The sequence below is a fragment of the Nyctereutes procyonoides genome, unplaced genomic scaffold (genome assembly GCF_905146905.1).
Source record: "Nyctereutes procyonoides isolate TBG_1078 unplaced genomic scaffold, NYPRO_anot_genome, whole genome shotgun sequence".
Lineage (NCBI taxonomy): Eukaryota > Metazoa > Chordata > Mammalia > Carnivora > Canidae > Nyctereutes > Nyctereutes procyonoides.
Window position 1 is genome coordinate 118940922 of NW_026575125.1, and position 123965 is coordinate 119064886.

The following is a 123965-nucleotide window of genomic DNA, read 5'->3' on the forward strand; positions in this document are numbered from 1 at the left end:
ACCTCTTCTCCATGCGTCTGGCTGCCTCCTCTTCCTCTCTCATCCCCGAAATGTCCCTCGAGCGTTTGTTCAGGAGCCCGACAAATGTCTTTCCTCGCCGTGGCATCCACCCGCTAGCGGCGTGTCACCATTTCTCCGCCGGGCGATGCCTCCCCGGGCAGCCCGCTCGGCCCGGACCCACACAGGGCCCTGCGCGGGGGCAGGGACTGGCTCCTTCTGGGGCCTGCAGCACTTGCTGTTCGCTGAGCAAAGGGTCTTCTTTTTTTTTTTTTAAGATTTTATTTATTAATTTGCGGGAGAGAGAGGACGGTAGCAGGGGCGAGAGAGAGAACGGGCTGGATCCCAGGACCCGGGACCATGACCTGAGCTGAAGGCAGCCGCGTCACCGCCCGAGCCTCCGGGGGGCCCTGAGCCAGGGGTTGTGGGGACAGAGAGCCACTGCTAGGGGAAGACAGGGTGGCCTCTGATGCCCTGCCCTGGTGCTGGCCCCTGGGATGCTCGGTGCCCCCCCAGGCCTCGTGTCCTCTGTCGCGCAGGCTTATCTCGGGGGGTGTGCTCCGCCCTGCGCCCCGGCCCTTGCTCCAGCCTTTCCCAACCAGCCTCCCATGCTCCCTGCAGGGAGTGCGGGCGCCTCCGGCCGCCCCCCAAACTCTGGTCGGGGATCCCTCTCTGCTGTCTCCAGGGTCCCTGGCCACCTGCGTGTCTCGGGGAGGAGCGGCCCCCGGCTGTGCCCTGTTCACGAGCCCCCCGTGGCCCTGCCGGTGAGTGCGCCCATCAGCCTTCTTTCCCATGAACTGCTGCCCAACCCCATTTTAGTCCCCTGGGGGTGGCGGGGGGGGGGCCTGCGAGAGGCCTGTCACCTCTGATCAGCTCCTCGCTGCAGGCGATGTGACTCAGCCGGCCTGGCCCAGCACCCACGCGCACCTGTGCCTGCACCGTGGGCCCCCCAGGCCCGGGGGCTCTGGGCGAAGGCCCCAGCCTCTCTCTTGCCTTGGTGGCCTCTTGGTTCCTCTGGGAGTCGCCAGCAGCCGCTCCGCATGCCCAGTGTCCCTGGAGCATGTGGTGGCCTTCGGCGCCGCCGCCTCCCCTTGCCTCTGGGACACAGCACCGAGGAGGGCAGGGGCTTCCCGCAGAGGTTACCCCAGGCTCGGCAACAGGAAACAAGGAGTGCGGGGAGCAGGGCTGGCGACAGATGCCAGCTCTCCGCTGGGACCCGGGCGGGGACGCCGTGCGGGGGCTCGGCCTCTGGCTTCCGGCCGGGCCCCGGGCGCCGTGAAAGCGGGCTCTTCCGTGGGCTCGGCTCCAGGCCTTCGCCCGTCCTGTCCCCGGCAGCCTTCAGCGGGGGGCTCCCCGTTTCAGAGACCCCAGTGGAGCTGGGCCTAGGCTGTCCAGGGTCACGCAGCTGTAGAGGGGCAAGGCGAGCACGTGTGGCGCGCGGGTGCCTCAGTTTCCCGGGCAGACGAGGGAAGTCCCATCTCACCGGCCAGGCTAGCACGGGTGGGGGGGTGGGGGGTGGGAGGGACGTGACAAAGGCTGCTGGGTGTGCTGTGACTTTTTACCAGCGGCTCAAAACTTTCCCTTGAATAATCGGTTTGAGTCTTCCCAGGAGCTCCCCTTCCGACCATTCCTGTCCACCCGGACAGTGGCAAAAAGTGGTTCCTAGGAACACCCGGGGGCTCAGCGGTTGAGCATCTGCCTTCAGTTCAGGGCGTGACCCCGGGATCCCGGGATCGAGTCCCCCACCGGGTCCCCCACAGGGACCCGCTTCTCCCTCTGCCTGGGTCTCTGCCTCTCTCTCTGGGTCTCTCATGAATAAATAAAATCTTTAAAAATTAAAAAAAAAAGAAAGTTGTTTCTACGCTGCTAGGTTAATAATGGCAGAGTGGTTACAGGGGAGAGAGTGACATTGCTCTATGTCTCAGGAGGTGTGACTGAAGGGTTCCGACGCCGGGTGTCAGCATTCTGCAACCTGCGTCCGAATGGTGCAGCGGAAACCACTGGAATATGCGTGTGCACTGTGCAGGGGCGGGTAGAGTGTGTGTGTGTGTGATTGTAGTGAATGTGCAGCACGTGTGGATGCGGTACATGTGCCCCCTGCAGGGGTGGGTGCGTGTGAGTGTGCGAGACGCCGCCCCCCCCCCCGGCTGCCCCCCCCCAGGCTCTCTGGCCAGGAAGGCGAGGCCTGAGTCTTGACCATACTTGGGCCTGGTCAGCGCGAAGCTGTCTTGGCCTCCAGCCTTGCAGGTCATTAGAGAAGACGGACAAACAGGAAAACAGGGCCAAGTGGGCCCAGGGCCTGGCACTCGAGGCGAGCGGGCCACGGCGCGGGGCTGGGCTGCACCAGCCTTGGCGGAGCGACGCCAGGCTCTGCGGCGAGAGCAGGGTCGGCGGGAAGAGGGCGCCCGGGACAGCAGGGAGAGGGTGGGCTGCAGGGGCAGCCCTGGTGGGTGGGTGGGTGGGCTGCAGGCCCCGCCCTGGAGCCCCCGGAGGGAAGCCCCTCCACACGCGTGCCCAGACATGAGCCGTCCGTGCCTGCGTGGGTGCCGAGTGCGTGCGCCCCTGTGGCCGTCCGGCGGTGCGGGAGACAGAGGCCTGCAGCTCTCCCCCTCCTAGGGCAGGTAGCTGCAGGTGGGGGGGGGGAGGAAGAGGGTGGGGGTGTCCCTGGCTCCCACAGGATCCTGGGGAGGAAGCTGGCTGTCACAGGGGTGCATTAAGCCCTGGCTTGAACCCGCCCCACCCCCTCCCTTCCTGTCCCTCATCTCCGGTGGCCCTAATTGAGGAGGGGCGGGCACCAGCACTCACGTAGTGGGGATTCCAGGAGCTCTCACCCCTTCCTCCCCGGGGCCCAGCAGGGACAGAAGGAACCTGGCTGGGAAAGGAGTCTCGCCGTGCCACCAAGAAGCTGTGTGGCCTTCAGTCAGCCTCAGCCATCTCTGGCCTCAGTTTCCCCACTTATGTAGCAGAGCTGCTGAGCTGAGCGATCTCCCAGAACCCCGCTGGACCTGACCTCCCAGTAAGGTGGACCCCGCGGGGACGGAGTGGGGGGACAGGTGGCAGCTGGGGGTGTCGGCTGCCTGCTGGTCACAGCCAAGCCTAGCCTGGGGACCAGCCTGGGAGGGCTCAGGCACCCGGGAGTGGGGGGCAAGGCGTCCTGGGGACAGACCCGGGAGGGCCCGGACAGGAAGGGCAGTGCAAGAGGCCAGAAGCCTACTTCCCAGTGCCCCAGGCGGGAGGCCAGGAGAGGCACGTGGGGGCGGGGAGGGAGAGGAAGTCCCCTCCTGGGCAGGTCACTCCCAGAGGCCGGGCTGGGGCGGGGCAGGGGATGGGGAGCAGATCTGAGCTCCTGGGCCACCTTCGCAGCAGCCACTGCCCAGCTGCCCGGAGCCCAGAGAGCCGAGCCAGGTAAGGGGCTTCGGGGGGCCCCGGGGACAGTGGCCTCTCCTGCCCAGCCCCAGCCCTCCGCCGGCCGCCTCTCCCGGGCTGTGCGAGGGTGCGTGGGGTGAGGTGGTCTGGACGTGTGCTCCGGATCTGCGGGCTGCGACGTGGGTCCTAGGACACGCTCACGCATCTGCGCGACGGCTCCTTTCTACCTTAACCTGCTCAGTACTGGGGAGCACAGCGGGGCCCGGGATCCATGACCTCACTGACCTCCATCCGATGGAGCGTGCCTCCCCACCGCTGGGACCCCCCACACACACAGGCACCCCGCCATCCTGGCACCTAGTCTCTAGGGGCGCCTGTCGAGAGACTAGGCCCCTCGGTTGGGAGGCTGAGCCCGATATCCTGTGTCCCCCAGGCGCTCGAGACACCTGCCCCGGCCCCACCATGCTCGTGGCATCCACCACCTCGGGTAAGGTTCCAGCCCCCGGGCCCCAACCCGTCCCCCCACCAATCCCTCCTCGGGGACGAGCCAGGTAGGCCGAGTGGGCTTGCAGAAGCAGAGAAGCCCCCCTTTCGGAGACTCCTTCACCCTCCCTGTCGGGGCTGCCAGTGCGGGGAGGCATGGGCACGGCCCTGCGTGCTCATGGGGGGGCTGCTCCCCCACACGGGCCAGGAGTGGTGAGCGCTCCGCTTCGAGCTGGGGCCTGGGAGACGGCAGGGAAGAGGGGGCCCAGGTTGACGTGGCTCAGCCACTGGCTCTGCCCGTGGGCCCAGGGCCCCCCGCAGAGCACATACCCTAACGGGGCCTCTTCCTCCACCTGCCCAGCTATGCCCCGGACCCTCTCTCCACCTACTCCAGCTGGCAATGGCAGCAGGGAGCTGCTGGACACCCGGGACCCGCTGCTTGTCCAGGCCGAGCTAGCCCTGCTCTCCACGGTCTTCGTGGCTGTGGCCCTGAGCAATGGCCTGGTGCTGGGGGCCCTGGCGCGCCGGGTCCGGCGGGGTCGCTGGGCACCCATGCACGTCTTCATTGGCCACTTGTGCCTGGCCGACCTGGCTGTGGCTCTGTTCCAAGTACTGCCCCAGCTGGCGTGGGATGCCACGGACCGCTTCCGTGGGCCTGATGCCCTGTGCCGGGCAGTCAAGTACCTGCAGATGGTGGGCATGTATGCCTCCTCCTACATGATCCTGGCCATGACGCTGGACCGCCACCGCGCCATCTGCCGCCCCATGCTGGCATACCGCCATGGAGGTGGAGCTCGCTGGAACCGGCCGGTGCTGGTGGCCTGGGCCTTCTCGCTCATTCTCAGCCTGCCCCAGCTCTTCATCTTTGCCCAGCGTGACGTGGGAAATGGCAGTGGGGTCCTTGACTGCTGGGCCCACTTCGCTGAGCCCTGGGGCCTCCGAGCCTATGTCACCTGGATCGCCCTAATGGTCTTTGTGGCACCTGCCCTGGGCATCGCGGCCTGCCAGGTGCTCATCTTCCGGGAGATTCACGCCAGCCTGGTGCCGGGGCCAGCAGAGAGGGCTGGGGTGTGCCGTGGAGGGCACCGGACCGGCAGCCCCAGCGAGGGGGCCCGGGTGTCCGCAGCCATGGCCAAGACGGTGAGGATGACGCTGGTCATTGTGATCGTCTACGTGTTGTGCTGGGCACCCTTCTTCCTCGTGCAGCTGTGGGCAGCGTGGGACCCGCAGGCGCCCCTGGAAGGTGGGTTTGGCTGCGGCTAGGGCGGTGGGGGACCTTCGGGCTGGGCCGCGCACGCGCCTTCACTCTGCAGACATACGCCCCATTGAGCAGACGGGGTCACTGCACTTCTGCGCGGACACCCTCAGCCCAGCCCGGACTCTCCCCGCCCACAGGGGCCCCCTTCGTGCTGCTTATGCTGCTGGCCAGCCTCAACAGCTGCACCAACCCCTGGATCTACGCCTTCTTCAGCAGCAGTGTCTCCTCCGAGCTGCGCAGCCTGTTCTGCTGGGCCCGGAGTCGGGCCCCACCCAGCCCGGGGCCCCAAGAGGAGTCCTGCGCCACGGCCAGCTCCTTCCTGGCCAAGGACACTTCCTCCTGAGGAGCCAAGGGGCGCCTTCCTTCCAGAGGCTCTGCGAGGCCCGGCTGCCTACCTGGGGCTGGCCCTCGGACCCCTGGGGGAAGGAGACCCTCTGGGAGGGGGCTCTGGGACTAGGAGCCAGAGGTCAGCTCCTTGGGGCCGGGCGTGGGGGGGGCTAGGGCGGCAGCCGGGCCGCGTCCAGGGGGCGCACAAGGCCTCCACGCAGCGGGTGCCTGCCCCTGACATGGAGGCTCCCCGGAGCCCGGGAGGAAGGAAAGGGGTAGGGGGCCTCTCTGCTCCCCCTCTGCCCTCCCCTCTCACTCTGTCCCTAATAAAAGATCCAGCTCTTTTTCCACCCAGCGGGTCTCCTTGGATCAGGGTAAGGGCGCTTGTCGGGCAGCGTGCAACGGCATTCTCGGACCCACCGGACACCAGGCCCTGCGTGCGGCTCAGCAGGCCGCACGGCCCCCGCTCGGACGGCCGTGTGCCGAGACCCCTGCCGCCTTTGCCGAGCACCCCGCATCTGGCCGTGCCCCCGCCTGCCCCCCGAGACAGAGGACTGGCTTGCACGGGGGTCAACACGCAGGCCTTTATAAATGGCAGCCAGCACCTGCCGGCCGCCACCGGGCTCGCACCCAGCGCCCGGCAGCCACCGCCAAGCCCTCACAGCAAAGCCAGGGTCGGGGCAGGCAGGGGCGTGTCGGGGCAGCCGTCTCCTGCTCTGCGAAGGGGCAAGAGCAGGAGCCCGGCGCCGGCCGCACGGGGCCAGGGAGATGCCACAGGTGGCCACGTCGGGGGGGGGGGCTGCAGAGCGGCCGGCAGCGCCTCAGTGCTTAAGGGGAGAGTCCAGGCCCTGGGGATGGGACGCCGAGGGGGACACCGGGGTCCCGGAGCCGCGGGAGAAGCCTTTGCTCCTGCCCAGGCGGCCGGAGGCCGGAGGCTTCAGGCTGCAGGGCCCGGGGCCGGGGGAGCCGGTGGACGCGGGCCCCGCGCCCTGGCGGGCGGAGGTCTTTCCCAGGAGCTCCTTAAACACGGAGTCCATGGTCTGTGCCACAGCCTAGAGGACAGAAGACGAGGGACAGCATCTGCAGAGCCCCCTCTCCCACCCTCCGGTCAGGCTGTCGCCACCCGAGCCACACGTGGGGCCTTCCTCCCTCTGCTGCCCAAGCGTCCGCTGGAACTCGTTCTCATTCCACAACCGAGGTCCTTGGCCACCTTCCTGTCACCACACCCCTCCTCCCCACCGGTCCCGAAGCCGCCGCCCCTCCTCCCTGCCTGGTTTCCCTCCTGCCGCTTTTGGCGAGGGGGGCGGTCACAGCCACCTCTGGGGACGGCAGTTCTCAGCCCAGCCCTGACTTGGGGGCTCCTCTGGCTGAGTCCCAGGTCCCCTCTCTCCTCCTACCTACTCTCTCCCTGGCTGAGATCACAGCCACCCCCCGACCCCCGGGAGCACCACTGTGCTGGAGCCTCACGGGTCGGCGTCCACCTGCACCCCACCTGGCCCTGCCTGCTGCCCGCGCCCCCCTTCCATGTCCTGGCTGCCCACCCCTCCCTTATGCTTGACTCCGGCTTCTCTGGCATTAGCGGCCATGTGACCTAGCTCGCCCCCTGGTCCCCGACTCCCGGCCCGGCCACTGGGCCTCTGCTGGCACACCGCGTGCTCTTGGGCTCTCTCCTTGGCACACGTCCCCACGGCTTCTGTCTTAGCCCAGCGGTGCTCACTGGGAGCCCACAGGTGGGCGCGCTCCCCAGAGCAGGGAGCCGGGTCTCCCCAGGGTGCCCACTGGCCGGGGCCGTGTTCAACACCCGCAGTCTCCCGCACTGAGAACCAGCACCCTGCCGGGCTTCCCAGGCGGCCACCCACTCCGGCATCTCTTCCCCCGGTCCCTTTCATCCTCCTCGGGCACCAAGCGCCTGCTGGGTGACTGCCTGTCACCCGCCCTGGCTCTAGATGCCATGCCTGCCTGCAAGTCCCACTTGCCACTCCCCACTCCAGAATGTGAAGCCCAACCGCACGAGCCCCCGTGTGCCCCTCAACCCTGCTTCTGGGCTCGTCCTTCTCCTCTGGCCTCACCCCCTTACTGGCCTGCCCCTCCCTGGGCTGGGCTCAGCCAGCAGGTGTGGAGCCGGGAAGGGCAGACCCAAGCATCAGGAGGAAAAAGTCTGGTTTCTAAAGTGACGCAGACTCCCCGGGAGAGGTGTCCCCCCGCCCCCACCACCTGCCACACAGCCAGTCCCGGCTCTCACCTTGTCTACCTCCACGTATCGCTCCGGGGAGGTGGGGACCAAGCAGTGTCGTCTGTGCCCAAAGGGGCCCCCGGGTATGCCCAGGGGGGCCTCAGGCGGGGTGCATGGCTCTGGCCTGCAGGGTACAGACAGTGAGCCCACAGGGGCCCCTCCCGGGCCAGGGCACGGCCAAGGTAGGGGGAAGAGCGAGGCCGGCCCAGCGGGTCCCTCACCTGGACGGCTCTCCCCCACCTGGGCCCCTCTGCACGTGGCCAAAGTCAGAGCCCACCCCTTGTGACCTGGCCCAGCACCTGCGGCCTGGGACGGGTTTCACTCCCCAACAGCAGTGCTCAGGCCGAGGTGGGCAAGTGGGGCCACCAAAATGAGTCTCCCCCTTGCTCACCGATGGCCAAGTTCCACGGCCAGGAGGACCTCTGGACTGCTCACCAGCTCCGCTGCGACCTGTGGCCCCTGGCCCGCCGAGTGCTTCTCTGCACTAGGGTCAGAGGGACAGCCTGCTGAAAGCGCGCCTTCCGGGGCCAGGCTCTGGGGGCCGGCAGGCCCAGTGTTGGCCAGAAGGGGCCTGGGGCGCCCAGGCCTAGGGAGGCTAGGACTCGGGCAGGGGAAGGGCCAGAGGCCCGGGTGAACGAGAAGCAGCTCACTCACCCCACGGGCAGCGTGATGTACTTGTGGGGAATGAGCCCCCGGGCGCCCGCGCACTCGCCCCGCCACCAGTCGCCCGACGCCCGCTCGTACAGCCGCAGCACATCCCCGCGCTGGAAGCTCAGCTCCTGGGCCGTGCGGCCCGTGTAGGAAAAGCAGGCCACGGCCTCCACGCCGCCGTCCAGGTCTGGGGAGAGAAGGGGGTCCGAGCTGGGAGGGGGCGTGGGCACCCAGGGCGGGGACAGGACGGGGCCCTCCTTCTCTCCCCCCTCACCATCCTCCTGGGCCGAGGTCCCGGCTTCCAGCTCTGGCTCGTTCTCCCCAACCAGGCCCTCCAGCTGGGCGTCCCTGAGGTCAGAGCGAGGCATCTGAGTAGACGAGAGGGCTCCCCCTGCTGGACCCCCCGCCCTGGCACGCACCGGGCATACCCCAAGCAGCCAGTGGAAGGCGGTGCCATGCACTTCTCATAGATGGGGCCCGGCAGCAGGGTCGGGGGTGGGAAAACCCGCGCGGGCTGCACGATGAGAGTCTGTACCAGCTGGTTCACCCGACCCTGCAGGGCCACTGGGTCCTGGCCGGCGGGCACGGGCAGCAGGGTCGGCCCAAAGCACACGGCCAGGTTGTAGGGATCCATCATGTTCTCATCGCTGTACTGAGCCAGGCTGCGGGCACACGCGGGTCACAGGCAGGGGACTCCCCAGCTGGGGTCCCCTGCACCCCCAGCGCCAGCCCCCCTCGGCCCCCAAGAAGCACTCACTGGTTGAGGAAGGCGAAGAGGTAGCGCAGGACCACCAGCACCGGTCCGGGCAGCTGGGCCAGGAGGCGGCTAACGTGCTCCACCCGCTCGGCCACGGCCTCCAGTTCTGTGGCCCCGGGCCGCCCCCCGTGGGGAGAGAAGCCCGTGAGTGTGGCCACGGCCACAGGGAAGTGGCCCCTCCCACCCGGCCAGCCTCAGGCCCCGGCCTCACCGGCCGAAGCCAGCAGCTCTTTGAACAGGTCCGGTGGGAAGAGCGGGGGATCCAGGCTCCGGAAGTAGAGCTTCAGCACCCCTGCCACCGAGTCCAGGTCGTGGGCCGTACAACCCTCCACCAGTGGGTCCTCCCCTGAGGGCGGCACGGGGCGCAGGAGGCGATCACGCCGGCTCTGGCGATGCCCCCGCCCCTGCCCCATCCTGCCTGTCCCTACCTCTCTCGAAGGCTTCACGGATTTCTGAGACCCGGGGCTGGGCGCCCGACACCCGGAAGATGCCCTCGTGCTGCAGGCCTGAAGGAGGATGAGAGCTGGTGGGTGCCGGGTCCCCTCTCCAGCCGGTCCGGGGCCGGTGCCAGGGCCGAGGGCCAGGCCGGCAGCAGGAGGGCCCGGGTCTGGCTTACCATTGAGGTTGATGAAGCGGACGCAGCTCTCCACCACCAGGGGCACGGGCTGGCCTGAGCTCTGCGGACAGAGGGGGTTCACTCACTGTCCCTCCTTGTCACTCGCTCCCTTGTATCTTTCTCTTACAAGCCATGGGTATCGGCAACGAGGTTGGCGTGTGGTTTGTGACATCCGCCAGTTTAGGCAGCGCCTGACATTGTTTGCTGTCTGTCTACTGCAAGCAACTTCTGCGTGTTGACCTTGAATCGAGTGACACTGCAAATCTCAAATTTGTTCATTTAAATCGTCCATTGGCTCTTTTGAATACGGACGGACTGCATAGTCGCTTCATAACAAAGGCTAGTGCTATTTCTTCTCGGACCTTTCTCGCCCCCCGCACCCTGACCTCTAGGACCCCCCCCACACCACGTCAGCCAGAAGCGGGGTTTGTGGGTTCCACGTCGCACATGTGTCTGTCTAGATGAGGCTTGCTCTAGATGCCTGTTACCAGCTAAGGACGTTCCCTTCCATCAGTGGAGACCTGACAAAGGCCCATCCGGGAAGGGACGATTGACCAGTTGTTGGCAATGGAGGCGACACTGGGGTCACAGGCACCGGGCTGGACAGAAACCAAAATGCAGGGGAGCGCCCGCACTCAGCTGGAGCATGAGGCAAAGCCAGTACCTGGATAAACTTCTCCATGTCTCCCCCGAAGAGTTTCTGGTTATACTGGGAGCTGGGGCGGGGGTGGCGGCTCTTCTGCAGTTTTCTCTGTGTGTACTGGGTCCTGTGGTGAACGGAAGTTGGCTCTGAGGGGAGCGGGCATGGAGTATAGGCTGTCCCACCCCTAGTCCTGGAACCCGCAATGTGGTTCCAGAACCCACGGGGCCAAGTGACAAATCGAAGCCACAGAACCGTGAGCAGCAGAGCTGGGCCCCGAGGAGGGGTGGGCTGGTGACACGGTAGCTTGGCCCTCACGGAACAACCACTGCAAAGAACACACCGGCCCTGGGGCAGCCCGGGGTGTGATCCTGGAGACCCGGGATCAAGTCTCACGTGCTTCTCCCTCTGCCTGTGTCTCTGCCTCTCTCTCTCTCCCTCTGTGTCTCTCATGAATAAATAAATTAAAAAAAAAAAAAAGCACACACCGGCCCTGCACGACACACTCACCAAGACACCTCCCGCTCCTCCTTGTCACCTGGGGAGTAGAAAACATTGGTGAGCTTTTCAGGCCAGGAGGTGAGCACCGCCCTGAGCAGCGCCAAGGGGCCGGGCTCACAGGGTAGGGGCCGGGACCCTTGCTGGGGTATTGCCAGCATGCCCGCCAAGCTCTCCGGGCAGAGAGGAGCATGGGCCGCATGGGGTCCCCATGCAGGAGGGTCGAGGGCCAGAGGCAGGGCCCACCTCGCTCAATGGCCTCCTGCAGTTTCTCATGCTTGGCCTGCAGCTTGGCAAGGATGCTCCGTCCGCTCAGGTACTCCTGCAGCTTCTGCAAAGCCCCAAGAAGAGTCCGAAGTTTTAATCCCAGCTCTGGCCCCTCCCTGTGGCCTGCCCCCCACCCCCACCCCCCCTTCCCACCATGATGTAGAAAGTCTCGGTCTCCTGCTGCTGGCCTCGTCTCCGGCCAGCCTGCCGAGCCCCTGGGTCCGAGCTGGTGGACTTGAGGGACTCGGTGGAGGGGCTGGCTTGGAGGGAGTCGAGCACGTCCCCGTCTTCCGATGCCACCACCTCCAGCAGGGCCTGCAGTGTGGCCTTCAGAGTCTTGCTCACCTGGGGAAAGGGCAGCACCAGGGCCGGAAGAAATGGGGCAGGAGCGAGGGACAGGAAGGCCTAGTCGGGAGGAAGGGGGTGTGGAGGCCGTGGCCCCCTGGCTCCAGGGGTCTGGGTCCGTGTCCCCGCCCCGAGCCAGGGCGTTCATACCTCCTCCGTCTCGATGGTCTGTCGGTCCAGGCGGCTCTGGATATTCTGGGCTCTGGGCAGAATCTCGTCCCGCAGCTCCATCTCCACCCGGATCTCGGCCACCTGTGCGGGGCAGCGTGCAGGGCACCGAGGCTGAGCCCGGGCCCAGAGGCAGGGGTGCGTGGCGGGAGGCGGCCCCGCGCGGGACCCCAGCACTTCTCACCCACTGACACTCGCACCCCGACGCCCATGGCAGCGCTACTCATAAGGGCCCCGGGACGGAAGCGAGCCGAGTGTCTAGCGGCTGATGAGTGGAAAAGCAAGAGCAGCACATCCGTACGAGGGGATGTCACTCAGCCACAAAAACGAGTGGCCCCCCGGCTGATGGGCGCTACACGAGGGGCTGGGGGGGACCTAGAAAACATTCTGCTCAGTGAAAGGAGCCGGCCACAGAAGGCACACATCACACGAGCCCATTGCCACGGAAGGTCCAGGAGAGGCAAAGCGAGACACAGAAAGGAGACGAGCGGGTGCTGGGGGCTGGGGCAGGGGGTGCGCGGGGGCTGCTTCACGGGCCCAGGGTTTCTTTCAGGGGGTGGACGTGTTTTGCCATGAGCTCGTGGTGATGGTTGCATAACTCAGTGAATAGTGCAAAACACATCGGATGGTGCGCTTCAACTTGGCGAATTACACGGCAGGTGATTCAGACCTCAACAACGCTGTTGATTATTTTTGAAAACATAATCAGGAGGACTGGGGCCTGAGACAGAAGAACGGCCCCCTCTCATCAGGCAGAAATAGATTCCCGAGGCAAAACGTGAGTGGCTCGGCGGGGGGGGGGGGCAGAGTGGAGGATGGGGGAGAAGGCCCCCAGAATCGAGAAATTCGTCTCCTCTGAACATTTAAGGATCCAGAGAACCCTGGCATCAGGTGAAAATTGAGAGTGAAGACGTGGCTTATCCACGGCAGCTAAACACACCCCCTCTGTTCTCTGCAGGCCCCACCTACAGGGGTGCGGGAAGGCCCAGTTCACGGCGACGCAGGGGGACGCAGGGGGACAGGAGCGGCTCAAGTCTGTCCGGGAAACGATACTGTAGCTCCTCCAAAAACCGCACCCACACCTGCCACACGAGCCGGCAATGCCACTGCTGGGTGTATCCTCCAAAGAAGTGAAAGCAGGGGCTCAAAGAGAGATTTGCACACTCGTGTTCACGGCAGCCCAAAGCGGGAAGCAACACAAGTGCCCATCAAGGGATGAATGGATAAGCAAAATGTGCTCTGTCCAGACACCGGAACGTTATTCAGCCTTAAAAAGAAGGAGATCGAGGTGCCCGGGTGGCTCAGCAGTTGAGCATCTGCCTTTGGCTCAGGTCGTGATCCCGGGGTCCTGGGATTGAGTCCTATATTGGGCTCCCCACAGGGAGCCTGCTTTTCTCTCTGTCTCTCATGAATAAATAAATAAAATCTTAAAAAAAAAAAGACAGACAGACGTGATCCCTGTGCTCAGGGAGGCTAGTGCCAGGAGTGCGGCCCAAGCAATAGAGAAGCACATAAGGCCATTTCGGATTGCATTCAGAGCACTGAGGTACATGGTGACTCAATAAAATCTTTAAAAAAAATAGGAAGGAGATCCCCTCACAGGCTACAACTTGGATAAACCTCGAGGGCACTATGCCGAGCAAAACCAGCAAATCACAGATGATTCTACTCATATGAGTGACCCAGAGTAGTCTTGATATAGATTCATGGAGACAGGAAGTAGGTTGGTGGGCGCTGGGGGGCTGGGGGAAAGGGAGGGGGCGTGAGTGTCTCCTGGGGACAGAGTTTCAGTCTGGGAAGATGGAAGAGTCCTGGAGACGGAAGGTTCCACAATAGTGTGAATGTGCTTAGTGCCACCGAACAACACACTTAAAAATGGTAAAAATGGCTAAAATGGGGGCACCTGGCTGGCTCAGTGATCCGAGCATGTGACTCTTGGTCTTGGGGTCTTGAGTTTCAGCCCCACATTGGCTACAGAAATTACTAAAAAAAAAAAAAAAAACAAAGAAACCCTACACACACACACACACACACACACACACGCTCAACTGTACATATAGAGTTAAAATGGTAAATCTTATATATACTTTACCAGAATCATAAAAAAAAGTCTCTCCAGGTCCTAGGGAACATTAACATTAGAAGAACCTCCCCTCAACCCATACAGTTAGCAGAAAACTAGAGATGTAGCCTCTGGAAAGGATAAATCAGAGGGCTTCTGGACTTGGGGACACTAGTCACAGCTAAAGAAGGAGAAACAAATTCCTACTGACGCGAAGGAAGCAAGCAGCCGCTGCCATCTGGAGCTGTCCAGACGGGACTTGGTGTTATCCTACTGAACATAAGGAATGTCACAGAGCATCAGCATCAGACAAGGTCGCTCAGTGGCCATGAGAGGTGAAGACAAAAACAAGAACTTTATCCAAGCCACAAAAATAACCAAACCTCCCCCTGTTCAGGTAACAGGAGTGACTGCTGCTTTAGCCTCCCTCACCCCCCACCCCCCACCTCCTGCCTTCTAGACAAGATTTATGAAGACATCCAATCAGAGTTACCCCTGCTTCCCCACACTATCTAGGCCAGAGCCGGAGCTGGGTCCCTCCCCCAAATCCTCTAGTCTCAGCCCAGGTCCTACTAGTCCTTTCTAGCACCCTTTTACCAGGATGCCCCATGCTCCCCACCATGGGGGTCTTCCTCAAAGCAATGGTCCAAGTCCCCGAGGGGAAGTCCCCTGTTGACAAGCTCTGCTCAAGCGCATCGGATATCTAATCCACCACTCAGCGCCTCCTCTGAAATATGACCTGATGGCCAAGAATTGCCAGCCATTTGAGGGAAGCTCTAAAATGAAAGAGAAAGGCGAAAGCAAGCTTTTCTTTCTTTCTTTTTTAACTGCAAAGAAACTAGAAAATGCAGGGAGCAGAGAAAAATGTCCAGAAAACAAAAATGAACATTTCAGAATGATTTGAGATGATATGTCCACAAAACAAGAACAAAAGGCTATTTTAAGATTTTTATTTATTTATTTGAGCGAGAGAGAGAATGAGCAGGGGGGACAGCAGAGGTGGAGGGAGAAGCAGACTCCTCACTGAGGAGGGAGCCCCAGGATCTCAGGATCTTGACCTGAGGCAAAGCAGATGCTTAACTGACTGAGCCACCCAGGCAGGGACCCCCAAAGCATCATTTTAAATAGGAATCTAGGAAACAAAACCGAACTTTCAGAAACAAAAACTACGAAAGTAAATTTTTTAGAATATTCAACAAAGGGTTGAAAGAGATAGTTGAAGAAATCTCTGAAAAAGCAGAACTAAAAGGCCTAGAGGTGAGGGAATAGGAAAGGGAAAAGAGGAAAATTAGAAAATCAATCCATGAGGTCCAACATCCAATTATAAGAATCCCTAAAAGTGAAAGAAAAGAAAATTAAGAGGAGGAAATAATCAAAGCAATAATATGATTCCCAAACCTAGGGCCACACCACTCCAGACAATGCCCACCGGCTGCCCAGCACCGTGAAGGAAAAAGGATCTCCGGAGGAGCATCATCATAAAATCTCACCAGGCAGGAAAGAGACTCCTGAAAACTTTAGGGAGAAAATGTGCAGGTCGCACACAAAGGATCAGAAATCAGAAGGGCATTGGAGCGATGCCTTTAACGGGTCGAAAGGGAAAATGATTTTCAACTCTGAATTCGATATCCAGCTAAACTATGAATCAATTTGAAGGCTAGAATCCAGGCATTTTCAGACAAGAGAAGTCACAGATGAGGAGCCGGGGGCCGGGCTGCACTAGGGTTAGCCCTGGGTGGAAGGAAGTCAGTTGAAAAGCAACTAGCCACGTGCTGTGCAATTTGAACCCAGGGAGGGAAACACCAGAAGCAGCAGCTAGGAGACTGGGAAGTAGCGTTTGTGAGGAGCGGAATCGAGAACAGAAAAGGTGAATCAGAGAACTGCCATGTGCCATCGTGAGCCTTGAGTAACACTTGACTCTTTCAAATATGACTCGGATCAAAATAATAGATTAATGCTTCTCTCTCTGCCTCTCTCTCTCTCTCTCTCTCTCTCTCTCTCTCTCTCATGAATAAATAAATAAATCTTAAAAAAAAAAAATAGGGCAGCCCTGGTGGCGCAGCGGTTTAGCGCCGCCTGCAGCCCAGGGCATGATCCTGGAGACCCAGCATCGAGGCCCACATCAGGCTCCCTGCATAGAGCCTGCTTCTCCCTCTGCCTGTGATTCTGCCTCTCTCTCTGTGTGTCTCCCATGAATAAATAAATAAAATCTTAAGAAAAAAGAAAAGCTAAAAAAAATTATAGATTAAAAAGCTAAAAGCTCCATGAAACCCCTGTCCACTCACAATGCCCATGTGGACAAACTGGGAAAAGAAAAGGAATAATCGTAAACAAGTAAAAGGATGCCAGCTACATTCTACTGCTTGTATGGTTTATTTCCCTTCAACTTGGCATGATGAAATGTCTAAACATGCAGAACATTTGGATGAAAAATGTATGAACAGCTAGATGCCCACCTACTATCTGGCGTCCACCTGGCGGTATTTTTACTGTGTTTGCGGTGGGGGGGGGAGGGGTGCATTCATTGGCAGTACTGCAGGTTGCTTGTTTCAAATGCCAGTGGAGAAATTTCTAGAGAGCCTCATTCACCTCCAGGCCATTGAATGAGGGTCGGAGAAATAAGCTGCCTTCAGGAGTCTCGACTCCTTTGCAAAGTGGCATTCATTGGACTTAAGGAGGGTTACAATGAAGGCCAGAGAGCTGCAAGGACCTTTGTGCCAATGCCTGGGGCATTAGGGGCCGGGGCAGTGACCCTCACCTCATCTCCTTCGTGGGGGTGGTAGTCAAAACGCAGTGGGGGGCAGAAGGCGACTGCATGCACCTCCAGCACCTTGGCCTTGTCCCCTGGAGGATCCAGGGCCTCTACGGCCTCTTCCAGGCTTCCCAGGCCCTGCATCTGGGAGGCTTGGGTCCGGCTCTCAGCAGCCGTGTAGCTCCGGAGCACCTGCCCCAGGGCTAAGTGGAATCCTGTGTCGCAACACTGGGGAGGAGGCAAGCACGTGGCTCGGGTGGGCCCCCGGAGTACGGGCCCAAGCCCCTGCCCGCCCACCCAGTACTCACGTCCATGAGGTCCAAGACGTCACGCAGGTAGTAGTTGCTGACAGCAGCATTGACACTGGCCAGGCTGAGCAGGTACTCGTTGCGCGCCTTTGTGCACTTGAGTTTGTGCTCCAAGAACTTGGCCTGACGCTGCTCAAGGCCACACAAGTACAGCAGGGTCACCTACTCGGCCAGCAGGCCAGCCCCCATCTGCGGCCTTCCACAGAATCTCCACCTCCACGGGGACACCTGCAGCCGATATCCCACAGGCCCCTCCCACCACATGGCCCAGAAGTCCCAATGTCTTCTTCCCTTGCCCCACTCTGCCGCACCCTGCCACGGACACACACCCCCCCAACCCGGGCCGGCAACCCCAGTTCTGCATCAACTCCTCCTGGCTTGGTACCTCCCCAGCCTCTGGGGGCAACCTCCAGCCTCCTCTCCGTGCACATCACCCAATCACCCATCCTATGCGCCTTGCTGCCCCTCTGACACCTGACAGCACTGCGTGAGGCAGGGGTGGTGGGGGGCGGGGAAGGCTTCCTAACTTGGGAGCACGGAAGTTCTCTTCACTCCTGCCGGGTGGGGGAGAGCTACGAGCACGTAGGAGTGCGAGAGTGGGGAGACTGTTCCACCACACACACCCCCTCCCGTCGCGTCACCCACCCCACTTGGGGAGCCCTCCAAAGCCAGCAGAGTTGACTAGGCCCAGCCTTACCAGAGGGCCGTGGCTCTCCCCTCCCCAGCCCTGCCTTCTGCCTCCAAGCCCCATCTCCCAGCAGGCCCCGGCGAGGGCTGGGGATTCCAGGGACAAAGGCTGGAACCAGAACCTTCGAAGACAGATAGGTGCCCTCCAGGCCCACCTTTTCCACCAGCCGTCCTCCCTTCTTGAGGGAGCTCTTGCGCAGGGGCCCCGCCTCGGTGGCAGTGGCAGTGGCGGCGGCGGCCGCAGCGGCGGCGGCGACGGCAGAGGCAGCACTGCGGCCCGCCCGCTTCTCCTCCTGCCGCTCGGCTTCCCGGAGCTTGGCCTCAGCATTCACGCTCTCCATGTGGTACACCTGGTACGTCTTCTTGGCCTGCAGGGAGCACCCGGGCCAGGCCACCCTCCTGAAGGCCAAGGCCGCAGCCAGCCCGCCCCCTCCTCCCCAGCGCATCTGGGGCTCGGAGCCCACGGCTGGCTCATCCCCACCGCGTGCCCAGAGCAGGGGGAGGGGCTGTGCTTGCTGTGCCCCCACCCAGGCCTCTCCAGGGCGCTCGGTCCTCGTCCGTGCGCCGGCCTTGGGGAGTTTGGGGAGCCGGGATGGGATGGCCTCCCTCGGCTGGGGCGGGCGGGCCCTGTCCTCACCGTCTGAAGCTCCGACACCACCTCCAGCAGCTCGTCCTGCAGCTGTTGCTCCAGATCCTTACTCTGACGAGGAGGCCGAGCAGAGGCCGAGCGTGAGCGCAGCGGTGCCCCAGTGCGGCTGCCCCCGCTGCCACCCATCGGCCCTCGAGGCTCCGCCAGCTCCTTGTGCCCGACACCCATGGGCCTCCCTGGACCCCGACGCCGTGCACGCCTCCCGCGCCCAGGGTTAAGGCGGCCTTACCCTCTTGACTATGCGGCCCACATCCTCTGCGATGTGACTCAGGCGCTGGGCCAGGGGCCCGGCCAGCACCTCGCTGAGGGTCGCGCTCTCCCGGCTCTGCTGCCGCGTCTGCTGCAGCAACACGGCCCAGCAGTGCAAGGGCGACAGGAGGGACGGCTCCTTCCTGGGGCAGAGGGGCGCTCAGGGCGGGAGCGGGGCCCCGCAGCCTGCCGGGCCACCCTGCCCCGCGAGCACCTACCGGAAGCTCTGGTGCTCACGGCTGCTGCCCCCGAGGCGGCCGCCCCGGCCGGAGAAGCGCTCGGCCAGCTTGTCCAAGCCCCGGGAGTACTCCAGCTCCACCTCGGCGCGCCGCCGCATGAACTCGGCCAGCTCCTGCAGCAGCTCCCGCCGCAGCTCGCCCTGCAGCTCCAGGCAGCGCAGCTGCTCGCTCAGCTGCCAGCGCATCTCTGCGGGGGACGGCGGCTCAGGCCCACGACCGACCGGCCCAGGACCAGGCCCGAGGCCGGGGCCGTGTGCTGGGCACAGCCCTCGGGGAAAGGGAGCTCTGGGCTACAGCTAACGGGACGGGCCGGACCCAGCCGGGGAAGACGGGAAGGCTGCTGTTCCAGGGGCAGAGGGAGGGCTGGGGCCTGTGGTGGCGGCAGGAACCCAGAGCGGCCCCGGCCCCGCGTCGCCCTGTCCCCGGCCAGGTGCCTTTCAGTTCGGCTTCCCATCACTCCCTGGTTCCTGGAAAGCCCCTGAGCTGTTTGCCCTGCCACTTCCTGCCTTTCGGGTGCCCACGACCCCAGGCAGGGTGGCCTCTCCTGCAAACACACACAGGGCCGCGCAGGGGCGAGGCTGCCACGGCACCCTGCCGAACCCACAGCGAACTCCTGGCCTTAGTAGCTGGGAACCCTGCCCCGGCCCCCCAAGGAGAAAGGGCAGCCCCACAGTGAGGGCCGATGGCCGGAGCAGGCTGGTTGGAGCTGGCAAGCGAAGGGACAGACAGGGCTGGCCTGTTTTCTGCCCCCCCGTTTCCACTCCGCATCACCCATCCACAGGGCACCCCCACCCCCCGCCAGAGACAGCCACACCCGGGGCCCCCACACTGCTGGCTTTTGACACCTTATCGCTGGCTCGATTTGGCAACACTGCTTTCCCCACCAAAGCAAAGAACCGCCTGAATGGCAGGTTTAAGCAACCTGCTACAAACACTTCTGCCGCCCACTGGGTGCCCAGGTGCACACGGGGGATCCCGGGGAATAATGCACTGTCTGGACTTCCGGCAAACAGGTCGCCTGCTTACTAACCCCATCCACGTCCCCAGGGAGGCACACTGATTGCTTTCCCCATCTTGCAGACTGTTGATGACATACCCAGTCTGGCCGGGCATGTTCCAGATGAGGAGACACAGCGGCAAAGACGGCCGACCAGCGGCTTGTGCCCGTGAAGTTGGGATGGGATTGGGGGTGCGGACCACAAGTACCTAGGTGGCTCCCTTGGTTAAGCGTCTGAGTTCAGCTCAGGTCATGCTCTCGGGGTCCTGAGACCGAGCCCTGAGTTGGGCTCTGCACTCATGGTGGGGGGAGGGGGGGCTGCCTCTCTGGCTCCCTCTGCCCCTCCTCTCGCTCAGGCACACATGCACATGCTCTCTCTCCCTCTCTCTCCAATAAATAAATATCTTTAAAAAAAACAGACGGGGATCTTTGCGTGGCTCAGCGGTTTAGCGCCTGCCTTTGGCCCAGGGCATGATCCTGGGGTCCCAGGATGGAGTCCTATGTTGGGCTCCCCGCATGGAGCCTGCTTCTCCCTCTGCCTGTGTCTCTGCCCCTCTCTCTGTGCCTCTCATGAATAAATAAATAAAATCTTAAAAAAAAAAAACAGATCACATGCGGACACATATACACTAGAATGTCCAGGAGCAAGGGGCACTGAGGAGGCGAACAGCAAGGTGAGGTCAGAGCAGCAGGTGGGGGCGGGGAGGAGTTCTCTTAGAACAGGTGGCCAGGAAGTGAGCAGGTGACAGAGGGGCCACGGGGCCACTTGGGAAGAGTGTTCCGGCCAAGAGAACAGAGAAGGCTGTTGGAAGCGGTGTGGCTGCAGGGGGAAAGCGGAGTCGTGCGAGAGGCCCGTGGTCAGGGGAGGACGTGCAGCGAGTCGCCGAGGGAAAGAGGAGCCCCAGCAGCTGGGCCACACGGTGGGGCTTCCCTTGGGCTGCTGCGGGGAGGCCAGGCAGAGGGCGGGTGACACACAGAAAGCACCCTGCCAGGCTGGCACCTCCTGAACCAGTCTAGGCAGGAGACAGCGAGGGCTCAGAGCAGGGAGCGGGCCTGGGAGGGGGTGACAAATGGCATTTCTGTGCTGCCAGCGACTTCCCAGGGGCGGTGGGCGCGGGGCAGCCTCCCCGGGGTGCACCTGCCCGGCATCCCCATCGCCCCCTCTGCTCTCCGTTTGGAGAAGGCATCCTTCCTCCAGCCCTCTCCCGGATTCGGCCGGCCGCACCCACACACAGTCCTCCAGCCCCTGCCCCCGCCCCCAGCAGTGCTCAGGGATGGGCCAGGGCCACAGCCCTCGCGCCTTCCGGGGGGGATTACTGAGGGAGTGCTCCTTCCAGGGCGGGGTGGAGCTGGGTGAAGAGGAGCCAGAGGTGGCCGGTGGCGGTGGCGGCGGCTCCCTTCCCTTTCGACGGTGAAACCAGCGCAGGGGAGGGCAGCGCCAAGCCACCCAGAGCCTCTTTGTCCCCTCCGGGGCCGGGCTCCGGCGCTCAGCTCCCCGGCCAGGTGAGTGGGCTCTATGCCCCTCGCAGTCTGGACATTCGTCACCGAATCAGGGTACCATTTGGGGGCTAAAAGGACCTCGCATTTCATTCCTAGGAAGACCTGAGAGGTCCCAGCTCACCTCACCTTCCTCTGGTGTTTGCCCCGCCCTCCCAAGCAATGAGTCCCCGGAGACCAATGGCAGCTGAGCGGTGTGAAGACAACAGCTCGCGGGAAGGGGGGGGGCGCTCTTCCTTCTGCGAGGCCTGCCCTCCAACCCTCCAACCCTCCAACCCGGACTCCCACAGTGGCTGGTGTCAAGAACACCCGTGACGGAGCATCCCTGGAGTGCAGCGAGCTGGTGCACGGCCCCCAGCCCCTGGGCCGTCAACCTCAAGCTGTCAGATCTCAGCTCCCATGGGCCCCTCATCAACCCTTCCCGGACCTCCCCTGCAACTGGGTCTGGCCCTCCTCCCTCCTTTCTTGACATCCGTGCTTTCCCTTTACAGGGGGCGTCATCATACACGAGCCTAACCGTCAGGGGTCGTTTGCTACGTGTCTCCCTCACAGGACCTGCGAGCCGGACGAGGGCAGGGCCTGGGTCTTTTGCTTAGGACTGTATTCCCAGGGCCTGGGAGAGAATAGACGCGCGCAGAACATCTGTCAAAAGGAAGGATGGAAGCCTTCCACATCTGCTTCAGTTGCGCGGCTGGGTCTTGGGCCCCAGCAACACTTCCTGTGAGCAAGGCGTACGGTCTCACTTCTGCTGACAAATAAAGCAGAAGAGAAGATGGCCACCAAAACCGCGACTGTGCTGACCTTTCAGAATTTAGGGTGTCAAGACAGTGATCCTGGTTTTTTTTTTTTTTTTTTTTTTTTTTTTTAGCATGGTAAAAAGTTTCTTTGGGGAGAGGAAGGGTTCAGGAGCTAAAGTCACTGGTGGTCCGGAGCAGGCAAGAAACTTTTTAAAGACAGCCTTGCTCGGATCCCCAGTTTTTCAGTGTGAATTAACTGATCCATATGTGCCGACTGAAGAGTTTCCAAAGTCCTCCAGCTTCTTGACATTTGGGGGAAGCAGGAATGGGGGGCAGTGTCTTCACCTGCGAAATGATGAGGGCAAGGCTTGGAGGGGCAGCTCGGCCCGCACTGAGCCACCGCAGGCCACCTGAGGCCGGCTCCGGGCAGCAGGCCGCCTTTCCCAGACGGGGAGGACTCAGGCATACTTTGGTGTAAATGGCTTGCACTGGGAAATTACGTTAGAACCCGCATCTGAGGGTCGGCAGGCACCTCGAGGGTCATTTCCTTCTCCCTCGAAGGGGCTGTGCTGGGTGACGGAGCGCAAGGCCCTTCTCGCTGAGCTTTGGCTTCCTTCACTGGTAAACCGGAGTGAATGACACTGACATATGGGGTCACACATGTAAAGACTGGGGGAAACTTTAGGGCCCCAACTGTGGGCACTTGGATGCCACCTTCTTTCGTTTGCAAGAGTTAGCATGCCCTGGATAAGAGGGGCAGAAGCTGTCGCCCAAGGGTTTGCAAAGCTGATTTGCATGTGATTTGCACAGTGTTTATCAGAACCCAAGGAGGTCGGCCCCCCGCAGGCTTTGAAGCTGGCCCGCTGAATCTCTAAGCGGCGGACCCCGAGACCCCAAGACCCCCACACAGCGGCCCTCAGCTCCCAGCCACCTCAGTGTCCAAGAGAGGGCAAAGGAACCGGTTTCCAGGCCAAGCTATCCCCAATCCAGGTGCTTGAGGCGCTCAGGCTCCCCTACCTGGACCTCCTCAGCAAAAGCAAGGTGCTCCATTTCACTCTGGCTAGAATGTCACCTTTTGGGGGGCAGCGGGTGCCCCCTTCCCTCCCTGGGTGAGGTGCAGGGAGCAGCAAGGAGGGCAGAGCTACCAAAGGAAGGGGGGAGGGAGCGGGGGAGGAAGGGAAACAGCCCGTGGCTGAGGGGCCCGGCTGGGCTCGGGGTGCGGGGAGGGCGAGCAGCGGCCGGGCGCGGCGGGCCTGGGGGGGCCCCCCGACGCCGGGTCTCCGCAGGCACCCGCACCCTCTCACCTTTCACTTGCGCCTCGTACTCCGCCTGCAGCCCTCGCTCCCGGCGCAGCTTCCCGTGCGCGGCCATGGCTTCCGGGCGGCCGCGCCGTCGAGCCCCGCTGCTCCCACGCGGCCGCGAGCGCCCCGGGCCGGCCCTGGGGCTCTGCCGCCCGCACCCCCGCCCCGCCGGCCCCGCCCCGCCCCGCCCCGCCCCCGCCGCGGGCCCCGGGGCGGGGCGCCCCCCAGCCTGGCACCGCCGGGAGGGGTTTCCGGCGGGGTCCGCCGGCGGCCGGACCTTGTCGCCCCCTCGCGCCCAGCGCCCGGCGTCTAGCAGGCTGGCACCCTCCGGCCCGCCCCCGCCCCGAGCCGCACGCTTCCCGCGCCGCCCCGGGCCCTGGATGCCAGCGGGCACTGATGCCACAGCTGCTCCAGGCCCTGGGCGCCCCGGGCCACCTGCTTCCCCCCGCCCCCCCGGACATCGCGCCGGACCTCCAGATCGCAATGCATCCCGCCCCACCCCGCCCCACCCGAGCCCCACCCGAGCCCCACCCGAGCCCCACCAGAGCCAGCCAAGTGCTAGGAGCCTGGGGAGCCCGCTGGGACGCCCGGGGTGGGAAGGGAAGGAAGGGCACCACCAGGGATCAGAACCTCAGTCACTGTTCCCTCAGGCCCCCTCATGGTGGGGAGCCCAGGCCTTGGCTGAGGTTCCCCTTCTGCTCAACCCCATAGGGAGGAACAAGCCTCATTTCCCCATAGGTAGTTACCACTTCCTACCACTTCCTGCTGCCGGAAGAGCCTCTTCTGCCTTCTTTGGCCTGCCCTTGCACCTGCCCTGTCTTAGGCTTCGGGCTGGGGGTTCAGCCTTCGTCCTCCCCCCTCAGCCAGCACAAAGCCGAAGCAAGCCTGGGGGACAATCTGGGGGCCTCCCTCATCCGGGGGTGCTGGAGTCGCCCTCCACCCCTCTCTGCCAACCTGAAGCCAAAGGGCAACGGATCTGGTCCAGTAAACTGGGAAGGCAGGATGCAGGTGGCAGTTGACAAAGCAAACCAGACAACGGTCTTCAGTTGGGTGGGAGGGAATCCCTGGGGTACAGATGGTGGGCGGGGGGCGCAGGGCAAGGCAATTGAACTCCAGACTCATGCCCCGGGGGGTGAGGCAAGCCTGTAAGCACTAGTGCAAGGACTCCATGTAGACACGTGTGTGCAAGGATGTCAAAGTCAGTCTCAGTGCAAATGTGGGCACGTGGGACCTTGACCCGCAGCTTAGGGGGAGGAAGAATGGGGGAGACTGTGCAGGCACTTCCTGTCTGTAAGCTACAAGCAATCCTCTTGCTCAGAAGGGGAAAACAGACCTCTCCACCTCCCTGCCCCACAACCCTAACTCCCACCCAGGACCAAAGCCCTTCTCTAAGACACCACGCGTCCAAGGCACCTGGGGTTGGAAGGCCGCGGGGGCTGGCAAGACACCAGCAGGCCCAGGACCTGGGCCCAGGACCTGGGCTTCCTGACGTCAGCACTACACTGTTGAGAGTCCTCCAGCAAGGCAGGCGAGCCTGCTGCCCCTTCCCGAAGCATGTCCAGGCACTCCCGCCCCCAAACCTGTTCCTGGGTCAGGAACCCACGCCCCATACCTCATCAGCTAACCCCAACATGCCTTGGCCCCTACCCTCCAACTGTGCCCTGACCGGCCCCCTTTAGTCCCTCGCCCACCCAGCAGAGCCATGCACCGAGGGCAAGCCCACAGGAAACTGCTGCTGAACTCGCCTCAGCCCCTACTTTCAAATGCTCTCTTCTATCCTTTTATGGCTCCAGAAATACTCATGCGATGCCCCATTTGGCCGCTGCTTTATTTTTTTTTAAAAGAAAACCAGATGGAGGTCTTTTTTTTAATTTTTATTTATTTATGATAGTCACACAGAGAGAGAGAGAGAGAGAGGCAGAGACACAGGCAGAGGGAGAAGCAGGCTCCACACCCCAGGAGCCGGACGTGGGATTCGATCCCGGGTCTCCAGGATCTCGCCCCGGGCCAAAGTCAGGCGCCAAACCGCTGCGCCACCCAGGGATCCCTGGCTGCTGCCTTAAAACTGACTTATAAAAAAGAAGGAGGGGGATCCCTGGGTGGCTCAGCGGTTTGGTGCCTGCCTTCGGCCCTGGGCGTGATCCTGGAGTCCCAGGATCGATTCCTACATCAGGCTCCCTGCATGGAGCCTGCCTCTCCCTCTGCCTGTGTCTCTGCCTCTGTGTGTGTGTGTGTCTCATGAATAAATTTTTTAAAAAGGGGGGGGGCATTTGGGTGGCTCAGCGGTTGAGCATCTGCCTTCAGCCCAGGGCATGATCCTGGGGTCCCGAGATCGAGTCCTAATTGGGCTCCCCGCAGGGAGCCTGCTTCTCCCTCTGCCTGTGTCTCTGCCTCTCCTTTGTGTCTCTCATGAACAAATAAATAAAATCTTTAAAAGTAAAAATAAAACTGACATAAAAAGCCCTGGCTTTAAGGACACTTGTTTGGGGATCCCCGGGTGGCTCAGCGGTTTAGCGCCTGCCTTCAGCCCAGGTTGTGATCCTGGAGTCCTGGGATCGAGTCCCACATTGGGCTCCCAGCATGGAGCCTGCTTCTCCCTCTGCCTATCTCTCGCTTTTCCTCTCTCATGACTAAATATTTTTTTATTTTTTTATAAATTTATTTTTTATTGGACTTCGATTTGCCAACATATAGCATAACACCCAGTGCTCATCCCATCAAGCGCCCCCCTCAGTGCTTGTCACCCATTCACCCCCACCCCCCGCCCTCCTCCCCTTCCACCACCCCCAGTTCATTTCCCAGAGTTAGAAGCCTTCATGTTCTGTCTCCCTTTCTGATATATCCTATCCATTTCTTCTCCCTTCCCTTATACTCCCTTTCAATATTATTCATATTCCCCAAATGAATGAGAACATACACTGTTTGTCCTTCTGCGATTGACTTATTTCACTCCGCAGAATACCCTCCAGGTCCATCCCCGTCTCATGACTAAATAAATAAAATTAAAAAAGGGACGCTTGTTTGGCCTTTGAGGGCCCAGCGCTTTCTCCATCCTCACGCCCCTCCATTCCCGTTCAAAGAATCCCAAAGCCCATTATCCTGCAGAGGGCGAGGACCCGATGGGATCTCTGGGACCTCGGTCCAGGAGCTGAGGAGTGGAGTAAACACTGGGTCCTGAGGGCGACCTCGGGGCCGCCGTGGTCAGGTGTGCGGCGCGGAGGATGGGCCAGAGAGACACGAGCTCCACGTTAAGTCGGCGTCAGAGCGAGAAGGGGGGGAGCATTAAGCGGGCAGGGAAGGTCCCACGGGAGACGCCGCGGGGCCCCTATATTCCTACAAGCTCTCTAGGAGGCGCCAGGGATGGGGCTTCAGGGGCACGGCCGTGCACCCAGCTGCGCACGGGCGCTCCGCCTGCGGGGGCGTCCCCGGAGCCCCCCAGCCCCGCGGCGAGGAGGGAGGGGCGGGCCCGCCTCCCCGCCGCCCGCCGCGCCGCCCCGGAGTCGCTCCTCCCACGGGCGGCGGCCGCAGAGGCGGGGGAAGCGCCGGGCCCCAGGGGCCGGCGTCCTGCGGCTTCCCCTGCGTGCCCCGCCCCCGCCGCGGCCCCCACCTCCGCCCAGGAAACCCGGCCGCGGGAAGCCGCCCGGCCGCCCCAGGCCGCGGGGGACGCAGGGCACGCAGGGCAAGGGGCGGGCCGGGCCGGGGCGGCCGCGGCAGGGGGAGGGTGCGGCCGGGCGCCGTGGGAGCGACCGCGGGCCCCCGCCCCGCGCTGGGGCGCGGCCGAGGCAGTGCGCATGCCCGCCCCGCGCGGGAAGGCCCGCCCCGCCGCCGCCCGGCCACTCAGAGCCTGGGAAAGGAGGCGGCCGCGCGGCCGACGCGGGCGGCCCTGACGTCAGACGCAGGGGCGGGGCGAGGCGGGGCCGCGGGCGGGCGGGCTGGCGCAGGCGCAGCTTTGCGCCCCGCCCCCTCGGCTTTGGGCTCCGGCTGCGCGGCGGTCACGTGGCGGGCGGCGGCCTGAGAGGGCTGCGAGCTGCCGCCGGGGGCGGGGGGCTTAGCGGGTCTCGCCGGGGAGCCGCGCACGGTCTGCACGAGCAGCCGCAGCGAGCACAGGGGCAGCTCCGGGGCGCTGAGCCCCGCCGCGGCGGGCAGCCCAGGCAGAGCCTGCCCGAGCCTAACCGCCGCGGGGGACGCTGTACAGCCCCGGGCGGGGACGGGGACAAAGGCGCGGGAGCAAATCTCAGGGCTGGAGTAAAGCCACGGAAAACGGACGGTTTACAGAAGCCCGCCCACGGAGAGCACGGGGCACCTGGCGAAGCGTCTGCCTCGGGCTCAGGTCGTGATGCCAGGGTCCTGGGCTCGAGCGCCGCTTGCACCCGCCCTGGGCGCGGAGCCTGCCACTCCCCCTGCGTGTGCCCGCTCCCTCTGTGTCAATAAATAAAAAATAAAATACCGAGCACAAACTGGTTGCCAGAGGGGAAGGGGGATGGGCAAACTGGGTTAAGAGGGGGGGAGATACAGGCTTCCGGTTATGGGATGAGTGTATGGGGAATAAAAGGCACAGCACCGGGAATACAAGGACACCGTAACAGCAGCGCGTGGTGACAGATGGGGGCTCCGCCTGTGCTGAGCCTAGCAGCACCTATAGACGTGGCGCAGCACTGTTTACACCTGAAATTGATCTAACATTGTTATGCCAACCAGTCCAATTAAAAGAAAAAAAAACAGGGCTCATGTTCTGTATGAAATGACCCTGTGCAGGGCACTTGAGTGGCTCAGTAGGTAGAGCATCTACCTTGGGCTCGGGTCAAGACCCTGGGATTCTTGGACCCAGCCCCACATGGGGCTCCCTGCTCAGCAGGGAGTCTGCTTCTCCCTCTCCCTCTGCTCATGCTCACGCTCTCCCAAATCAATCTTTCAAAAGAATTTTTTAAAAATGACATTAAAATCTTAAAAAAAAAAAAAAAAGCAGCCCAGATGGCTCAGCGGTTTAGCCGCCTGCCTTCGGCCCAGAACATGATCCTGGACACCCGGGATCGAGTCCCACATCGGGCTCCCGCATGGAGCCTGCTCTTCCTTCTGCCTGTGTCTCTGCCTCTCTCTCTCTCTGTGTCTCTCATGAATAAATAAAATCTTTTTTAAAAAAGGAAATGACTTTATGCCTTTGTCCAAAACCAGAATGTGCAACAGAAAAAGGAACCATCAGTCCTGGGCTATGGTTAATAATATATCAATGTTGGCTCATGTAACATTTGATACAAAATATAACATTTGATACAGAGTAACTCGGGGATGGTGAAGGAGGCGGGAGGGAGGTTCCAGGGAACTATCCAATGGCTCAGTTCTGTAAACCTAATGCTGTACTAAAAATAAGGTTTATCAACTATTTCCAAATGAAGGCTTAGGTTAGGGGGCAGATTCCATGGGTATTACGGTAGTCAAACACACCAAACTTCCCGATCTTCTGGATGGCAGGGGAGGGAGGAATCAAGGACAGCTGCCAGGACTTGAGCAACTGGGTGGCTGCTTGGGCCATGACAAGACAGGACGGCACCAGATAAGCCCACCAGATAAGTCCATCATGCCTGATGGACTCTAGGCATCAGGAGCCCAGCAAGGCAGCGGCAGAGCATCTGCCTCCCGGCAGGGACCAGCCTCCAGAACTCCAGGGTGTCCCTCTCCCGGGCCCAGCGGTGCCGAAAGCCATCAGACATGGGAGCCCCACCTCCAAATCCCCTCTACTTGGCTCTGGAGGGCATGCGGTGCTGAAAGGCTGTGATGTCCATAACCACAGGGACATGGAGTGGCTGGAGAGAGGTGGCCCCCCGCCCGCCCCCCATGTGCATACTCGCACACACACACTCCCCAAGGCCACTGGGGGAAGTTTATTGGGAAACCTCGAGGGGCGAGCACAGGATGGGCAGGCCAGGGTGGGATGAGGAGCAAGTGCAGGCTCTAGGAGGCAGAGTCAGAGGCCTCTGAGCTGTCCTTGACGTCGGTGCTCTCTGTGGTCTCGCTGACCTCGCTGAGATCCTTGCTGTCGCCCCCGCTATCGTCAGCAGCCAAGCCTCTCTCGTCACGACAGGTGTCTCCAGAGCTCGGAAGCGAGCTGCCCCTGCCCTCCACCTTGTTCTCGATGGCGCCCAGCACCACGTGTCTGCCTTTGTCCTTCAGCTCCAGATGCCGTCGCAGCTGCCGCCAGGAGCCCGGAGGGACGGAAGGGGAGACGGGACCTAAGTCTCCTGAGCACGCAGTCCCTCTGCCACCCCCCCCCCCCACCAGGGATGAAGGGCGGCAGGCTTGGGGCAGGAGACCTCTTGGGCCCCGCAATCTCCTCTCGAGTGAGCGTGCACATGCCTCCCTCACACGGGCTGCCCACCAAGCCCTCAGAACGGCCCTGGCCCCTGACGAGCCTGGGGCAGGACCCTGACTTTCTCCTCTCCCAGCCGAGTGTCACCCCTGAGACCAGGGGACCAAGTTCTCGGTGCTTCCAAGAGCCTCCTCCCTCTCCTCTGCCATCACGCCTCAGACAGGACAGGCTTTGGCAGAGAAGGGAACGTTGGGGTGATACCTCCTTTCCAGCCCGGCCATGGCCTGCTCCCTACCTGGCAGCTGAGGACGTGAGGGGAAGGGGCCCCGACTGGGCAGCACAGCCTCTGAGGGCCTCTGACAGCCTCAGGCACCCCAAGGGACACTCACCTCGTCAGCCATCTGGGTGAGGTCCCGCTTCATCGCGTATGCGTCTTCCCCATCGGCGTAGTACTTGGGCTCCACTTCGCTGATCCTGGGGGCAGGAGGAGCAGAAAAGAACGACCCAAATCAGAGGGTCAAGTCTCCTCAGTCTTCTGGCATCCTGCGCTAGTGCGGCGGCACGTCTGTCTTCCCCTGACGGAGACAGCAAGCCCATTCCGACGCAGCCTGCCCTTTGTGCTCGCCAGCAGTAGGCAGCAAGTAGCACCCAGCACCTTGCACCCTCTGGGGGTTCCCACTGTCCTGTGTCCCTAAGCTGGCTCCCACACATCTGTTTCTGTGGTTTGTTGTGAGCCCAAGCCCTGAATTAGCTTTCCCTTCCCACCATGCCCTGTTCCCTGTCACTCACTGAGCAACCAAGCCTGACTCCTGGGCCTAGCCACTGGAACGGAGGAGGACGGGAGCTGGAACCTCTGGTTCCTGACACTCACTGCCAGGCCCTGTGACCCCTGCTCTGAGGACCTTAGGGGCCAAGCCTGCACTGGAGGGTGGATGCACACACTCGGGTACCCTGCCACTGGAAGGGTGTTGGACTTGATGGCCTAGGAGGGCTGGCCAGCCCCGAGACCCCAGAACTGTTGGCCACCAGAGACTCTATATCCAGATCAGGACCCCTCCCTGAATGCCTTTCCTGGCGGTCCGTCTTCACCCCCAGCAAACTGAAGCTGAAGCTGTCTCTGGGGGCCCTCCACCCCCAGCCTCCCCTTCGAGCAGCTTCCGCCACATCAGTTCCCTGCCAGGTTTTCTCTGCTCTGCGCCAGGCACACAGAGACCCCCATGTCCCCAAGTGGGCTTGCCCTCATCCACCAGGACACCCCAGGGCTCTGCATCCCTCCACTGCTCTTGCCGATGGCTCTACCTGCCTCGATGTGCTTAGGTTTCCACAGCACCACACTCTCCTTTCTCCTGGTTGCTCTTAGATGCTTCTACGTGCCAGGGCACCTTGAGCCCTGCTTCTGCTCACTTCCCAGGCCCTCACCTCTACTCCCGAACCTCTACTGAGAAGACTGCGCTTCACCACATGGCCCTCTACCTAGCCCTAGCCGGCATGGAGCGACACAGCCAGCCACACCAAACACTCCTGCATCACAACGTGCTTTGAGCAGACTGCAGCAGGCAGGTGTCGTCCCCACAGAGCCTGAAGGAGACATTCTGATAATGTCTGGAAGTCCATGGCCTGCTCGCCATCTCAGCTAAGCCCAGGTCTCTCCCCCAGTCACCCACATCCTTCCACCTGGAAGGCAGCTCAGCCTGTCTCAGATGCCTGGATGTGCCAGACTTGGGACCACCCCATTCCATTAGAAAAATCTCGATCTACTTACTGAAAGTTGAGGGTGTTGGAATAGAGGTGCAGGGCGGCCCGGTTACTGCAGGGGAACAAGGCGCTGCTGAGCTGCACAGACTGGGTCAGACAGGGACGGCACGTCCAGGCCTGGCCCCCCTCCCCGTGCCCCCCTCCCCACTAGTCCCAGATCTTCTCCAAGAGTCAAGGAACCCCAGGACCCACATGAAGACAGTACCTCCTCCCTCCACCCCTCCCTTTCTCCCTCAGCCTGGCTTCCACCTCTTCCTGACATGCAGGGAGACGTATTTGGCATTGAAGTTCTCGATCATGGCTCGGGAGGCCTGGTCCATCAGCTTCTGAGCCAGGCCAAGGCGCCGGTGGGAACGCTTCACAGCCTGGTGGGAGAAGAGTGGGACCTTGAGGGCTGCCTCAACTAAGCCCACCTCCACCCCTGCCAGGAGCTGGGCAGGCCCCATATACCAGAGAGGTGATATGTCCATGGGGCACGTCATCCGGGTCCTCTTCCCTAGAACAAGAAGAAAGGAGAGGCTAGAAAGGAGCCTGGTGCAGATGCAGTCACCACCCCACATCCCTGGGGCGTGTGCCAAGCAGGAGCACAAAGTCCTCTGGTGGCTCCGAAGTCCCCCGCTCCCTGGACCCTGGAGTGAGGAGAGCTGGGACACTCACAAGCCCACACAGTGGCCCAAAGACAAATGCAGCGTCTGTGGGGGTACAATGGGAATGCTGATCGTGCCATAAAGAACTGACCTACGAAGCCATGAAAAGACATGGAAGAACTTTTGATGCACATGACTTAAGCGAAAGGAGCCAACGTGAAAGGGCCCCATATTGTAGGATTCCCATTCTACGACATTCTGGAGAAGAGAAACTACAGACATGGTAAGTGACTATGTCTGTGGTTCCCGTGGCGGGGGGGGGGGGAGAGGAGAAGTGATGTAACCCAGAAGGTTTTTAGGACACTGAAGCTCCTGCGTGTGGAACAGCAGATACATGTTCTTAGACACACGCCCCAATCCACAGAAAGTACAACACAAAGCAGATCTCCGTCATGTGGCAATACCGGTTCATCCACGGTCACAAACGTACTGCAAGATGTTAACGATCGAGAAAACTAGGGGGCAAAGGGTAAGGAGTACCCGGGAAGTCTATCCTTCCCACCCAGTTTTTCGTAAACTTGAAAGTGAACTGAAGATTAGTAAATTAATCCCTTAAAACAAGAAACAGCGAGACAGGGCAGCATCCAGCAGACACACGTGGTGTTGGCGTTCACCCTCCCGCCATCCACTCCCAACTCTGGCACCAGGCTTCTGTCTCCGTCCTTGGTGACTCACATTTTGGCCAGCACGTACCCCACAATCTTCCCGTTCTCATCCTCTGCGATGTAAGAGAGCTAGGTGACAAGGAAGGGAAAGAAGTCAGAAAATAACCTCCTGTCAGAGCTGGACGAGCCCGTGGCAGACCCCTGGTCCCAGTGCTGGCCTGTCACTGTGCGCATGACAGAAACGGGTCAAGGGGTGGCTTTAGTGACAGCTCCCGACCCCTAGGTCCACTAGCTGGCTTGCCTGCCGCACAGCCCACTGCTGCTCCTCCCACGTGGATCTTCCTTGGCCTGGTTTCTGCCCCCTCCCGAAATTCCGAGCTGCCCACCTGGGGCCAGGAAAGGCCGTGGTAGAAGTAGTATTTCATCTGGTAGTTCTCGGGCAGGCACAGGAGATTGCAGTGCTGCATGTTCATCAGGTCCTCCGGCTGCGGGAAGGCGGGCAGGGAGCGCGGTCGGGCCAGGGGCCGTGGTGACCCAGTAGGCCTCAGCCGCCCTAGCAGCCAGCTCCCCGTCGCTCTCCTCCCCGACCCCCGCCCCCGCGGGGCCGGGCGGGCGCCGTCACCGTCTGCACCGCCGCCGTGCAGAGCTCCTCGGTCCCAGGGACGGCCGGGAGCGCCGGGAGGCTCCGGGACACCGTGCACGGGCGCCCCGACATCCCCGTTGCGGCACGTCCACGCCGTGGGGACGGGGGCCCTCACCTGTCCGTGCCCCGAGGCCGCAGGCGTGCGGGGGCGAGCCGCCCGGGCCGGCCGGGCCCCTCGGGAGCATGCGCACGCGGCCCCGGGCCCCGCACCCACGCGGCGCGGACAGCCTCCCGCCCCCGCCCCTCACCCTCGCATTGCGGATGTTCATAACGGCGGCGGGGCTCGCGGCTCCCAGCGGGTCGTAGACGCAGTCAGCGCTGCCACCGCGCTCCAAGGCGACGCCGGGGCGGCCGGGCCGGGCTGGGGCCGGGGCTGGAGCTGGGTCTCGGGGCTCGCGGGGGTGGCGGCGGAAGGGGCGGTGCGCGCCGGGCCCCGCCACCGGCCGGAAGTGCGCGCCTCCGAGCCCGCCCCCGCGGCCGGCCGGGGCGGGGCCCCTCCGCGGGGCGGGACGGAGCGGGCCGAGCCGAGGGCCGCGGCGCGGGGCGGGCGCCCGGGGGCGGGGCCGGGCGGGGACCGCAGGTACCTGCCGCCAGGTGGGCGGCCGCCCCTCCCCGCGACCCCACAGACGCGCGCACACGGCCGGTGGAGCAGGCTCAGCTTTATTTCGCGGCTTGGCGGGCGGGGACGGCGGCGGGGCAGTCGGGGCCGGGGCTCGGGGCCGGGGCGAGACGGCCCAGCAGAGCGCCCAGCATCTCCTCGCACATGGCCAGGCACCTCGGCACGTGGAAGCAGCCTGCGGGGAGAGGCAGGACAACGGGTCGCAGGCCGAGGGGCAGCCGAGGGCCCCGAGCCCCTGCGGCGCCGCCCTTGCCGTCCCCCACTCACCTTTGAAGGGACCCCCTTTGATGGTGAGCGCGACCTTCCCCTCCCGGGTCAAGTAGCCAAACCACTCCCCGTGCTCAGGATCGCGAAACTGCAATCACAAGACAGTGACAGCCAGGGTCTGCAGGAGTCTCCCTGGGGCCACAAGGCCAGGGAAAGGGGCGTTCACCGTCCCCACCGCACCGCTACCCCGCGGTCACGGCTCGGCGAAGGTGGCTCCAGAATCAGCGCTTTTCAAGGCGAGACCGCGTCCAGGGCCAAGAGGAGGGCGTGGGGCTTTTCCCCTTTCTGCTCGGGGATGGGAGTGTGCAGCTACATAACCCTCGGGGGAGAGGGGCACGGGCTCGGACTCGACACCCCACAAGTGGGACTGGGAAGCACCCTGTTTGGGGATGACCAAAACGTTCCAGAGCTGCTGGTTACAAATGCATACATCGTCCCATCTCGCTGAGCTGAGCGCGTGGACACAGTTCATGTGGATAAATTGTATTTAAATAAAAAATGATTTAAAAAAACAAAGAAACAGAGAACCCTGGTGGAGGCGGGGACCTCCATGCAACTTTGAAGCAAGTTGCTCCCCCACGGAGGCCTGGGCTGGAGATTCTCGCTCTGGCCCTCCCTCGCCTTAAAAAAAAAGAAAAAGTATTCCTTAAATCCCCCTTCATGCAGTTGAAACTGGTGCTCTTTAACCCATGCTCTCTAGCAATGCATTCGACACGAACAGCCTCAGGTCTCCGGATTCCCGTGTTTGGAAGTGGTGATGTGTGTCTGTGCAATGCTTGTAATGTGAACACACTGGGGACCTCTACTGATGGCAAACTCTGGCACTGCTGGCACCACTGTGGAAGCGAACGCTGGGTTCCAATTTGGTGCAAATGGAGGTATAATTTTCTCCCAGGTTTTGAAGCCCACACACCCCAGAATAACACCATCCCTGCTGTACTGGGATTGACCAGCCAGGGGATCACGGCTTTAGAAACACATGAAGAGTCTTCATCGGCAGGCGCTGCACCCAAGGTGAGCCCTGAGCACCAGCTGGTACATCACTCCGCTCACAGGGCTTTGCTTCTGGGGGACCCCTGGCTTCCTTCCTACCTCACAGCTGATTCTTGTCTCCTATTCTCTCTTCTCTTCCCCTTCTGTACCCAAAAGCTTACTTTGCCTCCCGGCTCACAGTATCCTCTACCTCCTTCTAACACCCAAGTGAGGGAAGGCTCAGCTGTTTAGCGCCTGCCTTTGGCCCAGGGCATGATCCCGAAGTCCCGGTATCGAGTCCCACGTCGGGCTCCCTGCATGGGGCCTGCTTCTCCCTCTGCCTGTGTCTCTGCCACTCTCTCTGTGTGTATGTCTCATGGATAAATAAATAAAATCTTAAAAAAAAACACCCAAGTGACCGTGGCCAGTGCAGACTCTGACCCCTCTGCCCACTGCAGCTCACACCCCAGGCCAGGCCCCCCCATCCTCACTGGCCTCCTGTCTCCCTACCTTTGCCCGTGTTCTACAGACTCCCCTCCCAAAGCCCCAGGACCCAGTAATGCCTAAATCCCACAAGGTAACTCCTCTGTGCAGGGCAACCCCCTCTGCCTTTGCTGCCTCCCGCTCATCCCCCAATCCCCTGACCTTGATCTGTTTTCCAAAGCGGTCATTACCGTCTATATGTTTGTTTACTTGTTTATAGTCTGCCCCCACCCCCCACACACACACCCCGCAACCAAAACATCAGCTCCAGAGGAGCAGAGGCCGGACCTCCAGGAACTCAGGCCAGCTGAGGGACCGTGTCCAGTGAGGGAGAGAAGAAGGGGGTGTGGGATGAGCGTCCCCCTCGGGGCCTAGCCTCCTCCCACAGCCCAAGGAAGCCTGGCCGCGGCCCACCTGGACAGGAGTGGCTGCCTGCCGTTTCATCCACACCCACCCTGAGCCCACAGAGGGCTCTGGACCAGGAAGCAGCACCTACCTGGCGGAAGGTGTACTCAGCCACCTGGTAGAAGAGGTGCAGCAAGGTGGGGTCCCCGCTGTCACTGTAGCCCATGAGGAAGGCAATCATGGCTTCACTGTGTGGCCACCAGAGCTTCATGGCCCACTCCAGCTGAGAGCAGAGCAGGGGCAGGTGTCTGAGAACCACCCCCCCGCCGCCCACCACCACTCTCAGCCCATCCTCCAGATCATGGCTCAAACTCCGCGCGGCCCAAGCACTTGGAGCTTCGTCATGGAATGGATGTCCCTGAGGGTCTGAATGGCCTGTCTGAATGGGACTAGCTTCTTGGCCAGATGCCCCTTCCAAAGGGCCAGGGCGGGGTGACCTCCCCTTTAACCCTAGACTCGAAACCATGTCTTGTCTGTTTAAAGCCCGTTGGACACCAGCTCCTGCCGGTGGCACGGTCAGTCACCCCCACAGATCTCAGCAGGATCAAAACGCGATCAGAGGCAACAGACATAAGGGAGCGATCTGCCCCCGCCACTGACACCTTACAGTCACCCACCCGAGAGCCTTTCACAGATGAAGGAGACACATGTCTCAGAACTGGCATTGTCTGCCTTCCCTAACAGCCTCCCTATGCACAGGAGGTCGAGGGCCGCTGGTGTCGAAGTCACGAGTTTACCCCCAGGGTCTCACTGGGCAAGTTCCTCGCTCTGAGACCCAGGCCCCCTCTATGACCCGGGTGATGACGGCACCCACCTCCCAGGGAAGAAAGCCTTGAACAGGCCAGTACCGTGTGGCCCTGGGCACATCCCCACCTGGGTTGGGCAGAGGCCATCGGCGTCCTGGAAGTAGAAGAGGCCTCCGTGGTCAGGGTCCCATCCAGAGCGGAAAGGCAACAACAGGAACTTGTCGATAACACGGGCTCGAAGTTCGGGGTCACCCTTCCTGATGGCGTGACGGAGCAGGAACCAGCCGGCTTCCAGCGCATGGCCTGGTGAGTGCTCCAGATAAGGCAGGCAGCAGATGCTCCCGGGCGGGGGCTCAACCTCCCTTGCAGAGCACAGTGCCTGCCTTCCTCCTCCACGACTGGGAGCTGCTCGGAGCCACCGCCCCGCAGGAAGTTTGCCCTCCGGGTCTGTCCCTGCTGAGGACACCCCAGCCTAGGAGGCCTGTCCCAGCTTCCCTGCCTGGTCCTCAGCAGCAGGTGGAGGGTGCAGGGAGGAGGGCAGACCCCAGGCACTCCCCACAGCTAAAGCACAGAACCCAGACCTAGCATTCCCTTCCTCCTGGGCCAGCCCCAGCCCACTTTACTCCTCACCTGGGTTCTGGTGCCTCCCCAGGCAACCAGAAAGTTCCCCGCCATCCTCTGACACGTTCTCCAGCACAGCCTGTCCATCCCTCTGCCAAGAGAGGAACAGAAGGTAAATCTGCCTTCAGCTCCTGCCCATCCAACCAGGAAGGCAGGCTCTCCGTCCCTCTGTCCCTCCGTCCCCCCATCCCCCAGCCCCCCCCTCGCCCCGGGATCCGCAGTCTTGGCAGGCCTGGCTCAGAGGGGTTACTTGAGAAGGGGTCCGAGGACCTGGTTGAGTTCTGACCCTTGCCTGGGCCACCGAGGTGAGAAGAGCGACACACCCAATGGGGGCTGCAGGGGCGCCTGGGGGGCTCAGTTGGTTGGGTGTCTGTCTTTGGTTAGGGTCATGGTCCCAGGGTCCAGGGGTGGCTCAGCGGGGAGACTGCTTCTCTCTCTGCCCTGCTCCCCCTACTCATTCCCTCTCTCACTCTCTCTCTCAAATAAATAAAATCTTTTAAAAAATGAATGAAGACAGATTCGGTGAGCTGGGCTGCCCACAGAGGCCCAGAAGGCCTTGGATCTGGCCGGGTTTCCTGCTCTCTAAGGTGCCAGAGGCCCTTTACCGGGCTCCCGGGGTCCCCACCTTTCCCAGGGCCTAGACCGAGCTCTCCCCTCCCGCCGTGTCTCCCCATCTGTAAAGGGGGCCGTCAGGACCCAGCTGGGGGTGTGGGTGTGGGCACAGGAGGTGCCCCAGAGAGTGAGGACTGGGGTCACTCCACTCCCCAGCTCCCAGGCCCCGTTTGACAGGCGAGTGTCAGCCTCCTATTCACACACCCCCCACCCGGCGTGCCCCCTACCTGGACATGCTGCAGGATCCTCTGGGCACACCAGTCCCCCAGCTCCGCGTAGGTGCCCGCCAGCTCCTCGTCCGCCTCCCCGAGCTGGTCCACCAGGTTGAGCAGCATCATGGGCACCGCCATGGACTCAGAGGCGGGGGCCCCCGGGAGACAGGGCCGGCCCAGCCCCGAGGGGTCCTCCCGCACCCAGTACACGATCTGATCCATCATCCCCACCGCTTCGTTCTGGGTGGGGAGAAAGGAGGCGAGGGGAGGCCCAGGCCGAGGCTGCGTCCCATGCAGTGTGGTCCCTCGGGTCCTGACCTGGGCTGGGAGAGCCTCGTCCTCCCACCCACGCACAGGGCGACACCTCCACCAAGGGCCTACTCCGGGCCCGGCCCTGGGTTGGGTGCTGGCCCCCCGCCCCCGAGGGGTTCTGCTCCACCCTGCCTCGGGCTCCCAGTGTGTGGCTGCAGGCCACTCCCAGGCAGCGAGGCTGGAAAGCAGGGGGGGCTTCAGGGCGGAGGGAGCGCTCCCTTCCAGCCAGGGCCCTGCAAGGACTGGTCCCTCTGTGCTCCTGTGCTCTACCCTCTACCGTGGATTCAGAGGTAGAGACGGCAGGGAGGGGGCACCCATGACAACACAGCACAGCGGGGCTGGGGTGGGGGCGTTGCCAGCAGCCCTGGGGCCACAGGGGCCCAGAGGCAGGACGGGCAGCGACCCAGCCTGCGGCCAGAGCCCAGGGAGGCTTGCGCAGAACAGGGACGCACCAGGTGGCCCCTTCCAGCTCGAGTGAGGGCACGGAGACCCACAGGGCCGCCCTCCTCCCGCACACCTGGTAACGTGCCTCCCCAGTCACCCTCCACAGCTCGTTCATGGCCATGGTGTAGAAACACTCGCTGAAGATGGTTCGCTGCACCTTGATGGGCAGGCCGTCCCGCGTCAGCACAAAGGCGCACTTCTTGCCAGGAGGTGCCACTCGGGCAAAACGCAGCAAAAACTCGCCACCTGGTGGTTGGAAGTGGGCTCGCTAGAACCCAGGTGAGGACACCCAACCTTCCCCTACCTTCGTTCCCGCTTGCGAGTGCCCCCAGGCCCTGGACAGCTTCCGGACCTCCCTAGGAACTAGAGTAAACTGGGAGGCGCCTCTGCGGAGATGGGCACGGGGGAGGGGGGGCACCTGCTTTAGCTGAATCCAGAACTTCGGGGCTGCGGAAACGCTCAAATTTTCGGTACAGGCGACAGTACATCCACACCTGTGCGGGAGTGGAGGGAATATGGCTAAAGTGGGAGCTGCAGGGGTTCTCAGGGCTGGGATGAGAGGGAGTCCCAAGGGGCCCCCGTCATGGGGGGGGAGAGTGTGGACATGACCGGCCTTGTGTGTGCACACTGAGGACAGGCCAGGCGGCCTCTGGCTTCTGCCTCTGGGAGAGCTTCTGGCCTGGGCACACCCCTACCTGCCTCCCCTGCAGCCAGACGTACTTGAGGTCATCATACACCTGCCCGTCTCGACCCAGGCACGTGAAGAAACCCCTGTGGGATGCACAGTATTGAAAGGCGGGAAGGGGCCTTGCATCCAGCCCTCGGTCCACTGCTCTGCTGGGCTCAGCAGATCTGAGTCAGCTGAGAGTGAGGTGCAGGCTCAGGAGGGGCAAGGACCCCTGCTGAGGGCAGCGGAAGGGCGAGGCGCACCCGTGCTCCTGGTCGTGAGAGTGCTCCATCCAGAAAGCCACCACTCGGTCCAGCTCCTGCTCCACGCGCTCCTTCCAGGCCTGCAGAGCCTCCCGCTCCTTGTCCATGTCCTGGGGGGGACTCGGGACTTGGAGGCGCAGCTTCTCCACAGCCCTCCCCATCTTCCCAGGTCCCAACCTCCAGAACAGGCTCCTCTGTGCCCCAGGTCACCCCAAGGCTGCCTGAGCCGTCTCCCCTCGGCCCCCAGGCCTCGGAGCCCAGACCTCAGGGTTCCCCACACCCTTGCACGGGGCTGTCCTCCGTCCCGGGACCGGCCCCGGGACTGACCCCACCGTCCTGGGAGTCCTCCAGGACAACACCCTCCCCACTACGGGCCCCCCCACTGGCCTGCCACACTCGGAGACCCCCGCTCATCCTTCCTTCTCCTCCAGGAAGCCAGACCGAGCTGGTCTGGGTCCCGTGACTGTCACTCAGCTGACCCAGCCGCGCCCCGCCCGCCCCCTCCTCCGGGAGGTTCCGTAGAGCCTGGGGGCGGGGCTCGGCGGTCGCAGGCCCCGCCCCCCGCTCGCCGGCCCCGCCCCTCGGTGCTGGGCGGAGCGCAGCAGGCTGGAGATCCTGCTGATGGGAAATGCTGGCTGAGCCAGGGACGGTCTGGGGTGGGACGGCGGGACTGGCTCCCCGACACCCGCTCCTCCAAGCCACCTCTCCCCACCGTCGAACTGAGTTGAGGGGGCAGTGGGCAGGGGACTGTGGGCCCACCCGCCCTGCTCACAGATGCGTGTCCTTATTTACCGTAAACCCCTTCCCGTCCGGCCTCTCCCTGCTTTCCTTGGACTCTGTCCCCCTCATGCCTAGCCAGGGACAAGCCTTGGTATGTGGAAGGTTCTAAGGTTCCTGTGGGTGAGCACCCTGGCCTTGGGTCCAGTGGATGGGGCCTTGGCCAGTCCTGAGGCAGAGAACCGGTACCGCTGCTCTCCCCACGGACAGGCCTCTCCCCGGGAGACCGCAGAGTGCTGTGGTCAGACGTGACCCGGCCCCAAAGCTGCTACACTGGCCTGGCCCCAAGTGCCCTGTGGGCCACCGCGGGGCAGGGGGCAGGTGAGCGGAGGGATGGTGTAGGGGGGAGGCAGGAATCCCCGCAGCCCTCCAACAGCTGGCAGATCTGCACAGGCCCCTCCCCTCCCACGCTAAGCCCCCCACAGGCCCCTTGCACCAGCTGGCCGGCGTGTGTCACCCCGCCACCGGTGCTCTCCCCTCCCCCTGGGCTCATGTCCGCACCCCCTCCCCACCAGACCTGGGCTCCGAATCAGATGAGAACTGGTGCCGTGGGGATGACAGAGCCCACGGCTCCTGGTATCGAGATCAACAGGGCACGGGACACTGTGAGCCCACTGGAGTGAGCACCAGGGAGAGAGAAGCTTGCCCTCAGAGGCTTTCCGAGAGGTGGCCGTGAGCTGGCACTGCATGGGTACACGCACCCAAAGAGCGGAGATGGAGCGACTGGATGAGAGGGTAACAAGGCCCTTGGGTCCCTAGCATGAGTACCAGGCTGGAGCACTGCTCCTCCCGACCAGGTGGCGCTAGGCACTACCCCATCCGTTTCACCCTGGCTGTACCACCCACATCAATGATGCCGCCGCCAACAGTTGAAAGTTCTGCTCCTTCTCTTTTGGGGGCCTGACTCATGTGTGCATGGTATTCGGTCCTACAGAGCCTGCTAATAATAAGCCTCAGACCCAAAACCCACCCCGAAGGCAACCCAGGTCTATCCTGGGGAACAGACGCTCCGGGGGACCTGAGCTCTCAGTGGAAAGAGCCCAGGTCAGCCCTCCCCACTTGTCCAGGGTGGCTGGTGGCTAGTGACCTGCCAGTCCTTTATCCCAGTCCTCCATCCTCTGGGTGCAGGAGGGAAGGTGATCCAGTCTCTAGGCAAGGAATGGGCAGCAGCTGGCCAGAGTCCCTTGGCCTCACTGGAGCCTTGAAGCTTGGGAGGCAATCGGGAACCCTGCTCACTGCCCTTCGGAGCAAGAAGCTCCTGGGGGGGGGTGTCGGTGAGCCACGGGGGTGGATGGCTGTGTCACACCTCTAGCCTCCTCCCTGGGAGCCCTAGACACAGTCAAAGAGTAGGTAGTTATTTCAAAAAAAGTCTTTTAATTGTTCAAAATAGCACAAAACGACATCGCACTATGGTAATATTGAGTCACGGGGGTTACTCTACAATAGATGAACGGATGTACTGTTCTCAGAAACGAGAGAAATCAAAGGGCGCTCAGGAGAAGGGCAGGGAAACAACGGGACCAGGCGAGTGGGCTCCAAGGTGACTGACTAAACGTGACATTTTCCACAGCGAAGTATACTATAGTACAACAGACCAGAGGCCCCAGGAGCTGTGGGCCAGTGGCAGGGGTCTGCGGAGGCCGGGCCCCTCACTGCAGCTGCATCTCCAGGGCAGAGATGGGGGATCTGGAAAGATTGGCTGCTCGCTTGAATTCCTTTTGCACAACCTGCTGGCAAGCCTTGCTCAGCTCCTAAAGCTTGGGCGTGGGGCAAAAAGCTGACTCACGAGCCACGCTAAGCAGAGCCCGAGCCTCCCAGGTTTGGTCCTGGGAACATGGGCACAGCCCTGCAAATTCACAGAACTGGTGACTGGTGCTACTAGCCCGCTTCTTCTCCAGGGTCCGTGTCTTTCCCAGGGTCCATCAGGAATGACACCACACATCTGCTCTCCGAAACCCAGTTTCCCTCCATCCCCTCGCCCCACCCCTTTTGACACAAGGCTGCCTAAAGGGGGTGGCTGCAGGAAGCAGCAGTTGAGGGTGGCTGATACTATAAGCCAATTGGCCAAGGAGGGAACCTGGGGGCGGGGGTGTTGAGAGCACGTGGACCCAGGACCAGCTCCTTAGAAACCTGACTTTAGGCTCCAGCAGACTCAAGTTCAATCTTATAGGTAAAGAGCAATCACCCATGGGGAGTGAGGTTTGACAGCTCACCCCTCCTTTGTCCCAGAAGCCCAGGGACAAGTGAAGGGGCGGATGGCAGGGGCCATCAAGAGGAGACTGGGCCAGGCAGCAAATGCCAGGCCCGCAGGGAAGATCCCACGCCTCTCCTGTCCCGGCTGCCCCCAGTTTTTCTTCCAGAAAGGTCCCTGCCAAGGCTTAGCCAAGGAGAAAAAAGTAAAAGTTAAGGGGGGGGGGAGCGAGGGGGAAGGAAAAAAAAAAAGATACACATTCTGTACACAACTAACAACAACAACAAAAAAAAGGGACAAAACCCCACACGCTAAGGCTAAAATTACAATAAAAATGTTAACTTCATCAATTCCAACTTAAAAAAAATACAACAAATGCAGCAGTTGGTGGTGTGGCCCCTGGCCCCGACCCAGGGGCCAAAGCCAGGCTCGGCGGGGGCTGCTCTGCGCCCCGCTGGGAGTCAGGAGATTTGCACGGAACGCTGCTCAGGCCACCGTGGGCTCATTCTTCCCCCTTTCTTTTTCTTCTCATTTTCTAGCTCTCTAACTGGGAAAGAAGGAAGGGGAATCGGGTCGGAGTACGAAGGCCGCCTAGGCGGGGTTGCACAAAGCTGAAGCCCGGGGCCAAGAGGTGGTGGGATATGTAAAGGTAACAAAGTAAAACGGAACCAGATGGACATCTAGTGCGCGGGCGCCCCGCCAACGTTCTCGGAGCAGAGGCAGGGGAGGGGGGCCAGGGGCGCCTCTCTTCTGCTTCCATGCTGCAGCCCCTCCCACCCTTGGCTGCCCCCTCAGAACCAAGGTGACAAACTGAAAGAGGCGTGTGGGTGCTGGAGGCACGTGCTTCCCGTTCTCTGCATCGTGTCTGCTTCATCTGAAGTGTCTGTCTAGCTCCCTCAAGGGCCTCGGAGTTCCGGGCTCGCTCGGCTCCCAGTGGACGGCACTGGTAGGGAGAAGAGAGGAGGTGGTCTCACTTGCTCACTGCTCTTCCAGATCGGCGTTCTGCTTCCTCCCACAGCAATGGTAAGATGTGCTTTCTTGAGAGTATTTTAAAAACAGAGAGAGAGAGAGAATGAGTGGCGGCCAGTGGCTCCTGAGGGTGAAGTGTGAGCGCCGGGTGGGTAGGATGGGTGGGCCCTGGCAGGTGGCGTTCTTGAAGCAGAAGGGGGGGTCTGGCGAAGAATCCAGGTGCAGGGGAGCTGCCTCTCACTGACCATCTGCCTTAGATTTCTTTGGAGCGGATTTCCTTGGGAGAAGAAAAAGGAAGGATCAGCGTGGATCTTGACAACGCAGGGAAAGCACAGGTAGGCCTCGCCGTGGGCCTCCCCCGGGCTGGTACCTCACCCCCCGTTAGCAGCCCCCTCCGATGCTGCTTCCTCCCAGGAGCTGTCTACCCCCAGCCTCAGAAGGCTCCCAAAAGGGGTTTCCTGCTTACATTTCTGGAGAGGACATGGGCCGCTTGCTGGCTGGCTTGGCGCCAGAGCTGTCTTTACTGGTTTCTGCAAGGAAAGTGGAGCCATGGGCAGGTCAGCAAGGTGGGCGGGCAGGACGACTTCGGCCACACAGCAGTCCACCGCCAAGAGGACGAGAGCAGACATGATGTGGCCACCCTGCCTGCACCCTAGAGAAGCCTCTTGGCCCCGCCGTCACCAGCAGGCACGTGGAGACAGACGTGTGCCACCTGCATGTGCCACCTCCTGCAGTCGTCCTGGGCCCAGGTCAGAGGCCTTCACTGTTCTCCCCAGTCAGCGTCATGGGAACTGGCACAAAGCCCGACGGGGCATGCCACGACGTCTGTTCCACACCCTGCCCCCTGGACTTGGGCCTTACCCCGTACCTCCTTCCCTTCAAGTTCTTGCAATCCCTCATCTCGCCTCAAACATCCCTGGAAAACTTTCCCCGAACCCACAGATGAGGCAAGGTGCCCCCCCGCCAGGCCCCTCCACTATGGAGCACCCACCTCAGGCTATCTCCCTTAACTCCTGCAACAGTAAAGCTCCAAGTCCGGGCACCCCACCCTATGTCGTGACGCCCAAAGGAGCCAGACGAATGACACCCACCTTGCAACCACCTCACTTGAGTAGCTGGGCCATAGCCCTTCTCGTTGCGGGCGGCGATGCGGAAAATGATGGCGGGCTTGGTGGTGTAGTCGATGTGAGCATTGGAGAGGCTGGAGGATTGCACCAGGCAGGAGGGGCTGGGCCCACAGTACACCCGCATGAAGGCCAGCTGGGCCGGGGTGGAACTCTTGGGCTCGCCACCTGCCTGCGAGCTCTGGATGGCCAAGTACACCGAGTACTCGATGATCTTGCCGGAGGTCACGGACGGCGGCTCCCAGGTGAGGTGAGCACCATCTGGACTCTAGAACCAAGGGGCCAGAGGTCAAGCCATGCTGCTGCCTGTGGCCTTAGTGACTTTATCTCACTCTGCTTGTCCAGGAACAGGAGCGAGAACGCTTCACAGCTTCCAGAACCAACTCTCATACCTCACCCCCCCCTTCCTGACACAACAGAGCTATTTCACAGCAGACGTACAGAGCTCTGAGGACATGGCCTCGCCTGCCCTGACCCGGAAGGCGGCCTGACGGAACGGCAAAATACAATGAACAGGGACTGAAAAGCATAGCCTTCCTTCACCTGCTCTGCCACGGACTGTGCGACTTGGCACTTAGTCTCCTGGTGCCTCAGTTTCCTCATGAGATCCCAGACCTCCTCAAGATGGTGAAGGATTGCATAAAAAAACACGTGGAACGTGGCAGGTGACAGACCCTCACTGAACACTAGCAGCTCGGACTAGTGTCCGAGAGGGGGAGGGGGACGGCCAGAAGCTGCACCCCAGACAGGCACTCCCGGCGCACGGACTCAGCCTAGGCCTGCTCTACTCCGGCTGGGCACACGGTCATCCCACAGCACACTCACTTTGCTGATTTTAATGGCACAGGGGGCCCCTGGGAAACCAGGCAGACACGTCTTAAAGGCCGAGATCTCGCTGAAGGGCCCTCGGCCACAGGCGTTGATCCCGGCAACACGGAACTTATAGGCTGTGCCCGGCTGCAGCTCCTGCTTCTTTAGCTGGTTGTAGTCGGGGACGGTGCCCGAGTCATCCTGGGGAAAGGGACACAGGCAAAGGAAGCATATGGAGCACGCTCTCCACGTGGCTGTCGTCGGGCTGGCCTCAAACTGGAAGACAATCCTGGGGAACTTTAGAAGTTCCCACAAGTCCCAATACCTGCCTCACAGCCATGACCCCCCCCCGCCCCCAGGGCATCAGCTCCCAGGAAAACTTACGTCGGAAGGAACAGCATCATCTGGTGGCAGGAAATAGTGTGTCACCATTACGTTGGTACCCTTAATGACCCCCACATCAAACCACTGATTCTCCTTCTTCACGGGGGCTTTGCTGGGTGGGGGCGGTAGGTCTGGCTTCTGGAAGGTGGGAAGGAAAGATCAAACCCTCAGCCTTTGGGACCCAGAGGCAGCACCCCCTGAAACCCCATCATAGCACACTCACCACGCCCAGAGACTCAATGCCGTTGGCCACCTCGGTCAGGGTGGCCGCAGCCTGCAGCTTTGCGGGGCTTGCTACCACGACGGGCTGGGGGGCCACAAAGGTGTTGGAGGGGGCCAGGCCTGCGAGGAAGGAAAACGTCAGCAGGAGTCACCCTGGACACCTGGCTTCTGCGGGGGAGCCCTTCTACGGGGCCGGACCACACTTGTCATCTCTGCGGGGAAGGCCCAGCCGCCCGCCCGCAGACCTTCTCTCCCTGGGAAGGGCGCACTAGGCCAGCCCCCACCCCTGCTTACTCTCGGTGCCCGTGGAGGGCAGCAGGGCCACAGTGCTGGGGACAGCCGCAGCCAGCTCATTGAGGCAGTTGCTCTCGATGGTCGGGTCGTTGAGGCTGTCAGCGGGTGCCAGAGCCTCAGTGGGGAGGTGGTGGTGCTGCTGTTGGGCCTGCGCCTCCTGTAGCTGCTGCTGCTGCTGCACCAGGGCCGCCAGTTCCTGCTGTGTCAGTACGATAGGAATGGTGGTGGCCTGGCCCTCCTGGCCCTCAGCCGACAGGTGGCCCAGCTCTGCCTGTGTCACAGCTGCTGCTGCCTCGGACGTGTCCATGGGCTCCCCGGTGCCTGCTCCAGTGGGGAAAGCGGGGGGCAAGGAGTGCTACTCAAGAGGTGTGCCACACAGCATGGCCCAGCCCCACTTCCCGCCACCGCTCCACTCCCCTCCTAGCCTCAAGTCCCTGGGGGCAGCTGTGATGGCCGTGGGCCCCACCTCCTGGCCCTCCCTGGACCGAGGCGCTCTGCCTACTTCTTGGGTGCCAAGCCCAACCCACTCGCTGGGCCCATCCTCCTGTTCACGTCCAACTCCTGCCACTCTGGCAGGGAGCGAGCCTCCTCTTCTCGGGCTGCCCATCACTGTAGCCACCCAGCCAGGGCGGTCAGCAAGAGGCTCCAGAACCCCAAGTCCTTGCTCCTCCTGAGGGACCCATCTTCCCCTTGGGGTTCCCATCTGGCCCAGACTGAAGATGCTGTGGTTAGCTCTTCTATGCTGCCCCCCCACCCCGACCAGCACCTACCCATGACGGCCTGCTGTGCAGCCTGGAGCACCGCCTGGATGGCCAGGGCCTGGGCCTCCTCTGTGGCTGCAGCCTGGGCAGCCGCTTCAGCGGCGGCAGTCACCGCCAGCTCCTCAGGGGTGAGCCCCGTCACCATAAGGGTGGTGGTGCCCGCCTGGGCCTCAGCCATCAGCTCTTGAGGAAGCGACAACTGGTCTACTTCGGACTGTGTGGGCGGGGGCGGCTGGACCACCACGGTGGCCACCACAGCTGAGCTGGTGGGCTCCTGGCCCGAAGACGGGTCCCCTGTACTGCTCAGATCCACGGCGGCTTGGAGCTCAGGGGTCTGGGAAGCTGACAGGACCTCGGCGGACTCCCCCATCAGGGGTGTGGAGGCAGGCTGCAGGAGTTGCCGTGGCGGCAGCTGCTGGCGAGGCCCTGGCGAGGCCTGGAGTTCCTCTGGGGGCTGCAGGATGTCAACAGCAGAGAAGGGCATGTCAGAAGTTTCTGTGTTGGCTATGGTCACTGTTATCGTGGCCGGGATGGGGACTTCGGTGGTCAGAGCCCCTGGGGTAGCCTCAGTCATTGATGAGATCTTCTAGAAAGGGAGAGAAGCCCCTGTCAGAGGGGAGGAGAGGGCGGCCAGAACCAGGCAGCCTTCATCTTTCCCTGGAGACCTGGATTTGCACTCTCCGTGGGCCAGCGTAACCCCATTCGATGGGAAGGGGCAGCAGGTGACAGAGAAGCGAGGGGCGCAGCAAGGGAGACCCTTGGGACCTGCTGGCCGATTTTCGCCCATCCTCAGAGAGGCTTCCTGGTCTAGCCAAAAGGGCACTCCAGCTCCCGCCGCGTCACTCGTACAGGTTACAGCCAAACGACAAGCGATGGGAAACAGCCACGGAAATCAAAGCGTCTCGGAGACGCTGGGGCCTAGGAGACCCCTGCCTCCTGGCCCAGGGAGCGCGTGCGCCGCAGGCTGCCCTTTTATGGTCAGGAAGAAGGCCCAGGAGCAGCCCGTGCCTGGTGCAAGAGCGACACCTGGTGTCCAACTCGGGAACAGCACAGGCCGAAAGCAGCGGGCGGCAGGGAGGTGGCACAGGGGATCCTGGGGCTCTTACCGGCACCGAGGGACCTGGGACCGGTGTGGACTGTGTCACAGTGGTCACAGCGCGCGTCAGCGTGGAGGACACGGTCGTTGTAACGGCACTGGAGCTGGTGATGTTCACGCTGTCACCCTGGGTGCTCTCCACCTCTCCCTGGTCACTGGCCGCTGGTGGGGGATCTGTAGGGAAAGGAGGCAAATGGGAGGCCGACGAGTACTAGGCCAGCAGGAGCCCCAGAGCCTCCAGATACTCCGTTGCCTGGATCTGTGCTGGAACACTGAGCCCCAAGAAATCTGACTACTGGCCTCTACCTAGGTGGATCCTTGTCACCTCCCTCAGCCTTTGAGCCCTGGGCTCTGGGAGACAACCAACGCCAAGCCAGTCTTCACTCACCTTGGTTTGAGCTCATGTTGGAGGTGACTGTGGTGGCTGTGTGCGTGGTGCCCGTCTCGTGCGTCTCACAAGGAGGGTTGGAGCAGACCCTCTGTGTCGGGAAAGGAGCCAGCAACGAAGCACCAGCCTGGGGGGTGATGGCGGGCGGTGCCGCTACTTCCAAGCCTGACTCTAGGGTCCTGTGGGAGGGGACGGTATCGGGGAGCAGGGCACCCACACTGACTGACATGGTGGTACCGGTGGAAGTGGTCTGGTGTGTTTCACAGGGGCGGCCGGCAGGGGGCTGCTGCCCACCCTCGGGCTGGCCCGCACCACCGCTGGACGTGGCGGTGGTGGGTGTGTGGGTGGTGCCTGTCTCATGGGTCTCGCAGGGTGGGTTGGAGCAGACCCGCTGGGTGCTGCCTGCGTTCGAGGTAGTGGCGGTGTTGGTGGTGCCCGTCTCGTGGGTCTCGCAGGGTGGGTTGGAGCAGACTTGGGTGACGGTGGCCGAGGGGCACAGCAGCGCCTCCAGGGCTGTCACAGTCACAGCAGGACCAGGTGAGCTCTCATACGCGGGCATGGGGGTCCCCCGGGCCTCGCTGGACTCCCCGGAACCCATGGTGGAGCGGACTGTGGTGGGGGTGTTGGTTGTGTGGGTGTGATGGGCCTCCAGTTGGCGCCCCACGGACACCAGCTGACTCAGGCTGGCCACGGGGGTGTCCTTGCCACCAGGAACGCTGGGTCTGACCTGGCCGCTCACGGGAGCCAGCTGCACAAAAGTGGTGCCGCGGCCACCAGACTCCACGGCCAGACCTGGCCCAAGGAGTGGGCCAGCTGAGCATGGGGCTCCCGTGGCCATCACAGTCATTGTGGTGCTGGTCACACTGGTCTGGCGGGTTTGGCACAAGGGCTTGACAAAACCCTGGGCTCCCTCCGATGCCCCAGGGGCCACGCCAATCCGGACCACAGTGGGAGTGCTGCCAGCCACGTAGGCACGCCGGGTGTCTGGCTGTGGGTTGGTGCCGATGCTGGACATAGCGGTGGTGGCGGTGCTGGTGGTGCCCGTCTCGTGGGTCTCGCACGGCGGGTTGGAGCAGCTGTGCTGGCCGGCCATGTTGGACGTGGCAGTGGTGGCCGTGTGCGTGGTGCCCGTCTCATGGGTCTCGCATGGCGGGTTGGAGCAGACGCGAACCACGCTGCCATTCTGTGGCCCGACCGTTGAGGTCACGAGAGAAGCGGCTGCCTCCTGTCTGTCACAGACGAACTGCACTTGGGTGGGCTGGGGCTGCCCCCCGAGATTAGCCACAACGGTGGTGGTGGCCGTGTTGGTGGTGCCCGTCTCGTGGGTCTCGCAGGGCGGGTTGGAGCACACCAGCGTCACGGTGCCTGGCTGCACCTCCCCCTGGCCTGAATCGGCAATGGTGACTGTGGCCGTGGGCTGCTCTGTAGTAGGTGAGGCCAGAATGGACACGGGGAGGTCATGCACGGGCTGGGCCTCAACGCCACTGGGCGCCGTGATGAGAGTCACCTGTGTAGGCTGAGAGACAGGCTAGGGCAGAAGACAGAAGAGAAGAGTTACCTCTGCAACTCTGCAGCTTGTCATGTTGTCTGGCCTTCCCACCATCCTATCATGTCACCTGTGCTGGCTCCTAAAGCCACAGCCCTAGTACATGCAGGACCTGCTCGCCCTGTCGCCCAGCTCAGAGACCAGGGAAGAGGCACGGCTTCACCTCCAAGTCCATGAGGACTGGGAAGGGGCTGTGGGGTCAAGTCAGAGGCAGAGGCTGAGGCTAGCGCCTGGCCAGGGAGGGAGCCCCACCCACCCTGCACCACACAAAGGCCGGCAACAGCCATTTTTGCCATCCACCAGTTCTGCTTAAGATGCACAAAAGAGAAAAAAACCCTATACACGCACGAAGACGAACTATCGATCGCATCCTCTACGCTGTAAGAAAAAAACACTTGGCCAGTGTTCAAAACCTGTAACCGCCTGAGACCTGATGTCTCGCCGCAACAGACTATCGGATGGTGACTAAGACTCGCAGTGGCGCAACAGGGAAGGAAAAGGAGCCACGCAGGGGAGGAAAAGCGGGACTGGCGCAGGGCCCCAAGAGGACAGGCAGGAACCTCGGGCTGGGGCTCATCCGCACGCTCACGCACGCAGGCACCCTACCTGCATGGTGATGGTGGGGGTGGTCAGCCCACCGGCTGCCGTCAGTGTGGTCTGTGCGGCTGAAACTGTGATGGCAGTGGGGTTGATCACTTGGCTTGAGAGGGTGGCAATGGTACCCAAGGTGGTGATGGGTGTGGCCAGGGAGGCGCTGGTACTGTGGCCACCAGCTCCGGCCAGGCTGGTGGAAACGGTGCCTGTCACTGTACCGAGGGTTGTGACACCTGGAAGGGGAGGGGGCAGGGGGAGGGTTAGGCCCTCAGCTGGGGCCTTACCCCTGCCAGCAACTTTTCACCTGGTGGGGCCAGGGCACTGGGGGCTCTGGAACACACCCATGGGAACAGAAGGCTGGGAGAGGGCATCTCTCCCGTGGGGAGGCGGGCCCAGAAATCTAGGCTACACACCTGTGGTGCCCTTCACAACCAACGTGGTGACAGCTGGCTTGACGGCAGAGACAGTGACAGGGGTGACCAGGCGGACACCCCCCATGGGCACGGTGCGGAGGATGGTGCCTGGCTGTCCAGGGGCCCCCTTTAGCACCACCTGGAATGCCAGAGGAAAGCACCCCCATGTCACTCCAACGTTGCCCAGACCCCGTGCCACCCCCACCCCCAGGCCCCTCAGGAGGACACATGTGGCCTGCTGGGGTCCTGGACTGGACACTGGGGTGAGGGGAGAGGCAGGCATGCCTCACCTGAGTCACTCCTTGCTGCCCATGGCCAGTGGCGATTTTGGGGACAGCTGTGATGATTTTGGCAGGTGCTCCAGTTCCAGAAGTCATCACCTTGGTGGTGATAATGGTGATGGGGGACTTGATGCCAGGACTGCTGGTCACACCTGGGCAAGAGAGGGATAGCTTGGCTTCTGGGGCTCCTCTCCACGTCAGTGCCCATTTCCCATTTCCCTTGAGCCCTCTCGAAAGTAGTTCCTTCTACCGCCCCTTGATTCAAACCAAGTACCAATTACAGCCGCACCCCTGCTGCCTCCCTACAAAGGTGAAATAAAAGGCAAAGAGAGGGGGATCCCTGGGTGGCTCAGCGGTTTAGCGCCTGCCTTCGGCCCAAGGTGTGATCCTGGAGTCCCAGGATCGAGTCCCTTATCAGGCTCTCTACATGGAACCTGCTTCTCCCTCTGCCTTGTCTTTCTCATGAATAAATACATAAAATCTTTAAAAAAAAAAAAAAAGGCAGAGAGAGGAAGAGGAAACGCAGAACCAAACCAAAAGCACGCCCTAACCCAGCACCCAGCATCCACTCGCCTGTCCAGCGTCAGCCTCCCAACGCCCTCTGTCATCAGGGGAGGCCCCTACCTGTGGCACCAGCCTGTGTGATGATGGCTGACATGGGGATGGTCTTGATGATGGTGGTCGTGCCAGGCTTGGTGGTGCTCGGGGACACGCTACTGATGCCCAGGATGGTGGGCTTTGTCCCAGCCCCACTGGCCTGCGTGGTGGTGATGATGGTGGTGGGCTTGCCATCTGCTGAGGTCACTAGCTTCAGGATGGTCCCAGCTGGCAGGGGCCCTTTGGTCTGCAAGAGTCAAACAGGTAGAAGGCAAGGGGAACTGGCATCACTGCCAACATGGAAAGTCTGGCACAAAGTCTGTTGTGCCTCCTCTCTACTGGTGGCCTGAGCAGCTCAGGGAATGTTTGGAGACCATGAGTGACGGAACCAAGCCATGGGACTCTGTGCCACACGTGCTTGAGAGACCTTCTCTAGGCAGGGATACAAGCCCCTCTTGCAGCCCGGGGCCCATGAGCTCACCTGGATGATCTGTGTCACCGGGCCCGTAGACGCCTGGCCTGTGACCGCTGAAGTTTGAACTGGTTTGGTCTGAACCACTGACATCACTTTGCCAAGGTTGGAAATCTAAAAGGGAAAGGATGGAGCAAGGAGTGATCTGGAAACCAATCAACAGTAAGGCTTGGGTTCGGGCTCTCCTGGCACAGGCCCAGGGCAGTGCCACGACCTGGTAGCTGTCACATGCAGCAGAGTGGAACCTGTCACTCACCAGAGCACTGCCTCCTGGGACAGAGATGGGGCTCTTCACCAGGGTGATGGTCTTGGTGACTCCACCCACCACCGTGGTCACCACCTGGGCTTGCTGGGCCACAGTCACAGTCCCTGATTTGTGGACTGTGATGATGGGGCGAGTGGATGTGTTGGCAGCAGAGGAGACGGATGTCCCCACCTGGGCGGCTGCAGTCTTCAGCATTCGAGTGGCTGGGTTGCTCACCTTGAAGGGGCAGAGAAGAGCTGATGAGCGGGACAGAGAGGCCGAGCCTCCACCCAGAATGTCCCGGCAGGCCAACAGCTCCCACCTGCCTGGCTCAATTTGCTTTATCTTTTCTTTAGTAAAGCAAGGGAGGATACGGACCGCACATCTAGCCTAAGGCCAGCACACCCCCAAAAGTAACCACTGACGCCGCAACCCACGGCAAGCAGCCAAGTGGGCCAACAGCCCTGCAGGTTGGTCCAAAGCCCGAAAGGAGTGAGCCCTGTCTTATTAGTACCCAGGAGGCCCTCACCCCAAGGCTGCTGGCTCAGAAGCAGGCCCAAGTAATGCTCACCATGACTGGTGAGGAGGCCACCTTTACAGTAGCCGGGAGGGTCGTGGTGCCAGGTGTCACGGCCACGGTCTTGACGATGGTGGTGCCCGCCGGGACGCTCAGCACGGTGGGTGCTGAGGAAGGAGGGATCTTCTGGGTGGCAGCAGCTGCGGCTGCCAGCGCAGCCATGCCACTCATCTGTGGGCTGCTGCCAATCACCTGTGGCGGGCACGGGGAGTGTGAGCCCACAAAGAGCAGCAGTGGTGGGTTCTGCTGAAGTCCCCATAGCAGGGAACCCCATCAAGCAGCTCAGCCCTGCCAGCTTAGCATTCATCTCAGCAGCATCTCTTGGCCCCAACCTGACCTCCTGCACTGACCAGGTGCGGCCACCCAGCAGCCAGAGTCTGCCAGAAACTCTAGATCTTTTCTAAAGACCACGGAGTCAGATACAGCGCTCTCCTCCTGAGCCTGGGTCAAACCCTAGCTGGCTAGATTCTCCCCTCAGGCTTCCTAACAAGAAAGTTCAAGTTTTAAGACGCCCTTATCGGAATAGATTCAGACAACAGGGAAGTCTTTCTCAGGCAATAGCTTACGAACTTGTATTAACTCGGTAACAACGGGTTGCCTCATCAGTGCTTTGCAGCCAAGAAAAGCCCAGGCTGCACGACTCTAAGCCCAGTCGGCACCACGGATCACCAAGAAGTCCCACCCTACTCAATGGATCCTCACCGTCCCCTGGGCGCTCTGCGTTGGCACAACCATTCGCACGCCTGCAGGAAGGGAGGTCACGGTGACGGGGGCTTTCCCAGCCTGGCTGGCAGGTCGCATGGTGACCAATGGGGTTCCTGTTGTAGCCTGAGGACCCGTGACTTTGAGAACAGCAGGGACACCTGGTAAGGTAAGTAAGCAGCCACATCAGCAGAGTCCCAGGCCTCTGCCCCATTCAGTGTGCAAAAGTGAAGTGCCTGCTCGTGTTTCACGTCTGCTCCTTCCAGACACCCTCAGTGAGTGTGTCTGTAGGCACAACTGACCTTTCTCCCAGCCCTGGTGCTAACGACCGCCAGGCGTGCTGTCTCGAGCAGCCCTCACTCAGGGACACCAACTCCTGGTGGGCTAGCCCCTACCCTCAGGTAAACTGCCAGGCCCCCAGCTCACCTTGAGTCCTGGCTGCAGCGGGCACGGAAATCGAGCTGCCAGGCACTGTCGGCAAGACCTGGATGGTGGTGGTGGTCGGGGGCGCGGTGGCAGCCTGGGGCAGGAGCGTGATGCCTACCTGGGTCAGCGGCTGCACAGCAGGTGCGGCTGCTGCTGGGGCAGGGCTCTTGGGAGGGTTGGCAGGCACAGACGGGACTGGATTGGGTGTGGGGGAGGTGGCAGTAGCAGCCGTGGCAGGAATGTCATATTTCTGGAGCTGCAGAAGGTAACTGTCGGCTGTCGCCACTGCCCCCCAGCTCACCTCCAGGGAGTTGGTGTTGGCTCGCACCAGCTGTACCCGGGCGGGGGGCGGTGGCTTTTCTGCAATAGAGCACAGCTGGTGAGAAGGGGCCTCAGCATAAGACCCCTACCTGTGGCGCAGCTGTGCTGGGGCGGCCTATGACCCCGATCCAGCTGCCTTACCTGTTTCCAGGTACCAGAGATCCTTGCAGCAGACCTGGTTGTTCCAGGCCTTTCGGTAGCCGTCGCGCCCACTCCATATGTATAGGCGGGTATTGATGGCTACGGCACAGTGGCCAGCTCGGGCCCGGGGAATATTGTCCTCCAGCGTGTCCATCAGGATGGTCTCCCAGGCCATAGTATCTGGGGAGGGCAGGAGGGGGGTGGTCAGCAAGGGGGCAGAGGAACCCATAACCCCCAGTGGCCCTTTGGCCTTTTGCTGTCAGGGACGGGGAATTAAAAACAGGAAGTCATCAAAGATTACTAAATTAAAAACAAACAAACGAACAAAAAATAACTCAGTATGGCAAAAGACCATAAAAGATAAAATTATAAACCACAAACTGGGAAAACTATTTGAAACACACAGCCAAAGGTTTCACTTCTTGCACATCAAACAACACAAGAGCCTCTAGAAAGAGACGGGCAAAGAGGAACACAGAGTTACAGAACAGGCGACAGAAGGATCTAGAGAGAGATACATACCCTCACTCAAAATAAAAGAAATGCACTTAAACCGTAAGGCGCCTGGCATTGATTCCCGAGCCTGTTGCAGCCGGGGCTCAAGGTGAGCGGGGGGCGGGGGCTGGCCCGGGGGGCGGGGGGAGAGTCGATCACCTATCCGACTCACTGAAGTGCAGTCTGACGGTTGCCGGGCCGCATTGCCAGGGACATCTACGTGGGCACAAGCTCTGCACACGATGGCTGGGCAACAGCCTTAGACAGTGATTCTACCTCTAGGTTTTTGCCCTTCAAATGCACTTGCACGTAGGCAAGAATGGTGCAAGGATACTCACGGAGTAGCGTCTGTGCAAGTTTCGACACCTTGATAGCAATTCAAAAGAATGAGGCCGCTCGCCGTGCGGGGATGGGATGGGATGGTCTCCAAGACAGAGTAAACGGAAAAGGCCAGGCGCAGCGCCGCGGAGAGCAGGCTGCCGTGGTGTGGGTTTGTTTATAAGGGGACCTATAGACGGTGCTTGTATATGTAGAAAAGTCCCTGCTGGGTGGACGAGAAGCCACCAATGTGGCTGTCTCTGCAGAATGGGAGGCAGGAGGGAGGCTCTGCACAGTTAAGCTTTCGTGCTTTCAGATGCCGGACCATGTGTAGGGAAAGAGCCTATTCAAAAAATGAAAGTGAGGAGCATCCTCAGAGTGCTCTGACCAGTGGCTACCGCTCGTGGATTCTAGAGGCACAGGCCTTAGAAGCAGCTTCACTCCCTGCACACCCCACACAGCTCTCGGGACTGAGGAGGGCCAGCCTCCCGCAGCCCTCCGCAGGCCACTCCAAGCCCGAGGAGGCCATACCCAGGTTGAGACAAGCCAGTGTGTTGGTACACTTCCACTCCTTCTCGTGTGTGGCCACTTTGACGTCATCCATGACGAGAGGCACCCAGCCACCAAACACGTACATTCTGGGACGAGGGAGGGAAGAGTAGGAGAGGGTTGTAGAGGAGGTGCCAAGCTAGAGGCCACCTCTTCCATCCAGAAAGTTCTAAACACGCTTGGTCCTCCAGCTCTCCCCAGGAGAGTCCCCCAGGACGCATGAAAGGTCTCGATGCAGCCCTCTCCTAGGTGGCTCAGCCCTCACAAGAACTGTGTCACCTCCACCACGTGGCACCGTTCCTTAGCTCACCTAAAGCTCACCTCAGTCCCCATCATTCTCATATGTGCTTTGGGACCTTGGTGTTGACAAAGACACCCACCTGCTCGTAGAGAGTATCTAGAACAGTCTGCGCCCCTCTACCCTGAGTCTGTCTTGGTCTCCCAGGGTCGTAATGTAAAGACGGGGCTGCGGAATGCTAGCCCAGCCAGGAAAAGGCCTCCTCGGGCCTTAGGAATTGCAGGAACGAACACTGAGAGCCCTTTTGGAGCGGGGGTGGGCTGGGAAGAGAGGAGCCATGGCCAGCTACTCACTTGTTTCCTATGGTTGTGGCTGAGTGAAGACTTCGAGGAAGAGGTGCCACCCCACTGAGACTGGGTTTATTCCACGTCAGGGTCTCTGCAGAGCAATGGAGAAGGGAGGATTAGCTACACTAGGTCAGAACCAGGCCCTCCACCCCAGAAGATGTTCCCCAGATGCAGGGAAGGCTCTGGAAGGTGGGTGCCCACCCAGTTCAAGAATTCCACGCCTGGCCTCCCTGCAGCGCACAAGAGGCCCTCTAGTGACCAGGTTCCAGCATTTCCCAAGCTCGGTTCACTATCCTGGCAACTGCATCTCTTCCAACACTTACTGAGCACCTGCTATGAGCCAGTGTTGCTCTCAAGGACTGGGGTACGAGCGGAAAGCACATCCTCAAAAGGCACCGCACTTCATATGCCCTACTCTCCATAAAATGCGTTCACAACCCAATTCCACCTCCACTGTCTAAGACCGAGTTCTGGGAAGCACCGTGCTGCTAGGAATCTCGCTCACGGTAAATGGTTTGAGTGCCAACACTGATCTACAGGACGACGTAACCCTATAGAGATGTGTCATCAGCCATCTTGTCCCCTCAGCTTTTCTTCAGGCCAAAAACCTGAACTTCTCTCAACCACTCCTGATACCCACTCTGGTTACGATCCCAAGTAGCCCCTGCAGGTCTCATGGTCTCTCAACATCCGGTCTAACTGTGAGAGACCAAGGTGTGTCATTCCCGTTAGTCTGACCTCTGACGAATGGAGAGAGACGAACGCTACCTCACCCAGCCAATACCATCCTAGAGAGAGCTTTATCTCCTCCCTTATCCTCCTCTAAGACAGTCACCAACTCACTCAATGAAGCCTTACTCTTTCTGAAAAGCAATGCCACAAGCTCAAGGCAAAGATGACAGCCGCAAACAGGGTCCCACTCCCACTCTGCCACGAAGAGGAGGAGGAGCTAAGTGGCATGCTCACTCCATCTCCGCACAAACCCAGCTCCCCACCCTACGCCCACCACCCCATAGCCTAGCTGTGCTCCAAGGCTCCTGGGACAGGTGCACCCATGTCTTACCAATATCCAGGGTCCAGAGGTCCCCCAGCCTGCAGCCACTCATCCCTCCGTAGATCACCAGCTTGGACTTCTTATTGTCTTTTTCAGTATAGACCACAGCCGTATGTGACTCCCGGGGTGGAGGCAGGACGCCGTAAGTGATGGGTATGTCCCAGGCTACGACTCCGGAGCCTGGCCGCAATTCCAGGATATATAAGTCATTCAGGTACCTGGAGAAGAAAAGTCAGTTATGGCAAGCCCTGACTGCCTGCACCAGAGGCCTCACCAGCTTCTAAGGGTGAACAGCAGAGTCCGCGGGAGACAAAGGGGAGCTAGGTCCACATGAACTGCAAGTTCTTCTACCCTTGGTCCTAAGAAGGGGCTGCCAGAAGCTCCCAAGAATGAGTGGGAGTCCAAGAGGAGCAGTGGGATGGGGTGTGCAGGGCTGCCTCGCACACAAAACGGGCGTTATGCTAAGGCCTCCTGGGGTAAAGAGGGGTGCCGGTTTCGGACTACCTTCAGACTTCAGAAAGGCACTCGGCCACCGGCCTTGGAAAATATCATCGCTAAGTCTGCAGGCAGCAAAAGCTAGGAAGGAAAGCACCAGCTCTAACTCGGTCTGAGGAGCAGGGATCAGCCAAAGGCAAGATGAGTTTCTACCTCTTGGCCCAGCCCTCCTGCCATGCCACCTCCTCTGCATTAGAGACCTCTGAGACAGAAAGCTCCTTATGGGGCATCTACTGTCACCCTCTCATTTCACAGAAGAAAGGGACCTGGCACGGTGGGGTTGGTTGGCATGTGGCTGAGCACACCCACCCCCATGATTCCACATGAAGAGGACAAAGCCTCACCTTGGAATGTTGTTCTTGGGGTCCTCACTATCGTTGGCCAGACCCCCAAACAGGTAGCATTTGTTGCCCACAAGGGAGAAGCTGTGCCCAAGCCGAGGACATGGAGGGGGCCCATTTTTGGGTGTCTTGGCTTTGAGTCTCTTCCATTCCCACCGGCTTGCCTGTAAAATCAAGATTCGGATTGTATCAGGGATGAACTGGCCCCCATTGGGGCCTGGGCCATTTGTCCTAGAGGGAGAAACCAGGCAGGAGGAGGTAGGCACCCGAATGGAGTAGGAAAGTCCTGGGCAGCGCAGGGTTGCCCCCTCTCCTGAGGGTGGGGTGTTCAGGGCAGCTTCACCTCCCCCTCAAACACTGAGAACACAGTGTGGGCCGTTACCTGGAGCTCATAGAGGTCGTTGCTGTATTTCCCATACTCCACCATCCCACCAAACACTAGCAGGCGGGTCCCATCACACACGAAGCCATAGGCTGCACACCCAGGGGGGATGTCCCCTCTCACGGCTGGGATGAACCACTGGTTAGTTGCTGGGGAACGAAAGGAAGCAGAAGTCAGAACACTCCAGGAACTCCTAAGAACCAGAGTCTCCACTCCTCTTACTCCCCGAATCCAGCAGCCTGCCAAACATAGTCTGAGAAAGAAGGGGCTGGCCCTCCCTCCAAGCCACCTAGAGTTCTAAGCCCCCTGACCTCAGAGGCCACCTCAAAACAGCCTGCAATCACCCGTTTCTCATCAAGCCTGTCTTAATAAGCAGGAAGTCACTAACCAAGATAATTTATTAGCTTCTGGGAATGTGGCCACTGACTTCCTTCCCGCACTGCTCAGTAGGACCCATATTGGAAAGAAATGTCTAATACCCAAAAACACCCTGTCAGTGGCTGTGTGAACCTCTTTATGGGAGCGCAGGGCTACACCTCTAAGTGGCTCAAAGAGTGACTGTGGCCAGCCAGGGCCCTCCCTCCCTGCAGGTGCTGGTGGCAGGAGGGGGGGGAGCAGGTGAGGGAGACCAATCACAGCAGCCCAGCCTGCTGGCTGAGGGTGGGGGGGCAGCGGCAAGAATCAATCTCTGCTGGCGTCTCCTAGGTGATGGTCCACAACCAGCCACCCCTCCCCTCGTGCCACACCCATACCGATCTAGAATATTCTTGAAAGCCAGAAGTGGTGGCAGCAGCATTAGCTTCTATGGCAGCCTTACAGCTTCTGCTGGCTGTAGAACCTTCCCCCAAATCCATCATCTCTAAATGGGAGTGGAGTGGAGAGGCCACCACCGAAGAAGGTGAATGAGAAGTCCTCCCTTGCCCCACCCAGCACCCCACTCCTCCCCTCCACTCCAGGCTTGTGTCCTGGTTTCAGCTCCCTGTACACCTGCCAAGCCAGGGCCTCCCAGAAAAGTCAGAGTACACATCCTCCTCTTTTGAGGGGTCCTTTTCATTACATGTTAATTATTTAAAGAACTGCCCCTAAACAACAAACCACATTCTCTCCAAAAACTGGGTGCCTGACACACTTTTGATCCTACGTCCCTAAACTGGCTGTGGTCAAATGAGAGTGACTTGAGACTGAGGTGCCTGGGGGGTGCGCAAGGGACCCGAGCATGAAAGGAGCAGCCCTTGCGTCCAAATGGGGGTTAGGATCCTCCCATGGAGAGGGCCCTGAGAGCTCCCAGCTGCTCAACTGCTTCTCAGCCTTTCTCTATAGGCACGTACCGGGTCTCTAGCAGCTCTCTCCTGCATGCTAGGTGACAAGTCCTATGTCACCACCCCAAATCCCCATGTACACTTGGGCCTCCTCCCCTCATCTAAAAGTACACTGTACCTCGTTAGACTCTGACAGCCTTTCCTGGGGTAGAAGTGCCCCTACACTCACCGCTACCCAAAATCTCCAAGTCAGTTTGGAACAGGCTGTTGATCCTCCTCCGCAGCACCCCCATCCCTCCTCCACGGTTCAGTGGAGTCACCAGGACTCCAGGATACCCAGGAGCAAGCCGCCCCCACCCTCCGCCTGCCATTCTCCTGGTGGGGTGCAGCGCTGTAGTGCCTGTGGCACACGCATGCGCCCAGGCCCCAGTCCCCCCCCACACACCTTGCTGTCACCCCTACTGCATGTGAAAAGCAACAATGGTGGAGCCACCGAGGCAGACCCCCATGCACACATCGGAAGAGGTGGGGTTCCACCCAAGTTACCAAGATAACAGCTGAAGGAAGCCTTGGAGACCACCTCAGCCAAGACCCCGCGGTTGATAAAGGAACAGGGCCCAGGAGGGCAAGTGACTTACCTGAGTTCATAGAGCAAAATGGACAGACAAGAGCCTTGTCACCAACTTCAAAGTCATCACTATGTGCCCACCCAAGGGCCCCATGTACCCAGACCCATCGGCCGCCCTCACTCACCTGAGCACCCTCACGGCTGCTGCACAGAGCTCTGGGGCCATTAGGGGCCCAGTATTCAGGGCTGGGACAAAGCCACATGGCAAACAGGATCAACCCACAGCTTTCCATCAAGCTCTAATCACTGATCCAGCTGGCCAGCTTGGAAGTGACCTGTGACGTCCCAAGAGCTCACAATTGCCAGCTCATTTAAGAGGAGCTGATGCTCTAGAACACTCAGGGCCGGGACCCTCCATGCCAATGTCAAGAACAGTCTTGTCAGCGAGCACTGTTTCTGGTGTGAAGCCACAGGCCTGGTTCTGCCCGCGAGATGGCACAGCCGCCGTCTCAAACACACCTGCTGCTCGGTTGTCCCATAATCATATTATCTCTAGCTCATCGAGCAGGGCATCTCGTAACCCCCTCTGGATCCCGCATCCTCCATTCAGTCTGGCTTGTCAGTGCTCTCAGAGGGGGGGGGGGAGTTGAGGAGACGAGGCCACCTGCACGCAGGACCCTTCATGGGATGACCAGAAACATGACTCCACCCTTTCTTTCCTCAGCAAGCCTGAAACCACAGTTTCTGGGTTTTATCAGCTGCCGCACCCCTTTCCACACTCGCCAAAACCCATCTGTAGTAGCTCCTGTCAACCTCTACGCATCACCCCGTAGAGACCGTACCATCCAGTTGGGGAGACAGTCCACAGGTGCCCGTTTTGCTTGCTCTGTCATGCCGGGGCGCTTCCTGTGTGGCAGACGTAATGCCAAACGTGGGGAGGGACAGAGAAGACCGCTCCCATCCTCGAACTCCCAACCTAGTAGGAAGGCTGCCATGCCCTCCACTGGCAAGGGGAACAGCAGCCTGGGAGAGGTCTCTCTGCACCACACCCAAACCTTGGGAGCACAGAACAGGGCATGTGGCAGGGGGGGCTTCTCAGAAAAGGTGAATTTGGAGCCAGGCCTTGAAGGGTGAACAGGATTTCCTGACAAATGAAACTAACAGGGCCAATCAGGAAGTGACTGCAAGAGCCAAGTGAGAAGAGAGGAGGTCTCGGAATAGAGGGCAAACAGATTTGACATAAACCTAACTTAGCAGCCAATTAGTTACAGGGACAGAGGCACAGGGAGGTTCTGCCAAGGTGGTGGCCTGTGCCTGTTAACTGAAGGAAGAGACAGCCCAACAGTCTTCATGAAGATCTGTACCCCAAGCGTTTCCGCGTGACCCTACCACCAGCTGGTAGGGTGACCCTAGACCTGTCACTTCCCCTCTGGGACCCTGATTTCCTCATGTGCAAAAACAAGGAAGTTCTACTACATGTTTTCCAAGGCTCCTTGCAGCTGTCACAGTCACCAGATGTTAGAGGACCCCTGAGGTAGACCAGCCTTGGGCAACTGGTTCGGTGGCCAGCCACACTCTCCCCTTGCTAGGGCGCACCCCACTGTCAGTACCAGGTCCTCTCGGTAATCCACTTGCTACGATGAAATAAAATTCCCTAAGGCCAAGCACAGTAGCTACCCTAAGACCTCCCAAAGGCCAAACAAGTGTCCCCCAGCCGCTGTGATAGCTGTTGTGAAAGAGGAAGCACACACACTTCAAGTGTCACCCCCAGATCGCTGAGCTAACCAAGGCAGCAAAGTGCTCACATACACCCGAAAGCGCCCCCTGGAGCCCTTAATCTTAGCAACAGGGAATGTTTCCAGCCAAATCAGCTCTCTCCAAAAGGTCTTTCATCCCACAGAAAGCAAAGTAGAAGAGGCCTAAGAAATATGTGCTCTGACCCGACTGGAAACAGTAACGGTAAGCAGAAGGGCATCTGTCAAGGCAACAGCTCAGGCTGACGGGCACGTGCATCTGTGCCACCACAGGGGGAAGAGGGGCAACACTGAGCCCGGTGTCTCCCAAGAACTCAAAAACCTTACACTACGGGAACCAGGAGCAGACGCCAAACACAGGCCAAATTCCTGCTCCGTTCAAATAATGGGTAAACACCTGGCGAGGAACGGGGAGCCGGGTCAGCTAGCGGCTCTCCTGAGAAGTCGCCTAAGGAGTTGATTAGCGCAGTTTCCAAACTGCTAACCTGAAGGAATCCAGGGCCGCAGCCCTTTGAAAGCTGCCTACTACCCTCCAGTACATGACATGCCCTAGCAGATGGGGAACGAATTAATGCCAAAGTAGCCAATTCATTTTAATAAACTAATGAATATGCACAAGCCCCTGGAAGCAGTGGACTTTAGAGCGGATGGTAATTAGGCCCCTGCCCTACTTTCTAAAATTGTATTTCCCTGTTCAGGAGGCTGCTCCAGGCCTTATGAGAATAAAGTCAGTCCAAGGAGTTTAGAAGGTTCTGCTCAGGGCAGTGGCCTCTCTAAAAACAGCCCTGCCCCTCGGCCTTACCTTACCGAGCTAACTGCTGCCACAGCAGCTGTCTGAGCTGGCATGGAGCACCACCAAGCAGCACAGCCTTGCTGGAGGCAACAGGTGCTCAGTCCCGGAATGCAAAGTGTCACCAGCACCCCACCAGCCTCTGAAAGTCAACTTGGTAGGCGCAACAACCTACCGGGAGCAGAGAGCTGCCCTCTCTGCCTCAGGGGAGGGAGAAGGAGCACCCAATTCTCACCATGCTAACCGCCTTCTCCCTTGGGCGCCAGGTCCCCACGCCAGAGCAACCTCAAAGCTGGGAGGAGGTGCTCGGGTTCGAGGACCTGGTATTGCCAGAGCCGTGGGAAAGAATGGACGTGGAGCAAGTGGACTCTGCTAGGTGTGATGTCAGGAGGAAGAGCTGGAAAACAGCTCCTGGCCACCACCAACCTGAACGCATCCCCCTGCTGCAGAGGGGAACTTCCTAAAAGACCGCTGACAGGCGTGTGGGTGTGCGTGCGCGCGCCAGCCATCGTGTGCTTTCCCCTCAGGGTGTCTTAGTCTGTCAGGCTCTCCTCAGAAGACGGCTTGCAAGCCCAGCGGCCTCAGGGAGAACGCCTAGCCCTCCTTCCAAGCGAGGCAAGGTGCAGTGGGCCAACGTGCCTACAACAGGCAGCAACACGGCGCGCACACCAGGCCAAGAGGCCACTACAAGCCAGTGGCCGCAGGAAGATGCGGCCCAGTCCCAGAGCGAGCAAGGGCGCTAGGTCTTTCCGTGTCCCGACAATCCCACTCCTCCCAATCAACAACGCCTTGGGTTTGAGGGAGAAATGAAAATGGAGAGGATAACGTCAAGCCCAGAAGCAGAAGAGCTAAGGGCCCACCTAGCCCACTACGGATCCCTGGAATTCACCTCCTACACTGGAGCCCCCAGATCAAGAAACGAAGCAACCGGAAAAGAAAAATAGAACAGAAGTAAATGGCGAAGGGGGGAGCCAGCAATGCCGCCCCGTCTTCCAGTCCCCAGGGCTCCCCAGCCGGGCACACAATCCCTCCCCGGCCCCTGCCCAGTCGGCATTAGGCTGCTCAACTCTGCCCCTAATCCGTAATCTAGAAGCTGTCATTTCTCCCGAATAAGCATCAAAGATGAAGAAGAGCCGAGCAGGCGCAGGAGGGAGGAAAGGGGTGGGACTCCCTGCGCCAGAGGGACGCATCCGCCCGCCCGCCCGCCCGCCCGCCCGGCGGGTAACGGTGTGGGTCTCAAGTCAACGCCGGCAACGCCCCCGCCCCCTCACCAACCGGACTAGAGAATTTCTGATAATGAAAAGCGCCCCTCAAATACAGGGGAGCGGGAGGGGGGCGAGAGCGGCGGGGGGGGACGGGGAGACGGGGGGGGGCAGGGAAGCCGGGCTGAGCAAAGGGTCGCAGAACAGAGGAGAGAGCAGATCGGTGCAGAGCGAGAGGGAGGAAAGGGAGGAGGGAGAGAAGGCAGGAGGGGAGGGGAAGAGAAAGGACGGGAGGGAGGGGGAGAGGAGGGAGGGGAGGAGGGTGGGGGAAGAGGAGGAGGAGGAGGAGGAGGAGAGGGAGGGAAGGAGAGGGAGAGGGAGGAGATGGAGGGAGGGAAAGATCCCAGGACCCAGCGGGCTTTGCACTCACCCGTGTTGTACACGTGCAGTTCGTCCACTATCCCCTCGTTGCCGCCGCCAAACACCACGATGAGTTCCTTGATGGCCACGGCGCGGTGGCCGTGGCGCGGCCGGGGTACTGGACCCGACCAGCCCACCACTCGCTTCCAGCGAGGCTGCAGGAGCACCGCTGGCGAGTTGGCGGGCGACACGGCCGAAGCCATAGTTGCGGGAAAGGCCGCGGTGGAAAAAAGTCACCAGGCGGGAAAGGAGCCCCCCAACTGCTCTCACACACACCCCCTTCAGTCTAAGGTAGCTCTCACAGAGAAGGGCTCCTCACACAGCGGTGGACGGCTCCATGGAGGCCGCCATCTTAACTACCCTCCTTCCCTTTGGCTCTTCCCCTGCTTCTAGCTCACCCCGTCTCTTCAAGAGCCTCCCGAAACTTTCGAGCGCCTAGCCCCGAGAAGCTGGAGGCCGCCAAGTCCCGCCGCCCTGACTACTCGCCCGGGCGCTCCCGCTTACAAGCTCCGGCGGGAGGCTCTGGGAGCCGCCATCTTGAGCCGCCTCTCTCTCCTCCCTTCCTCAGTCGTAGCCCTCCCCCGCCGGAAATGGCGGAGCCCCGGCCCGGTTCCCACACCCCCCAAGTCCCCTGCACTGGCCGGCTTCCGGGGCGGGTGGAAAGGAGCCACAAGCACCGCGGTTGTCCCAGCCCCGCCGGCGCTCACACCACAATTGTGGGAGCCGCCATCTTGACACCGTCCCGCTTCCCCGCCCAGCGCTTAGTGCAGCCGCCGCTCCCGAAACAGCCTCGACACTCGTAAGGGACAGAGGCGCGCCGGAGGCCGGTGGAACGAACTCGAACTCTCGGGGGCTGCTCGGAGACTCGCGCCGTACAGCTTGTGAGGTCTCGAACCTCTTCCCCGAGCCCGCCTCAGCTGCTCAGACTGCGCCTGCCGCCCTGGGAGCCGCCATCTTGAGACTAACTCCCCCTTCCCCCCTATTCTCTTCCTCCTGGGTCAGTTCTTCCACTGCAAACCAAACGCAAGGCAGCGTCCGATCCTCGCTTCCCTCCTTATGACTCCTTCCCACAGGAGCCGCTTCAAAGAGCCAGAGTTAGGCCCCGAAGTGGCAACTGTACGGCAGGAGGAGCGGTAACGGCAGGGCGCTCATGCCTCCTCCCTGGGAGCCGCCATCTTGTGTGAAGAAGTAACAACTAAACATGGCGGCAGCGACGGTCGGCCGAGGGGGCGGAGTCTGGCTACGTCACTGTTTCTCCCCCCCGCCCCCGCCCTCGCACGGCAGCTTCTGTGAGCCGAGGCTTCTTAAAGAACCCCCGCGCTGCCCCGCGGCGAGGGCCCTGGTCCGCCGCACACTTAGCTTGGGTTCTGGCCGCTCTCGGGTCTGGCGCAGGCGCGCCCAGCCCCGCGGCCCACCCCCCCCATTGCGCCCTCACGCCTCCGCCCTGGGAGCCGCCATCTTGCCACTTTCCCTCGCCCGGCCGTTCCCGGGCGTCAATAGCGACTTTCAGCACAAAACAAAGATGGCGGTTGAGGCATCTGCTGAGTGCCCGGATGCGAAAGCCTCAAACGAGCTCGGCCCCGCCCCCCTGGGAACAGTTCCCCGGGTCGCTGAGGGAACACGCGCGCGAGGGGCTGCCCTTCACTAGCAGTGGGCTCAGGGCACGGACTGCCGGGGGAGGCCGGCGGGAGACATCCGCTGCGCCTCGGGCCCGGGGGCGGGCACCTTCGCAGTCCCCACACCCAGCGGCCGCGGGAGAGGCGGCCCGAGACGCGCCGCGGGGGAGCCGGAGGCGGGGCGGGGGGCGGTGACGCGCCGGCTCCCAGGCTCGCGGGCCACGCCCCCGGGAGCCGGCGGCGCCGTCCGCTGCGCGCCGAGGGGAGCCGGGCCGAGCGCCCGCGCCGCTCCCCGGTCCCCGCGCCGCCGCCTGCAGGGCGGGCAGCCGGGCCGGCGGTGCCCGGGCCGCGCAGGCGGGCGCGGGAGAGCTCCGCGTCGCCTCGCGTCACCTCGCGTCACCTCGCGTCACCCTGCCCCGCCTGCTTCCCAGACCCGCGTCCCGCCCTGCGCGCAGGCGCGGGGCCGCCCTTCGGGTCCGCCCTTTTCCGAGATTTGAATTTTCCCCAGCAGATACAGAGAGGCAAGTACCCGGATGGTGATCCCTGGCCTTTTCGCGCCAATACTGTAAGTTGTCGCAGCCGCCTGGAGAGGTGGGTGCCCGCGCGGATCCCGCGGGCCAGGCCGAGCGGGACGCCTCCGTGCGCTGGCACCCTCGGGCCGCCTGCGGGCGGCCTGCGCCCGGGGCTCGGAGCTTGCAGGCGCAGCCCCGGCTTTCTCCCACTTTTGCTCAGCTTTATTGTAGCTTTTTTTACACCAACTGCTAATGAAAATGTGGCCTTTCCCGCAATTACCACCGTAGGCTTCAAAGTAGAGCGTGTTGGCCTTCTGACTCTGTTACCAGTGCAAGTGACACGTCCTTGACTTGCAGGTGCCCCGAAGATAACCGAAGGGGCAAGATCTGCCCCGAGGGCAGAGCAGCCACTTTGCAAAGGCTGTACTTACTCTTCTTCCGAGATGCGCATATGTTACATACTCACGTTCAAAGACATTTTGGGGGGTTTTTTGTTTCTTTTTTGTTTTTTTTAAAGCATTTTATTTATTTATTCATGAGGGACACACACAGAGAGAGGCAGAGACCCAGGCAGAGTGAGAAGCAGGCTCCCTGCAGGGATGCTGATGTGGGACTCCATCCGGGGTCTCTAGGATCACACCCTGAGCCAAAGGCATTCGCTCAACCACTGAGCCACCCAGGTGTCCCTCAAAGACATTTTTGTATCACCTTTCCCCATACTAAGTTTATGGTGTACTTCTATGTTTCTATGTATTTGGAAGGATTTCTTTGACAAAGGCCAAAGATACCTGGGACTGCCAAAGGACAAGAGCCCTCTCCTATAAATAGCCGTGCCACCAACCGCCCTAAATGACCTTGGGCATCCACCTCACCTCTGTGGCCCCAAGGCCCTCCCCCATAAAATAAGGAAGGCAAGCTGCTGGTTTCCAAGACTCTTACCCGAATTCACCTATTGTCTCCCTAGAGTTCAGGGATCACTGCAGTTGCTCCAGGCTTCTTGGGTATCCAGGTGGCCCAGATTGGCCTCACCCACTGGGGGTGCCACACATTACACCCTTTGGGCTGGCATCCCCTCGTGTGCAGGAAGGGGACACGACTTGCTATTCTCATAAACACTACAGGAAAGAAGCCACTACTGTGATGGGTGACAGTGACTCCTGCTTAAAGGCATATAGCTGCAGGAATCAGGGGACTCTTTTTTTAAGATTTATTTATTTATGATAGACCTAGAGAGAGAGGCAAAAACACAGGAGGAGGGAGAAGCAGGCTCCATGCCAGGAGCTGGACATGGGACTTGATCCCGGGACTCCGGGATCACGCCCTGGGCCAAAGGCAGACGCCAAACCGCTGAGCCACCCACGGATCCCAGGAATCAGGAGACTCTAAGGAACCCCTGAGCCAGGAGATTGTCATGCTTTGCAGGACTTCCCCCAAAACTTCAAGCCAATGCTGTTGAGCCTTTGGCCTTCATGTGCCAGGTGCCGAGGAAATCTGTGAAGAGCTTGTAGTGTCACATAACAAGCATCGTGGCACTTCAGGTAGACGGAGGAGCTAGGTCAGAAAGTACCCAGACTGGTCTTCTTGGTGAACTTGGCGAGTTGGTTTCATAACATGTCACTCTCGGCTTGCACAAGGGCTCAGGTGGACTCTGCCCCGCAGCCAGAGAGAGGACTCACTCTCCACGCCCTTCCTGCCCTCCTTCTCTATCAAGTTGACAGTGTTTGACTTCTGTCCCCGGCTCCCATCCATACTGGCTGGCAGACAGGAGGTCCCAAAGGCCCGGCACTTCATGCCACAGAGCCAGGCCCCAGATACGTGCAGGTAAGGTGTCCCAGCTGGAGCCAGGAGCTCAATGGGGAAGCCAAGTTCAAGGTGTTAGCCGACCCGAGGCAGGAGGGAATGACGACTGCAGAGTCTCATCCTAGCTGATGGACCGCCTGGGCCTAGGGAGCTTTCAGGGCTCCCTGGGGATGGCACTTTGATGTGTGGCCAAGAGATTGGGGCGTGCTCGTGCATGGCGTGGAGAGCCAGCCACTGAACCGTGTTGAGCGGGACCTGGCACGAACCCGTCGGAGGTACTTGAGGACGATGCTGGGGGCTGTTGTGCGCGGACCACGTTGGCAGTGGCCAGCCTGGAAATGGGAACCCCAGGGCACGGGCAGCCCCCTGGACCTGGAAACTCCTTAGAGAGGGGGTTGGGGGAGGTGTGTGACAGTGCCACAAGCTGCGATGGAGGCTTATGGTCAGTGAGATGCAGAGTCGAGGTTAGGGCTTTAGTTCACTGGTGGAAATGCAGGGCCTTGTGGCCCTCCTCCACAGTGGACCCCCAAGGCAGGATGGGTAGGGCCATGGGAGCCGCAGCCGCTCCCTCCCCAGAGAATATAGGGGGATGCCCAGGGCCCACGTGGGAAGTGAAAGGGTAATGTGCCAGTGGAAGCTTCTATTGGATTGGACTGGAGTTGAGCAGGTGTCCGCTGAGCGCCGGGGAAGCAGAGCAGAGTCAAAGCCCGCCCTGCCCTTTCCAGGCCTAAGTGGCAGGAAGGGACATGGGCATTGTAATGCCTCCAAAATACACACTGCTCTGTGGTCTTCACGTCTGAGAACTGACTTAATCCACACGACGACTCCACTGGGAGGCACTGGCGGCATCGCCGTCGTCCGGGTGTGCAAACTGAGGCCCAGACCAGTTGAGGCCCGAGGGCACATGATCGGTAGGTGGCAGGAGCCGGAGTTTGAGCGCCGCAGTCCCTCTCGTCCCCACCTGGCACCACCTTGGCTTCTGAGCCAATTTCAGAGCATTGGGCCTTTTCTCTCTACGACGGTGACACATTTCTCGGCCACTAGGCCAGCTCACACCACAGCTGGTCCCAAAGCAGTTGACAGCGAATGATAAGTGCACACCGCTTTCACACCTTCTGCTTCTGTGGCTGCAGGAAATGGAAGGTTCTGTCGTGGGCCAAGGAAAGAAGGTGATTTGGGACAGTGTGGCACCTCAGGGGAGGGCAGGAGGGCTGGCCGAGGTGGCAGGCCTGGGGACCAGCTGCCTGCGCTGCCTGGCCTCGCACCTGAGAAGCAGAGGGGTGATGCCCGTCCTCTGTCTGCCGCTGAGGCGGGAAAGCCCGTTCTGCAGTGTAACGACAGACCTAGGAAAGGTCTGAGTCTCTAAAAGCAGTGGCTCTAAGGGGACTAGTGCAATGAGCAGGCTGGCAGGGGAGAGCGGCATGAAGCCCCTAGGGGACAGGCGATTCTAGAAGCTTCCAGAAGCCCCAAGTAAGAAGGTGAACGCGCTGTGGGCATCACTTCACTCTTAACGTCTGTTTTCTTCTGATGAAAACTGTTGGCGGCTCCTGAGGCCGAGGGGTGGGAAGATGGGGCCCGTCTTTAGGATGGTTTTTGCTTTCTAACCACACTCTCTTTGTAACCACAGAGGAAAAAGGCAGCGCGCTCTTCCACTCTTGCCAGCCAATCAGCAGGACCACGACGTCTCCCTCGCGGGGTCTGCCGCCCTGGGGCAAGGCCACGGCATCTGCGTCGGAAATCACGGGGACGTCTTCCTGCCGGAGAAGCTGGCTCAGCGCGGAGCGGCGGCGCCTTTCGCAGCAGCGGTTTCTCTCAGCTCTGAACCAGCGGTGGTGGCCGCCTCGAGCCATACCCGGGGTTGCACATGCAGCCCGAGTCCAGGCAGGCCCTCTTGCATGTCGCTGTGGCCAGCTGCCTCTGCACGGCCACCGTCTTCGCCGGGGTGTTCGACGGCATCTTCGTCCAAGTGGGCTACGAGCACTATGCCGAAGCACCGGTGGCCAGCCTCCCCGCCTTCCTGGCCATGCCCTTCAACTCCCTCGTTAACGTGGCCTACGTCCTCCTGGGGATGTACTGGCTACGGAGACGTGCCAGGGCCCCGGGGCGCGCCGTGGAGGTGTGGAGGGCTCGTTACCTGAAGGACGTCTTTGCCAGCATGGCCCTGGTCTACGGCCCGGTTCAGTGGCTGCGGATCGCGACGCAGCTGCACCACGCCGCGGTGCTTGACCAGTGGCTCACCCTGCCCATCTTCGCATGGCCGGTGGCCTGGTGCCTCTCCCTCGACAGGGGTTGGGAGCCCTGGTTGCTCCTTGCCATCGAGTGTCTCTCTCTGGGCAGTTACGGGCTCGTCTTCCTGCACCCCTATGGCTTTGAGGTCGCGCTGGGCGCCCACATCATAGTTGTCGTGGGCCAGGCCCTGCGTACTCACAGGCGCTATGGCAGTGCCTCCTCAGGAACCTCTTTGGCTCTGGGCACGCTCTCCTGCTTGGGCTTCGTGGTCCTCAAGCTGTGTGACCATCAGCTCGCGCGCTGGTACCTCTTCCAGCGGCTCACGGGCCACTTCTGGTCCAAAGTCTGTGACGTGCTCCAGTTCCACTTTGCTTTTTTGTTTCTGACAAATTTAAACACTGGCCAAAGACTTCCTCCTGAGGGGAAGGTGCACTAAAGTGTGGAGAGGAAAACCTAAAGAAGAAAAACAAAAGAAAGAAGAAGGAGAAGGAGGAGAAGGAGGAGGAGGAAGAAGAAGGAGGAGGAGGAGGAAGAAGGAGATGGAGAAGGAGAAGAAGAAGAAAAGGGGCGCCCAGTTATCGGGCTCCGTGCGTGGAGCCTGCTTCTCCCTCTGCCTGTGTCTCGGCCCCTCTCTCTCTGTGTGTCTCTCATGAATAAATAAAATAAAAATTCTTAAAAAAAAAGATATGAGGCTTACATGAAAGACTGTCCCTCCCCTCGAAGTTACGGGCTTCGATATTTAGGGGTGAAATGTTATGCTGTCGGCTACTTACTTTCAAAGAGCTAAAGCAGGTATCTAAGTGCAGAGGATGTGGGGAGCATTGTACTAATCTTGTAACTTTTCTGTAGTTTGACATTTTTTCAAAATAAAATGTTGGGGGCAAATGACCCCCAAGAAATCTATCGCTGTCACAGTTGGAGAGAAATGGTCACCCGCAATAGCTCAAGGCTGTAGGTCACGCATGTGGGCTGCTGACCACTATGCAGGGTAGCTTCTGGCCCGCATGCCAGGCCAGGCAGCGGGGATGCCAGCGGGCGTCCCCAGAGGCAAGTGGGTTCAGGGAGACCGAGTCACATCAGACACATGGTGAGCAGACTGCTGGGGAAAAACAGTGCGACTGCCAAGCCGACAGCAGGTCACACAGAAGAAGCCACACCACGTCCGCTCCTTTGTGGGGCAGGGCACGGTGGGTCTAGATGAAGGAAACACAAACGTCAAAAGTTGAATGCTCAACAGAGGGGCGCCTGGGTGGCTCAGGGGGTTCAGTGTCTACCTTCAGCTCGGGTCATGGTCTCAGGGCCCTGGGATTGAGTCCTGCATCGGGCTCCCTGCTCAGTGGGGAGCCTGCTTCTGCCTCTGCCTGCCGCTCGCCCTCTCTCTCTCTCTTGCTCTCTCTTGCTCTCTCTCTCTCTGTCAAATGGATAAATAAAAATCTTTAAAAGAATTAAAGTTTAGGGGCAGCCCAGGTGGCTCAGCGGTTTGGTGCCGCCTTCAGCCCAGGGCGTGATCCTGGAGACCCGGGATCGAGTCCCACATCGGGCTCCCTGCGTGGGGCCTGCTTCTCCCTCTGCCTGTGTCTCTCAGGAATAAATAAATAAAATCTTAAAAAAATAAAAGAATAAAAATTTAAAGAATGAGTTCTCAACGGAACATCGCCCCCAGAGTCAGGGGGTGGCTGAGATGTTCTTAGCGACAAGGGTCACTGAAGCATCGTGTGTCTGTTTCCATTGGAGAGAGACCAGAGCATGGTCTGAGCAAGCCCTGCCTCCCTGTCACCCCAGGCCCTTAGGGTTTTTTTTTTTTAAGATTTTATTTATTTATTCACAAGAGACACACACACACACACACACAGAGAGAGAGAGAGAGAGAGAGAGAGAGAGAGAGAGAGAGGCAGAGACCCAGGCAGAGGGAGAAGCAGGCTCCATGCAGGGAGCCCGACGTGGGGACTCGATCCCGGGTCTTCAGGATCACGCCCTGGGCCAAAGGCAGGTGCCAAACCGCTGAGCCCCCTGGGGATCCCCAACCCCAGGCCCTTAGGAGCCATGGTGTCCGGATGGCGTCTTGAAACCCCCCGCCGTGCTTGCCATGCAGGTGACAATATTTGAAGCAGCGAGCGCAGGGGTGACGCCGTGGCTGAAGACATGCTGAGGATCTCTGCCCTCTACAGACCCCTGGGGGCCACCCGCCCCGTGTTCCTTCTTCCCGCGTGTTACTACACCCCTTACACGCTCTTTCCATCCCGTCTTCAGAAGGGCATCTGGTTTGGGGGATCCCTGGGTGCCTCAGCGGTTTAGCGCCGCCTTTGGCCCAGGGTGTGATCCTGGAGACCGGGGATCAAGTCCCACGTCGGGCTCCCTGCATGGGGCCTGCTTCTCCCTCTGCTTCTCTCTCTCTCTCTCATGAATAAATAAATAAAATCTTAAAAAAATATATATTCTTTTAAAAAAAGTTTGGAAGACAAAGGCGGAGGTAAGGAGGACGCCGTCTGTGCCCAGTGGCATCTCAGGACGGGCTGCCCACATGCACCTGCTCCATGTCCCCCGAGGCCCCTCCCCCTGGAGCCTGCAGGTCGGCCCGCAGACCGTTGCCATGAGCGTTGAGAAGCTTTTGGGACTGGACGTCCTGCCCCACCTGAGCACCTCTCAAGGGGGGTGGGGAGTGAACCAAGCCTCACCTGAGGAAGCCCGCGGGGGAGGGCCCGTAAGCCTCGCCTCTGCTTGGGCAGCAGCCAAGCAGCGTCTGCCTGGCCCACGAAGCCTGGGCGCATGGCGTGGCCCGGCTCAGGGTGTGGGGCCCGGGGGCGAGGCACGCTAGTGGGTGAGGAGCAGGGCGGCATTTGCTCGGGGAAGCAGCTCTGAAGGCTCCGCATGCTTCAGAAGAGGAAAAGAGGGGATCCCTGGGGGGGCTCAGCGGTTTGGCGCCTGCCTTGGGCCTAGGGCACGATCCCAGAGTTCCGGGATCGAGTCCTGCGTCAGGCTCCCTGCATGGGGCCTGCTTCTCCCTCTGCCTGGGCCTCTGCCTCTCTCTCTCTCTCTCTCTCTCTCTCTCTCTCTCGTGAATGAATAAATAAAACCTTTAGAAAAAAAAAAGAAGAGGAAAAAGGCTATGGGTGTCTGTAGGGAGGCTACCCTGACCTCAGCGAGGCCGGTGGGAGCGAGGGGAAGACTCACCCGCTTGGGAGGCTCAGCTAGGGATGAGGATGGGGGTGCGGGCAGAGGGCCCCGGGGTCTTCCACGGGGTGGGCTCTCCACCTACTAGCTGGTGATTCCCCCCTTGGACTGTCTGTGTCGCAGCCGCTGTCTGCCTCATCGAGGAGTAGGTCCCCTGAGGGCAGCTGGGGTTCCGCACGGCCTTGTTCATTGAGCAATGACTTTTCATTCGACTTCATTTCATTTTTTTACCAATACTGAATAAATAAGCTCGAGAACCTTCTGGTTTTCATTCCACCCCTGTGTCAGGCTGGGTCCCCACAGGAAACAGGTGGCATGCTCAGATTAGGGTGACTCAGGACGGTTTCATGGAGAAGTATGCACGCCACTGTGGGGGTGGGGGAGCGCCGGGGCCCGGGGAGCCCCTGGGCAGGGTGGACGGCACCCGAAGTGTACACTGCTGTGGAAGGCACACGGGGCGGGGGCGAGACCTCCCGAAGGCCAGACCCTCCGTCCTCCCATCTCCCATCCGGGGTTGGCAGATAAAGTGCAGCTCCACGAAGGAAGCGTGTCCCAAATACCACCAGACGGACTTATACTAAGAAACTGTTGCATTAAAAAAAAAAGGAAAGGAAAGGAAAGGAAAGGAAAGGAAAGAAAGAAAAGAAAAGAAAAGAAAAGAAAAGAAAAGAAAAGAAAAGAAAAGAAAAGAAAAGGAAAGGAAAAAGAAACTGTTCCGTTGTTTATCTTAAATTCGGATTTAGGGCAGCCCGGGTGGCTCTGGGCGGCGCAGCGGTTTAGCGCCGCCTTCGGCCCAGGGCGTGATCCTGGGGACCCGGGATCGAGTCCCACATTGGGCTCCCTGCGTGGATGCGTGGGGCCTGCTTCTCCCCCTGCCTGGGTCTCTGCCTCTCTCTCTCTCTGTGTCTCTCTTGGATAAATAAATAAAATCTTTAAAATAAATAAATAAATTCAGATTTAACTGGGTGCACTCAAAAAAGACACTTGTATTTGCTCAATCAGCTAACCCAACCGAACCCGGAGGCCCAGAACCTTCTCTCCCTGCCCCCTGTTTCCTCAAAGTGTGGCCAGCGTGGGCCACGCGGCTTCCTGCATCCCCTCCGGGCCTGACCGCCCCAACCCAGCCCCTGGGCTCGAGGGTGCGAGCAACCAACGTTGGAGGCGCTAGAGGAAGAAGGCTGGTGGCGGTGCCACCCCCGCCCGTCCCCACCCCGTCCCCCACCTCCTCTGGGCCCTGCGGCGCTTTCATGTCCTCCCCGCCCCTTGTACTTGCTTCTCTGTCTTACCACCGCCTGCCCCCGCCCAAGAAGCCCGAGAAGCCCGTGGGCACCAGCGGGGCCCCCTCCCTGCTTTGGGCCCAAGCGGTTCAGAGGTCCCTAAGCTGGGAGGGATCCGCAGAGCCGTCGGCCCAACCCCCCCGCCCCCCCCCCCCCCGTGTTTCAGAGAAACGGAAACTCTAGAAGTTGGACTTGGCCGGCAGTTGCACCAGAAACCCCGCATCCCACCCCTGCCCGGGGTCCTGCCCGCTGCGCCCCCACCTGTCCCTGGCGCCGCGGCCTCGCCCTCCCAGCCCACAGCCCGGGCACTTGCCCCCCGGTGAAAGTAGTTGGGGTGCTTTTGCTGACCGTGGAGGTAACACGGGCTCGTTGGGGTGAGGTTGTGTGTTGGGGGGAGACTAGCCCCCTGAGAGGCCTGTCAGGATTCCAGGGGCCCTGCCACGGGGCCGCACCCCTGCACCTGCGTGCTGGATGCAGATGCTGCCCCAGGCCCCTTCGTGCTTGAGTGACGAGGTGTCAGTGGCCAGGGCTGCTCCAGGCGCCTTCCTCCGACGTCGTGCCCCCACGCAGGGCCCTGGCTCCGTCCCCGCTCAGCGCATGTCAGCCATGTGGCTGGAGGCAGCCAGGGCTCAGGCCTCTGTTGGAAGTTTGAGTCTGTTCCTCCTCATTATTGATTTTTTTCTTCTTTTTTTTAAAAAGATTTATTTATTTATTTATTTATTCATTAGAATACACAGAGAGGAGAGAGAGAGAGAGAGAGAGGCAGAGACCCAGGCAGAGGGAGAGGCAGGCTCCACGCAGGGAGCCCAACGCGGGACTCGATCCCGGGACTCCAGGATCAGGCCCTGATCTTTTTTCTTCTTGATTTGTAGGAACTCTGTTTTATTTTATAAACATCAACCGTTCACCTGGCGTGCAGATGATGAATATGTTTTCTTGATCATCTGTCTTTGGACTTTGTGGATATTTCAAAGTCACGGGGTTGGAGGTTCCCATGGCCCTCTACGTGTCCACGGCTGTGTGTCTCTACATAGCTTCTGTTTCTGGTCTCACTTCGGACGCTTTCCCAGGTGCCTACTGTCTACTCATCAGGCAGCGCTGTCAAATCTTAACATCTCCTATAGCTGCTTCCGATCCTTTTCAGTACAAAATCTGCCCTATAAAACCGGGAGAGGCAGGGGCGCCTGGCTGGCTCTGTTGGTGGAGTCTGCGACTCTTGATCTCAGGGTCGTGAAAGTCATCTCCCCAACGTGGGGCGTAGAGAGTACTTTCAAAAATCATTTAAAGCGGTAATCATAAATAAAAAATCCTTAAAACGGGGGCGCCTGGGTGGCTCAGCGCTTTAGCGCCTGCCTTCGGCCTAGGGCATGATCCTGAAGTCCCAGGATCGAGTCCCGCATCAGGCTTCCTGTATGGAGCCTGCTTCTCCCTCTGCCTGTGTCTCTGCCTATCTCTCTGAATAAATAAGAAAATCTTAAAAAAAATTTAAAAAGTACATTTAGAAATAACACCGTTCAGCTGTTCTTGTCTACGTGACAGTTTGCCGGATGGTAGTAGTCAGCCGGTGCTCCTTGGGGTCGTGTCCCGTCGAGGGGAGGCGATCCCAAAGCTCTGTGCCCGGGTTTCCGCGAAGCCTGGGGGGACGCAGCCCTTCCAACAGGTAGAGCAGCCCCCTGCCCCGGGAGATCTCCAGCAGGTGAAACCTTAGGATGAGCGGAACCAGGCGGCTTATGAGCCCCCAAACACCAACGTGGCTGGGCACACCTCCCCGCCTCTGGGTGGAGGCGGGGCCCCTGGTCCTGTTGGGAACCCCCGTGCCCCGTGCCCAGAGGCAGTGTGCTCCCCCCCCACCCCACCCCCACCCCCACCCCCGGCGGCCCTGGGCCCGCTGCCTTAACGCCGGGCCGCCTGACTTCCAGGGCCTGCTCAGTTTGCGGCCCGGGCCACAGTCGCATGGCAGGTCCTTCGCCCGTGGTCGTGTTTTTCTAGTCTTTTCTTCCACTTCCTGCCCCTCGCTTTGATCTTTGCCCTCTGTTTCTCTTCAGAATCGCTGACTTCTGGTTTTACTTCTGTGTCTTCTTTCTGGGCCCCGCCTGACTTCCACCGGGGCCTCCGCCACGGCGTGTGGGCGGCCTGCGCCCCGGCCAGCTCAGCCCTCTGCCCCGACACACACGAAACCATGGGGCGCCTGGGGGGCTCCGCGGGTGAGCATCTCCCTTCGGCCCAGGGCGTGACCCCGGGGTCCGGGGATCGAGTCCCGCGTCGGGCTCCCTGCGTGGGGCCTGCTTCTCCCTCTGCCTGGGTCTCTGCCTCTCTCTCTCTCTGTGTTTCTCTCATGAATAAATAACTACAATATTTTTTAAAAAAGACACGAAACCTGACCGATTCGGTTGGAGCCCCAGCCCTGCCTTCCTGCCCCACAGGTGACCCCCATCCAGGCTGCTCCCCACGTGCCCTGGCCCCTTCCCGTGTCTGGGGCCGTGCGCTGGTGATGTTTGCAACTGTCTACACACACACCACATGGTCCACACCCCTTCTCTCGCGGGCTGCAGATGTGGATCGCCGGCAGGCTCCCCCCGGGGCTCCCGAGGTGCCCACCCAGGGGTTCCCCTCTGGTGCCGCGTCCACGCCTCTCTTCTCACGTGCGAGCACTTCGCGAGCCGCGCGTGACTCAGAGGAGCCAAATCCATCGCCAAAGAGGTTGCTGGAATGACTGCCCCGCACAGGTCCCACCGCTCCCCGTCCACACCCGCACAGGGTGCTGTCAGAGGCCTTACCGTGGGCCGATCTAACGCGGGGGGGGGCCTGGAATGTCATTTCCTTCTTGGTTGCCTCTCCCGGCTTAAAATTGAGGCTGCATAGGAGCCAGCAATGGCACTTCTGGGTGTCTCCCCAAAAGAAGAGAAAGCGGGGGGTTGAAGAGAGGCTTGCACACTCGTGTTCGTGCTCCACGCAGTCCAGTCCAATTCACAGAAACCAAAAGACAGGAGCAGCCCCAGGGCCCCGGGGCACGGGGGGATAAGCCCGATGTGGCCAGCGGTGCAATGGCACGCCGTGCGGTCCCCCAGAGGGAGGACTTTCAGACACCTGGTACGACACGGCACGCGTGAATGCGGGAGACATCCTGCTGAGCCCGAGAAGCCAGACACAAAAGGACAGATGCGAGGGTGTCCGCGTCTACGAGGTGCCTGGAGCAGTCGGATTCGGAGGGACGGGACGTGGGACGGTGGGTGTGCTGGGGGGGGGTCGCGGAGGGGGCGTCCGTGTCTCACGGGACAGGGTTTCATTGGGGATGCCCGAAAGGTGCCGGGGCAGGATGTCGGGGGCGGCTGCACAAAATAGGGACGCTCTTGGTGCCACCGAGCCGTGTACATGGTTAACATGGTGAATTTGAGGTTCTCGGAGTTTAACCACATTTTTATTTTAGACGCAGAGTGAGCGTTGCGTGGGGGAGTCGAGGAGGGGAGAGCCTCCAGCAGGCTGCACGACCGGCACGGAGCCCGACGCGGGGCTCGATCCCAGGACCCTGAGATGGTGACCTGAGCCGAAACCAGGAGCCAGATGCTCAACTGACGAGCCCCCCAGATGCCCCCTAACCACATTAAAAAAAATCAGTGTTGATTTTTGCCTTTCACGAGTGTGGGTGGGCTCTGTGAGCTCTGTGTGCCTCACCTGCCGCTCCTGTGCGGCCGCGGGCTTGCAGGCCCTTAGGCAGCGTCTACACCTGGCGAGGCGACCACGCCATCAGCCCGGCACACGCTGCGGCACCGCTGCGGCTGCCCGGGGGCGGGAGACAGGGGTCCGACCAGTGGAGCTAACAGCTCTGAATCAAGGGCTTACTGTCCAGGAAGGTGAGTTACAGACGTCGAAGGACCATCAAGTTCCTAGAGGTGGGAAGTAGTCAAGGTGGGCTTTGCTCCGGGGCTTTATTTTTTTTAAAGATTTATTTATTTATTCATGATAGAGAGAGAGAGAGAGAGAGAGAGAGAGAGAGAGAGAGAGAGAAAGCAGAGACACAGGCAGAGGGAGAAGCAGGCCCCACGCAGGGAGCCCGATGCAGGACTCGATCCCAGGACCCCAGGATCACGCCCTGAGCCAAAGGCAGACGCTCAACCGCTGAGCCACCCTGGTGCCCCCCGTTCGCCTTTTTAAAGGGTACAGTTCAATGGCTTTTAGTATAGTCACAGGGTTGTACAACGGTCACCACTGTCTCATTCCAGAACGTTGTCACCATCCTGAAAAGAATCCCTGGACCCATGAGCAGTCACTCCTCGTTCCCCCCCCCACCCGTGACACCGCTCAGCTGTGCTCTGTGCCTGTGCATTCGCCGGTCACGGACACCTGATAGGAACGGGACCGCTCAGTGTGTTTTGAGTCAGGCTCCCTTCACCTAGCGTGGGCGCGAGGTCCGTTCCTTCTGTAGCGCGTCCCTATTTCCCTGGCCGTAGGGCCCTATCGTACCCCAGTATGTGCACAGGCCACTTTCACTTATCTGCTCGTCAGACACACTGTTTCCACCTCTTGGCTCTTAGGAGGAACGCGGCTTGAACCTTTCTGGATACATGTCTTTGAGCACAGAAGTTGTCCCTTCCCTTGGGTGTCTGGCTGCAAGTGGAAGTCCCAGCTGTCACACTGTCTCCAACAGGCGCAGCCCATTTAGCTTCCACCAGCCACCAAGGCCATTCCGTCCCGGCTTTTGTTACTATTGCTTCATCAGGGCCATTCTAGTGGGTGTGAAGCTTTGAAAACACTTTCTGAGTTTTTTTTTTAATTTTAAGATTTTATGTATTTATTTATTCATGAGACACACAGAGAGAGAGGCAGAGGCACAGGCAGAGGGAGAAGCAGGCTCCATGCAGGGAGCCCAACGCAGGACTCGATCCTGGGACCCCGGGGTCACGACCTGAGTCAAAGGCAGATGCTCAACTGCTGAGCCCCCCGGGTGCCCCTCATTCTGAAATTTCCAAAGCCTCTAATCAGAACCTCCACAGTAGGCGCCCTAGCAAGGGCTGGGGGCCAGGAGTGGACACGGGAGTCCCCCAACGTCGCTTCCACTGGAGACAACCCTGCCCTGGCCGGGCGAGTTAGTCAGAGATGTTTCCCCATGAAACTCATCTCTGCATTGGGATGGGCTGTTTTCCCAGATGATTGTTGCTTATATGGCACATCCCAAACAGGTAGAGGAGCCGAGCCTGTGACGCCCCCAAGGGACTGAGCCAGAGCCGCCACTTACAACAGATGTCGCCTCTGAGGGGACTTCAGACGGGGACACTGTCAGACATTGTCAGACTGTATCAAAACCACGATGTTGGGGATCCCTGGGTGGCGCAGCGGTTTGGCGCCTGCCTTTGGCCCAGGGCGCGATCCTGGAGACCCGGGATCAAATCCCATGTCGGGCTCCCGGTGCATGGAGCCTGCTTCTCCCTCTGCCTGTGTCTCTGCCTCTCTCTCTCTCTCTCTCTCTCTCTCTCTCTCTCTGTGTGTGTGACTCTCATAAATAAATAAAAATTTAAAAAAAAACACGATGTCCAGGCATATGCTGTTTACTTGAGACACACCCACAACATGACTGTGCAAGATTACACGCAGACGAGTGAGAAAAAAGATCTACCTCGGCGCCTGCTAACCCAGAGAGCTGGCACAGCTATGGGATAAAATGTGCTGCAAGAACATTTTAGGGATCCTGTTAACATACTTTCAAAACACACAAAGCAAAAATTGACAGGACTCCAGGGAGAAGTAGACAGATGTAGCATCCTAGATGGAAGTTTCTATGGGCTTCCCTCAAAGGTGTGCGGGTCAAGGAGACAAGAGCTCTGTGGAGTTGCAGCAAATGTGAACAAGCCTGTGACTCAGGGCGCTCTGACGGGCAGGCGGCCTCCCACGTCCCCCCACATCCAGGAGTGGCATTGAAACCCAAGAATAGCATCGTGGCCACAAAGCAAGAAGCAAGTAAGTTTGAAGACTTGGTGTTAGACCGGGACGCCTGGGGGGCGCAGCGGTTGAGCATCTGCCTTCGGCCCAGGGCAGGATCCCAGGTCCCGGGATCGAGTCCCGCATCGGGCTCCCCGCAGGGAGCCTGCTTCTCCCTCTGCCTGTGCCTCTGCCTCTCCCCCTATGTCTCTCATGAATAAATAAATTAAATCTTTAAAAAAACATAAAAAAAAGACTTGGTGTTACACCACATTTTTGGAGCTCAGGGCAATTAGGTCAGAGGCGCATAGCATGCGCACATGCAATTGCCATACATGGCAGTTTTAAAAGTCGTGATGAGAATTTTAAGATTTTTAGAACCACCTTAATAGGAACAAGTACATAATGACACTGGTGGCTGATGGCGCTTCAAGTGAGTCCCACGGCCTTAGAAGCTGACAGAAATTCTTTCTATGAGCATATTAGGGGGATGACTGGAACTCTCCACATATGCACACTGAAGGCCCCATCAAACCAACCCCCGACGGTAAACACGAGGGTGACCTCCATCACTACAGATTGGTTTTTGTTTTTTTTTAAGATTTATTTATATTTATTCATGATAGAGAGAGAGAGAGAGAGACAGAGGCAGAGACACAGGAGGAGGGAGAAGCAGTCTCCATGCAGGGAGCCCAACGCAGGATTTGATCCCGGGTCTCTAGGATCGTGCCCTGGGCCAAAGGCAGGCCCCAAACCGCTGAGCCCCCCAGGGATCCCCTACAGATTGGTTTTGCATGTTCTGGAACTTCACAGAAATGGCAGCATGTCCCGTGCGACCGTCATACTCATAACAGCACGTACATTCCTTTCTATCACCGAGTGTTATTCCACCGTATTGACACAGGGAAACTAAAGGGACCCCATGAAAAACTGCCTTTTCCGCTGGTTTTCCTGCTCCTGTTCTTGCGAGGACCTATACCTGCCCCTCACACACGTTTTACGGAACAGATAGTCTATGTCCTCCTTGTGAAGGTCAAGGAGGTGGTGATGTTTTAGAGTCTTCCAGTGCAACAGATAGCGCGTAAGGGGGGACTGGGTAGGGCTGTCGAGAACATTCTCCAAACCCACCGACTCATCAAGACCCCTGGCTCCAGTGCGTACGAGACTTAAGGAGGACACCTAAACACTCCTCTTTGTTCCCTGGATTACTGCAAAGACCCGTGCTCCAGCCTACCGTCCTCAATAAAAATCCCGGCCCCAAGCAAGCATGAGACTCATTCCCTTTTCCTTTCTGAGTCTCCTGGACACTACCTGTATCTAGACTCTCTTAGGACTTCAATGAACTCTACCCTCACTTTCTCTTGGCTCGCATTGGGTTTCTATCCTGTGTGAAGCCGAGGACCCTCCTGGCTGGGCTTAGGGCCCCCGACTGGGTTCTCAGATCCACCCGGCCCGCATCAGTGTGGGTACTGGGCAGTTCTGTGGATTTGTTCCTTTTGTTGTTGGGCACTTGGGTTGTTTCCAAGTGCTCCGGACACTTACGCACACGTCTTTGTGTGGACATATGCTTCCATTCTTTTTTTGGTATAAAAATTTGAAGTGGAATTGCTTGCTTGGGGTGAAGGTCAAGATCGTAAGAAACTGCCAAGCAGCAGAGAGCCCCTGCTCTGCTGTCCTGCCCTCTGCTCCTCTGCGGTGTATTCAATGAACTTCTAGGTCCGAAGGAAAGAAAGAAAGAAAGAAAGAAAGAAAGAAAGAAAGAAAGAAAGAAAGAAAAAGAAAGAAAAGAAAGAGAAGAAAAGACAAGAAAAGAAAAGAAGAAAAGAAAAGAAAAGAAAAGAAAAGAAAAGAAAAGAAAAGAAAAGAGGGCAGCCCTGGTGGCTCTGCGGTTTAGTGCCGCCTTCAGCCCAGGGCATGATCCTGGAGACCCGGGATCGAGTCCCACGTCGCGCTCCCTGCGTGGAGCCTGCTTCTCCCTCTGCCTGTGTCTCTGCCTCTCTCTGAGTCTCATAATAAATAAAATCATTTAAAAAATAAATAAAATAAAAAGATTTTATTGGGACGCCTGGGTGGCTCAGCGGTTGAGCACCTGCCTTCGGCTCAGGGCATGACCCCGGGGTCCTGGGATTGAGTCCCACACCCAGTTCCCCGCAGGGAGCCTGCTTCTCCCTCTGCCTGTGTCTCTGCTTCTCTCTCTCTCTGACGAATAAATAAATGAAATCTTAAAAAAAATAAGAGCAAAGAAAAAAAAGAGAAACTTCCCAACAGTTACCCGTGGTATCCGTAGTGGCTGTCTCAATTTACCCTTCCCCTGGCTCCAGGTCCTCACCGATACTTATTTAGTATGACCAGTCTTTTTACTGGAATCATTCTGGGGTGTGTGTGTGTCTGTGTGCGTGTCACTGTCCCCTGCTTTTCTCTTGCATGTCCCCTTGACTGATGAGGAGGTTGGGCATCTCTTCCTCTCTGTCCGCCCTAGTGGGGAGGGCCGGAGGCAAGGACAGCAGAGAAGGAGAGGGCCGGGGGGGCCGAGAGCCCCGCAGGGAGAAGCACGGGAGGCCTCGGGCGGGCTCCCCACTCTGGATCCCCAGTAACTGGGGGCGAGCTGCCTTCTGGGTCCGTGGCCCTGAGCCAGGGGAGAGCCACGGGCTCTGGGTGGGGCCCCTGCCGCCCTCGCTCCAGGCTTCCTGGCTGGGGGTGGGGAGGCCCCCTGGGCCGCAGGGCTTTCAGGCTCACTCCCACTCCGTCGTGGGACAGCCAGGAGAGCAGGGAAGCTGCGTGGCCAAAACTGACCCTGGAAGAAAGAGAACAGCTGAACGGAGAGGAAACAGGGGAGAGACACCAGACAGCCACCCCTGCAACAGCCTCAGGCCCTTCAGAAACAGGTCGTTCTAGTGCATTAAAGAAAATAAAGAAAAGCTTCCAAATGTGCTTTATGAAACCAGAAGAGCCTTCCCCTCCCAGAACACCAGCAGCCAAGTTACTCTCTGTGGGTTCGTCCCAGGAGTCCAGGCCGACCGAGTAAGGGAAACTGCTTTCCACACCTGACAAGGATAACAGCCCCCTGCACAGACCCCACAAAGAAAGCTGCAGATCACTGTCACCCGTGAGCATTGATGCACGTTTTGAAAATAAAAATATTCGTTAATATGATCCAAAAGCAGATTAAGAAATGAATATATCTTGCTGTACGGCCATGAATGAGACCAGCCTCGTTCGGACTCCCATGGGGCTGCTGATCTAATAGAGGAGAGGATTTAATAAACACACACACACACACGTGCAAATATCAAGCGTGGGATTGTGTCGTGGGTGGGAGGAGAGGGACTACTCCAGGCAGAAGTAATACTTGGCCTGCTACGCACCTTTATTTTAACTGGCTAAATTCTGCGCACTTAGCAGCGTGGCCTTGAGCAGGTCACCTAACCTCTCTGAACCTTCCCCTTTCACCTATAGAGTAGAAATAACCACTGTAGCTCCCCTGTATTGAACTATGCCCAGATAATTTATCATCTACAGAAGGACACTTCCTTTTTTTTTTAACATTTTTATTTTTATTTTTTTATTTTTAAGATTTTTAAATTAAAAAAAGATTTTTAAATTTATTTATTCATGAGAGACACAGAGACAGAGAGAGAGACAGAGAGAGAGAGAGGCAGAGGCGCAGGCAGAGGGAGAAGCAGGCCCGATGCGGGACTCGATCCCGAGACCCCAGGATCACGCCCTGGGCCGAAGGCGGGCGCTGAACCGCTGAGCCACCCAGGCTGCCCCAGAAGGACACTTCTAAAAATGATAAAAGGGCACGATTGCAAGCGAGCGAGCAAGCACAGAGTTCACTCCGACAGTGCCCGGATGATTCAATGAGGAATGATGTTACTATCATTAGTAATATTAATGTGTCAGAGGAGGAAAACATGACATCAGGAGATGTCAAAGGTATTTGAAGCAATTCCACTTCGGGGTGTAGATTGGAACGAGTTGCAGGCAGGGCCTGGGACAGAGACTTAGACAGCAGTGTTCGCAGCAGCGTGACTCACAGCTGCTGAGAGGTGGAAGCCACCCAAGTGTCCATCAACTGATGAATGGATAAACAAAATGGGATAGAGACATACAATGGAATGTGATTCAGCCTTAAAAGGGAATAAAATTCCCTTTTTAAAAAAAGACTTTATCTTGGGGACGCTTTCCTGATTTCAGTTCGGGTCCTGATCTCAGGGTCCTGGGATTGAGCCCTCCGACAGGCTCGGTGCATAGCCAGGGGTCTGCTCGAGATTTTCCCTTTCCGTCTCCCTCTGCTCCTCCCCCTTCTCTGTCTCGCTTTCAAATAAATAAATAAATAAATAAATAAATAAATAAATAAGGCTTTTAAACTAGATAGATTTTATTTTTATTTTATTTTTAAAAAATAATTTATTTATTTATTCATGAGAGACCCAGGCAGAGGGAGAAGCAGGCTCCCTGCGGGGAGCCTGACGTAGAACTCAATCCCGGGACTCCAGGATCACACCCTGGGCCGAAGGCGGGTGCTCAACCACTGAGCCACCCAGGGATCCCCTAGATTTTATTTTATTTTATTTTATTTTATTTTATTTTATTTTATTTTATATTTTATTTTATTTTATTTTATTATTTTATTTTATTTTAGATTTTATTTTATTTTATTATTATTACTTTTTTAGTTTTTATTTTAAAGTAATCTCTACACCCAACGTGGGGCTCGAACTCCCAAGCCCGAGATCAAGAGTCATGTGCTCTACGGACTGAGCCAACAAGGGCCCCAAAAAAGGAATAGAATTCTGATACATGTTTCAACAGGGATGAGCCTCGAAAACGTACTAAGTGAAATAAGCCAAGGTACCGACGGACGCGCAGTGTGCGCTTGCATCCTGTGAGGTGCCTGCAGTAGGCAACCTAGGACGGTGGGTGCCCGGCTGGCGCGGGGGCAGCGGTGGGGAGCAAATGTCTAATGGGGCCAGATTTCAGTTTGGGAAGATGCAAGCATTGAGGGAATGGATGGTGGGGATGGTCACGCGACCAGGTGAATGACCTGAACTTCAACGCCGCTGACCCGTACAGCTCCACATGGTGCAAGTAGGCAATTTTACATGCATATTTTCTCCCAATAACAAAATAGAAGAAAAAGGTATTTGATAAAATTCGCTTCTCTTAACAATGTAGGAATCAGAGTGGTGTGTTCCAGGTGACTATTGCTGCAACAACCCCCCCCCCAAACAGAGGCTTAAAACAACGCCAAGTCTTTGTTACGCTTGCGAATGTACAACGTGAGCAGGGCTCCTGTTGCCATGGGTGGCACAGCCGGGCCCAGCTCCCAGAGGGCCGCAGCTGCCGTTGCCAAGAAGTGCTGGATGTCCGCAGGGCGCTCAGCCAGGGCTCAAGGTGGGGGGCACATGCGCCTTTCCACGTGGCCTTCCTCACAGCACTGTGTTCCCCTCCAAGGGAGAGCAGCCCGTGAGAGGATCCGGCCTTGGAAGTCACTAGTGTCCCTTTGGCCAGACTCCACGTAGCCAAGGCACAAAGAGGCCCGCCCAGGGTCAAGGAGACTCCACCTCCTGGTGGGGTGGTGGAAATGTTCTAGAAGAGCAAGTGGGATGGGAAATATTTACTCCAGCCATATATTTTGTGAAGATTTTATTTATTTACTCATGAGAGACACACACAGAGAGAGGCAGAGACCCAGGCAGAGGGAGAAGCAGGCTCCATGCAGGGAGCCCGACACGGGACTCGATCCTGGGTCTGGAGGATCACACCCTGAGCCAAAGCCAGACGCTCAACCACGGAGCCACCCAGGCGTCCCAGCCATATTTTTTTTTCAGGAATATATATTTCGGGGCCCCTGGGTGGCTCCGCGGTTGAGCATCTTCCTTCAGCTCAGGGCATGACCCCGGGGTCCTGGGATCGAGTCCCGCATCGGGCTTCTTGCATGGGGCCTGCTTCTCCTTCTGCCTGTGTCTCTGCCTCTCTCTCTCTCTCTCTGTGTCTCATGAATAAATAAATAAAATCTTTAAAAAAGTTAGAAAATGTAGCGGAGGACCCCATTCTGTACCCATTTCCTGTAGCAACACCACCAACGAGAAAAACCAACCAGTACGCAAGAGAGCTGAGGTCTGCATGCGATCAGGTGCCATTGGGTGAGATGTCAGTCGGTGACCCTGCAGAAAGGCCTCGTCCCCTGCGCCAGCTCTGACTGTGGTGGCACTGAGCCTGGAGGGCACCCCTTATCAGCCAGGGCAGGGTCCCATGGTCCCATGGTCCCATGTGCTAGAACCATCTTGCCAGCCTGGGCTCCCGTCTCTCCACTGGGCCTAACTTGAGACTGGGCCCCACTTGCTCTCCACGGTTGTGGGATGGTGGCACCGGGTTGGCCCCTTTACCCAGTCTTGGGAGGAGTCTCAACTCTGTAGAAGCAGACACATGTGATGATTTAAGTTTTACCGGTGATTAATTGCCCCTCCCTTCGGTTATGCCAGATCCCCCCTAAGATAACAGGTCACGTCCACTGCTTTTCAGGATCCTGTAGTTATTCTCATTCTGGTTCTTAATTGCCGTGGTGTTCTTTTTTTTTTTTTGTGTTGTGTGTTCGTTTTCAAACATGACCCTTGTACCCAGTGCAAAGCACTCCCCTGCCTCACCCCTCGGCCTTGCCTACCCCACAGTCCTTGCTGCTGGTGGCCCTTCAGTAGGGGATCCTCGTGGGTAGGAGCCAGCGAGACAAGCACTTGAAACCCACCACCTCCTGCCAAACGGAGGCTGGGCCCTCCGGGGCCGCTGATGGCTGCAGCCCCCTGGCCCTGGGAGCTCTCCCACGCCTGCATGAGTCAGGGGGACTCGAGCAGGGGGCAAGCTCCCCGTTCACTCCCCTCAAAGTCACACCAGCTGACGCCCCTCATTGTCAGGACGTGAGTGTGACAGCTGGTGGTGTCCGGAGGGCCAGTTCTGCTCCGTTACACCCCTCAGCTAGCTCCAAGCAGAGGTGCCCCCCCCAAACGCAGCAGCTTTGACCTCAGAATGTGAGCTACCCGGCCGAGAACTGAAACCATAGATGATCACCCAGCCTCTGGTCTCCCAGTACTCACATGCCTTCACCAGGCCAGGAAGTTCTCGTCTGGGAAGAGGAAGTTGAAAATAACTTGATTGTTTATTTCGGGAACTTCCCCAAAATCCATTTATCCAAACATGAAATTATTCAACTAGCCCTCATCAGGGTAATACCCTGGCGTCCCTCAGGAGAACACGGGCTCGCCCAGTGGGGTTTTCAGAAGGCCCGTGCCTTGAAGCGTCCACCCATCTGGAACAGCTTCTCCCAGTGCCCATCACGTGCGCTCATGGAAGTTGCCACCTTAACCCAGGCCCAACAGCCCTAATTAGAGACACCCCACCCTTGACCTCACACTTCCAAGAAGCTTGATTTTGCTTGGCCTCTAGGGGAGCGGGAGCCAGCACGGGCCCAGGGGGCTCAGTTGAGAGCTCTGAAACCACCATCCTCTCCTAGGCCTGTGTTAAGCCACGGTGGCAGCAGACGTGGCTTCCTGTCCCTGTGAGAAACATGTCCAGGACAGGTGTCCCTTCTCATGCCGTCGTCAAAATGGGTGAGAGCAAAGTAAACTGGCTTCTGGCGCCAGGACACGCTCATTCCCGGAAGATAAGCCTGCGGCCCAACGCCTCGTGGAGCGCCTGCTGACTCATGCTCTAGGCTGCGTCCACCAAGCCACTGTGATGATGTCATAACCCCGGACGCTACGGCTCTGTGCGTTTCTTGTCCTTCCCTCTGTCGAGGCGGTGTTCTTCCTCATTGCAGAGAGTCCGAGAGACTCAGCCTGGCTTGATCAACAGGTTTTTCCGGTGGTCATTTCAGGGGCCCCATGGCCAATAGGTACAACCAGAAAATGAGGCGGGGACCCCCTTTATGACCTCTGATGGCTCTGGTGGCTTTGGTGGCTGCGCACAAGGTAGAAAGACACCATATACGTCCTCAAAGTCGGTTGTGTTTGGTTCCCAAGTTAATTAGCCAAAGATGCAGAATAAGGTCCAAAGCCAGCTGGCCTCAGCCGGGCAGGGCCTCCGGGTGTCAGAAGAGTCGGTTTCAAAAAAAAAAAAAAAAAAGAAGAAGAAGAAGAAGAGTTGGTTTCTTCTAACACTCGAGGCTTCCCGGGCTCGCCACCTGGAGTCACTGCCTCTCTGAAAGCCGAGAACCATTTATTTAACTCGACCATGGGTTGTGCCTGTCTGGCCCTTTATTTTGTTATTTGTTATTTTTATTTATTTAAGATTTTATTCATTTATTCATGAGACACACACACACACACAGGCAGAGGGAGAAGCAGGCCCCATGCGGGGAGCCCAACGTGGGACTCGATCCCGGGACTCCAGGGTCACACCCTGGGCCAAAGGCAGGTGCTAAACCCCTGAGCCACCCGGGGATCCCATGAGCCACCCAGGGATCCCCTGTCTGGCCCTTTAGAGGCGGTGGCTGTGCCTGGCAATTCCGCTCCACATATGATTTTTGTCCTATTCAGTTTTTTCTACTTTTTTGAGACAATTTTGGAGATTTCTCTCTTCCAAAGGCAGTTATTTGTTTAATCTAGAATTTCAAAGGTATTGGCATAAAGTCATATTTACTCTTTAGTATTTTTTAGGTGTTTTATTTCTTTATTTGAGACAGAGTGAGCAAGAGGGCGAGAGCGAGACAACTAGAGAGAGAGAGAGAGAGAGAGAGAGGGAGGGAGGGAGGCAGCACAAGTAGGGGGAGGGGCAGAGGCAGAGGGAGAAGCCGACTCCGCTGCTGAGCGCAATCTGAAGACCCCGGAGATCATGACCTGAGCTGAAGGCAGACGCTTAACCGACTGAGCCACCCGGGCACCTCCAGTGTTTACTATTTTTTATTTGAATTTCTTTTTTTTAAAGATTTTATTTATTTATTCATGAGAGACACAGAGAGGGAGGCAGAGACACAGGCAGAGGGAGAAGCAGGCTCCAAGCACGTAACCCGGGACCCCAGGATCACGCCCTGGGCCCAAGGCATGTGCTCAACCGCTGCGCCACCCAGGGATCCCTTATTTGAATTTCTTCCTCAACCCAAACTTTATTTACAAGGGTGCTTTCAAAGTTCCAGTTGAAGGGGTGCCTGGTTGCCTGAGTGGGAAGAGCATGCCACTCTTCCCCTCGAGGTTGTGAGTTTGAGCATCCCCACTGGATGCGGAGCCTACTTAAAGTAAATAAAATATATTTTTAAAAATTTCCAGTTGGAGATTCCGCAGGAAGGAGGTACTATCTTTTCCCGGTTCATCCTAATTTCTTTGCATTGCAGTCGGTGACATGTCGCATTTCCATTTCTTGGAATTGGGTAACATTTTCTCGGTGGCAAACAGCATGGTATTTTTCCGACTGTTTTGCGTATGCTTGAAAAGCGTGTATTCTCTGTTTGTTGGGTACAATTCTCTGTGTATCGGATCAGCGTTGGTCTTTTTTTTTTCAATGTTAGTCTTTTACCTAAAACATTTAAACGTTAAAAGATAAACTCATAACAAAACACGGATGACCTTACAAAATGATCTTGAACTGGGAAAAGCCTTTTGAAGCCTGATATCGCAAGCCAGAAGCCCAAAGAAACAGATTAGTAAATGTTTGCATGGAAACCACCACAACCAAAGTCAAAGACACATCACAAGCCGGGATAGAATATGCACAACACATGTGTGCACAAATCAAGGTTATGCTCCCGAGTATGGAAAGAACTCTCCCTACCAACAAGGAAAAGTTGTGGAGGGGCAGCTGGGGGCTCAGTGGTGGGGCATCTGCCTTTGACTCAGGGCGTGATCCCGGGGTCCCGGGATCGAGTCCCACGTCGGGGTCCCCGCATGGAGCCTGCTTCTCCTTCTGCCTGGGTCTCTGCCTCTCTCTCTCTCTCTCTCTCTCTCTGTCTCTCATGAATAAATTTTAAGAATCTTAAAAAAAAAAAAAAGAAAAAGTTGTGGAAATCTGACCACAGAAATGACTAGATTGTGCCCAGAAAGGAACTTCGGGGCTCCCGGGTGGCTCAGTCGGTTGAATGTCTGACTCTTTGCTTCGGCTCAGGATATGATCTCAGGGTCATGAGATCGAGCTCCACGTCACGCTCTGTGCTGAGCGGGGAACCTGCTTGAGTTTCTCCCTCTGCACCCCACCCCCTCACATGTGTGCACACGTGCTCTTTCTCAAATAAATATTCTTTACAAGGAGAGAAAGCAGCTTCGAAGTCCGGTGAAGACAGTGAAGGCGTGCATAACCTCATTCGTACTGAAAGAAATGCAAGTAAAAAGCAAACTATGCTTTTTCATGGATTTGAGTTACAAAGGTGAAACTTTGGCCCAAACCCAGTGTTTCGGAGGCCGTTTTGGCTACATCCAGCAAAATGACCGAGTAATCCGGCTTCTAGAATTCTCAGCTAGAGATGCCCTTGCCTAAGTGTGCAAAAATACACGCCCGGAGCTCCTGGATGGTTTAGGATGGCAAAAGCACAAACACAAACTGGAAAGGGGACAGCCCTGGTGGCCTGGTTTAGCGCTGCCTTCAGCCCAGGGCGTGACCCTGGAGACCCGGGATCGAGTCCTGCATGGAGCCTGCTTCTCCCTCTGCCTGTGTCTCTGCCTCTCTCTCTCTCTCTGTGTGTCTCTCATGAACAAATAAATAAAATCTTTAAAAATTTTTTTTAAAAAGAAAAACTGGAAAGGACCTGACCCTCCGCAGAGTACCGGTTGAATCTATATATGCTGCATTCACACAGCGTCTGCTCTGCGGGAGGACAAAAGTAAGGTTCATCTGTGCCATGGGGAACAGCCTCAGTAGAGCCTGGAAGGTGCAGGATTGTGAGTGTGGCCTGAGTCATGGGAGGCGACGGTGAAGGCTCGTGTGGCCACTCTTGCTGGGGGAGAGTCCAGGCTGGGAAAGGGAGAGAGGGTTTTTCTTCTTCTGTACTGTTTGGACGTCTTTGTAATGCACAGGTATTTTTAAAAGGAAAAGTTGGTTTTTTTTTTTTTAAAAAAGGACTCTAAAAATGTTCTGGCTAGAAAAAAACAAATGGCCACATGGTGGCCGGGAATGGGACTCCCTGTGATCCCAGGTTGGCTTCGCTCCCAGCCTGCTCACTGGTTGCCTTAGAAACCAGCTAAAAGTGGGGGAGTCAGTTATCTCGGGTAGCCATGAAGGCAGTGACTCAGCAGAACAGCCAACCGAGAGGGAGGTCTCCATTCACTGGGTTCGCCTGCTGACTTGTTCTCTTCTGCAAAAACAACCGCGGGGGAGGACTTGTGGCGTCACATTTGAAGCCTGGTGAGGTCATGCAAGATGCAGGGGGGAGAGCAGTCGACCCCCTCCCCAGGTGCTCCCAGGGCGAGCACCGTTTCTCTGTCGTCCTGTGCCGAGGACACCGCGGTCCCCGTCTCTGTGCCAGCCTGTCCTTCGGCTCTGCTTAGTACACAGCCTTCATTCGAGACCCTCCTGCTGCCAGTGTAAAGCTTCCCCAAGGTTGCTACAGCAACTGGTGGCCGATCCACCAGGAGCTTGGCTCTGGGAGATATTTAGAAAAAAACGAAAGCAAACCAGAACAAGCCACCCGCCACTAGTGGTGGAACCGAATATGGCTCGTTAACCCGGCGAGAGAAAGGCTAAGGGACACAGGTGGGAAGTGACTTCTTTCACGGCCTGGGCACACGTCTGTCCTAAACGAGGGTGAACCAATGGCACCGTTCAACATCTTGTTATTATTTTTGCGTGTGAAGCGCCCCTGCTGTGCTCACGTTGACAGAACCGAGGGCCCAGAGGCTGCACCGTGCGGAGCTCCCTGCAGGGCCGCAGAGGAGGCCGCAGGGCGAGGCAGGGGTGGGTGCCTGCGGTGCGATGACAGATGACAGTGGCCTGGGCCCAGTACAGGCCGCGCGGATGGCACCGGGCAAATGGGAGAGAGATACGCAAGGAAGAAGGCAAGATGTGTTGGTTCTTTGGTGTTGGCTGTGCGTGGGGTGGGAGGAGGGGAGAATCGGATTCTGGCCCTGAGAGAGCACAGGAGACTGATCCTTAGAGGAAATAGCTCTAAAAAGTTGGACAAAATGTACATTTTGGAGAACAGGAAGCAAAGGCATGACCTGAGGTGAGGGCGGAAGAAATACTTGGAGAGATCGTGGCCGAGGATATTCCAAAACCCCAGATTCGAGGAGGTCACAGCATTACAGACATTGAACGGCACAGCCGTGGAGCAGATGTCAGGCAGGCGCCTCGCAGGTAAGGCGCGGAGAGTCTCGGACGGGGAAGGACCGGCCAAGGGAGCCGGTGACAGCCCGGTGAGCCCCGGCCGCCCTCCCAGGCAAAGGCCAGCAGGTGATGGATGGCACAGTGTCCCTCAGGGGCTGGAACAGAAAGGCGCCAGCGTGGAGGTCTGTACCCAGAGGAGTGGCCTCTCCAAATGAAGGCAAAAACAATAAAAAAAATAAATGAATAAATACATGCATACATAGAAGCAAAAGAAATAGGTTTCCGGCCAAGGACGGGGCAACTCGACGCTAGCGGGCCTGCCCGGATTGTGGGATACTGCGGGTCGTTCCTCAGGATGAGGGGAATGGCCCTACACCTGAAAGGATGCTGCACCATCGGTCCCTAGGGCCGTGCACTAGGTGGCTGTCATCAGTCGGATGGACAGTGCCGAGCGGCGGTGACAACAGGGGAAGTTGGGCCTCTTCGCGGTGCTGGTGGGACGGAGCATATCTTCATGAAGGTGCCCCCGGCCCTCCTGAGGAATTCAGGAAGGACACGCACGTTTGCCCCAGAGCGCGCTCGTCATGCACGTGTGACTTGAAATACGCTGATGTCCACGTGGTGGGACCCGGAGAGGGGCTCTGGCAGAGTCCACAGGGGCAGCCGAGGTCAGAAGGTTCGTTAAGGTCTCCTAGAGGGGTGCTGCTTGTCTTGACCCAATTTTCTGCCAAGAAATGAAGCGATCTGGGGATGAAAGGGGGGGAAGGAGGGAGGGACCCAGGATGGAAGAACCGACCCGGGGAATGTATGTGAGTAAATGGAAGTAAAAATGGACTGTTTAGGGATCCCTGGGTGGCGCAGTGGTTTAGCGCCTGCCTTTGGCCCAGGGCGTGATCCTGGAGACCCGGGATCAAATCCCACATCGGGCTCCCGGTGCATGGAGCCTGCTTCTCCCTCTGCCTATGTCTCTGCCTCTCTCTCTCTCTCTCTCTCACTGTGTGCCTATCATAAATAAATAAAATTAAAAAAAAATGGACTGTTTAAAATAACAGGGCTAAAATAATAATAATAATAATAATAATAATATAAATGATTAAAATAAATAAATAAAATAAAATAAATAAATAGAATGAATGAATGAATAAATAAATAAATAAATAAATAAATAAATAAATAAATAAATAAATAAAATAACAGGGGTAACGCCTCTGGGGGTTTGAAATATATGAAAAGAACAGTGTCAAAGGCAAGGGGGAGAGGGAAACGCAGGGCTGCATGGTGGTCACCCTGCAGTCATCACACAGAGACACCGAGACGGGAAAAGGAGAAAGGCGGGGAACCAGGAGCAGATGGGGCCCAGAGCTCCTGCTGGGAGGACGGAAAAGTTCTGGGGTGGAGGGTGCTGGTGGCTGGGCCGCACACAAACCCATATTGGTAAATACATTAAAATGTCAATGGACAAAGGAGGATCACAAGGCTGGATTGAAGGGGGAAAAAGACCCCAACAAAATGCTGCTTAGAAGATGCGGCCTATTTTTTTGAGATACTGTATTTTTCAAAAACAGTTGATGGAGGGGCAGCCCGGGGGGCTCAGCGGTTTAGCGCCGCCTTCGGCCCAGAGTGTGATCCTGGAGACCCGGGATCGAGTCCCACGTCGGGCTCCCTGCGTGGAGCCTGCTTCTCCCTCTGCCTGTGTCACTGTCTCTCTGTGTGTGTGTCTCTCATGAATAAATATATAAATCTTTTTTTAAAAGATGATTTTATTTATTTTTTTAAGATTTTTTATTTATTTATTCATAGAGACAGAGAGAGAGAGGCAGACACAGGCAGAGGGAGAAGCAGGCTCCACGCAGGGAGCCCGACGCTGGACACGATCCCGGGACCCCAGGATCGCGCCCTGGGCTGCAGGCGGCGCTAAACCGCTGCACCACCGGGGCTGCCCAATAAATAAATAAATCTTAAAAAAAAAAAAAAAAAACAGTTGCTCGAGGTAGAACTGATATAGAAAAACCGCGCTGGTGCCTAAAGCGCACACTGTGAGGGGGGGTCTGGGAAAGCATCATGCCCCCAAGTTTCCTCCTGGCCCCGGGGAGCCCCTCCCTGCAGCCCCCGCCCCCCCCCCAGGCGGCTGCTGAGCAGCTTTGTGTCCCAAGAGAGAAGTCTGCACAGCCCAGAGCTGCGGGCGGGGACGCGCTGCTGTCACCCCGAGTGGTCACTGTGACCGCGGGGTGTCCCCCCCCACTGCTGAGTGGTCCTCCGCTGTGCGGACACATCCTTGCTCGCCCGGGCGCCTCCTGTCCACCAGGGTGGCTGCCGCCGTCTGGTGCTGTGCCCAGAGCCCCTGCGACCACTTTGTGTGGATGGCGAGGTGCGTCCTACAGGCCGGTCGCCGCCCGGGGTACTGCGCTGCCCCACGGTCTCCGGAGCGGGGAACCACCTGACACGGGGCGCGCGGGGGGTGTCCAGGGGCCCAGGTCTTTAGGGCAGCATGTAAGTATGTCCATCCGAACCGCCCGAGGTGGTCATGGGGAAGACTCCAGACCGCCCGTAGGGTCACAGTACCAAAGCTCGTGGTGTGCGTGCGGCGGGACTGAGCCCAGAAGGTTCTCTGGTTCGTGGGGCAAGACAGTGTTGCCCACCCGCTGTGGCACGTGGAGGAGGGCGTCCCGATGTGAGCCTGCGCCCGAGACAGAAGTCACTTGGACACCTAGCATAGACCTACATTTAAAAGCTCAAGCAGCGAAGCATCTAGAAGTCAAAGGACACTATCTTCAAGACGTTGGCGTAGGCAAACACCTTTTTTTTTTAAAAAGATTTTATTTATTTATTCATTTTTTTAAATGTTTTATTTATTTATTCACAAAGAGACATAGAGAGAGAGGCAGGGACCCAGGCAGAGGGAGGAGCAGGCCCCATGCAGGGAGCCCGATGGGGGACTCGATCCCAGGACCCCAGGATCACGGCCTGGGCCGAAGGCGGCGCCAAACCGCTGGGCCGCCCAGGCCTCCCGGCAAACCTCTCTTAAATGGGGAGCAGAAGGCTGGTAGGGTGGGCCCCACTGAAATCAAGGACGATTCATCAGAAGGCCGCGCTAGGAGAGGGAAAAGGTGAAGTCTGGCCTCCGTGGCATACGGGTCACCCAGGAGCCGTGTCCTGGCCACTCACCGAGGTCCGACCAGCTAACAAGAGGGACAACCCCCCCGTGCAGTGTCAGGGACGTGCACGTGCCTCCTGCACACACAGGGCCAGTGAGCAAAGGACGTGGCATTCAGTGTCATCGGTCGTGGCGGAAATGTGGGGTCACCGCAGCCACGCGGCCCGTCACCCTGTCCGAGTGGCCGCAGGTCGAACACGGTGACCAGGTCAAGTGTTGCCGAGGACGTGCAGCATCTAGAGCTCCGCACACCACCGGGGGAGGGAAGGGCCCCAGTCGCTTCTGATACCGTCCGGGAGGCCACCCCGGTGACCACTGACCCAGCGTGCCCACTCCTGCCAGGTACACACCTGCCCGTGTCCGGCCACAGGATTAATGTGCGTGGGGTCTGGCGAGTGGGAGTGAGGTAGTAGGCACTTGTTACGCCCTGATGGCTGCTGGGGCCCACGTGCCCACCAGGAGCAGGGGCCGACCTCCTCGTTCCAGGCCGGGTGTTTTACGAGTCCGTGATGAAGGGCGCACCCTGGCTCTGCGGACCACCCGTGCCATCAGCTCGTGGATATGGTGACACAGGTGTCGCTTGCACGATTACCCTCTGCCCTGTGGCGGGTCTACCTCGCAGACTGAGGCCGGTGCAACACCCGAGAGGAATGAGGGCTCATGTCACCAGGGCATGCGTGTCCATGGCAGCTTTATTGACCCCAGCCCCAAACTGAATGCAACCCCGACGTCCATCGACGGGAGAAGGGACAGGGCCGGCCGGGTGGCCCAGTGGTTTAGCACCACCTTCGGCCCGGGGCCTGATCCTGGAGACCCGGGATCGAGTTCCGCATTGGGCTCCCTGCATGGACCCTGCTTCTCCCTCTGCCTGGGTCTCTCTCTCTCTCTCTCTCTCTCAAGAATAAATAAATAAAATCTTTAAAAAAACCCACACAAAACTGATGTACGTATGTGGCTCTTTTGTGTGAGGGATCTTTCTGGAATGTCAGAAGTGCCCTTGTACTGGTTTTAAACATGCCCATGTGTTCTCTGGCACGCCTCCCACCAAGAGTTGGTCCGTACTACCTCTCCCCTAGAGTACAGACTGGCCTGAGCAACTAGCTTCTAAGGTAGAGCGCGGCAGAATGCAGGCCACGAAAGGTGACGCAGCCCCTCCCAGGCTCTCTCAAGACACCCTTAGAACCAGCTCCCGTTCTGGGAAGTGTCCACCTGGTATGTTTAGGTGTCTTAGCCCCAGCAGGGTCCTCAGCTGACAGCCAGCATCAACCGCCAGACATGTGCGGGGAGCTTCTGGATGGTTCCAGCCCCCAGCCTTCAGACCACCCCAGCCGCCGTGGAGTGGAGCCGATGAGCCATCCTGTCCGAGCCCTGCCCACATTGCAGGTTTGTGGGCCAAATAAACGTCATTGTTTCAGCCCCTACATTTTGGGGTGGAGTGGTACGTAGCGATAGACAACTGCGCAGTCTACCCAGTGCCTGTCGGCGGCTGTCTACACACAGGAAAAGTCACTGAGCTGTGCAGGTACAGTTTGTGAACTTCTCGACTTTTCAGTTGTACCTGCTTAATGACGTCTATCGCAAAAGCCTAACTTCTGAGGATCTGGCTTGGATGGGAAGGTGGACCGTGACGGTGCTGCCACCCACTGAGACAGAAAGCTTCCGGCGACTGGGAATCCAAGGTTCCATTGTCTCATTTCGGCTTGTGATAGCTGCGGGACATCGAAGAGGACGTGTCTGGTAGGCAGATGGAAGTCTGGGAGGAAAGCTCAGGGGAGAGTTCATTGTTGGGGATGTCATTTGGGAATGACCCAAACATAGGTGGTGTTTAGAGCCCTGAGAATGAGTGAGGTCAGCACAGGGCTGAGTGGGCCCAGGGTGCTCCCCTGGGGAATCCTCTACAAACAGGGGGGACTGTTGCAGAGGTTGCAAGAGGAGGGCTGGCTGAGGGGCCCATACCATGAAGTCAAAGGGGCCCTGGATTTGGCAACATGATTACTGGTGTCCTTGACATACCGCTGTGGTGGAGGGGTGGGGTGGAGCCAGACTGGAAGGAGTTGAAGAGGGGCACGTGGCTGGCTCAGTCAGTTAAGTGTCGCTTTGGGCTCAAGTCATGATCCCAGGCACTGGGCCCCACATTGAGCCCCCTGCTCAATGGGGAGTCTGCTTTTTCCTCTCCCTCTGCCCCTCCCCTCCACTCATGCTCTCTCTCTCTCTCTCAAATAAATAAATAAATAAATAAATAAATAAATAAATAAATAATCTTTATGTGTGTATGTGTTTTTTAAAAGGAGTTGAAGAGACAATGTGGAGAAGGAAACAGACAACTATTTTGAGAAATTTAGCTATAAAGAGGGATGGGGTGCCTGGGTGGCTCAGTCCGTTAAGCATCCAACACTTTTTTTTTAAAAAAGATTTTATGTATTTATTCATGACACACACACACACACACACACACACACACACACACACACACAGGCAGAGACACAGGCAGAGGGAGCAGCAGGCTCCACGCAAGGAGCCCGATGAGGGGCTTGATCCAGGGACTCCAGGCAGATGCTTAACCACAGAGCCACCAGGCGTCCCTCTTTTTAAAGATTTTATTTATTTATTTGAGAGAGAGAGAGAATGAGTGAGAGAGAGCAACTGCACAGGTGTGGGGAAGGGCAGAGGGAGAAGCAGACTCCCCACTGAGTGTGGAGCCTTACATGGGGCTCGATCCCAGGATCATGGCCTGAGCCAAAGTTAGATGCCTAACCCTCTGAGCCACCCAGGTGCCCCTGGTATCCAACTCTTGATTTTGGCTCAGGTCGTGAGATTGAGTCCCATGTTGGGCATCACACTGGGCATAGAGTCCACTTGAGAGTCTCTCTGTCTCCCTTTCCCTCTGCCCCTCCCTCTCCCCCAAAATAAAATAAAACAGTTTCAAGAGGAACAAAGAATCAGGGTTGTGACTGGGGAGAGGTATTGGGTCAAAGGAGTTCTTCAAGAATGGATGCTACTGGGACATGCCTGATGATGCAGGAGAAAGATGGAGTGACCTGAGGAGTGAACAATCGCTCAGAACAGACAAACCTGGCATTCTGGTCACAGTGGGATAACAAATACCAGAATAGCCTTCTGCTTGTGAACAACTCACATACTAGGCAAAACTTTGAAAACAACTGGCAGTGCCAGGCTGTGATGAGAAGGGAAGTAAATGTAGTGACCCCAGTGAGCAGCCTGGACTTCTGCCTCAAGGCACTTTTCAGATCATGGTGCAGGAAGGAGTCTCCTGAGGAGAATCCGTGGTCTCCGTTATTAGAGCTAACAAGCCAATAGTGGAGGAAACAAATAGAAGACCAGAAACATGTGATGAACCCAGAAGAAGTCAGGGATGGAGGAGAAAAGGAACAGAGAACAGATGGGATGAACAGAAAACAAATAGCAAGATGGTAGACTTAAACCCGACCATTAAATGTAAATGGATTAAAGAGACCAATTAAAAGGCAGAGATTAAAAAAGTAAGACCAAACCTCATGCTGTCGATAGATGCATTTCAGATAAAGACACAGACAAAGGGCCGAGCGTCTGCCTTCAGCTCAGGGTGTGACCCCGGGGTCCCTGGATCCAGTCCCGCATGGGGCTCCCCACAGGGAGCCTGCTTCTCCCTCTGCCTGGGTCTCTGCCTCTCTCATGGATAAATGCATTTAAAAATCTTTAAAAAAAAGACAGACAAGTTAAAAGAACAGAACAGAAAAAAGTTCCATCAAGAAATAAACTAAGCATAAGGAAGTTGGAGGGGCTGTACCAGACAAAGCAGATGTCAAAAGAAGGATCATTACCAGAGATAGAGAGAAATATTTCCAGAATAAAAAAAAGACTCAATCTATGAAGAAAACGCAATGGTCCAGGGTACTTGGGTGGTAGAGTTAGTCAGTTAGATGTGGGACTTCAGCTCAGGTCATGACCTCAGTGTCCTGGGATCCAGCCCAGCGTTGTGCTTCCCCCCTCAGCAGGGAGCCTGCTTCTCCCTCTTCCCCTGTCACTCCCCCTGCTTGTGCTCTCTCACCCTCTCTCTTCCTAATTAATAAAATCTTTAAAAAAAAGCCACATAACAGTCCCAAATGTGTATGCACCCATGAGATCTTCAAATTTGATGCAGCAAAATCTGACAGGATCAGAAGGAGAAAGACAAATCCACAACCACATTTGGAGACTGTGATACTTTTCTCTCAGTCTGCCAGAGAGACCTGGAAGAGAAAATCAGTAAAGATACCGAAGACGTGAACAACTCTCTCAACCACCTTGAGCAAATCGACTTTTATAGAATATACCACCCAACTCAGAATACCCACTCTTTTCCAATAAACATGGAACATCCACCAAGCCAGACCATATGCTAAGCCATAAAACAAGTCTCAATAATTTTAAAAGAAATGAAATCAGACCAAGTAAATTCCCTGTACTACAATAAAACACACACACACACACACACACACACACACGACAGAAAGATAGAGGCAAAATCTACAAATATTTGGAAATTAAATGCACTTCTAAGGAAGTCATTGCTTAAAGACGTCATCACAAGGGAAATCAGAAAACATTATGAACTCAATGATATTGAAAATAGAACATATCCAAATGCATAGAATGAAGCTAAAGATGTTCTCAAAGGCGATTTATAGCCTTAAATGCTTATGTTAGAAAAAGAAAGGTTTATTTTTTTAGATTTTAAGTCGTTTCCATGCCCAATGTGGGGCTTGAGCTCATGACCCTGAGCTCAAGAGTCACATGCTCCCCTGACTGAGGCAGCCAGGCACCACAAGAAAAAGATTTAAAATAAATGATTTGGGGACACCTGGGTGGCTCAGCGGTTGAGTGTCTGCCTTCAGCTCAGGGCATGATCCTGGGGTCCTGGGATCGAGTCCCGCATCAGGCTCCCTGCGTGAAGCCTGCTTCTCCCTCTGCCTGTGTCTCTGCCTCTCTCATGAATAAATAAGTAAAATATCTTTAAAAAAGTAAAATAAAATAAATGATTTAAGGTCATACTTTAAGAAGTTGGAAAAGATGAGGAAATTAAGCCCCAAATAGGTTTTATTTATTTTTATTTTATTTAAAGATTTTATTTATTTATTCATGAGAGACAGAAAGGAGAGAGAGAGAGAGAGAGAGAGGGGCAGAGACCCAGGCAGAGGGAGAAGCAGGCTCCATGGGGAGAGCCTGATGTGGGACTGGATCCCGGGACTCCAGGATCACACCCTGGGCCAAAGGCAGGTGCTAAAGCACTGAGCCACCCAGGGATCCCCTTTATGTATTTTTATTTTAAAGTAAAATCTTTTTAAAATGCATGACTTCTCTTTTTTTAATGGTTTTATTTATTTATTCATGAGAGACAGAGAAAGAGGCAGAGACACAGGCAGAGGGAGAAGCAGGCTCCCTACAGGGAGTCCAATGTCGGACTGGATCCCAGGACCCCGGGGTCACACCCTGAGCCAAAGGCAGGTGCTAAAGCACTGAGCCACCCAGATGCCCTGCAAATAAGTTTTATTACTCCAAAATAAGTAAAGTAAAGGATAAAGGGTGGAAACCATCAATAGAAAAATGGATAAGTGATGGAGAAAAATCAGTGAAACAAAAACTTGATTCTTGGGATCCGTGGGTGGCTCAGTGGTTTGGCGCCTGCCTTTGGCCCAGGGCTTGATCCTGGAGTTCCGGGATCGAGTCCCACATTGGCCTCCCTGTGTCTCTGACTCTCTCTCTCTCTGTGTCTCTCATGAATAAATAAATAAAATCTTAAAAAAAACTTGATTCTTTAGAACGACCAATAAAGTCGATAAGCCTCTATCTAGGCTGATCAAGACAAAAGGAAAGACAGAAAATACCAATAGAAGGAATGACAGGGGACAGGAGTGCAGATCCTATAAAGGGATGATAAAGGGGTATTATTAACTTTATGTCAACTTAGATGCAACAGGCAAATTCCTTGAAAGACACAAATTACTGAAACAGACACACGAAGAGAGAAAATCCAAATGGTCCAAATATCTGAAAGAATTTACTTTAAAATTTTTATTTTTACATAGTCTCTGCACCGAACACGGGGCTCAAACTTAGAACCAAGATCAACAGTTGCATGCACTACCAACTGAGCCAGGCAGGCATCCCTAAAGGTACTGAATTTGTAACTAAACATCTTCCCCCGAAGAAAACTCCGACTCGAAGTGGCTTCACTGGTGAACTCATCAAATATTAAAAGTGATGCCAAGCATACAGAAGTCCTATAAGAACAAAGGGAAGGGAAAAATCCCCAATTTGTTTCATGGGGGCCCTGATACCAAAACCAGATAGACATTACCAGAAACCTGTAGGTCAACACCCCTCATGGACACAGATGCAAAAATCCCCAAGAGATATTAGCAATGGCGAAAGACAGAAAGACAATTTTGCATCCAAGTTTGAGAACAAGGCAAGGATGTGCATTCTCACCGCTTCTAGTCAACATTTGGTTAGAGGCTCTAGCCATTGTAATAAAGCAAGAAAAAGGGGGATCCCTGGGTGGCTCAGCGGTTTGGCGCCTGCCTTTGGCCCAGGGTGTGATCCTGGAGTCCCAGGATTGAGTCCCATATCGGGCTCCTTGCATGGAGCCTGCTTCTCCCTCTGCCTGTGTCCCTGCCTCTGTCCCTCTCTCTGTGTCCCTCATGAATAATAACAAAAAAAAGCAAGAAAAAGAACTGAAAGGCATACAGATTGGAGAAGTGGTAACTGCCTTTATTTCCAGAAGAAATGACCGTGTATGTAAACTATTCCAAGGTGTTAACCCCAAACAAACAAAACCCCAAAAAAACAAAAGTGAAAAACCACCAGTGCTTGGTTCATGCCTTGATTTTGACACTAAAACCTGAAAACAAAAACCTGCTGGAGCTAACAAATGAATCTAAGGGAAGCTACCACATGCAAAGCCGTTATTAAAAACTCAATTGCAGGGGCGCCTGGGTGGCTCAGTCAGGTAGACGTCTGCCTTCTGCTCATGTCATGATCTCACGGTCCTGGGATCGAGCCGTGTTGGGCGTCCCCACTCTGCGGGGAGCCTACCTCTGCTTCTCCCTCTGACTGCCGCCCCCCCCACCCCGCTTGTGGTCCGTCAAATAAATAAAATCTTCATAGAAAAATAAATAAATTTTAAAAACTCAATTACATTTCCAGAAACTATCAATGATCAATTAGAAAATGAAATAGGGGCACCTGGGTGGCTCAGTCAGTCGAGCGTTGGACTCGATCTTGGCTCAGGTCACAATCTCAGGGTTGTGAGATCGAGCCTCGAGTTGGGCTCACGCGCTGGGCATGGCACCTGCTTAAGACTCTCTCTCTCCCTCTCCTCCTGCCCCCCCTACCCAAAAAGAAGGAAAGAAAATGGAATAAAGATCCCATTCACCATAGCATCAAAGCCCGTAAAATACATGGGGGTGGAAACAAGAGCCTCCAGAGGACTTTTTTTCAGTTGTGTGCGGGTGGGGGTGGCTGGGGCCCCGTGGTTAAGGACCCCGAGCTGAAAAGCATCGGAAACACTCAGGCCTTTCAGTGCAACAAACTCCAAAAGCACAGCCGCAGATTGAAACGTAAGCTTTTATTCCTCTAGGACAGCTTGGACTTCACCAACGCCTAGCTTCGTGGGCATGTAGTGTGACTCATGACTGCGGACACGAAATCATCGTAAGCCTGTGCTACCTTCGAACACGCTCAATTGCACAAAAGTGGACTTGCTTTGCACGCGTGAGTCCTGTCTTGTTTCCTGCCCCCCACCCTGCCCCGTCTGGCTTTCCACCTGCCCGACTTCCGGGGACTTCGCGCAGTCTGGGTAGCACGAGGTCTGGGCCTAGCCCCACCTTGGGTCGTGGCTCCTCTGTCACAATCAGTGCCTGGGCCTGACACCCAGTGGCCTCCGGGGCCTGCCCTGGCTTGGCGGCCGTCGGTGGGCGCACCCAGGGGTGGCCTGGCCAGCAGGCGGTCACGTTAGCCTTAGCTCCCGGGTCCCTGGTGCAGCCCGCAGACAGTGGCCTGGTGAGAGGGGACGGGGCACTGCTGGACTCTCTGCGGTGTCCTACAACTGCACTCGAGCCGGTGAGCTGAACCACGGGATGGCCACACCTTACTTTTCCAAATTATGAGGGGCCGGGAGGGCCCCGGGCCTTGTTTGCTCTGCTCTACAGAGCGGCCACTTGTCCCCAGGGCTCTGGCCAAAGTGCAAAGAGAAGGGCAAAGGTGGGCCCCGCGCAGCTCTTGGGGGAGCCAGCTCCCTGCTCCGCCCCGTGCCGGCAACCCCGCTCACGTCGCCTCCCCGGCCGGGCGGCCCACAGCCCCACACGTGCATTCCTCCCACACCCCGGCACCCCTCCAACGATCACGGCTTTCCTGTCCCCCAAATGATGGAATGACGGCGGGCCTTACGACATGTCCTGCCTTACTGACAGCTTCCAGCAGCCGGCCGGGGTGGCTCCGAGCCCAGCCCGTGCCCACGCCCCTGGAGCAGCTGGGGGGCTCCAGCACCTGCTCTCCCCTGTGAGGAGGCGGCCCCCACCCCCCACCGCCCACGGGCCGCTGAGGATTCGAGAGCCATGAGAACTTCCGACTATGAGAACTTTGACTTCCAGGTTTAGGGAATGTGCCAGGTGCGCAGATCAGCTCTGGAATTCATCACTCTCCTCGGGCCGCGGCCTGTGCTGGTGCTCCCCTCCTAGGTCTGCAAAGGGGGGAAATGCCAGTTAGGAAACGGGGGCGCCCCCGGCTGCCGGGAGGCCTGGCTCCTGGCTCGAGGGCCCGGCCGCGCTTCCTTCTCAGCTCCTGGGCATTCTCGGGAATTAGGGCTTTCTCTTCCTAAGCAGCCCTGCTTCCACTAGTCCCCGGGAGGGAAAATACCCGCTGGGGCTTTGTGTGTTCTGGAAGCAGGGGGCGGGGGCAGCTGGCAGCCCCAGGCTAAGGGGAGGCGTTGCTGTCAGGGGGACGTGAGGGTGCTCGCACAAGGCCTCGTCCAGAATACACAGCTTCCCGAAGGGAGGCGTGGGGGGCAGGCTGGGCTTCTAGCCATCGTTAGACGGGGTGGCCTGCCTCTGAGCCATCCCACACCCTCGGGGAGCAGGGGCCTTGTGCAGGCCCGGCTGGAACAAACCCTCCGCTGTTTGGGGCTGGCACGAGGACGCATGCCTGAGCGGCCCTGGAGGCCGGCCATCCAGCTGCAGCGCGTCGGCGCAGCAGGGGCCCCAGAGGGGCCGGGGCCAGCTACCTGGGAGGGAGCTAGAGGACAGCAGCTGCAGGCTGTCCAGGACCCCGTCCTCGTACAAGGCCAACTTCTGCACCATCTTCTGTCGGGCCGGGTTGATGACGATCTGCGGTGGCTGCGATGACGCGGAGCTGCTCAACAGTGATCCTGGCGGGGGAGGGGGGGAGTAGCCCTCTCAGCTGCAGCGGCCACTGTCCCTGGGAAGTCCTCAGTGACGCTTCTGGCCTCAGCACTCTTCCCACCCCCAGCTTAGCTCCCGGCCCCCTTGGGACAGGAGTCCTCAGTGCCATCGGTGAAGGAAGGGCCTGGGAGGGGCCGGGCTGTCGCCCCAGCTCCTGGCTAGGCCAGGAAGCCAGTCCCGCATAAAGCCTTCCTTGTTCCCGGCTTTCAGGAAGTCAGCTCCTGGCCTCGTCTCACCCACCTGGAGGTCAGGGCTGGGAACCGGCTAAGGACAGAGTGAGATGGAGAGCGGGCGCCCGGGGCTCTCCTCCCGGAAGGCTGGGGGTGGGGGGTGTGGGGACTCGTAGCGAAGGAGGCCCCCGGTCCCTCTCCCGGGTCCCCGCACCCAGGTACCTTCCACAGCTGTCAGCTGGGGCCCTGGGCCACCGCCCCAGCTCGGCTCCTGGCTGGCGCCCCCCCGAGCACTGCCGGCCTGCCCGAGGGGGGCCACGGCCCCCAGGGTGACCCCCTGCGCAGGGCTGCCCGGCAAGGCCAGGCCTGGGGGGCAGCTGGGGCTCATGTGCCAGGAACACAGGGCGGCGGACAGGCCGGACACACTCTCGTCGCTCTCCACGGGCTGGTTGGGGCCTTTCTGGAGCCACTCCGTGGCCTGGGCCGGTGCTCCCGATGGAGCCACCAGGGGCTGCGGTGGGCTGGCGCCGCTGCTGGGGACGGACACGTACGAGTTCTCCTGCGGGGAAGGGGGGCCGTGGTGGGCAGCCTCTGCTCCTGCCACCGCTGCCTGCAGCTTCTCCAGATGCTCGTACACCTGCGGGGGGACACGGGGCTCAGGGCGCCAGGCCCAAGCGGGGCTCCCCCGGCACCCCCGGTCGGGGCACAGGGCCGCTCCGGGTCACCTGTGGCCTGTGTCGGGGCTTGGGCTTCCAGGGGCCCCAGGGACCGCGCGGCCGGCCTACCCTGCAGCCGGGGAAGCTCCATCCCTCCTGTTTAGCCCTGTCACGAGGAATGCCGAGCAGTCACGGCCGCTCAAACCAGGGCCGGAGAAGGGCTCTTCTCTGTCCTCTGGGAAGCTAAGCTCACGGCCCTGCTGCCCTCACAGGGGCCTCTGCATTCTTGAGGGCAGGGGACAGAGGTGAGGGGCAGGAGACGCAGGTGCAGTGGCACAGTGCACCCAGCACGGGGCACCGTCGAGGCCCTTTCCCTGCGCGCCCCGCCAGGTGGGCTCGGGCCGCCCCAGCAGAACTGAAGGGCAAACGGAAAAACGTCTGGAGACGCTGTCCCCAGAAAGAGGCCTGGCAGGTGCCACACAGGGCTCGCTGCAGGGCAGCGCTGTGTCTGATGGGCCACCCCCGGCCCCGGGGGCCGCCAGTCTCCAGTGCTCCCCCCGGGCTACCTGGGTCATGGGGGGCCTCCTCTTGGCCCGGCGGTGCAGGCAGCAGCAAGCCAGCTGGCCCAGGACCAGGCCCAGCTCCGGCGGGCACGGCCCGGGCCTGGGGTCCAGGTGCTTCTTACAGATCTGGCTGGCAATCGGGGCAGCCCAGGCATCCGTGGCCAGGCCTGCTTGGAGTGTGCTCTGGGTGCTTCTGAGGGTCACCCCGGCCTCCTCGGCCTCCTCTTCTACCAGGTCCTTCTGTGGGACAGACACTGTGAGCGTGGCCGCTGACGGGGCCGTGTCTTCACCCCATTCCCCGGGCTCTCATCACTGACTCCTGAGGGCTTTTTGGACACTGATTAAGCACCCATGGCGTGCCCAGCACTGCCCCAGGCCCGAGGGGTGCAGTGATGGAGCACCCTGGGCCCACCTTCACGGAGCTGACCTCCTGGAGCGGGAGAGACACCAACAAGCCTGGAAACCAACGGGAAGCTTCGAGGAAGGGGCGCCTGGGTGGCTGGTCGGTGAAGCGGCTGCCTTCGATGCTGGGATCGAGGCCCACGCCCGGCTCCCTGCTCAGCGGGGAGTCTGCTTCTCTCTGCCTCCCCCTGCTCATCCCCCTGCCCCTCTCTAGCTCACTCTCCCTCTCAAATAAATCGATAAAATCTCAAAAAGAAAAAGAAAGAAAACTTCCATGGAGAGGCCCACAGGGCTTTGACCAGGGCCTGAACAAGTAGCACGCAGGAACCTGGGCACCGGGATCTGAAGGCAGAAATTGGCCAGAGGTCAGAGGTGAGTGGCGGGGGGGGAGCACCCCACAGAGAGGTACCCAGGGGTGCAGCCGGGACTGCAGGCCATCTTGTGGTTTGAGACTGGAAGGACCAGGAGGAAGCACCTGGGTGGGAAGGGGCCTTTTGGGCAGGAGGAAAGGCTCGAACCAAGGCGCTGGGGCAGGCAGCAGGGCTAGCTGAGCTTGGAGGACAGAGGACACTGGTGATGGCGGGACCCAGGGAGTGGTGGTTAAGGGATCGGGCCTCCACCCCAAGCCCAGGGGGAAGGCAAAGAGCCTTCCACACTATCTCTTGTTTGTTTTGCAACTTCGCTTAGGCCCTGGCATGGAGAACAAAGAGGAAGGGTCCAAAGAAGACCAGAGAGGGATCCCCGGGGAGCCTGCCTGGCTCCACCCACTGTGCCAATGGGACGTGCTGATGGGTGGAGAAGGTGAAGGAAGCGCTCCCGGGGGGCTCCCCAGTTCCAGCCCTGACCCTCCGAGCCTCGCTAACGGACAGAGACAGCCCCAAGCCCGGAACAAGGGCAGCAGGAGGTAGACCAGCCCCAAAACATAAAGAACAAACGTTGACCGAATGCATTCCGGGCCCTGGAATCGTCTGAGCACAGCAGGTGCATGAAGCCTCTTAGCATGTGGGGCCACGGGCCCCGCGACGACCAGCAGGGCTCTGCTCCAAGACCACTGTCGGGCCGGGACCGGAACCCAGGCCTCCTGCCTCCTGGCCCCGTCCCAGCGCACAGCGAGCCAGACCGAGTCAGACAGAACCAGGCAGCTCCCTCCCAGCCTGCAGCGCTCCTCAGCTCCCGACTTCCCACCGCAGCCTCCCCCGGGGCCCTGTGTTCTCTTCTCCCCTGCACTTCTGGCCCCGCTGGGATCCCCCCTTCCCCACTCCCAGCCCAGGTGGGGGCTGGAAAGGCCCATAGCATCTGCAGAAGAAAGACAGGTTTTTCCTCAGCAAGGTCAAGGGAAGCTGTCTGGAGCCCTGCCTACTTCCAGAGATGAGTCAGCAGTAGCAGGGGCTGGCTTCTGTGGGGCACTGCACTCCAGATCATTCCACCCTCCAGGGCTGCACCTGTTGGTTATCAGGAGTGGCGCTTCCCTGCCTCCACTCTGCCTCTCTCCGTCCCTCCCTGCCCCAGCTCAGGACGCTCACCAGATACTTGGTCTTGGCACCCTGCGTCCTCACAGCCCTCTGGCCAGCCAGGGTCTCCAGCACTACCTGGAGAGGGCAGGATGGAGAGTGTCGCAGTGCCTCCTGGGATGGTGCTGCCCCAGGGCCTTGGTGGGGAGGGCCACGTGCGGCGGGGCTTGTGGGGTGGACGGGGGCGCCCAGCCCAACAAGGCGGCCGAGGCTGACGGGGGCCTGGCCCTTGGATGGGCCGCCGAGGACTGGCTGCCAGCAAAGATGAAGCCACGTGTCATGGGGCTGACGCTTCGGCGGTTTGGAGGGCCACTTGCAGGGAAGGGCCGAGATGCGGGGCAACAGTAGGGGCCGGTGTTGGGGACGGAGGGGCCCTGGAGCTGACGCCGCAGTCAGCTTCCTGCCGGCTCGCTCTCTGGCCTCGGAGGGCACCACTCAGGCCCTCCTGCCTTTGCTTGGCCACAGCGCCCGCACCCCAAGCCAGGAAAGGGGCCGGTGGCTCACCACGCCGAAGCTGAAGGTATCTGTGTCCACGGCCAGTCTCCCCGTCTTGACGTACTCCTCGGGCAGGTAGGCCAGGGTGCCACGCACCGTCCGTGTCCGGGCCACTGTGCTGCTCTGGCCGGGGTTGGCCCCTGCAAAACGGCTGAGACGGGCCAGGCCGAAGTCTCCCAGTTTGGGCATCAGTCTGTCATCCAGGAGGACGTTGGAACTAGCGGAGGGAAGGATCGGTGTTGGGTGGGCCCGGGCCAGCGCTGCACCCCACAGTCGCCTGGCACCGACAAAACTGGACTCCGGGCTGCACCTGGCCCATGGAAAGTGGCTGGCGCCGCCTGGTGGCCCGGCTGCAGGGTGCGGTGGGGGGGCTGGCGGGGGGGGGGGTCCCTCACACAGTCTGGTCCCTGCTCATCAGCGGGGCCCACCTTGGCCTCTACTTCCACACCTGTCCCAGCGGGTCAGGTACTCAGTGACCCAGGGCCCCTTGGGCCTTGGAGAGCAAGTGGCACTGCTGCCTGCTGGCAGAAGATTCGGGAACATCATTCCCTTGCCGGAGTCTCTGCTCTTACCGCTCCCAGAGGCCCCAGGGGCCTGGCTGTGTCCGGCCCTCACCTTTTGATGTCTCCGTGGATGAGGCTGGGGCTGTCCTGATGTAAAAACTGAATGGCCCGTGCTGTGCCCAGAAGGATGTTCAGTCGCTGAGGCCAGGAGAGAGGAGCGCAGGCCTCGGTCTAGAGAGGCAGAGGGAGCAAAGGGGCACAGGAGAGGCTGGGAGGCCACTGTGCCTTGACCCCAAGCGCCCCTCCGCCTGTCACCGTGGCATCTAGAGAAGCCACTCCACTCTCTGGGCCTGTGTCCCCTTCTGGAAAACAAGGAGCAAAATCTCCACGAGGTACTTCACCAGAAGGTGGAGACTAAGCTATTCTAGTGCTTTGTAAGGCACGCCGAGGAGGGGCCCGTGGCTGGGGACGTGCTTCCCGGAGCCATCATCCAACTGGGCGCTCCTCCGTGCTTGGCGTTCACCCCTGGTTCCTGGGGTGACCGGGATGTGGTCGGGGGCACTGGCCCCACCTCCCCCAGCATGGCGTGCTCGTCCTGTGAGTGGACGTGCCCCGTGTGTCCTGGGGGTGTCACAAGAGGAGGGCCAGCTGCAGATCCAGACGGTGCAGTCTGCTGCCCCAGGCCCTCTTTATTCAAGGGCGATGCTGACCACCAGGCCCTTCAGCCACTCTGCTTGCAACAGGGACAAGTGTGAGTCAGGGCACCGGGTCAGTCACCCCCTTCTTAGAGGCACCATGACCCAGGTGCCCTGGGCTGCAGGAATGGCCAGGGACAGAGCATGGGGAGGGGTGCCAGGGAAACTGGGGGCCCGCCAGGGGCCACAGCCTGAGCCCAGACCTCGCCTGGTGGTGGGACCTGCCCAGAGAGCCCGGGGCTGCGTGCCCACCGCTTCGCCCGGGTGCTCCGGGTGCCGCAGGTCCGGGGAGGCGTGCCAGGCCAGGGAAGTTTACCTGGAAGTGCAGGCGGTCTTCCAGGGAGCCGTTGGGCAGGAAGCCGTAGACGAGGCAGTAGAAGCCACTCTCGGCACAGTAGCCAGCAAAGTCCACAATGTTTGGGTGACGAAACCTGCTTGAAAGAGTGGGACCCACTCTGGCTCCCAGCCTTCACCTCGCTTTCCATGTGGACGTCGTGGGGGTGGGCTGGGCCTGACAGGCTCTGCAGGCCTGAGGGAGCCGGGTAGCATGCTTGGTGGTCCTGGAGGCCACTGGAATCCCCAGGTGGCTCTCCCCGCACTCCCAGACAGAAGGGGTACCCCTGGCTCACCGTGACAGTTGTTCCACTTCGGTCAGGAAGCTCTGCTTCACTGTGGTCCACTCCAGGTCTGCCCCCTGCAGCCCCCAAGGAAAATGAGGGCGGGGAGGCAGTGTGAAGCTCGTGCGGCCAGGCTCGATGGCCACTCTCGCTGCCACCCGTCCTGGGCCCAGCGCAACCAAGGTGCTGGGAGACCCTGAACTGGGGGATCAGAGGGCTGAAGGAGGGCCACGGGGAGGTGAGGGTGTGCGGACAAGCTGCCAGGGCCTCCGTGCGCGTGTGGGGGGCTCTGCTACACCCACCTCCTTCAGCCTCTTCACCGCGTACAGCGTGTTCCTCATCACCGCCCGGTACACGCAGCCGAAGCCGCCCTCCCCGATCTTCAGCTCGTCCGAGAAGTTGTGGGTGCCCTGGGAGATCTCACTGAGGGGCCAGCAGAACGGAGAGGGGTGGGCTCCCTGCAGGAGCGACGTTGGGCTCTCTGCGCTGGGCTGTGGGAGGAGATGGAGGAGCAGGGGGGGCCTCTGTGCCCGTCCCCGGAGAGTCACAAGCGCCCCCTGCCCAGCTGCGTCCTGGCCGGCCCTCCTGAGCTGCCTGGGCTCCCCAGCAGCATTTTTTTGCTCCTTGTCTTGACTGTCCCCTGGGGATGGGACCCACCTACCTTGGTAGAGGAAGGGGCTGGACGCGGCGGTGGCGGCTGCAGGATGCCAGGGCTGTGGACAGGAGCGAGCTCAGCCCCAGAATGGGTCCGGGAGCCTGGAAAAGCTTCACAAAGACACCAGTGAGAGGCAGGCGGGGTCGGCGACGGCCTCCGGCAGTGGCGACGGTCAGGGCGGCCCTTCGCAAAGGTCCGTCAAGCCCGACACCCGGGCCCTCTTACCTGGGGAGGGGAGTGTGGACGCCGACGCCGTCGGCAGCTTCCGGGGGCGGGGGACGTCGGCCTCACAGGGCGCGGGGGGGCTGCTGGGCCTCGGGGCGCTGGTGCTGGGGGGCAGGAGGGGGGCGGGCGGGTGCCCTGGGACGCGGGGGAAGGAAAGGGCGGTTAGGCCCGGGCGGCGGGGGGAGGAGGAGCCCCGTGGGAGGCGCCCGGGGGCCGGGGTCGCGGGGGCCGGGCCGCGCGCTCACAGGCCGTGATGATGTCCCGGGCGCGGAGCAGCTGCAGGTGCGTGAGGATGCTCACGAGGTCGGCCACGCGGGCGTTGCGGTTGATCCAGGGCCACAGGACGCTGGCCGTGCGCTGCCCGGAGCGCTCGCACAGCCGCAGCTCGGTCTGGTCGCGCACGATCAGGGCGGCTGCGGGGCGGCAGGCGTCAGGCCCGGCGCCCGGGGCCCGCGCGCCTCCCGCCCCGGCGTCTCCCGCCCGCCGCCACCCACCGAACTGGCACCAGTCGGCGGGCTCCAGCGCGTCCATCACTTTGTAGAAGCGGCACATGACCCAGGGCGGCACCTCGTACAAGAAGTGCTGGGCGCCGGGGGCCGCGGGGTCCCCCGGGCCCGGCCCACCGGCCATGGCCGCCGCCGCCGCCGCCGCCGGCCGGGCCTCCTGGGGCCTCTCGAGGCCGCGGCGGGCGCGGGCCTTGGCCGGCGGGTCCGCGGACACTGACTCACTTCCCCTTTAAGCCGGCCTCGTGCGGCGCCCGGCGGGGCGGAAGGGGCGGGGCCCGGGCCCGCCGCCATCTTGCCCGCCGCCGCCGCCGCCGCCGCCGCCGCCGCCTCGGGCCTCGGCCACACGGGGGCGCCGCGGGCAGGCCGTGCGCGGGGCGGCCGCGCCCCTGGGCCAAGAGGCGGCGAGGCGGGCTTCCCGGAGGCGGGGGCGGCGGCGGCCCGAGTGGGGCCCCGAGGGGTGCACGGCCGTGCCGGGGCCCTGTCGAGGGGCTAGCGCCGGCGCTCGGGAGCGGCACGGGAGGGCCCCTTGGGGACGTGCGGCCGCACTGGGGCGGCGGGCTCCGAGCGCCCCCTCCCGCTGCCGCCGTGCTTCCGGCCCACCGGGCAGGCCCCCGAGTGACGAGGCCACGGCGCAGCGTCCCCGGGCGCCCGGCTCGGTCCGGCCGCGCGCAGGTCTTCCCGCGGGACTCGGGCCCGTGCCCCCGGGCTCCGCAGCTGCGCATTCCCTCGGCTGTGCCGCGCGCCCCCGTTCCGGCCGCCCCTGCTCCTTGCTCATTTCCCTGAAGGCGCCCGCAGGCCACTTCGGCCCCCAGGCCCGCCGCCTCCGCGGGGAGCCCCGGGCCCTGGGGCTTGGCCCCGCTGAGCCTCTGCCCTTGTGTGCCTCCCCGCTAGGTGGGGGAAGAGCCCCCCAGGCAGCAGCGCCGCCTTCCTCCTTTGTCTCTCCAGTTGCAGGACCGCTGGCCAGGCAACGGGTCACCGGCCTGCCCCCCTCCGTCCTGACACCAGAGGGCTCCCCTCCAGGCTGTGCTCCCAGCTGGCCCTCCACGGCCCCCCCCCCCCCCCCCCCCCGCCAAGAAGCCACAGCCATTGCCAGCCACACCCTGGGCCCCAGTAGCTTCTCACGACGACGGCCGTCACAGAGACTGCGGACTCGGTTCGGGAAGTTAGCATGCACGCACACACCGAGCTCGGGGCAACGGCAGCCTTGTCCTCCTCCGCTGCTGGACAGCGGCTCCCAGGCCAGGCCCCGCAGCACACGAGATGCTCAACACGCACAGGTCGAATTTCAACCCTTCGTTTGAACCTTCAAGGCCAGGACATTCGAATGCACCTTCTAGCAGCTGTGCCCACATTTATTTGCATGTGAAGCTGGACTCTGAGCAGTTGTTCCCTCCAGCCCAGCAACAGCCCGGCGACAACAGCTGTGGTGGGGCGGACAGCTCCTGAGTGCCAGGTTTGCAGAAGGCCTGCAGACCCCACGGTGATGACAGTGGCAGGGAGCCGGGTGAGCAGAGGCCATGCAAAGGTCTCGGGCCACAGGCCCAGGAGAAGCCACAGCTGGGAGATGGCTGCTGTTTCCAAAAGCACCTGGACAGAAGACAGACGACGTGCCCCTGCCATGGCCCACGGGAGCAGGGAATTCAGGCTGCTGTGTGGACGGCCTGCAGCCCGCTGGCCTCTGGACCTGGGGCACGGCGGGCAGACCCGGGCCGGCTCCGGCCCCGCCTGCCCCCCACAGCTCCCCATCGCACGCTGCAGCAGTGCACCTAGAAAGTGTACCTTGCAACCCAAGAGGAGGCCGTGTGTGCAGCAGGCTGGTCTTTCCTCCCCAGGCAGTCCTGAAAGCGGCTGGCTATTTGCGTTCAGGGACAGCCAGACGGAATCAGGAAACACAGCACCGTGCTGTCCTGTGAGCTGTCTGATAATGAAAGCCCAGACCTTGAGTCACTTTCACAGAGAGATTTATCGAGAATGCTAACAGCACAGGATACAGTACTTCCCAACAAAAGGTGCAAACGCGTCACTTAGAAAGGCATGCTGAGTATTCTTTGCTTTCACACGTATTAAAAAACTTACAAAAATAAAATAAAACTGCGTGCTGCCCATCTTTTCAAATAGTAAAAGAACCTTATGAAAAAATCACTTGATTTTACAACAAAAGACACAAACGGACATTTTTATGTAAATTTATAAGGCAAACTCTTTATATAATAAATAGGTTACAGGGATTCAGTGGGGGGGTGTTTTTGAAACGTATACAGGTACATTCAGACAGGTTTACTGAAATGGTACAAATTTCCTTAATAAATTGCCTTTTGTTTTTAAATATATCAGTGCTTTCAGTCATTTGGCTATACACAAAGAACCTTTTTTTGAACACTACAAAAAAGCAATCAATATTTTTTGTTTTTAAAACGACCTACTTATTTTCTAAAGTAATTGTCCCAAAACACAAAAACTGAAGGTGAATGTGATGGAGGGCTTTGGAGACATCTCTAGCCAAGTCTGTCCTGGGCTGCTCCCTGTCCCACACACGCCTCTCTCCCACCCTCGGTCCAGGGTGGCCGGGGTCACTGTGACTCAGGAGGGGGCAGCTACCCTGCCCAGTTCCTTCCTGATACTAAACCCATGTGCAAATAGTCATGACACTCAGCATTGTCTTCGCCTTTGGGGGGGGGGGGGCTGGGTGCTAAGGGAGCACACATCTGTCCCTGTTCCGTGAGCCCAAAACAATGTCTGGTGGGGGTAACGGCTTTGCTCAGAAGGATCTGGTTTTGCCAAGGGAAGGGATGGGGGGTTTCTCACGCTCAGATTTTCCTGGGGGTCAGAGGACGGCAAAGAGAGTGCACCTCCTCCACCATCGTCCTATCACCCAGGATGGTGAAGAATCTAGAGGTCATGTCAATGTTGGATGTACTCTGGGATGGTACTGGGTGGGATGTGATGGGCGTGTGCTGAACGGTAATGCCCACCACCTGGCCTGTCCAGGAAGCGCTGCGTCAGGTGGAGAGGGGCCAGTCTGCCCTGTCAACATACACTGACCTGTGGCCACAGCAGAGGTCTCCAGGGAGATGACCACCCTTCCTCTGAGCTCTGCTCCTCAGGCCTGCCCTATCTTCCTCCCGCGGAGGCAAGGTCGGCTTTGCTTGCACCCCTCCTGTCTCCCTTCAAAGGAACATCAACCTGGTCTGGCTTTAAAAAGAAGGATGATGCTAATAATCTCAGGGTGGGGGGGGGAAGGCAACAGAATCCACTGGGTGGAACCAAACCTGGTTTTGCTCTGACTTTGAAAATGGCAACACATCAGCTATTTGGTCCGTTGGCTTAGGCTTAACTTCTTTGGGTGGCATCTGGTTGATCTGGGCAGGGGTCATCTCTTCGGATCTCCCCTCCTGGGGAAAAAGGACAGCCCCTCTCATCTTGGTCACCATCCCCTCCCTCCAAATTCGTTTGTTTGTAAAGAAAAGGTGTCTAGAAGCATTTGTCTCTGGAACAATTACTTTAAACATGGTTACAATACAGACTTCAGTTCAAACACAGAAGAGATTTACTTAGCAAATTTCCTTTCACCCACCAAAAATTACACAAAGATAAGCCTCAACACCACAGTTAAGAGGACCAGTAGAGAGAACCTCATGTTTGGAACACAAAAGGAGAAATAAAAAACCAAACCAAACCCAAACAGAAAAACCCCAGAAAAACGATGGAAGGATGAGGGAGAAGGGGAGGAGAGCAAACACAGCACACGTTACAGTGTCCGGGTACACGGGAGCCCAGCGCGAGGAACGGGCTCGGCACACATTGAGTAACAGTCCTGGTGATATTTGGTCATATATTCATCAACTACTGACTCTGGAGCGGCCGTTATTGATTGAAGCAGTGACAAATCAAACGGAAAAGGAGGCCTTGGTAGCAAGGGAAGGAGCAGGCTTCAAGTTCTGCAAGCCTTTCGCACTCCACCGTCCAGCTCCCCAGAAACACTCAACTGGGTGGGCCCTGCTCCGTCCAGGCGGGCGAGAGGTCACTGGGTGAGGCTAACTTGGGCGCTGATTTCACACTTCCGTCAGAAAGCACACACGTGGACACATGTGGACACCAACCTGTTAGTGGCAAACAGCAGCAGCAACAGCCTCCTCGCCTCCTCTGCCCCCGTCCCAGGCTGGGTGGGAAAGGACGACGTGACCCATCGCTAATACTGAGCGCAGGCTGGAGCGGGCCCCACACTGGGCCCAGAGGCTGCCCCAGCCCAGGTCCTCCGAGAGGCCCACGGGTAGCCTGGCCACCCAAAGGGCTTATGAGCGTTTCTCTTTTGGTTCAGGCCTCAGAAGTAATGATGCAGGGAGGGAAGCTTTTGGCCCTGGTGATTATAATGCTCTCTGCTTTGGAAGAACAAGTTTCTGGGTTTTTTTTTTTTGGTGTTTTTTTTTTAATTACTTAAAAAAAACGATCGAAAAGAACTGTTACGGCTAACCTCTAGCAGATATTGCTCATTAAGAATTACAAAAGCAAATGCAGTTACTCGTAGGACGGGGAGGAGAGAAAGGGATGTTTCTGGAGTCTTTGCTACCTCCTAGAAGGGACCCAGTGGACTGTTGTATGTGGTTCTGGGGTCCCTGGGGTCTACCTGTGCAGCTCACACATTCTGAGATGTGAGATGACAGGCCTCCCATCTGCCCTCCAGCCTCAGCCAAGTGGAAGCCCTACTGGTGGGGAGGCCTGCTGAGCTGACTCTCCATACATGAGCACTGTGACTGGGTCACTGGGAGGGCTGGGGGTGGGGTCAGGCCATCCCCCTCCCCCGTGGACTCCAGCTGCCCCACCCAGAGGTCGAAGGGGGCCAGGTGGTACCAACTACATTCCAGACTTTGCCAGGGCAAGGAAGCGTTCTTCAACCCACCCGTTGAGGTGAACTGTCTTGCACCAGCATCCTGGGACCTCTCTCACAAGCATGGGAGAAACAGTGCAAAACCCGGATGCTGTCTGGAGCCTCCTTCGCTTGGCACAGGGAAGCCCTTGAGAGAAGCGAGGAAAGACCACGGATCTGCTTGGACAGAAGAAGTGACCAGCAGACAGGTTTGTAGTTTTTTTTGTTTTTTGTTTTTTTGTGTTTTTTTGTTTTTGTTTTTGTTTTTTTTTTTTTATTTTCCCTTGTCCTATGCTATGGTTACCAGAAATATTGTAATTAAGCAACAGGTATAATTTTAACAGGTCTTTTGTGTGTGTGTGTGGAGCCACAAGCAAAATGAGTTTATAATTGTGCAATATACAGATATATATATAAAAATTCAACTGCTCTGTGTGTCTAGTTGGTGCATTAAATAAAAGGGACAGAGAAACTAAAAGCAAAGCTAAAAAGCAAAACCAAAGCCCAGGAGAGAGGAGACCAAGCAGGCCTACGCGTACAGTCTAGAAGATACTGGGTATGCTCAGGGTCACCAGGAAGAACACCTTTGTCACTGGACACACAAACACTGAAAGGAGAGGGACTAGCAGTGAGCAGGAGCCAAACCTCTTGGCCTTTTCATCTCATTGTCTCTCGCTGCTGAGGACCTGAGGAAACGTAAGCTAGGAGGGGGGCTAGGGGAGCAAAGGCAATTTGCAGGTTTCCCTAATGCTCTCAGACTCAAAGGCCGGGCTTCCCCTTGTGAGGGTCTCGGTTCTGCCCAGCACCCTTCCTTGTGCCTGCCCTCCCTCTGGCCCAGGGGCTCTCGCTGGTGAGGGGCGAGGGGGACACACACCACAGTGAGTGCTCGGGCCTCTGTCTTCACCCCTGAGTGCAGACGGGAGCACCACTTCACCCAGGCCCTGGGCCCCTAGGAGAGCGGAGCAGGGGATGTCCTCGGGGGACCGGCAAAGGCCAAAAGGGGGACCTCACCCTCACCTTCCTAGTTGCCTGGGCCCTAGTTAGAACTCCCTTTTTTCCCGAAAAAAAAAAAAATCAGCACTTGGGGACTGTCCTGTCGAGATGTGAAAGGAGCAAGAAACAGGTGGTGCTGGGTGGTGAGAACGTCGCAGATCTTGGGAGCCACTGGTTGACGCTACTTCCCACACCAAGCGCTGGGCTCCTACAGCTTGGGGACCAGGCCGGTGGCCCCACAGGACAGGGGGCTCGCCAATGCTAGGATGGCCCCGAGTCTCAGATCCAGCAGCTTCAGGCTGGATTCCCCTTTTCCTGTACCACTCACCACATGTCAGGCCAAACTCCAAATATTTTTAGATCAGCATTTTTGCAAAAGCTTGCTCTTATTCATTCAGAAACATTGAAATGTAATTTTCTGCCAAATGTTTTCTAGGTTTTCCTTCTGAATTGTTGAGAATGGGTTTCAGTGTTCACTTTTTTTCTCCTTTAATATGTAACTTGAGACCCTGGGGGAGGCAGTATCCTTAGCGATATATAACAATTAGACTATGCCTTTTCTAAAGATTGATACGGTATCTAAAAGACAAAAGACGCAAAAATGGAGACTCAACAAACCCCTCCAGAGTGGATGAGTTTACTGATGAAGAGAGCAAAGGTGGGTGCCCTTACAGAGGACAGAGTAAGAGCAGGAACGCGACATGGTGGGGCCACAGGGGCACGGGAGCGGGGCTCTACCACAAGCCGGGCGACGCTGCCATGCTTGCCCTCCGCCCCCAACACCATGAGCCCGGACTTGGGATCTGGCTACACAAACGCCCACAGGGCTCTTAGACACAGCTTGCTTCCTGAGGTCCGGGCCATCAGTCCTAAAATCTGTGCGTGAAACTCCCATCAGGGAACAACAATTCGGGGATACTGGCTGCTGGGAAAGGAGGTGAAAAAGGCTTCTCCAAGACCGGCACCTGTGACCCTGGCTCCATCAGCCCAGAGAGCCGGAAGGAAATGCTCTGGAAATGGGGCACAGAGATCGGCTGCCAGGCCCCACTTCGGCTCTGCAAGATCCAGTGGGCCCCACCTGGTGAGTTCACGTCATACCTTCTGCTCCCTCATGTGCTTCGGCTGCTTATTAAGAGTTACTTAGATCCAGAGGTCCTGTCAGCTAAAGAAACTCCTTTCCCATCAAACATGGCAGTTTGTTCAGGCTACTCTCTTCTTTCATGATCCACGTCACAGCAATGAAAAGCTGGGCAGAGGGACAGGGGACAACTTGGGGCTGCTCTGGGTGCTGGTGCCACAGTCTGTGGCCTCTCACCTGAAATGGTGCCCCTGAACAGTGTTGCCCGCACCTGCATGGGACCTCAAGGGTAGAAGTCAGGTGCTGACTGTAGCCAGTGTCCCTGGGCCGCCACCACGGCTTTCACCTTCCAGGGAGTGGAGGGGGCTGAGGTCCTTGGGTAGTTTGGCACTGATGGACTGGGGAACGGGGCATTTCTAGGTGTCGCCTGTGCCTTCTGATACGGGAATGCAGCAGCAGCAAAAGGGAGCTGTCTCAGAGCCTGGCTGTGGCTTAGTGCCCTGATTCACTGCCACGTCAAGGCCAGCAACTGCACTGGTTAGGGCAGGCCCACCAATGGGCAGGGCAGGGCAGGGCATTGTGAGAGGAGCTTGAGGACATACAGCATTCTGTTGGGAGAGGAGGTAGTGACTACCAACTAGAACGAGGGCTGGAGAGACTGAAAGGGACTGTGTGACCTAGGTGAACAGGTGTCTGAGAGCTGTGGATCAATTTCTGTATTCTTCACACAGTCCCTAAAAGATGCCCCCCATCTTCGTGATGTTCAAGTACACACAAAATCGAGGTCACACCCCCAAACTGGGCTGGATACGGCTGGTGAGAACCCCAATGCCTGGCTTTCACTCCAAACTCCTGTCAACCCGACCCAGGACACAGGTGGCACGGCAGCTGCAGGGCCCCTGCCTGCCAGGGGAACAAACCACCAAGGCGACCTGCTTAATGGTGACTTACTTGTGATGCCTTTATTAGGTGAAGAAGAGGGAATGTGGAAGAAAGGGCGTAAGGAGAGAAAACCCTATGGAGCCTCAGGGGCTGCAGGTCAGGACAGGCCGAGAGAAAATGACACTTGAAATGATGTGCTCTCAACCACCAATACCCGGTCAGCCCCTGAATGGTCACAGGTGAAAGGGGGGCATGGAGGGCCCTGCGCTCCTCTTCCCAGGACCAGATGGTACTGAGCTGATGGAGAGGCCAGCTCTTTACACTGGTTCCGGGAGTCACATTCCATTGGGCTAAGTGTAATGGATAAAAACACAACCGACCAAAACGGCCGGTGTCTCCACGGCAAACTGGCCGGACACTGTACTCGTGTGGCTAGGCATCCTTTGTGGGTGCCAGGAATGAGAGGCCACTTTGGGGTCAGGAGCCTTTTGTCCTTGAAGGAGGAGGGGTCCTGAAGGACTCGCCCCCTCCTCCGACCCCCCTTCCTTTCCTGGGGAGGAGTCAGCAGTGAAGCCCAGAGGGTCAACAGCAGAGCGGGTCTGGTGGGGGACTTGCTTTTGCAGCATAAGGAAATGGGTACAAAAATGCTACAAAGGCCAACTATGATTCTGCAAACAGAATGGGGGCAAACTCCCTTGCTTCTAACCATTCCGGAAGAGACAAACGCGTTTTTGTTTTTTTTTCTTAAGCTACTGATTGGAACTGTCAACTATGGTTCCTGATCACTAAGGACTGGCAAGGAAGTGCTAGACGGTTTTTAGGATGTTTCACTCCTTCATGGTTACACCGCAGTAAGGAAGCCAGGGGACAATAACTGAAATACACGAGACAACACGCACTTGACAGTTCATGGCAGCAGCTCGCATGGGACGTGCTTGTGGGTGTTTCTGGAAGCATAAGACTGCTGTCTCATTTGCTACTTTGATAAGGTACTTCTCAGTTGGACAGATTTAGATATAAGAGACATCTCTGTAAACACAGAAAAGGATATACCAATATGATGAAGATATGCAGCTAGATAAGGACTTCCTGAACACAGAATGACAGGATGGGGTCCTAAGTGGAGATTGATCAATGAACACCCATAGCAAACCCAAGCCTCTCGGCCCCCACACCATTCCCCTGGCACAGATGTGGAGATGTGTGATATGCTGGCCTCACCCAGTCTCCAGCAAGCAAAAGCCAGGTATTTTCCATCCGTAAAGAACTCATGGTTAACTTATAGGAGGAGCCGAGGGGCCAGGGGTCTAGGTGCCGGTCCCAGCTCAGGTCTGGGGCGTCTGTGTTTCTTCCCACCTGCCGCCCCATTGCACTGCACTGTGCTGGCTGGGCCTGGCGAGGCCAAGGTCAGGGCTGGGCTACTCGGTGACTATGGCAGGCCATGGGGGCCTCTGTGCTACCCTCAGCTTCCAAATCCAAATCTGTCCAACTTCTCCTGCTTGCTTTTCTTGGGTAGAAGGTCGAGAAGGCCCAGAATCCAGGGTCTGACCAGGGAAGGGAGCTCCCTCAGAGAGCAAGATCTTGCTGCTCTCTTGCCCTTCAGAGAGGCCAGGGTGCTAGGGCCAGGTGGACTCAGCAGAGCCCGGGTTTTCCTCAGGCCTCAGAATGGGCTGGGTCGGGGCTAGGGCTGGCAGTGGGAAGGCCAAGGGCAGGGTGAGATCTGGGGGCCTGAGCTGACCAGCATCAGCTCAGGTAAAGCTGGGAACTGTGGGTGCCTGGTACAGAAGGGATGAACGAGGAGGGGAAGAAATGAAAGGATGGATGAAAGAAGGCAGAGATGGAAGGACAGAAGAGAAACCAATCAGGAAGTCCTTATAAAATTGCAGCAAACACTTAGAGTTTCGGAGCTTCGTGGGAACCCTATGTGCTGAGCCCACTTTAAAACAAGCGCAGGTATATACAGATCCAGGTAGTTCTAAACACCGTCATGTCTGGTGGCTTGAGGGACGAAGTGTCACCAATTCAAGCCAGTTTGCTCTCAGAGCATGTTTGTTTTGAAGTGGGAACATGAAGACTCAATAGTGCAAATAGTTCTAAGCTGTCCCTAAAGGAGTAAAATTGGAAAGTTTTGGAAGAACATTTTCCCCTACTTCCCCCTGGCCCCCCAACCTGTCCACTAGGCCTCTACCTACCAGTCACAGACTGCTCTGAGCAACTAGGAATTCCATGAGCCCCACTGCTCTGTGCCACCCGGAGGAGCCCAGGAGCCCGGGGCCAGCCTGCCTACGCCTTGTCCCGTTGCTTCCACGGCCTCTCTCTCTCTCTCTCTCTTTCTCGCCACCCACTGGAGAACGGCCCTCGGCCATCCTCTCCTCTGGCTCAGGCCAGTCTACACCCAGCAGCTCAAAGGACTGACTCCCTCCTAGCCATGCCAGAACTGGAGTGAACAGGTACTACTTCCCTGTCCTGTGAAATGTCCTAGTCAGTTTTGGATTGGGGCTGGCGTGGGGCCAGATTTGTGCCACCATGGGTGAGATCACATAGGCTGTAGCCACTGGCCATCTCTGTCTTTTTCTCTAAAGAATCCAACTGTCT

The 123965-nt window shown here is 58.7% G+C and overlaps 7 protein-coding genes across 16 annotated transcripts; 2 read left to right on the forward strand and 5 right to left on the reverse strand.

Annotated features, from left to right (window-relative positions):
• Window positions 1-2545: 2545 nt before the first annotated feature.
• Window positions 2546-5764, forward strand: AVPR2 (arginine vasopressin receptor 2). 2 transcript variants are annotated; one of them, XM_055338517.1, is made up of 5 exons: window positions 2546-2618; window positions 2853-3013; window positions 3797-3850; window positions 4208-5089; window positions 5242-5764. In XM_055338517.1, exons 3-5 carry the CDS (start codon window positions 3826-3828, stop codon window positions 5445-5447), a joined length of 1113 nt encoding a protein of 370 aa, XP_055194492.1. In that variant the 5' UTR covers window positions 2546-2618; window positions 2853-3013; window positions 3797-3825; the 3' UTR covers window positions 5448-5764. The 2 variants fall into 2 exon arrangements, with proteins under 2 accessions (XP_055194492.1, XP_055194493.1); XM_055338518.1 differs by lacking the exons at window positions 2546-2618; window positions 2853-3013 and adding an exon at window positions 3342-3402.
• Window positions 5765-6001: 237 nt separating this feature from the next.
• Window positions 6002-23182, reverse strand: ARHGAP4 (Rho GTPase activating protein 4). The gene is made up of 22 exons (XM_055338252.1): window positions 23088-23182; window positions 18532-18739; window positions 18294-18456; window positions 18053-18115; window positions 17571-17783; window positions 16729-16857; window positions 16427-16648; window positions 11589-11690; window positions 11247-11438; window positions 11073-11157; window positions 10839-10866; window positions 10353-10455; window positions 9689-9749; window positions 9501-9578; window positions 9284-9418; window positions 9073-9178; window positions 8744-8977; window positions 8590-8663; window positions 8319-8502; window positions 8056-8148; window positions 7674-7788; window positions 6002-6483 (listed from the first exon to the last, which is right to left on the reverse strand). The coding sequence occupies exons 1-22, from the start codon at window positions 23152-23154 to the stop codon at window positions 6253-6255; spliced, it is 2886 nt and encodes a 961-aa protein (XP_055194227.1). The 5' UTR covers window positions 23155-23182; the 3' UTR covers window positions 6002-6252.
• Window positions 23183-28948: 5766 nt separating this feature from the next.
• NAA10 (N-alpha-acetyltransferase 10, NatA catalytic subunit) lies at window positions 28949-33466 on the reverse strand. Of its 3 annotated transcripts, none has more exons than XM_055339112.1 (8): window positions 33287-33466; window positions 32782-32880; window positions 32484-32524; window positions 31594-31639; window positions 31393-31508; window positions 31151-31195; window positions 29778-29862; window positions 28949-29270 (listed from the first exon to the last, which is right to left on the reverse strand). In XM_055339112.1, exons 1-8 carry the CDS (start codon window positions 33305-33307, stop codon window positions 29034-29036), a joined length of 690 nt encoding a protein of 229 aa, XP_055195087.1. In that variant the 5' UTR covers window positions 33308-33466; the 3' UTR covers window positions 28949-29033. The 3 variants fall into 3 exon arrangements, with proteins under 3 accessions (XP_055195087.1, XP_055195086.1, XP_055195085.1); XM_055339111.1 differs by having other exon boundaries at window positions 32466-32524; XM_055339110.1 differs by lacking the exons at window positions 32484-32524; window positions 32782-32880; window positions 33287-33466 and adding an exon at window positions 31801-32441.
• A 216-nt stretch (window positions 33467-33682) lies between these two features.
• RENBP (renin binding protein) lies at window positions 33683-40132 on the reverse strand. Its single transcript, XM_055339178.1, has 11 exons — window positions 40049-40132; window positions 39662-39771; window positions 39427-39502; window positions 39150-39225; window positions 38805-38977; window positions 37991-38215; window positions 37161-37242; window positions 36658-36833; window positions 35876-36007; window positions 33925-34012; window positions 33683-33832 (listed from the first exon to the last, which is right to left on the reverse strand). Exons 1-11 carry the CDS (start codon window positions 40073-40075, stop codon window positions 33699-33701), a joined length of 1299 nt encoding a protein of 432 aa, XP_055195153.1. The 5' UTR covers window positions 40076-40132; the 3' UTR covers window positions 33683-33698.
• Window positions 40133-41792: 1660 nt separating this feature from the next.
• Window positions 41793-66587, reverse strand: HCFC1 (host cell factor C1). 4 transcript variants are annotated; one of them, XM_055337915.1, is made up of 26 exons: window positions 65214-66587; window positions 59211-59359; window positions 58832-58992; window positions 58002-58210; window positions 56945-57029; window positions 56336-56442; window positions 54992-55171; window positions 54530-54889; window positions 54104-54264; window positions 53396-53593; window positions 52837-53061; window positions 52590-52694; window positions 52136-52355; window positions 51521-51663; window positions 51231-51369; window positions 50830-51050; window positions 48678-50205; window positions 48300-48463; window positions 47203-47779; window positions 46433-46753; window positions 46140-46258; window positions 45917-46054; window positions 45548-45733; window positions 44690-44990; window positions 44065-44128; window positions 41793-43875 (listed from the first exon to the last, which is right to left on the reverse strand). In XM_055337915.1, the coding sequence occupies exons 1-26, from the start codon at window positions 65404-65406 to the stop codon at window positions 43836-43838; spliced, it is 6294 nt and encodes a 2097-aa protein (XP_055193890.1). In that variant the 5' UTR covers window positions 65407-66587; the 3' UTR covers window positions 41793-43835. The 4 variants fall into 4 exon arrangements, with proteins under 4 accessions (XP_055193890.1, XP_055193889.1, XP_055193892.1 ...); XM_055337914.1 differs by having other exon boundaries at window positions 46433-46756; XM_055337917.1 differs by having other exon boundaries at window positions 47203-47647; window positions 65214-66586.
• Window positions 66588-67208: 621 nt separating this feature from the next.
• On the forward strand, window positions 67209-72261 carry TMEM187 (transmembrane protein 187). Of its 3 annotated transcripts, none has more exons than XM_055337341.1 (2): window positions 67209-67384; window positions 70759-72261. In XM_055337341.1, exon 2 carries the CDS (start codon window positions 70996-70998, stop codon window positions 71794-71796), a length of 801 nt encoding a protein of 266 aa, XP_055193316.1. In that variant the 5' UTR covers window positions 67209-67384; window positions 70759-70995; the 3' UTR covers window positions 71797-72261. The 3 variants fall into 3 exon arrangements, with proteins under 3 accessions (XP_055193316.1, XP_055193315.1, XP_055193317.1); XM_055337340.1 differs by lacking the exon at window positions 67209-67384 and adding an exon at window positions 67406-69152; XM_055337342.1 differs by lacking the exon at window positions 67209-67384 and adding an exon at window positions 69162-70300.
• Window positions 72262-104709: 32448 nt separating this feature from the next.
• On the reverse strand, window positions 104710-113763 carry IRAK1 (interleukin 1 receptor associated kinase 1). Of its 2 annotated transcripts, XM_055338758.1 has the most exons (14): window positions 113542-113763; window positions 113293-113460; window positions 113048-113182; window positions 112829-112932; window positions 112470-112658; window positions 112180-112244; window positions 111867-111981; window positions 110968-111086; window positions 110362-110569; window positions 109870-109935; window positions 107948-108184; window positions 106948-107362; window positions 106378-106521; window positions 104710-105837 (listed from the first exon to the last, which is right to left on the reverse strand). In XM_055338758.1, exons 1-14 carry the CDS (start codon window positions 113675-113677, stop codon window positions 105776-105778), a joined length of 2163 nt encoding a protein of 720 aa, XP_055194733.1. In that variant the 5' UTR covers window positions 113678-113763; the 3' UTR covers window positions 104710-105775. The 2 variants fall into 2 exon arrangements, with proteins under 2 accessions (XP_055194733.1, XP_055194732.1); XM_055338757.1 differs by having other exon boundaries at window positions 113293-113763.
• Between the last annotated feature and the right edge of the window lie 10202 nt (window positions 113764-123965).

Excerpts from the sequence above, each read along its gene's own strand:
- AVPR2 (XM_055338517.1), top strand. The coding sequence starts at position 3,826 with ATGCTCGTGGCATCCACCACCTCGG. Across the intron at positions 3,851-4,207 it reads CGTGGCATCCACCACCTCGG|CTATGCCCCGGACCCTCTCT; the intron begins GTAAGGTTCCAG and ends CCACCTGCCCAG. Across the intron at positions 5,090-5,241 it reads CCCGCAGGCGCCCCTGGAAG|GGGCCCCCTTCGTGCTGCTT; the intron begins GTGGGTTTGGCT and ends CCCCGCCCACAG.
- ARHGAP4 (XM_055338252.1), bottom strand. The coding sequence starts at position 23,154 with ATGGCCGCGCACGGGAAGCTGCGCCGGGAGCGAGGGCTGCAGGCGGAG. Across the intron at positions 9,179-9,283 it reads AGAGCTGCTGGCTTCGGCCG|AACTGGAGGCCGTGGCCGAG; the intron begins GTGAGGCCGGGG and ends CCGGGGCCACAG. Across the intron at positions 8,664-8,743 it reads CCTTCCACTGGCTGCTTGGG|GGACGCCCAGCTGGAGGGCC; the intron begins GTATGCCCGGTG and ends CTCTGACCTCAG.
- NAA10 (XM_055339110.1), bottom strand. The coding sequence starts at position 32,012 with ATGTCTGTAGTTTCTCTTCTCCAGAATGTCGTAGAATGGGAATCCTAC. Across the intron at positions 31,509-31,593 it reads ATGGACATATCACCTCTCTG|GCTGTGAAGCGTTCCCACCG; the intron begins GTATATGGGGCC and ends TTCTCCCACCAG. Across the intron at positions 29,271-29,777 it reads TCACCCAGATGGCTGACGAG|CTGCGACGGCATCTGGAGCT; the intron begins GTGAGTGTCCCT and ends TCCTGGCGGCAG.
- RENBP (XM_055339178.1), bottom strand. The coding sequence starts at position 40,075 with ATGAGCGGGGGTCTCCGAGTGTGGCAG. Across the intron at positions 39,503-39,661 it reads TCTCACGACCAGGAGCACGG|GGGTTTCTTCACGTGCCTGG; the intron begins GTGCGCCTCGCC and ends TGCATCCCACAG. Across the intron at positions 34,013-35,875 it reads CTGAGTACACCTTCCGCCAG|TTTCGCGATCCTGAGCACGG; the intron begins GTAGGTGCTGCT and ends TTGTGATTGCAG.
- HCFC1 (XM_055337914.1), bottom strand. The coding sequence starts at position 65,406 with ATGGCTTCGGCCGTGTCGCCCGCCAACTCGCCAGCGGTGCTCCTGCAG. Across the intron at positions 58,211-58,831 it reads CCCAAGAACAACATTCCAAG|GTACCTGAATGACTTATATA; the intron begins GTGAGGCTTTGT and ends TTTCTTCTCCAG. Across the intron at positions 47,780-48,299 it reads TCCCAGGTCCCTCGGTGCCG|AAGATCTCATCAATGACTGA; the intron begins GTAAGAGCCCCA and ends CTCCCTTTCTAG.
- TMEM187 (XM_055337341.1), top strand. The coding sequence starts at position 70,996 with ATGCAGCCCGAGTCCAGGCAGGCCCTCTTGCATGTCGCTGTGGCCAGC.
- IRAK1 (XM_055338757.1), bottom strand. The coding sequence starts at position 113,677 with ATGGCCGGTGGGCCGGGCCCGGGGGACCCCGCGGCCCCCGGCGCCCAG. Across the intron at positions 112,245-112,469 it reads CGGTGAAGAGGCTGAAGGAG|GGGGCAGACCTGGAGTGGAC; the intron begins GTGGGTGTAGCA and ends TGGGGGCTGCAG. Across the intron at positions 110,570-110,967 it reads ATCCACGGAGACATCAAAAG|TTCCAACGTCCTCCTGGATG; the intron begins GTGAGGGCCGGA and ends TCCCTCCGCTAG.